General features: G+C 42.0%; 1 protein-coding gene across 2 annotated transcripts; it reads right to left on the bottom strand.

Moving 5' to 3' along the window:
• Nucleotides 1-23905: 23905 nt before the first annotated feature.
• LOC147901799 (uncharacterized) lies at nt 23906-115561 on the bottom strand. 2 transcript variants are annotated; one of them, XM_087374509.1, is made up of 23 exons: nt 114410-115561; nt 102499-102753; nt 97727-97851; nt 81718-81762; nt 81211-81292; nt 80923-80991; nt 80649-80819; nt 78004-78069; nt 77439-77507; nt 77187-77264; nt 76859-76935; nt 76491-76532; nt 76096-76380; nt 73945-74099; nt 73746-73840; nt 73599-73640; nt 73424-73483; nt 47614-47733; nt 47346-47397; nt 26791-26861; nt 24907-24968; nt 24666-24717; nt 23906-24564 (listed from the first exon to the last, which is right to left on the bottom strand). In XM_087374509.1, exons 1-23 carry the CDS (start codon nt 114611-114613, stop codon nt 24481-24483), a joined length of 2361 nt encoding a protein of 786 aa, XP_087230635.1. In that variant the 5' UTR covers nt 114614-115561; the 3' UTR covers nt 23906-24480. The 2 variants fall into 2 exon arrangements, with proteins under 2 accessions (XP_087230635.1, XP_087230634.1); XM_087374508.1 differs by having other exon boundaries at nt 77085-77264.
• Nucleotides 115562-144179: the final 28618 nt, after the last annotated feature.

Raw genomic sequence — 144179 nt, forward strand, 5'->3', positions numbered from 1 at the left:
AAAGGACCTAAAGAGTCTTTCAATTTTAGCCCAATCAGATTTCTTTAAGTTCCAAATGGTTGCAATGTAAGTAATCATGGTAGACAGGATATGTTGGATAATAAGTAGACGAGCATTTTGCTCGAGAAGAAAAATAATCCAGTGCCTTAACTTCTATTTCATTTTTTCTTTAACATTTTTCTTAATGAAGTTACAATACCTAGGGGGGCTCCCAACTATCTCTTTATCTCACATCTACTAATCCAATGCATCTAAACACCAGTAATCTAGTCTATTTGTATTGACCCGAGATCTAAATTCAAAGAAAAAATTTTTTACCCAATTACATTTCAAGCCAGAAGCCAAGGACGATTTTTTCATGTTAGTTTCGTTAAGAAGTGAAACTTTTATATTGGCATCAAAAGTTTATATGCCCCAATAAAAATAAAATTTTGAAACATTCACCAAGATTTGAAACTTTTATGCAAAATTTTTTAAAAGTTCGCCAAGATTTACATATTTTACTTAGAAATTCAAAAGAAAAAATATAAAACGATACCATGTTTTGTCAATATCGTGAAACTAGAAAAATTATCTTGATAAACTTTTGCCAAGATTTTATATTATATAAAATTATAGCTTTGATAAAAACATCCATGCCAAAAGCACCACAAAAATCTCAACAAGTTTAGCACACTATCTTCATCTTCCTAAACTCCACAAGGTTGTCATTTGCAAAAATCTATAAGCCAAATTGCTCCCTAGATGGAAGGTTGACACCTTTACCCTAACCTTTAGACATGGCCAATTTAATCTTTGTGATTAAATGAAAAAATGCAAATAGAAAATAGTAGAGGAGCAAGTGGACACCCATCTTATTCATCTTCTCAAGGCATAATTCCCAACAAATTCCCCATGGAGGCATAAAATAGCATAGGAATTTTCAAAAAATGTTAAAAATTGTATATTGAACCCAAAAAATCCAATACACATAGAATGAAGTCCCATAAAATTCATTCATATGATTTGTCAAGACCAATGCTAAGGAATAGGAACCTTTGTCTAGTAGCCTTCATGTAATCCAAGGCCGTAGAAACGTTGAGGATGTTTTTGAAAATTTCCCTAGCCAGATTTGATAAAGCATGTTTGTTCCCTAGCCACTCCAAAGGAACATACTTCCCTTATTCTTTGGCAAGATCAATGCCAAGGAATAGACAACTTTGTCTAGTAGCCATCATGTAATCCAAGGCTGTAGAAACATTGAGGATGTTTTCAAGAATGTCACTAGATTTAATAAAACCTATTTTCTCCTTATCCACTACAAATGAACATACTTACCTTATTGTGATGGTAAGAGCTTTAGACACTATCTTATAGGATGAGTTACACATAGTATAGGGTGCCAATATCCAACCCCCAACCTCGCTTGTCTCTTGGGAAACAAGTTTGACTAGACCTGCAATCTTTAGAAGGAGCCCCTCTACTCATTGCATCTCAACTAGATCTAATTTGAGAATATCACAAAAGAAAATAAAGAAATCTATGTGTTGTATCCACCTAGCCTAGGATTTCTCTTTACCCATGCAAGAAACTCCATCCCATCATTCATCCATAGATATGGGCCTGGCCTTATGCTCATATGCTTATGCTTATGCATGAGCATAAGCATATGCTCATGCATAAGCATAAGCATATGCTTTCTCTCTTTTCTTCTTTTCCCCTGATCTCTTTTTTCCTTCTCTTTTCCCCTCTTTATTTCTCTTCTTTTCCCCTCTCTTATTTCCTCTCTTTCATCCTCTTTTCTCTTCTTTTCATAAGCATATTCATTTGTCTATGTATCTCTCTCATAAGCTTATGCTTATGCATGAGCGCTCATGCATAAGCATAAGCATACGCTTTCTCTCTTTTTCTCTTTTTTCCCCTCTTTTCTTCTCTTTTCTTATTTTCCCCTCTTCTTTTTCCTTCTCTTATGCTTATGCTCTTTTCCCCTCTCTTTTTTCATTCTTTTTTCCCCTCTTCCTTCCTCTTCTTTTCCCCTGTCTTATTTCCTCTCTTTCATCCTCTTTTCTCTTCTTTTCATAAACATATGCATTTGCCTATGCTTATGCTTATGCATGAGCATATGCTCATATGCTTTTCCCCTCTCTTTTTTTCTTCTCTTTTCCCCTCTTCCTTTCTCTTCTTTTCCCCTCTCGTATTTCCTCTCTTTCATCTTCTTTTCTCTTCTTTTCATAAGCATATGCATTTGCCTATGCTTATGCTCAAATGCTTATGCTTATGCATGAGCATATGCTCATATGCTCATGCATAAGCATAAGCATATGCTTTCTCTCTTTTTCTCTTTTTCCCCCTCTTTTCTTCTTTTCTCCTCTCTTTTCTTCTTTTCCCCTCTTCTTTTTCCTTCTCTTATTCCAATTAATATGGTTTCACTCTTAGAGTGCAAGCTCGAACGTCCCATCAGCGGAGGTGAGTGGTGATGACGAGGGATTTGGCTTACACGGCTTCGACAAGGGCCAGGGATCAGGCATAGCTCACGAGGGCCAGGGAATAGGCCAGCACGACCACAACGAGGATGAGGACGAGGACGATGATTTGGATAAGAAGTAGCAGCAGTAGTATTAGTAGTAGTTTGTATATATTTTTGCATGTATATGGTTCTATATGTCGGCTCGTTTGAGTGATTTTTGTATCACCCTAAAAACTCTCTTTAAAGGTCGGTATGGGAAAAAACACTCTTTGTAAAATGTCGATATAGGAAAGTGTCTCAGAGTTGTTATATAATGACCTTTTACAAGTCTAGTAAAGGTTGCGATATACCCACCATTTACAAGTCTAGTAAATGTCCCTATATACCTAACTTTTACAAAGGTCTCTATATACCCACATTTTACAAAGGTCACTATATACCCACCAGAGGTCGCTATATGCCCACCTTTTTAAACTCGCCTTACGTACTAACGATTAGTGCACCGTGTGCACTAAATGTTGGTGCTTAACCGTTGGAATAAGGATTGTGTGTAGTAGTGAGGCATTCAAGTTTCATGTTGCTAGTATATATGCTCCTAATTCTATGGCCGAGGGGAGTAGGTGTTGGTATTCTTTGAAAAATCCTTTAGAGGGTCAAAATTGAATTCTTGGTAGAGATTAAAATATGATTGAAAGGTATCTAGGAAGGTCTCATGGTGGTCAGCTGATTTTGGGGAGGGGGAGAGATGCTTGGAAGGATTTAGCTTATCTTGGGGTCTAGATTATTGTGTTGATCTTGAAGAGTCTACTCTGATCAGGATTTCCTAGAAAAATAAGAGAGCGGGGAGTGATTTCAGGGTGTTTATGATTGATAGGTTCTATTTATCTAATGAGGGGTGGTGGTTGAGGTCCCCCTTTGAAGATTCATCTGTCTCTTTATTGTGATTATCATCATTTGGAATGGTTATTTTCCATCCCTTCCTCCATTGGCAAGTCTTCTGATATTTTGTTCAAGTTCAATAATCGATTTTGCTGAAGAATAAGCTCTACTGTAGGGTGATGATGAAGACTTGGAAAGAAATAGTGACCAACTAGATGGATCCTTGTGCTCATTGGAATAGGGCTATTTGGGATTCCATTTGAGGACTAAAATAAGACTAAAATGTGGTGTGCCTTGGATAAGGCCAAGAGGAAGAATTATAAAGATGGTTTGTCTTATGTTCATGCGACCCTTAAATCGGTAGTCGATGCTTGTCTCAAAGATCATATGGTAAGTACCCTCTTAATTGAAGTTGAAGGTGCTATTCAATCTACTAAGATGAAGAAGGATGAGGAAGCCCGGATCAAGAGTATGTCATTTAACTCTTTGTTGGGGACTGCCCCTCTAAATCTTTCTTCTAGGAGATTAAGGGAAGTATGTAAAGAAACTTGGATAGATTGCAAGATAGAGAAGCCAATATATAGTTACTGAATTATTGCATGTTGTTGAAATCTTTCACTAGGAGATGAGTAGCATTGTTGGAACTGAGGGTTATAAGGATTTAGCATGGCAGGAGAAAGTGTAGCCTATGCTGTTTGGGTGTGTTAATTTGCATAAGCATAGGCAAATGCATATGCTTATGAAAAGAGGAGAAAAGATGATGAAAGAGAGGAAATAAGAGAGGGGAAAAGAAGAGAAGGAAGAGGAAGGAAGAGGGGAAAAGAGAAGGAAAAAAGAGAGGAGAAAAGCATATGAGCATATGCTCATGCATAAGCATAAGCATAGGCAAATGCATTTGCTTATGAAAAGAAGAGAAAAGAGGATGAAAGAGAGGAAATAAGAGAGGGGAAAAGAAGAGAAGGAATAGGAAGGAAGAGGGGAAAAGAGAATGAAAAAAGATAGGGGAAAAGAAGAAAAGAGAGGAATAAGAGGAAATAAGAGAGGGAGGGAAAGAGGGAGGAAAAGAGGGAAAGAAGAGGGAATAAGAGAAGAGAGGGGAAGAAAGGGTTCCTACGCCCATCACTGCAGCTAGCGCTTAAAGCGCTAGCTACAAGCCAATGCAAATAACAGAAATAAAAAAAGAAAAAAAAGAAAGTACGTTCTTACCTTGAAAATTCCCGTTCGGTGCAACTTTCCAAAGGGATTGGATTGAGGGGACAAGCATAAGCCTACAAACAAGGAGAAAGCACGAAAGGAAGGGAAAGAGGAGGAAGAGAAATACCAAAAAGAGAAAAGGTGAGTCTTCTTTTTTTCACCAAATCTCATTTTTTGTCCTTAATCTCTAAAAATCAAGCTTGAAAATTAGGACATAGGCTTAGCAATGCAAGGAGAAACATGCTTCAATACTCACAAAATGAAATCTCACAAAAAATGAACCTACATTGCTTAAAGAGGCACACCTTCTTGAAAAACTTCCTTTCACACAAGCAGAGAGGGAGAAAGGTGAAGAGGGAGCACAAGTGTTGGGAGAGGGGTTTGTAGGGGTGAGGAGTGTAGGGAATAGAGAAGAAAGTGAGGTCACCAAATATAACGTGGGAGGAGAGATTTTTGCTTTTCTTGCAATAGAGTTGTGAAAGACGACGTCGTGCGGGGTTTCGGGTTTTAGCCCCCCAGCATCGCTATATAGCGACACTAGTCAGTCGCTATATAGTGACACTTATACCCTAAAAGTATCGCTATATACTTATATCCTAAAAGCACCACTATATAGCAACGAAACAAGGCAAAGCGTTGCTATATAGCGACGGTTTAGGGCACTTGATCTAAGAAGAGAGGGAAGGAGCTCATGGGTGGCTATTTTTGGATCTTTATAGATTTCCTTCCATTTTGTGTTGTGATTTTGGAGGTGTCCAGATGAAAGGGACGAGTGAAAGCTTGTCAGATGATGCGCCAATGCTCAGGAGCACAGAGTGGCTTACAGAGAGGATGTATTATCATTGCAATCATTGCAAGCAAGAAATACGACATCAATGCCGTATTGTCATGCGCCACTTGAGGATGTATGGGAAGGAGCCCAAACTAGTATTCACCGTTGGTGGTGCACGTGGTGATGGATCATCAAAAAGTCAATGCTATTTGAGTTTGTGATTAATATTGCATGCGCACACGACACGAAATGTTGAGACAATATCTTATATTTACACGAAACCTTGAGACAAGATAAGGAGGGTGGCGAGGGTGTGCGTATACCTTCACACTTTGAGAAGGAGTATAGTCTCCTGGATGTGCCAGATGATGATGAGGGTATGGTGGACATGATGGATTCTATTTTTAGGGCCAATGCACACATGATGTCCGAGTTTGAGGCCGTGTACATGGCACCTTTGATAGAGGAGTTACAGATCTTATGGACATGAGTGCAGGTCTTTGATATTTCTAGAGCTCCTAGACATACCAATGACATTTTTGTGTGGATCAACACATCGATCGAAAGAGAGTCACGTATGATTGTGGAGTCATGGCTAACTTCACACAAGATAGCCAAGCAAGTGCTTCGGATACCAATCTTCTCTCCTCGCAGTTGGATTATTGTGGGACCATACACAAAATCTATGAAATTGATTTCAGATGATTTAGTATTTTCATTCTTAATGTAAAATAGTTTAGAACTATTTATGACGATCTTTGTTCTTCCCGAGCATTGTGAGCAGGTGCATACTAATGATTTAATTAATTGAATCTTTCATTTTTAAATATCAATTTGTACATGTACTTAAGCATAATTTCATATAATTAATGGCATTTGGCACCCATCTTTAATATAGGTGGTTTTTTATCCGGATCACTTTGATCCAAGATCGCGGTACGTGATCCAAGTTGCACCACGAAGTAAGCAAACTTTTGAAGATAGAGATGTGGATATGGAGATGCCACTACCAATGCCAGATCCAATTGATCTAGATGGATCTAGCAAAGAAGATGAAGATCACATTATGAGCCAAGAGGAAGATGTGCATAATGACATTGTAGGGGAAGAAAATGGAGATCACAATATTGAGGAAGAAGATGACGATCATCAAGAATCACCCAACTTTATTAAAGAAGATGATCAAGTCTTAGATAAACATACGATGCCAGAGTATGATGATGATACAGGAGATCAACTCGGTATAGAGTTGGAGATAGACTTGTTTGGCACACTAGACTTGGCTCAAGATGAAGCCATTGATGTAAATGCTCTTCATTGATTTTTTTTCATCTCAAACTTGGACATGAATATATAAGCTTCAAACTTGATGTACATGCTCTTGTACTTTTATTATTTCAAAGGATCAAACATGTATGAAAAGATTTTTTTTTTTGTCATTGGGTAAAACTATCTTTAAAGGTGGGTATAGGAAAAAACACTCTCTATAAAACATCGTTGTATAACGATTTTATACAAGTCTGGCAAGTGTCGCTATATAGCAATACTTTTTAAACCCACTTCGCATACCGACGATTAGCACCCTGCGCACGCTAAATGTTGGTGCTTAACCATCAGAATAAGGCCCATGTGTAGTAGTGTATCGCAAAGAAACCACTACTGTCTTTCCTCACTATCGCATGGGGACCATTGTAAATAGTTCTAAGCCATTTTACATCAAGAATGAAAATACTAAATCGTTTGAAATCAATTTTATAGATTTCACATATGGTCCCACAATAGTCTAACTACGAGGAGAGAAGATAGATATCCGAAGCACTTGCTCCGCTATCTTGTGTGTTAGTAGCATGATTTGTGGAATATTTACAATCGAATTAATTGAATTGCACTAAAGGCTTTCGTGTCCAACATATGAGCTAAGGTCGATTTTGTTTGCATGCTACTCACTGTTGTATATCCTTTTAGGATTAGCTTCCATGTTTATAATGTGTTGTATGTTCAATGTATATATGATAGGTACTTCCATTATAAAACATTGCACATGCATGTAATTATTTCCATGTGATCATTACAATGAGTCCTAGCTTTTTGAAGTTCTAAGCAACTTTGTTAACGTAGTTGACTACAAAGTTGCTATATATTAATTTGTTTAATCAAGATAACTAATAATAATTTCTGCTAATTAAGTTAATTATTATTAATTAACATAATTAATAATATTTTTTAATTAAATGCAATTTTTACTCAAAATTTGACTTAATATTTAAAAAAACTAAGTTTGAATGAATGAATATAAATAAGCAGAAGATAAACATTGATTCTAGTTAAAGTTCATAAAACAAGATTGAGTTTGAATGAACTAGTACAAAAATGAGTGTAAATTTAAAATTAGCTTCATAAAAGTAGAAAAAAGTAGATTGCAAAGGCTAAGCATAATTAACAGTCATGAAAGAAGATCATCCAATCTTTACAATTTGTCTTTGCATACATTAGTCTTTGCTCATGGGAAGTAGCAAGCTAAGGGTGTCCACTTTTTGTTCACTCCCCAATCCTTAGGAGGTGGGAAAACAAGCTTTTTAACACACAAAAATGCAAATCTCACCTACTTCCCTGTGGATCTAGTCTTTGAAGTCTTCTGACACAACATCACACTTCCTATTGTGCACACAATCGTATAGTCTGATCGAAAATTCGATGCACACACAAAAAATTTCTTCGTGTCACACGGCATGGTTCCAGGGTGGTCACACATTTGTCACGAACAGAGAGTGTCATATTAAATTCTAAATTTCTCACTCATTTTAGATTAAATGTTATTGAAACTTTGTAAGTGGTCTCTTTGCATTATGTAGAGCTTAACTTGATTTATTGATAATTTTTGGAATGATTTATCTAATTATAAATAATTATTTATAATAAATAAAGTCATAAAATACATGCATTTTGGTAGCACACCACATTTTTTTAGTATTTTGAATAATTAAGCAAATCCAATTCAGTGGAAGGCTAGTAGGCGCATAAGGGTGTGTGGTTGAATCATCAAATCCCAAATCCAACAGTTAGATTTAGAAAGATTAAAGTTTAATTTTTACTTTTACTCCTTAGAGGATCAACAAAGAATATTAAAAATAAATCTAGTAATTCTCAAACATGACCAAACATTTCAAAAATGTCAATATTTTTAGTCCTCTACATGATGAATAAGAGGAAAAAATTTTGTTTAAATTTGAGTAAGGGAAACGTAAGATATGGCCTCCAAGAGTGAAATCTCCCTTTTGTGGGGGAAAAAGGGCCACCCAAGCCTAATACCAAGAAAAGGTAGGCTTGGTATTAGGCTTGGTGAGGTAGGCTAAGAGCATCACCGACCCTAGTGGCAAGCCTTTGGAGTGTGCATGCTGCCCATGCGAAAGGCTGAGTCATCTATTTTTGCCTTGCAACCATGCCACGTTGTTAGACCACGGGGTGCCATGTCATCAAGGAGATGTGACATCACTCCTTGCCATGTCACCTTACATTGCCACACGTGTTGCCACATGTGCCACCTCATCATTCCACATCATGAGCCATGTCATCACACCTTGCCACCTTGGCACACCTCGTCAACCTTGCCACATCACCAATCCCTCCACCTCAATTTGCCATGTCAATCTACCACCTCATGAATGCCACATCACCTTTCCACGTCATGGAAGAGACTATATTGCCACATCGATCGAGGTATATGACTTGTGTGAGGCATAGAATACCTCGATCGAGGTATATGACCGAGGGGTATGTGCTATGACCGAGGGGTACCTCGATCGAGGTTTATACCTGCATGAGGCATTGAATACCTCGATCGAGGTTTAAGAGATGGTATTGAGGAGAATCTCTATATTTTATTCCCCAAGATAATACACATGGTTGGGGCAAGTATTATTATACTTGATTACCAAAATAAGGAGAATTGTATTTTTTTAAATGCCTTTCTCGCTCTTTGGAAACTTTTCCACATGTGGTGTAAGGACCACATTGTCCACTTATGGCCCCTATACTAAGGACAGATAATGGAGAGGTTTGGTTAATAAAACCTTCTTTGAATGCTTTACTGCCTTGGGTTTGCACTAGATATGGAGGAGATAGAAGGATATCTAATACATTACTTTGAACGATACACAAGCAAGGTGCATCTAGTATTTCTCAGACTACACATTAAAAAAGAGAGTGGGAAGAGCTTTACTGCCTTGGATTTGCACTAGATATGGAGGAGATAGAAGGATATCTAATACATTACTTTGAACGATACACAAGCAAGGCGCATCTAGTATTTCTCGGACTACACATCTAGTATTTGCTCTTTTATCCCAAGGATGATGAGGACATGATTAGCTATGTTGGGATACATTTTTAGGATAATGCCCATGTGGTGTGGTGTTTTAGGGATAATGCCCATGTGTTTTATACAGCCTATTTACTCTACCTAAATTATGAAACAACTCTTAACCAACTATATAATCTATAATATTCCACATAAAGATTGATAAACGCACACCGCTACCTTAAACTCTTATTTTCTTTTTTTTTAAAGATGATTTTGAAGACTAAAATTTAAACGTTTTTTTATTTAAATAAAAATAGCACCAATTTAAAAAATAACATAAAACCTACTTTAATCTCTCTTTTTTTAAATAGATGAATTTAGAAAACAAAATATATACATTTTCACATTTTAAATAAAAAATTACGTAATTAAAAAAATTATTTAAAAAAACTTTAAAATGCATTTGAAATTTTGAAATATTTTATAATTAGATTACATATTCCTATAAACTAAAATAATATAAAAGCTACTTTAAACTCTTATTTTCTTTTTTTTAATAAATGATTTCTAAAAACAAAATTTAAACGTTATATTTAATTCAAAACTTCAGTAATTTATAAACTTCAGTTATAAATTTTTTTTAATAGATGATTTTAAAGAACAAATTATATACTTTTTGACATTTAAATAAAAACTTCACTAACTTAAATAACTTACATAACATAAAAGCTACCTTAAACTCTTATTTTCTTTTTTTTTTTTAGATTATTTTTTAAAATAAAATTTAAACGTTTTTTTATTTAAATAAAAATAACACTAATTTAAAAAATATCTTTAATCTCTTTTTTTTTAAAGATGATTTTAAAAAACAAAATATATACATTTTCACATTTTAAATAAAAAATTACGTAATTCCAAATATAATTTTAAAAAACTTTAAAATGCATTTCAAATTTAGAAATATTTTATAATTATTCCTATAAACTAAAATTTAAACGTTATATTTAATTCAAAACTTCACTAATTTAAAAAATAATATGCAAACTACTTTAATCTCCTTTTTTTTTTATAGATGATTTTAAAAAACAAAATATATACTTTTTGACATTTAAATAAAAACTTCACTAACTTAAATAACATAAAAGCTACCTTAAACTCTTATTTTCTTTTTTTTTTTAAGATGATTTTTAAAACTAAAATTGAAACGTTTTTTTATTTAAATAAAAATAGCACCAATTTGAAAAATAACATAAAACCTACTTTAATCTCTCTTTTTTTAAATAGATGAATTTAAAAAACAAAATATATACATTTTCACATTTTAAAGAAAAAATTACGTAATATTTAAAAAAATTTTAAATTGCATTTGAAATTTTGAAATATTTTATAATTAAATTACATTTTCCTATAAACTAAAATAATATAAAAGCTACTTTAAACTCTTATTTTCTTTTTTTTAATAGATGATTTTTAAAAACAAAATTTAAACGTTTCTTTATTTAAATAAAAATAGCACTAATTTAAAAAACAACTTTAATCTCTTTTTTTTTAAGATGATTTTAAAAAATAAAATATTCATATTTTCACATTTTAAATAAAAAATGTCGTAATTCCACAAAAAAACTTTAAAATGCATTTGAAATTTAGAAATATTTTATAATTATTCCTATAAACTAAAATTTAAATAAATTTTAGCAAAAAAAAATGCTACATAAAAAAAACCTTACCTGGACTCTCCCGCTCCGTCCATCTCCGTCGTTGTCCGTCGGTCGCTCTCCATCACTGTCGCAATTCCGTCGACCTCCCGCAAATCCGAAATCGGTCGATGACGAGGAGCTCGATCGAGGTATGAAGAATGAGTGGGGTCACTCTCTTTATATAAGAAAATTTAGGGTTTCCCTACCTCGATCGAGGTATTTCACATGCAACATACATATCACTCCATCATACCTCGATCGAGGTATAGACATGCCACGATACCTCGATTGAGCCATTAATTGGCCAATGATCGAACCATACTCTGGTTTAGAATGGAATATCCAAGGCACAATGGTCCGCGCACTTCAGCAGCATGAGCAAATAATGCACGGCAACATTGATCGCTTCCTTTGCCTAAGTGCTATATTTTGTAAATCATTGGAATTCATTCTGGAGGTCCCATGATACCTCGATTCCCATTTGCCTCCACTCAGTTTCAATCCCAATGAACGGGTCGATGCTTAGATTACAAGCCAACTCTATCAAAGAGTGATCTTCTTAGAAGCACGCCACATATCTCTGTTCGAGCAAATGGTGGATACAAGCTACCTGGAAACTGTGCTAAAATTGTATGGTGCTAAGGCTTTACAGTAGGATCGACTGGCACGACACAAGTTTCACAGCCACTGGACTAAATGCATGGCAGCCCAAGTACGTGCTCGCAATCAGCCATACCCCTAGGACGGGTAATAAAATGGATCCAGGAGTATGTTGACTCTGTGACAACATGTATTTAGGTAGAACAGAATGTGTGTGTAGAGTAGCAGCAAAGCTCCGCTTGTACTTGCATAAGGCTAGAAATAATCCCTCTTAGAAATCCAACTTGCTTGTTCTACATGCAACTCCTACATGCGAGTTCTACATGCAAGTTCTACATATGACTTCTACATACAACTCCTACATGCAACTCCTACATGCGAGTTGTACATGCGAGTTCTACATGCAAGTTCTACATGCAACTCCTACGTGCGAGTTCTACATGCGAGTTCTACATGCAAGTTCTACATACGACTTCTACATACAACTCCTACATGCAACTCCTACATGCCAGTTGTACATGTGAGTTGTACATGCAAGTTCTACATACGACTTCTACATGCAACTTCTATATATAAGTTTGAGAAGTACAATGGCATCAACTTTTCAGCATGGCAACTGAGTCTTCAACTCTATCTGATGGAGAAAGCCTTATGATCCATGGTAGCTGAGACCATGAACAAGCTGAGCAAAAATCAAGGCAGTGAGAAGATTCAACTATGGCCCATCCAAGAATGAGAAGGCTCTCAACACCCTTGGATGAGCTCTTGGAATCAAATACAATTACCACCTCAAATTGACATGTTTACTATTATAGAGAAATAGGTGATAATCGAAACTCTTCTTGGTGCACGGCTAAATAATTTGAAGGTAATGCTTAAGCAACATCCTTTTGGTTTGAAAATAACAAGGGAAATCAAGCTTGGGGAGTGCCTAATCAAATGTATTATTACCAAGAAACTACCTCATCTCGAATTTTGTGTTAATGAAGACAATTCAAAAGATATGTGTCTATCTATTCTTTCATCCACTTATGGCCATGTTGTTAAGATCCTTCATGTTAAAAGTGATGTGAGCCTAAATGAAATGATCTCTACCTTGATAGATAAAAAAAGAAGATGGAGTATCCTTTCAAAAATCAAGACCATGCCTATGTGAGCAAGAGCAAGAGTCATGAATTTAAGTGCAGCTATTGTGGCAAAAGCCAGGACATAAGGAAGAGTTCTACAAGAGGAAAAAGGATACTGAAAAGGAGATGAGTTTTTTTTTTTACAAAAGTTGCAAATGCTATTGTTGCATAGGAATTTGCAAGATTGTGTGTTGCAAATGCTGCAATCAATGAGGAGTGGTCTTCTTTATCAAGCACCATTGATTTGTTAGATTTTATATTTCCTTTGTCAAGAACTATGGTAGTTTGCGAAAGTCACAACCTTTGGATGGTCAATTCATCATTTTGGGTCGAAGCTCCTTTTGTATTGGTATCTTCTCCTTTTTTCAATAACAAATACATCATTTTTGGAGGTGTAACTCAGGTTCACAAATTATTTTTTGCTTTGTTAGTGAGATTATTTTGCATTTAATACTCATAGTTTTCTCAAGGATGAACTCGATTGGATGAATTGACTTTCTTTTGCATAACCCATATTTTGTTTGAAGGGGGTTTATTTGGATTTACAACCAAAATCTTGGACAATTTGTATAATTCATGTAGTTGCCAAGTGGATGAGGATAGACACACCTTGTAGGATGTGATTGGAGCTTCTCGGTGGTTGATTTACTAGAATGATGTTCGAGGAGCAATAAAGGTGGTATTCTTGATAACAGAAATGTTTCGTTATGTGCCTACACTCTTCTTCTACAAAGATATCATTCAAGGATGAAGAGCCTAAATTGAATGCATGAATGGTGAACTATCAAAGAATCCCTTCATGATAGATGATACTCTAGAAGTCCAAATGAGCTTTGTTGCTAAAAAATTGCTAGAAAAGGGTATTAATGTATATATCATTGATACTAAATATAAGATGCACTTGTTTGAGATATATTTTGGTTGCAGTATGCACTTTGAAGATGAATATTTCAAAGAAAGTTCAAGTAAAGGTATTAATTCTCACAAGAAGAAAATAAGATACCAAGATGAAAGATAGTGATTTAGACAATGCTAAGGATAATAGCTCTACATCTAATGAAGAGCAATGAAAAGAAAGGCACAGAAAGATGGAGGGGATTAAGTATCAAAAAGATCAGAGATTATCATATGGGAAGGCCGAAGGCAATGAAGGACAATGGAAATCTGTAGAAGTTGAAACAAGAGAGAAATTCAAACCCATGAAGCCAACCCAAGGTCTATTTGGAAGGATAGGGAAGCAAGGAAGTTGGGGCAAGCAAGGAGGCCCTACCTATAGGAGGCAATGATGAGCCAACATCTAAGCTTAAAGACTAATCAAAAGGAGCCTAGCAAGGAAAAGTTACCAGGAGACAATGATAAGCTTGCACCTCAAAACTTGCAGACTAGTCTAGAGAAGCTCATTAATAGCTCCAACCAAAACAATTGGTAGTTTCCCAACCCAAATTACTGTTATCAAACTAAATTTATGTGCACTATCACACATCAAATTGGGCCCTTCTTTTATTTCCCTAATCCTTACCATAAAATACAAGTAGGAGTTGAGAGTGGGAATGGGCTCAAAAATGGGGGCTCTTTGAAGCCCATTTTATGTACACTAGCATACATCAAAATGGTGCACTAAAGAGAACCTAATTTTCTCCCCTTGGGCTTTGAAGAATTCCTAATTTTGTCCCATTTCCACCTTGAACTCCCATTTCTCTTTTACAATAAGGGAAAAACAGATAAAATAGGGCCTCTTTGGAGCCCCATTTTGATGTGAGCCAATGCACATGAGAAATAGTCTTGGGAGAGCCCTTATTTTTCAAGTCTGATCCTAGTCTCACTCAAGAAGGGAAAATGGCACTGAAATAAAGGGCTCTTTAGAGCCCATGGGATACAATAAGGGCCTCTTTAAAGCCCCATTTTGATGTGCACTAGCACCTATACAAAATGGGCCTCAAAGAGCCCCTAATTTGATCCCCCTTTACCCTTCTTATGAGAGAAAAATGGGAGTTTAGTGTCAAAATGCGGTAACAAATAGGGGCTCTCCAAGGCTTGTTTTTGGTTTGCACTAGAGCACATCAAAAGGGGACTTTGGAGAGCACTCCAAAGATCCCCTAATTTTCTCTCCCATCGCCCTTTACCAGGGATCCTTTGTTTCTTTGTAGTAGTTCTTAAAACTTTAAGTAGTGGGAACTTTATAAAACCAAATGCACCTACTATAGTAGAATAATTCCCACTTGGTGAGTGAGACAAATGGGGGTTCATATTTAGAAACATAGGGCTCTTTGAATCATATTTTTTTATGTGCACTAACACACATCAAAATGGGGATCCAAAGAGAACCTAATCTCATACCCTTTCACCCTTCCTTTGAGAAATAGGAGTTTAGGGTCATACTGATGTGAAACATAAGGCTCTCTGAAGCCAATTGTTTATTTGTGCTAGTGCACATCAAAATGGGGCTCCAAAAGAGGCCCTAAATTTATCCCCCTTTTTCCTTACTATGAGAGACTAACAAAAGTTTAGATTGGGGAAAATAGGAGCTCTTTGAAGAACATTTTTAATGTGTACTAGACATACACCACAATGGGGGTCTAAAGAGCCACAAATTTTATTCCTCTAGGATCTAAAGAGGCCCTAATTTTATCCCCTTCACCCTTCTTGAAGGATCCAAATGGAAATTAGGGGTCAGAATGGGGTAAAAAAATAGGGGCTCTTTGAAGATTGTTTTAAGTTTACACTAAAAAATATCAAAATGGGGCTGGGGCTCTGAAGCAGCCCTACATTTAACCCTTTTTTCCATTTCTATAAGACATGGTGGAAATGTGATGAAATCTAGGGGCTTTTTTAATCCTTTTTTTAATGTATGCTAGTGATGTCAAAATGGGGCTATAATGTATCCCTTGTTGTAAGACAAACGGGATTTTTGGATGGGAATGAGTTTAAAAATAGAGGCTCTCCAAAGCCCATTTTTTATGTGTGCTAGCACACATCAAAATTGGGATATTATGAGCCCCTATATTTAAACCTCGGGTCTCCAAAGTGTCCCCATGCCCTTCCTAGGTGAGACTAATGGGGCTTAGGTGTTAAATTGGTTGGATAATAGGGTCTCTCTAAAGCCTGTTTTTTATGTGCACTAGTGCTCAATAAAAATGGATATCTAAAGAGCCCCTTATTTTTTCCCCACAAGGCTTCAAAGATCCCCCTAATATTATCCCCTTTTCCCCTTACTAAGTGAGACACTTGGGTTTTAGGGTTGGAATGGTGTAAATTATGGGGCTCTTTAAGGCTTATTTTATATGTGCGCTAGTGCACATAAAAATGGGGTTCCAAAGAGGCCTTATTTTTATTAACTTTTTGCCTTCTTGTCAGAGGAAAATGGGATTTTAGGCTAGGAATGGGATAAGAAATAGGGGCTCTCCAAATCCTTCTTTTGGTTGCAATAGCGCACATCAAAATGAGAGACAAAATGAGAGTTTAGGGTGGGAATGCAATGACAAAATGGGGCTCTAAAGAGACCCTAATTTCATCCCCATTTGCCCTTATTGTGAGAGACATGGGAGTTTCAAGTGCCAAAAAGGTGAAAAATAAGGGCTCTCTGAAGGATGTCCACTAGCACACATCAAAATGGGGCTTTTTCAATGAGCCTCTAATTTAACTCCCCTTTTCCCTTTTTGTGAGAGACAAATGGAAGTTTAGGATGTAAATGGGGTGAAAAATAGGGTCTCTTTAAAGCTTGTTTTTTATGTGTGCTAGCACACATGTTTTTTATGTGCACTAGCACACATCAAAATGATGCTCTAAAGAGGACCTTATTTTATCCCCCTTCACACTTCCTAGGAGAGGTGAAAAAAAATTTAGGGGGAGAATATTATGGGCTCTCTAAAGCCCATCTTTTATGTGCATTTATGAGCATCAAGATGGGGCTCCCAAGATACCCTACTTTTGTCCCCCTACACTCCAAAGAGGCCATAATTTGTTCCCCCTTTGCCATTCTTGAGGGAGACAAATGGCGGTTCAAAGTTGGAATGTAATGACAAATAGGGGTTGTACAAACCCTACTTTTTATGTATGGAAACACACAACCAAAATGGGGATATAAACAAATGCCAAATTTATCACCCTTTGCACTTCCATAGGGAGACAAATGGGTTTCATAGTTGGAGTTGGGTGAAAAATAGGACTCTTCAAATTTTATTTTTGATTTGCACTAGCACACATCAAAATGGGGCTCTAAAGAGGCCCTCACTTATCCCCCTTTTACCTTCTTATGACACATACGACATACATGTGAAAGAGGTTGTACATGTTCAATAAGTACTAGTAACCCAATCATGTAAAATAGGGATTAGGAGGGGAACTAGAAATGGGAATAGAGCCAAAATAGTAGTCTCTGTGGGGTGTGACCATGAAGTAAATAGCCTACAAATTTGTTAACATTGGGGAGCCCTAGACTTGCACATAAGAATGTTGGAGGGTGGGGATCCCTAGAACCACACATATATAATAGGCATTTGAAAATCTTGTAAATATGTAAAATAGGGATTTGGTAGTGAACTGGTAATCGAGAATTATACCACCAATATATGGTCGTATATCAATGCTATATGTTTTCCAAATAACCAAAGGTAAAACTTAGTATACCAGAGGTATCTAGGCTTATACCAATAGTGGACCAGCTTTCATATAGGAAACATGATCCCACTAGTGGTATTTGACTTATGAGAGCTTACTTGGTGAGTTCCTCCCACTGGTCTATGGCTTCCATGATAGCATAGATACTTTGTTCAATTCTTGGTCAACTAATTACCACATTTTGTAAAAAAAGTAGATATTTTTAATTATTTAAAACATTTAAGTAGATTTAAATTGATTTAAAGCATACCTTTTAAATTAAAACGTTAAAACTTTTTTTCTTAATCTATGAGAATAAAATACTATTGAGGAAATCAATTCCTACCCTACAATTTTGTTATAAATTACATGTCTAATGAGATGCTTATTAAATTCAAGTCCTAACCGTTCTATCATCCATGGGACAAATTATCCTCTAAGTTGGCTAATTTTTTAGGTATACTGCATGATAGCCAAATAATTTTAAAAAAAATTAGGCAAAAATTTTTTTTGGTATGACTTCCAAAAAATATATACAATTCTTAACCAGTAATTTAGAAGCAAAATTCCCTTCTAAAAGGTATAATAATTGACAGGGATAACAAAAGAGACCCCCCTTGGGAGGATGTACACTCACTCAAAGTTTATGCAATGGATAATTGGTTACTTTCTATCAAGGTATCACGGTATTCATGATTATAAAAACTATTCAAATCTTATCATAACATGAATCAAGGCTTGGTTGCAACAAAATATTCATGATATGACTTCTCTAACTTAGGATTTTGGCGCAATATAACTTTAAGTATATGCATTGTCACCAAATTCAAGGTTCACCTATCATAAAGCATTCATGCATGTACAATCTTTCACGGTTTTTCATGATTCAAATATCTATGGTTTTTCATGAATCACATTTCTAGTGCTACGATTTGATTTATGGCAGATCTTACTTAATGATTTGCTTAATGAATGATGTGATACTATGCAATTTTAAATGTTTCCACTTCTAAAATATACCTAGTAAATGATAAGCCTTGAAAAATGTGAACACAAAAATGATATAGCAATAATCATTCATCATGAATGCAAGTTGAATGGAAGAAAATTGCAATCAATCCTCAAGTGAAAGTCACAATTGCATGCATGAAAAGTTTTAAAATAAATAGGTCATATCAAATATATGCATGTCCAGATCGAAGTAAATTAGAATAAAATGAATCAATGCCAAAATTCATGCTACACGTAACTCTTTCCCTTGTTTTGTAACCTCTCCTTGTTGTAGATGATACCTAAAGGGCTAAAACATGTTACACACTCTCACCTCTAACCTCCTTCTAACCTTATGCATTAAGGGATGATTGCAATCAATTTTCAACTCATGGAAGGAGCGACGTTGCTTTTAGTGTCCCTTCATTCACTCTAAAAGACCAAGATACTACAATACATTTCTCTCCTCTTTGCTTCCAAGACTAGGGAGAGAAGCAATGTTGCAACATACTTCTATCATTTGAAACTCACATCCAAATAGTAACAGAATTGAAATGATGGTGCTTTTTTTACCACACCCAATCCAAAGACCAGACAGAGCAATGGCATCACAATTACACCACTAAACAACTAAAAGACATACACATCATCATTTAAGAGGATGTTTTCCATCACAACCAATATAAGGATTTGACAGAGCAGCCATGCCTGGAATCCCATACCAGCATACACACCAACATTTACACTTAATATCTCACTTTTTTACACGGTTAGTATTTATTACATCGTGGTAAGAAAACCATATTTTGATATGCATTGACCAATCCACCAACCACCAAGAGGAAAAATTTCCTTGATTGAGCTTTTTTTTTAATAAATCAATTAAGATAATTTAAATCACCATTTCAAATCAAACAACTAGCAAGCTTCCAAGGGCCCGTACTATCCCTATTGATTGGCTCATATAGGCTCATCATCCCCCATATCACATTGTCTCCTAGGATATGCATCTTCTAGAGTCTCCTAATCATGTGGGCTCATGGGACTATGTCAAAGGCCCTTTGAAAGTCTACAAAGTAGGAATAGATTTTCTACGATCTAGATCTTGTCTCCTTAATGATAGCTTGTAGGGTGAAGGTGTAGTCAAGAGTGGAATGCTACCTCTGGAAACCAACCTGTCCCAAAGCTTTTTGCCCATGTGCCTTTGTATAAGATATGATCTCTCTCTTTAGGACCAATCCATAAATCTTGACCAATGTGTGACCAATCATGAGGTTGCAGTAGTTCCCCATTTCCATGGGGACCCCTGCATTATGTATCGATACGACGATGGCAGTGCTCCAAGCAAGGGGGAATCCACATATGACATGGTCAAACATATACACCAATATTGGAGTCATAAACTTCTTCTCCATGTACAAAGTACACAGTCTACAACCCTCATGGTCCTAGGCTTTCTGATTGTGGAGTTGGTGTAGTGCAACTCACACATTCTATGCAATGAATAAGAGGGATGTCGAGGGTCTAAGCAGAGAAGATATATCTACTAGTGCCTGGATCAAGACATTGCAAAGTGAGGTCACATATACATATTGCAAATTTGTGATGGGGATGGGTGGCTTACCCTCAGAGAGAAGCCCTATTGCAGTAGTTGAATCCCCTTCTTGAAAATAACTGATCATCTCATCAATCCTACATGAGAGGAATCACTATCTCTTATGGCGTGTCAAGAGTCATGATATCCATTGTTCATCATGCATCATAACTTGTCCCGAATCCCTTTCACATGTGAGTGATCTCATCTCTAAACACTCATCATCTAACCATGGGTTCTCAAGCATCGAACCAACTCGAGGACATGCTATATATTGAGTCATGGGGAAAGACCTAGCAGTAGCAACTTGAACCATTGATACCCTGCTTGTGTTTATTTTTTAAACAATCTGTTTGTGTAAGTTCATTGCATGCGTCAAATATTTTGATGCATTAAGCCATCATACCCATCTAGCCTTTCTTCCTCTTACATTAGGCTAGTTACAAAAATACTTAAGGGCTTCATGATCAACTATAACCACAAAAGTCAAGCCATATAAATAATGTCTTCATACCTTTACGATGTATATTGTTATGTTCTAGTTAGAACATAGCTAGCCTCAGATGGATCGGTGTAACAAAAAGTCCTTAGAGATAGACCAATGGTAATGTTGATAAATGATGTTATGTTATAAGGAATTGGTCAAGCATGTAGCTATCAAGGTATTTGGTGACTCTAGGATTCTAGAAGGGGATGAGTCCTCTATGCACATTGATGTGGGTTAATTCATTAACCATGCACCTAGGGGTAAATGCATAGGGCAAGAATAAGGTTTGTGAAATAGTTAAAGACTTAAAGAGACAAAAAAGAATAAATTCATGTGGAGGGGATCATAACTAATAAGCAGGTACAAATAGCATGGGGCCTTCTAGGAAAATGAGGTCACTTTGGTACAAGCTTCGTGGAAAATGAACAATGAATTGTGTGTATGATTTGTGGCTCAAGCTAGGTTGGCCTATAGAAAGTGCCTTGGCTAGGTGGAGATGGACTCTTGAATGCCTATGATTTGTTTTAAATGATTGAGGAGTAGCTCTTTACATGTTTCATTGCATATAGTTCAATGCCTATTTCATTGCATATAGTTATTTTCCTTGCATGTGCTTTAGATGAGCATCATTGAACTCAAAAGCAATTGGTCTCCCATCTTGGAGCAGAGTAGCACATCTTGTAAAATTATTAGCATTCATCTCAATCACACAAACGGCTTGTTAGACTCTATGATGGCTAGCATAGGTGTAGTAGCAACCCAATGTTTCAAAGTCTCGAAACTATCATTGAAGTCTTTACTCCAAAATACAAAAATCTACCTCCTTATAAGAGGTTTTGTAAGTGGGAGTCTTTTGAGCATAATCTTGAATAAGATTTTAAAGAATACCATTGAGACCAAACGGTAATACTATGAAATAGGGATGATTTTTTCATGTTAGTTTCTTTAAGAAGCGAAACTTTTATATTGATGTCAAAATTTGTATGCCCTAATACAAATAAATGTTTGAAACATTCGCCAGGATTTGAAACTTTTATGTGAAAATTTTTTAAGTTTCACTATATATTTTACTTATAAATTCAAAAGAAAATATACAAAAATGTGCTATATGCTATCAATATTGTGAAACTAAAAATATATCTTGATGAACTTTTGCCATGATTTTATATTAATATATATGTATACCTTCGATAAAAACATCCATGCTATGAAATCATAATGCTCATGCCTCGATCGAAACCCAATCCCTTTAACGTCATCTTCATCAATTTGTATCTAATGATACTCCATATGTTGATAGCTTTTAGAAAAATATTTAGAACCCAGCAATGCACAAGATTATCTATTCTTATTTTTTATTTTAAAATTTTCCCGTTTCTTATAGTTAACATACATATGTATCATGCCATCACCCATCGTCAAATATTCTTTGATTTACCTTACTATCTTGTCTTCTTCCTTCTGAGTTAAATCGATAAGGATTTATTAAGCTGTGAAGCTTTCATCTTTTATGTGATAAGTTGGGTATTGAATGTAGGTTTTCAATTCTATAAGGGATAATTACTCTTTGTTTCAAGGCATTGTAATATTTAAGGTGGTGAGAGCAAAAGGGGGAGTAAGGAGTTGGATACCAACTTAGTCACTCATTATGTACCTGTGTATTAAGTTGATTTTACTTTTATCTCTTTCAAAGTAAATCACATTATTGCCATTACTTTGGATACTTATATGCAATGGGGTTAGTAATGATGCTTCAAAACCGTTCAAGATTTTCCCATGTGTTCTCACCATGAATTACATAGTCAAATTTAACGGGCCTTTTATGCTTGCCTTTTTGTTTATCAAAACTTGTAGGCAAACCAAGAAACACTTGCAATAAATTTATCAAATATATGTTCAAACTTCAAACAAATATCTTAAGTACCCTCTTTTCAAATATTTCAACAATTAAGCCAAAAACAATCAGAATCGAATCTACATATCTAGAGAGTCCTTTCAAGTAATATTTGCATGTGTAGTTCCTGTTATCATCAAAGTTGTCTTCCATATAAGGAGGATGTACACTTTCTATTCATCATCAAATCCTCATGCATGAAAAGCTCAAGCCTCCGATAAAACCATTCATGCCATACGCATGCTCGTAATCAAACTTTCTGTAATGTAATATCTTATGATCATTTCAAGGCAGCTATGAGTTCAATTATTTTAGAGTGGATATATTAGGATATATACGTTTCTCTCAAAGCATCCATTATGCATGTTACATGGAATGATTATTGAGATATGCACAGTCTACACATTTAAAACTTTGTAAGGCAATTCATTGCAACTATGAAATTTGGGGAAACAAAAGGAAGACCAGACAACCACAGCAATTCCCACCTGAATTCATCCTAGTAATCCAAAAAATGAAAATCCTTGCTCATTTGTTTGGGGATAGGATAACATGCGTGAAAACAGAAGGCGGGCCACATTAACATAAGGTGTTGAAGGAGAAGCATTAATGGAGACAGAGCCCTTGGTATTTGTCTTAAGGTGCCATTGGAGGGGGCTTTACACCGTCTACACATCTGCTTCAGATACCAATGATTGCTTACCTTGGTGATTGAATCTATCATATGTGATTGAGATGGTCTGGAATCCAAAACAGCTCACACATACACTTGTTGGAGCCTTTTGCCCCAAACCAAAAGCAAGAGGTCAAAAGCCGGTAAACTGGCCTCACAGGTGAGCAACCATCAGCTTGACCATGCAAACTAAAGGCAAGTGCATCTACACAATTATATAGGTGAATTGAGGGTACAAGTGATATAACTAATTGAATGCAGATTACATGAGTGACACAAGCAAGATAGGTTGATTGAATTTGAAGTATCTCGGTGCTTAAAAGGTCAAGGGTGTACTAACACACAAAATAAGTAAAAGGAAAGGAAAGTCAAAATCATAGAAATTCCCCTTTCATAGAAGAAAATATAGACCATAGTATTAGCAATGGCCTGAAATACTATTTGCATGCTTCCAAGAGGAACAAAGCAAAATGAATCCTTGCTAAGTCGTTTGGGCATAGGATAACATTTGAATGTGGATTACATGAGTGACACAAGCAAGATTGGTTAATTGAATTTGAAGTATCTCAGTTCTTAAAAAGGTCAAAGACAGGAGTAGGTGTATTAAGACACAAATTAAGTTAAGGAAAGAAATCAAAATCATAGAAATTCCCGTTTCATTAAAGAAAATATAGGCCATAGTATTAGAATGGCCTGAAATAGTATTTGCATGCTTCCAAGAGGAACAAAGCAAGAGAAAGCTCATCTATACTGATGAATTTGATGATAAATGGCCTTGTAACACACCTTGGAATACTGACAGGAATGAGACAGATGGCAGTAACTGTCAACTTAATATGTTTGATCAATATGTTTGATCAACAATGCACCTTGCAATGTACCAAATCAATAACGTTTGCAATGAACAGCCAAATAGCCACATGATCATGTGAAGAATGGATTGAGTGCCCAACCTAGCTGGTTTTATAGAGAAGGCTTCTGATGCAGATACCGTAGGGTGCATGAACAAGTGAAAATACATTTGCAAGATCAATCAAGTAGCCCATCTCCAACACTCCTTCATGAGAACATGTCGAGAACATCCTTGTTCAGGAAGAACTGTACCCTGGTTTTTCTCTCACTATGTTGTGGACCGGACCAGCTTTTTATTGAACAAATGTTTGAAGGGCTGACAAAATGCCCATAACAGCTCTGTTGATGAAAAGGATCATCAGTAGCCAAACAACTCTACTCAGCCATCATCTCTTGCTGCCTCCTCTCTTCGTATCCGCTCCTCTTCCTCCTTATTGAATATAGCATTCAATTGCCGTTCAAGCTGACAAAAAAAGGTCCCGCGTAAAGTTGATGAAAAGACATGAAAACAAAAGCCATATACATACACGAGACCATCAACAATGCTTGATCTGACTGTCATACCTGGATATTCCTCAACTTGGAAGCTTGCAACTCATCGCCTATAGTTGTAATTCTGCAGAGCCAGAACACAGTCATTAATGTTAGAGGTGTTATTGCTTGAAGTATAGCATAGCCTCCTCAGCAGATAATTTCCTATGGCAGTCTTTGATTTTTCATGAATGCTTTCCAAGGAATTATAATGGAGGGTAAACTTTCTAATCTCTCTATCCCATCAGAATCCTCAGTATCTAAAACTCATTACCTGCATTTTAATTCAGCAACTAGTGCCAGGAGCTCCCTCTCTCTGTCTGTTGCGAACTCTCCCTGGCATTCAGTCAACAGAAGAAAGTCATGTTAAAGATAAGGCATGATTATGGACATAAAGAAGCCATGGCTTGGAGATCAAACGTCAAAACAGCATAGAAGAAATGGATGAAATAATAAGAACTGATAGACAATGTCACGTAATAACTCAGAATCTTAGAAATCCTCCTTAAACCAATGAGACATAGACAGCTCCAAACTTGTTGCATCAGGGACCCAATAAGGGAGAACTGCACCACTGAAGCTCACAGCTAGTTGCAGAGGAATCTTTCATTCAAATGCACCAATTTAATGCTTAAATGAGGCTTCAAAATAATCTTTTGGATTAAGAAAAGGCCGGTCACAGAACTTTAACGTGCAAACTGATAACTGAGTGCTTGATTTCTAGCTTGACTCCTGAATCTGGTTTTGAAAATCTACTTTTTTGTTTGCTGCTTTTCTTGAAGCAGTCACGGAGATTTTCTGTTCACTTGCTATGAATTTAAACAAAATCTGAGTGAATTTCATCATAATGGATATATCTACTAATGATATCGCCAATGAATGAGTAATGTGGCTTGCTATTTTAAACAAATAGAAAAAGAAAATTTCAATGCAAAGAGACTCCATATTTCAGTTGGGTGCTTGTGAGTTGATTTCATCCAGTAGATGTAGAGAAGAATAAGAAATAAAAACTTTTTATACATGATACATAGTGCTTTGGTTTTTCAAAAAAACTAAAAATAACACCCCCAAAATTAAAACTACAAATGACACCCCCAAAATTTAGGTGAACTTAGTACTCCTTCCCTCCACATCACATCTAAGCAATTGCTAATGGGTCTCCTAAACCCTAAAAAATAACAGATCCTAAGTCCTTGCTCTAGCATCCCTCTGTGCTTCCTCAGGGGACGTGTCGGCCAATTGAGAAGACTAGTACAGGATTTCTCTAGGCAAAATTGATGGGAATGGGATGCCTGAGCTAGGGGGACTCATCCTTTCCTGCACAGAGGTGGGTCTAGGGATTATTGATCCAGAGATACAGAGCAGGGCCTAATTAGGCAAGCTCATTGGTCATGGCTTGCCTCTAGGTAGAAAGACCTGGAAGCAACTATAACAGCAAGGCCTTAAGTCTTAAGTCGTTGAATAAAGACTTGTTTATTTATGCTTACATTAGTCCCAAGAACATGCTACCTTTGCACTATCTCACGTTATCTGCCAACTTGAACTTTTTAAGCCAGCACAAGGGGGAAAGCTAATCATAGTTATTGCTCTGGAATTCAGCTCTCAAGTACACATTGGACCTTTAGAAAGAAATCACAGCACCTCCCCCTTTCATTCACAAAATGACACGGTTTTATAGGACAAGAAGGTCAAATCCAGATAAGCAGGTACTTATTCTCACAAGAACAATGCAGCAGTATGAGCTTCACAGTACGACGCACTTGACATAAACGGTGAACTGGTTATTGCATTCATTTGTATGAAAATTCAGAAAACAGAGAAGAGACATTGGCTGTGAAAATTGTGATTTTGTTAGTTCATCCATTCAAATATCACAAGACATCCCAGAACACTAATTATTTCAAGCAATGCGTTTCCTCCATATAGCCATGTGGTACTTCTTAACCAGTTTTTCCAAAACCACTAATTATTTCAAACAATGCATTTCCTCCATATAGCCATCTGGTAGTTTTTAACCAAAACCAGGGGAAGGCATGGGTAATTACCTATGGATAAAGGTTACGGAAGAAAGACCAGAGAAGATTAAAATTTGATACATCTTCCAGACAGGACAAGACAATGTGCACTAGTCAACAAATACTGAAGGCTGAACTCTTACCGTAGAATCCACTGAGCTGATAGCTGTACTTGTGGACATATTTTTTATCCCAAGTCCAACAGGTTGATAGCCTGCAGAAAAAAAAAATCACTTCAAGGTAAGAATAATCAAGTCAATTTGATATAGAGAAAAATGCTGAAATTTGATTTGTGAGATTACATTAGACATATAGCATACAAGTGTCATGATAGTGACATCCTGGAAGCTATTTCAAAACAGTGAAATGGGCTGTGATGAAAAGATTGTTTGAGACATGAGTTATCTGCCAAGAATGCAAGCAAGCAATGCATTAGCAAACTGACGTACAAAATCCAAACAAAGCAAGACGGCAGTCATTTGAGCCCCCAAGGAAACTGTTGCATATAATCTTGAGGCCATTTGCAAAATCAAACGATGTCCATTCATTGAAATGGTTACGGAGCATAACGTACCCAAAATTTGTGAAATGCTCTCGGTAAGGAGCATTGTGACTCTTTTGAGAGCTGTCTTGACAGGGATACAGAACAGCTACCATGGAAAAATGAAATTGCTCTACACAGGAAGGGGCAGGAATCCCTTCCTAGCCTAAATTTTTTAAAAATAGCGGGAATGGTTACAAGCCTCTCCTTGGTCTATAAAACAGAGACTTTTGAGCAAAGATCCAAGAGGAATTTATCTTTATATAACTTGCTGATAGAGCTGAAACAAAAAGGCTCATTCTGTGCCTAAAACAAATATAACATCTAATCATAGTGAGAGCTGCAGCAGAACAGCTAGAGGCAAGAACAATGCCTTACCTTGCTGTTTTGTGCATTTTAAGAAAGCTTAGATACTGCAGCACAAGTAAAGCTCTAGCAAAGGATGACAAAGCTGAATCTCTTGCTATCACTAAAATAGGAATGCCCTCCAGATATATGAAGAAGCCTTAGCAGAATTGGCAAGGATGGATCGGATGGGGTAATTTTTTCAAGTGGATGAGGCAACACAGCACAAGGGGGCCCAATTTGTTACTTTATGCACGTGTTGATGTCCTCTTGCAAAGGGCAGATGTGGCTTGCAAAAAGAATTTTTAGATGCCTTCAGTCAATTTTATCAATCTTCAAGTGACTATTGCTAAAACCAAGAGCATACACCAACACACTCTACGATGTCCCCAACCAGCCCATACAAGTTTTGATTCAGAAGAGATTGTATGCTACCAAGAGAAGACTATTTGCAGATTATGAAGAGGAGATGCAAATGCAGAAGTAAAAGAGAAAAGCATACGCAAGAGAAAGAGACAAGAGAGGATCCAGAAGAGGACTTCTGTCCATTCAAGCAGGAGGGAGTGTCATGACAAGAGAAATCACTAATCCGTGATTAGTAGACATTAAAATATTATTATATATTATACACCAATGGTGTAACATGTATATGTATTTATGATGGACACCGTCCGATTTGTTATGGTGGTGGATAATCTGAGTAGATAGGACTAGTCGAGCTAGAGCCGCTGCTTCAAACGGCATCAAATTTGGACATGTTATACTTATTCTCTTAATAAAAATGTGCACACACGTGTCTAGGTCCTAGGGGCAATAGGAAGGGAAGGGTGCATTAAGGTACATTGAATGGTAGATGCATGGGTCATAGGCTAAGGGTAGGTGTAAATGGGAAGATGGAGCTTGAGTGATCTCAAGGGACATTAATGAAAGTGTATCTCCCTTTCATTGTGAATCTCACGTAGCATTATCTATTCACCTTGCATTCATCCACCATCTCTCCCACCTTGCATGTAGGTCAAAATAGAAACAAGTACTCTCACGAGGGCGCTCTTTCCCATTGGAGGGCCAATTGGCATTCAAATTCTGCATATTTGCATTCTCAAAAAGTTTGGTTCTTCACAACTTTGGAGGACATCTCCTCCCCACTAGTTCCACACTTTTCACCATGGCCCACCTCAAAGAAGCCACCAATGAATTGCAAAACTGAAAATCTAAGGATCGTGAAAGCCTTTAAGTAAAAATTATTACATTTGACCACAGTTAAGTAAAAGCCTTTAATTCTTGTGTGGTGTGGAGCTTTCGTAGAGTTGCAAGGTCACTTGTCTTGATCGACAAGCTGTTATAGAATGCAATGCTGCATGATTTTTTGAGAGGTGTGGTGAAAGAGGCTTCTCAATGAAGTTTTGAAGCTCTAGTGGCAGGGACATCGGCTTACCAATCAACATATCCAAAGCTTCGAATGAAGAGGGAGTAGACAAGCTATGGCTTTCTATGAGAGGGACACAAGCAAAGTGCGCACCTTGCATGGAATCACTCTGTGAGTTAAACAAAGGTGCCCCCTATTCCCCATCCTCTTTTGACTTACATTGATTAGCTGGGCTCTTTTGTGGACACTTATGGCACATAGGGAGGGACAATAGCACAGATTCTCATCCACATTTTGTTTTATGTTGGTGGTGTCATATCAGATATAGCTAAGGGGTTATAGATGCACTTGATAGTCTTGTAGGTCTTTTATTACAGCCAAAGATAAGAAAGTCAACCTAGGTTAAAATCCTCAAACTACCTTCTCCCCTTTGTCGACCTCTTCCTCATTGGCTGCCTCTCCCACCAGTGGAAAAGAAAGCACCAGGGGGCTGCTAATAACAGGGAAGGGGTGGGAGGTAGGATAGGAGGAGTGGATGTTGAAGCCTGAGAAAAAAGCAGCGATACATGGAGGAGCGGGTGTAGGAAACCAATAGGAGTGGAAGTGATTGGAGGAGGGCCAGTAGAAGTATCACAGTTGACTAGGGACGCTTATGCAAGGAGGTCATTCACTATACAGTGTGTCACAAAATTCACCATAAGATATGGGAGACTTGTCAATTTTTTCTCTAAGCTTGCAAGACTTTTCAATTAAAACAAGAGTGCATGTGATGATATGGTATGGACTCATGAAGTGGCAGATAAAGGCAACACAGCTTGCGACGTGCAAGCAGCTATGTGGAGGATACATAAAAACATAGATTAAAAAAAGACTTCCACAACACCAATTAAAAGACTTCATGTACTTTAGCATATCACTGCATTGAGACTTCCACATGACCAATCAAAAAACTTTCTTTACTTTGGTATATCATTGCACTGTTGATTACAAGGTTGCCACGCTTGTAGCATAGCCATCTTTTCTCCTTTGCCACACTCAGTCTCCTTTCATCACTCCCTCGTTGCTTCAGCTGTAGTGTCACGACACAATGCTACCAAATACTCTCCCCTCCCTCCTCTTTCCATGGAGTATATCTCCTGGACTCTCCTAGGCAGGTTCCTTTCCCATTGATCATCCAGATCACTTTATCCTCTCTATTGGCTGCTGACCACTTCCTTCCCATCTCTTCTCAGATGCTCATGACCACATACGATTTGAGCCGAAATCCATTGACAGGCTTGTCAAAAACATTGCCATGAAGATCAGCTAGGCTAAATGTGCCTTGATCAAAAACTTCCATGACCCTGAAAGGTCTATCATATCTCAGCTTGAACTTTCCTGGTCTCTAGCTTTGTGTTGAACATTAAAACTAGATCACCTTTTCAGAATAATTTGAATTTGGTATTTCTGTTGATCTAAGCCGTTCTTCTCTTTTGAATGATGTCAGCAATGTAGGAGCTCTGAATCTAATTGCAATAATTGTTGTTATCTGAAATTAACTAATTCTTCTGGTGAAATCCTGTGCTCTACAACTACTCTTAGGCTTCCTGCAACAAAATCCATTGAAACTATAGCCTCACAACCATAGACCAGTCTGAGTGGTGTCAGATCTGTGGCCACTTTGTAGGCTGTTCTTAATGCCCATAAAACTGAATCCAGTTTCTGATCCCAATCGGTGGGATTTTCTGCCACTGTCCTCATGAATATCTTCTTCATGATTTTGTTGGTACTTTCAGCTTGACCATTGCCCTGAGGATAGTAAGCTGCTGACTTTTTATCTAGCATCATGTGGAGTTTTGTCATTTTTCTGATTGTTTTGTTGATGAAGTGTGTCCCTCTATCTGATACTATCTCAATAGGAACACCAAATCTTGTAATGATATTATGATATAAGAAGTATGCAACAGTTCTCGCTTTATTATCTTAGAGGGCTATTGCTTCCACCCATTTTGTGCAATAATCACTTGCACCAAGTATGTATTGATTGCCTGTACATTTTGCTGCTGGTTTGATAGGGCCGACAAAGTCTAGTCCCCCACTTTTGAAAAGGTTCTAAGGCTAGGATAGAATGATGTGACATCTTGTCATCATCCAGTGGCATATCATCTCTTTGGCAGGGTAAACAGGATTTTGCATAGTTACGAGCATCTTTTAGGACTGTGGGCCACCACAAGCCTGCTTGCAATATTTTTTTACCTATGATTTGTGGGGGTTAAAGGTCACTGTGCCTTTACCCCGGTTATGTACAATACTCAAACACATATATAAATGAATGAAAAAGAAGATTAGGATGGTTCTGCACCCACCAAAACTTGTGGCTCTCTGTCTCTCTCTCTCTCTCTCTCTCCTTCTTCCATTCTTGCTTCCGTTAAGAGCACTCTCAACTGGTATTAGAGCCCGGGTGATCTAGTTGAGCGTGTGTGAATGCTTGAAAGCTCAGCAACTCTATGGGAGGAAGGAGAAGCTCTGTGGGAAGCTTTGTGCGCAACTTTACTTGCATCCGAGTATGGAGAGACCTTGGAGGAACCTTTGGAAAAGTCACTTTGGTTTTGCGAAGTGGTTTTGAGAGCCTATTAAGTGTTTTCAAAGAAAAAGTCGTTTTTTGAGCTTTTCCCTGTTCCGTTCGATGACAGAGACTCCGTATTGACTTGTAGAGGCAACTATTGCTTGCTTTTGGTGTCCACTTCACTTCAGGAGCTTGGAAACACCTTCATTCTTGAATCTGGGATCATTTCATTGGATTTCTGACTCACTGTGTCAGTTTCCACGTTTTTTGCCCGAGTGTTGGAACTCAAGTTTGGAGCAACCATTTGCAAATCTGTCAGTTCCGGTGGACTCAGGAGGTCCTAAAACTTCTATGTTGCTCATCATTCGCACTCCGGTGGAGTTTACAAACAGCAATGTTTCCAAAAACGTTTTTCAGTCCCTGTGTTGAACCCAGTGATTGAGACCACGGTTTCCAAAACCGTCTGTCCCATTGCATTCCAGACGCCCAAAAACCCCTACCTGTCAGTTCTTGCACGATTCGGTGGAGGATTTTCAGAGTTATAGATCTCTGTGTATTTGATTTCGTCTCTCTGTTATGCATTTTTCATTCTAAGGTTTTGAAACCTTAGATTTATGCCACATGGCAGTGGATAAGTGTTGACTCCCATTTCTCACTCATCGGTTGGGATTTTGGAGTTCTGGCAAAAGAGAGAGATTTGCAAATTTTCTTGCTGAGTCCGATTATGCAATGGCACCCATGTTTTGAGGCATCTCAGGTTCTATTTTCAGTAGCGGTCATTACCGTGGGACTATGATTTCTTGAACATATCTTATGCAAATCACTCTGGTTGCAGTTTGAGCAGTGTGCGCTCATTCGTGGTATGCATTGGGTTGTAGTGGATGATTTATAGGCCATTTGGATGCATTGTGGTCCTTATTGGATGCACTGATAGGCCCAAATTGCCTTGTGGGATGCTATTTTTATGGACGCTTTGCACATGGATGCTATTTTATGCTGAGGGACAGCTTTGACACATTGCAGGTGATGCACTGATAGTGCTATGCTCTCTTGGATGAGATATTATTAATGCATATGCCAGTGGATGGTGTTTATGCTTGAGTCATTTGGCACTTATTGGCATTTTGGATTGCCATTGCAGTTGGCATTTTCTTTTGGGCCAGATTTGCTCATATGGATGCATAGTATATGCACATGAGTCAAATGCATCTTTTGATGCTTTGAGCTTTGAGTTTTGGTGATATTTCACTCTATTGTGGCATACACATTTGGGTGCACCTGGTATTTGGTGTGATTCTCTCTTGCAGGCACTAGCATTTGGGATTTTGTTTCATTTGCATCATGGCATCCTCTTCCATGTCTGAAAAGGAGTTTTTCAGCATTAAAAAGTTTGATGGGACAAACTTTTCTTTGTGGAAAGAACAAATAAGGGATGTGCTTATTCAAAAGAAGCAGATTAAACCCTTGGCACGGATTGAAGCTAAGCCTGCAAATATGTCTGAGGATGATTGGAATGAGTTGGATGCATTAGCAAAGTCTACTATTAGACTTCATCTTGCAGAGTCAGTTTATTTCACAGTAGTAAATGAGCAGACTACAGAAGATTTGTGGAAGAAACTGTGTGCCACTTATGAGAAGGAAACTGCCTCTAATAAAGTTTACCTCATGAAGAGGTTGTTTGAGCTGCAGATGAAGGAAGGGGTCTCCATTGCTTCTCACTTGAATGAATTCAATATTATTTTCAGCCAGCTTCAGGCTCAGAAGATGAATTTTGATGTGGAGACTAAGGCAATATTTCTCTTATGTTCATTGCCATCCTCATTGGATACCTTCCGTACAGCTGTCAGTAACTCTGCACCTGGTGGAGTACTGAAATTTGATGATGTTGTGGGTAGCTTGTTGGCCGAGGAGATTAGAAGGAAGTCTATGGATGGCAACAAGCAGGATGCAGCCTTAAATGTTCAAAGGGACAGATCACAGTTCAGGGGGAAGTCCCAAGAAAGAGGAAAGTCTCGTAGCAAATCCAGGGCACGGAACATTGAGTGTTACCACTGTGGCAAGAAGGGCCATATGAAAAAGGATTGCTACAAGCTAAAAAGAGAGCAAAAGGATAAGAAAAAGAATGCAAATTGGGATGCAAATAAAAAGGAAGAGAGTCCAAGGGAGGACAAAGGAAAAGTGAAGATCGAGAAGATCAATGCAGTCACACATGATAGTGACAATGACGTTCTCTTCATGTCTAGTTTATCTGCAGAGTTGCTTACCACTTCAGATGATGCATATTCCCATGATTGGATTTTGGATTCTGGTGCTTCATTCCATGTTACTCCCCATAGGGAATGGTTCTCCACTTATGACAGTGGAAAGACAGGTTGTGTGCATCTTGGAAATGACTATGCATGTGACATAGTGGGAGCAGGTGACATAAAGTTTTCTTTTGCAAATGGGTCAGCATTTATTTTGAAACATATGAGACATGTGCCTAAGTTGACCAAGAGTCTTATTTCAGTGGGTCAGCTAGATGATGCTGGTTTTCACACCACTTTTGGCTTTCAGAGTTGGAAAATTCAGAAGGGCTCTATGCTTTTGGCCAGGGGTGCCAAGTGTGGGACTTTGTATCCCTTACATGTATCAGGGGTATTTGATCATGTTGTTGCAATAATCGAGCAGCCAAGCACTTCTTTGTGGCATTGCACGTTGGGGCACATGAGCCAGAATGGAATGAAACTCTTATGCCGTTTGGGTTATGTACCGCATTTGAGTTTCTCTGATTTTGAATTTTGTGAGCATTGTCTCTATAGGAAGCAGACTAAATCAGCCCATAAAAGAAGGGGAAAGAAAGAGTTTGAAATGCTTGATTTGGTGCATTCAGACGTATGTGGTCCCATGCCTACACGGTCATTAGGCGGGGCTGAATACTATGTGACATTCATTGATGATGCAACTAGGAAAGTGTGAGCTTATGCTATAGCTCGGAAGAGTGATGTGTTCTAGGTATTTCAGAAATGGCTGGCCTTGGTTGAGAATCAATCAGGTAGAACGCTTAAATGCCTACGGACTGACAATGGTGGAGAGTATCTCTCTCATGACTTTCAACATTTCTGTGATACATATGGGATTAAGAGGGAGCTCACATCCCCTCGTACTCCAGAGCAAAATCCAGTTGCAGAAAAGATGAACCGTACCATTCAAGAAAGGTTGCAATGCATGCTTTCCAATGCAAGTCTTTCTGGTGGTTTTTGGGCTGAGGCAATGAAGACTTCAGTGCATGTGATCAATAGATCACCTAGTAAGAGTTTGGATGGTGGTATTCCTGAAGAGGCATGGAGTGGCAAGAAGCCCTCTTACTCTCATTTGCGTATATTTGGGTGTGAGGCATATGCACATGTGCCAAAAGAGCTTCGAAAGAAGCTAGATCCTAAGTCTAGGAAATGCATCTTTCTGGGTTATGGTGAAAATGGAGAGATGGGCTATCGTCTCTGAGATCCAGAAGCAAAGAAGATCATACGCAGCCATGATGTGGTCTTCAATGAGAAGAAGATGCATAAGGCACCCATGAGGGATGTGGAAATAAGGAGAATCACTTTCTAGGATGTGAATCCACCTGCATATGTTGATAGACAGCAAGCTATCCATGCACCAAATGTGCAAGAAATGGTACCACCAAGTACTCCCATAGGTATACAATCAAGGGTAGATGATGGATCATCTATTGGTGGAAATGATGAGCCAAATGTGGCTGATATGCAGGTGGGACAGCAAGCTGAAATGCCCTTGAGAAGATCTTCTAGAGTGTCTAGACCACCTGATAAGTTTGTTCCAGGGGTAGACTATGTAATGCTTATTGATTGCGGGGAGCCTTCTTACTACAGAAGGCTATGATGCATGAGGATCAACGCAAGTGAGAGTATGCTATGCAATCAGAGATGAGTTCACTTATGAAGAATAAGACTTGGGACTTGGTTTCTTTGCCACATGAAAAGAAAGCATTGCCATGTAAATGGGTCTACAAAATGAAGGTCACAGGTGATGATGTGCCTAGGTACAAGGCCCGTTTGGTCGCTAAAGGGTTCAAGCAAGAGAAGGGTGTGGACTTTGATGAGATATTCTCTCCGGTTGTGAAGATGACCACACTTAGATGCATGCTTGGACTAGTGGCATCAGAGGATATGGAGCTTATGCAGATGGATGTCAAGACAGTTTTCTTGCATGGGGATTTGCATGAGGAAATTTACATGGTGCAGCCGGAAGGCTTTGAAGAAAAGGGCAAAGAGCATTTAGTTTGCAAGCTGAAGAAGAGTCTCTATGGTCTTAAGCAAGCGCCTAGAGAATGGTAACAGAAGTTTGATGCTTTCATTCGGTCCCAGGGTTTTAGAAGGAGTGAAATTGATCACTGCCTCTACACTAAAAGGGCTAAGGATAATAGCCTGATAATCCTGGCACTATATGTGGATGATATGCTATTGGCTAGCAAGAATACTTATGAGCTAGATGCATTAAAGGCCAAGTTGCATGAGGCCTTTGATATGAAGGATTTGGGACTTGCAGGTCATATTCTTGGTATGCGCATCACGCGTAATCGGAGTAGGAAACTCCTTTGGCTTTCACAAAAAGAGTATGTTACAAAAGTATTGCAGCGTTTCAATATGGAGGGGGGGAAGGCAGTGAGTACTCCATTGCCTCATATGTGAAACTGAGTCATACAGATAGTCCCAAATCAAATGAGGAAAGGGCCATGATGGCCAAGGTTCCTTATGCATCAGCAGTTGGGAGTCTTATGTATGCTATGATAGCTACTAGACCAGACATTGCATTTGCAGTGGGAGTTGTTAGCCGGTATATGGCTAATCCAGGAAAGAGGCATTGGGAGGCAGTTAAGTGCATCATGAGGTACATGAAGGGTACCAAGGAGATGTGCATCTGCTTTGGTAGAGGAAACATGAGTGTACTTGGGTACACAGATTCAGACTATGCAGGGCATGTGGATAGTAGGAGATCCACTTCTGATTATGTGTTCACCTTTGCAGGTGGTGCAGTGTCGTGGATGTCTCGCGCACAGAAGTGCGTTGCTTTGTCTACCACAGAGGCTGAGTATGTTGCAGCCACAGAGGGTTGCAAGGAGGCTATATGGCTTGATCGGCTAGTGGGAGATTTGGGGATTCATACAGGTGTACCGACATTGCATAGTGATTCCATGAGTGCTATTCAACTAGCACGAAATCCGGTCTTTCATGCAAAGACCAAACACATTGAGGTCAAGTACCATTTCATCAGGGAGGTACTTGAGGACAAGCGCATAGAGCTTGTCAAGGTTCATACAGATGATAACCCTGCAGATATGTTGACGAAGAGTCTACCTAGTCAGCGGTTTGAGTATTGTCGTGTATTGATGGGCATTGGATAGTATGCTAACTAGTTGTTCTCCCTTAAAGGCACATTGTCCTTTAAGTGGGAGGTTGTGGGGGTTAAAGGTCACTGTGCCTTTACCCCGGTTATGTACAATACTCAAACACATATATAAATGAATGAAAAAGAAGATTAGGGTGGTGGTTCTGCACCCACCAAAACTTGTGGCTCTCTGTCTCTCTCTCTCTCTCTCTCTCTCTCTCCTTCTTCCATTCTTGCTTCCGTTGAGAGCACTCTCATGATTTCCCCTGATAAGTGTCCTCTTGCTAATCCTCCATATGCCTCTTCCAGAACAACTTTTTGCTCATGAGTGTCTACCTAATAACATGGAGTACGAAGTATCTTTTTCTTCGACTTCTAAGTACAACAAATGTAACAATGAAATCCCCAAATGCTAATTTCTTGACCTCTGAGGATGCCAAGTGGCTGGATTCTTCTTTGATCAACCATTCTCACTTGGAATGGTACTGGAGCTAACTCATTGTAGCAGAATTTCTTGAATAACTCCTCAGATAATATGTTAATACCTGATCCTCCATCAATCAGGACATCTGGTATTCGTTGCCTTTTGTATTCAACATTAATTGTGGGAACTCTGTAATCCACCTCTTCTAGTGTTAATGAATAGATTTCTGGAGACTCCTCTTCATCTTCTTCTATCGTAGTCGCACTGGTGCCTTGGGTTGGTTGTCTTCTTGCAAACCTTGAAACAATTGTTCCTTGAATGCTAGTATAAGATTTAATAGTTGGTCCAATGTGATTTGCACCTTTGAGTGTAATAGCTCTTCGAAGAAATTATCTTGCTCTGGGCCTTTTGCCTTTTGGATGGTCTTCTTCCTCTATATAAGAGTGTCGCTATGCACATTAGAGATATCTTCTTCCTCATCATGATGTAGTTGCTCTTTGCTACTGCATTATGGTTGTTGGATGGTATCCGATTGGATTCTAACTAAAATTTTACTATCTGCCTTAGGAGGATATGTCTTGGTGATCAGGCTCTAGCCTTCTTTCTGTGCATCAAATGTGTCTTGTGCTGTCTCCTTACGATTTGTCATCTTTACGTATCTATCATCATTGCCATCCTTTTTTGTTTCTGTAATTCTTTGCCACACATCTTTGTGCTTGCAGTCGGAATGCTTTCCTGGTGTAGTCGGAACTGATTTGGCTTTGCCTTTTCTGTGTAACTGTGCCCCTTTTGCTGCATTGATTTCTAGGATTTGTTCTAGAGCTTTGTTTCTTACTTTTTCTTGCTCAACCCAATAAATAGGCTTGATTGTATTTTTTTGGATTTCTCCCAATCATACTAGGGGTTTTTCTCCCTTTGACCTTGTTATTACCATTGTCTCTATAGCTTCCTTAGGTTATTTTATCCCGGCTATGTTTCTGCCCAATGTGCAATTACTTTGTGCTCCAGGAAATAATATGTTTTGCTTAGTAATATGTACTATTTTTTTCGTCTGAACATCTTTTTGGTGTAAACTCTTCTTGGGCTCTTCACTAATTGGTTGTAGACTGGCCATGTTTACACCAGCTGGTGATTGTGGAGGATTCGGTTTCCCCTTGCATTGTATTGGATAATTTGCATCCCTCTTTTTTCTCTATGTTTGCACCATAGCTCACATTGTGGACCTTGTCTATGGCCATCTTTCCCACAGTAATTGCATGCTTGATTTATGTTTGGCTCTTGTTGACCTCCCCAGTTCTAGTTATTCTGCCTCCTTGGGGCAACATTGTTGAATCTTTGTTGTCTCTGTCCTTGCACTGCAATCTGATTAGCTGCTGTTAGTGGAGCTGTATTGTGGGCTACTTGAATGCGAGCTGGCACTCTTCTTTGAAAATCAGGCTATACCAACATTTGTCTTTATCATGGTTATCTTTTCCATAGAATTTACATGCAATCTTTGCCTGATTTGGTAATAACCTCAAATTCTGAAACTATTCTTTTATCATTTGTTCTAGCTTGGATTCTGCTTTTGAGCTCTTTTCTTCTTTCTTTTTTATTTTTGCCTTATCCTTGGCTTTTTCCTTCTTGTCCTTTCTCTTTCTCTTTGCTTTGCCGGTTTCTTCCTCTTCAGATTTGTCGGAGTTGAGCTGCTTCAACCATGTTATTAAAGTCATTTTCTCCTCCCAATTCATCTCTCCCTGCTACTACAATTCTCAATTGCTTGGTTAGTCCTTTGCGAAAGTAGTCACCAAGACGTTCATCTGTAGGCCTTTGTTGGGCAACTAGCCTCTGATTTAGATTCTTGAATTTCTATGCATAGTCCTCCACCAATAGGTCTTTTTGTTTGATATTCCGAAGCTTCTTTAGAACTGCTTCTGGTGTTTTTTCTTTTCTAAATCTACTTAGGAATGAGACTTTCAAGGCATCATAATCTGCAAAATTTGCAAGACCATATTGCATAAACCAAGTCATCATGTTACCTTCAAAAGTAGCTGCAAATTGCTATTTCTTTACTACATCAAGTAGAGCTCCAAATCCGATAGCTGTCCAACGGGTCTCGAACTGTCCGATATGACTATCTGGATCTTGTCCTTTCTTCCCTTCAAACTTTGCTACTTTGACTGAGGGGTTCTGCATCTTGACAACTTGGATCGTCCTCCTGGCCAAAGCAGACCTAGAAGAACCCTGCATCTTAGCCCAAATAGCCATCAGAGTGTGTACAATATCTATCCAACTCAGAGGTAGGCCTAGATGGCATCAATAGCCTCCATGCATCTAGATCTCCAAATGTGCCAGGCAATGAAGCTGACTAAAAACTCGCACCTAGTGAATTCTCAGATGAAATTTTATGGCAAGAAGTGGTCAGTCAATCATTTCGCATTCTAGGACAATTATTCAATGAAAATGGCACATGGAACAACTTACATGTAAGAAAATTGCTGCAGAAGCTGTCAATAGGGCTTAAAGATGCGCATTGCACATTAGATGGTAGTAATATGAACACTACATAAAATTGCAATTTGCAATCTAAACAGTCTTTAAGACTGTTTTCAGGAAACTGGTGGATCTAGAGATGCAACTGATGTTATGGTGCATGTCAAATAAAGTTCCAATCAATCTAATTCACCCAAAACTAAGGCCTTTCATATGGGTCTCTTTGCTAAGCAGTTCTCCATAGAGCATTCACTCCATCTTCCAACCACTATGAGCTCAGTCGTCCTGCAAGCACTACTTTCACAAAGGCAACTGTTACGCTCTAGCCAAGGTAGCATGACCTCGGAAGAATCAGTCGACATTTCCCTTAAGGGTCTATGTTTGTAATTTATTTGTTTGCGCTTCATGTAAATGATCGGGAGGGAATTAATGTCAAGGTCCTAAGTGAGGACTGATAGCACCAGACTATGTGGATCTAAGGCTAAGGGCCTAATGCAAGCAATGTGCATAGGGGCAAAGGAAATTAAAGTATCCCAAGAGAGGGGTGAAAAGATGCATTAGGAAAGGCCCTATGATGATGACATATGGCATCTACATCCATCTAGGGAGATGGGGCTTGCTGGAGTTAGTGAGAGAGGGAGAATGAACGTTCACGTGATTTTTGGGATTTTTCAATTTCTCGGAGAGCTCTCACGCTCTAGCAAGGATTTGGCTGGGAGGATATTCTCTGGTGCTACTCCCGTGATCTGCTGTAGTAAGTAGAAAAAATCGTCTCATTTGGTATCAGAGCTGTCAGGCTAAACGAAGGGGTTACGTATGAAGGCGATTTTGAACAGGGCTGGAATTGTTGACGTATGCAAGTATCCATGGGCTGATGGGCAGTTAGCGTGGGCTCTCGGACAAATCTCTCAGCCTATCTGTTGCAGTGCAACCGATTCGATGATTCAGAGCAAGGGCAGAGATTATAGGTGGCTCTGTTGTGCGGACTTCCGTTGACGGAGGCAAGAGAGGGGTAAATTATCATTTGGGACTACGTCTGAATGACCTAGGAAATTAGAGAAGGCGTGGCGCTCGACGACGATACGTGATCGACGAAATACGTGGTGGCTGGACGGGCGAAATTTTGGATCTCAGCATCGAAGCAGCTCACTCCTACGCAAACCAGTGGAAGAACAGATTGCCAAAGGGCGGCTACTCTATCCAACTGGAACCTCCTGATCGCTATGAGGCTACATGGTTCACCAAGGGCACCATAGAGCGGGTTTGCTGAGAAGTGACGAACAGTAGGGCCAGGGAGCGATGTTGGATGCAAAAGATCGTCGCGTTGATGTTGGCAAATGGTGGGAAGCTGTATATTTTCGTCCGTGAATAGCCAAGAAGAAGGCACAGATTACCATCACGTAGGCGCACGTTCCGACATTTGATGAAGGCACAGATTACCTTCACGTAGGAGCCCGAACTCAAAATACGTGGAGATTCCAAGGAGCAGTTCTTTTCCTCTTCACCACAAATTTTCAATTTGCAGTTTATTATTCCTATACAGCAGAAGGGAATCTGAAGTGGAAACTTTTTTTAAAAAAATTTAAAAAAAATTTTAGACAGTCTTTGAGACTATGCTTGTGCATATGCCTGTGTGCTTCAGTCAGAGTTGATTTGCAAGAATTTCTCTAGTATAGGGAAAAGCAGTATTTGGGTTATGCCTGTGTCAAATGCCTAGTCAGTGTGCATATGGGATTGCAAGTATTCCCTAGAATAGGGAATTGTGTCAGAGTGCCAATACACTGAATTTTGTCAGTTTGTAAATATTGTAAATACAATGTTCTAGCGGTGATTTTTTTTTTTTTTTAACACACAATAAAATAAAACACCCATTGACCTGAATGGAAGCAGAAGAAGGAGCTTCCAGAATGGACCCTGTAGAGTCAGGAGTCCGGCCGACCCAGCACGTGTCGCACCCAGTAGTTCACACCTTATCTGGCAGGATTGCATTACTTGAGGATGCCTTGCAGCAGTTATTAGCGCAACAGTTACAGGCAAATGCAGGGCAGTCTGAACTTAGAAGAGTGATACACAGTATGTCTGCCAGACCTTCTCGAGATGAGAAAGAAAAGGCTCCAATGGAACCGGAGTCTAGTGTCCATACGGTCGAGCCTAGGAAGGCCAAAGTATCTAATATTGCCAATTATAGGCCGGAAAAGTATTCTGGTCGGATGAATGACCGTAGTTCTGATGTCATTGAGACCTGGTTACACAAATGGGACAAGGCATTCGCCATTTGTGAAATCAGAAATGCTATCAAGAAAATCTGCGAGGCCACTCACATGTTTAGTGAGGCAGTGGATCGGTGGTGGATTAAACTTCCCTGCCTGCAACATTTTGCAAATCATCATCATCTCGAAAGATGACGTTATTGCGCATCGGAAGATTTAAACAACAGAAAGATGGTATTACATCCACTACCTAGGAGGGGTTTAAAAGGGAATTGAGGAAACACTTCTTACCTCCTGACGAAGCATCCCGAGCTTGGGATCAGTATAGAAACCTTCGTCAGAGAAATTTGTCAGTGGCAGAATACACTGATAAGTTTCGAGAGAGCGTAATGAAGGTTGATGAACCCCTGCCTCAATCAATCCAAGTGAAAGATTTCATATTTGAATTGAATGATTGGATTAAAATGGAAGTTCGGGCTAAGTATGCGAACACGTTGGATGACGCAATAGCCATAGCCCTGAACTATGAAGATGCCAAGGGCAGCAGGCCAAGTGGGTTTGCGCAGGTCAGAACCCAGTATGGGTACCAGAAGAAATCTGGGTTTAAGAAGAAGTGGATTAGTAAAGGGAGTGGTTCTCAGCCGAGTGGTCAAGCCAAGCAGGCGAAACCAGTTGAAACTCCTAAATTAAGTACCACCATTGGAGTGAAGAGGAAAGTAACACCAATGGCAGCCCGGGCTTGGTCAAAGTCTCCCTTAAACCCAGAGCAAAGAGAAAAAGCGAGGAGAAAAGGCTTGTGTTTTGGTTGCCTTCAGCCTCATCAATGAAGGATTGTCCACGAAATAAGGATTGTCGGATGGCTGAGATAGTAGTCTCAGAATGCGACATGGAAACGGAGGGAAGTCCCAGAGCGGAACAGATGCAGATTCAGCTAGCGGGATCTTCTCAAAGGTCAGTACCTTGTTTGTTATGTGCGTCTATTGCTAAGCTAGTAACGAGTGCACTTGATAACATCCCATCTAAGCCCGCAGCAACGGGGTATACAGCCTTTAATGATACGGAGTTAATTAAGATGAAAGGGCAAGTGGCCAATCATGATGTCATTGTGTTGTTTGACTCGACGTCAACGCACAATGTGATTAACTCCAAGCTCGTGAAGAGGCTGAAGTTAAAGACTAGCCCATCTGACTATGCATATACAGTCAGGATGGCAGATGAAAGTTCAACTGAAGTATGGGACCAAAGGGTTACCCAGTTGGAGCTTCGAATTCAGGACTATGCTGAGAAGCGTGATTTTGAAATGACTAAGCTTGCTCATGCAGATATAGCCCTGGGTATGGCATGGCATTCTAGGAAGAATCCAGCCATTGATTGGAAAAAGCACCTATATCAATTCAAGATGAATGATGTGCTTTATGTATTACGAGGTGAAAAAGATGTACCTCAGGGACCGTTGGTTTTCGTGATGGAAATCCGAAAGGCTCAAGAAGAGTTTTTATTCCTTTGTACAGCATCGGTAGAGCCGGTTGATGATTCTTCAGCTAGCACTGATGTTGCACAAAGTGGTGAGATCACCAAGCTGGCTAATCTTATAGCAGAGGAGTTCTCTGACTGTTTTAGGGATGAGCTACCTTATGGGTTACCTCCAGAGCGGAATATTCAGCATAAGATCGAACTAATCCCGGGGGCAGAACCTATAAATAGACCTCCCTATCGAATGAGTTTTTCCGAAGAAGCGGAGGTGCGTAGACAACTGGAAGAATACCTCAAGTTGGGGCAGATTCAACCAAGTTTCTCACCCTTTGCTTCGCCAGTGATATTAAAGAAGAAAAAGGATGATACTTTTTACCTCTATATAGATTACAGAGCATTGAATAATATCACTGTTAAGCACAGGTATCCAATGGCTCGGATTGATGATTTGCTAGATGCATTATATGGAGCCATGATTTTCAGCAAGATAGATCTTAAGTGTGGCTACCATCAGATCCGGATTAGAGCCGAGGATGTGCATAAAACCGCTTTCAGAAGCAGGTTTGGTCATTATGAGTTTTTGGTAATGCCCTTCGGACTTACCAATGCTCCAGCTACATTCGTCATGCTTATGAACGAGTTACTACGTCCGTATATCGGAAAGTTTGTAGTACATTTTATTGACGATAAAAAGTAATACTGAGCATTGTGAACACTTAAGAATAGTGTTCAGTACTTTGAGGAAAGCCAGTCTTTATGTAAATAAGAAGAAAACTATACTGTGTATGGTTAGACTTGAATATTTAGGATTCATAATTACTCCAAAGGGGGTAGAAATGGATTCAAAGAAAGTGGCTGCGAAACTGACTTGGCCAATTCCTCAGAGTCTGACCGCTTTTTGTGATCATTCTTGGGATTTGTCCAATTTTATAGAAGACATATCAAAGGATATTCTTAAATAGTATCGCCATAGACTGATCTGACCTCAGATAAAGTACCTTTTATATGGGAACGGAGTCAACAAGAAAGTTTTAACACCATAAAACAAGCTGTGGTCACAGGACCGGTGTTAAAAATAGTTGATCCTCAGAAACCGTTGTTCCTGGAAACCGATGCAAGTGGCATTGCGGTAGGAGCAGTTCTCCTTCAAGAGGGAAGGCCAGTAGCCTTTGAAAGCAAGAAGCTTTCTCCCTCTCAGCGAAATTGGCCAACTCATGAATTGGAGTTGTATGCTGTTATCCATGCTTTGAAAACCTAGAGGCATTATTTGTATGGTTCAGAGTTTTATGTGGATGTGGATCATGATACTCTGAAATATTTTTTATAAACAGCCTGACTTGAGGGGCCGCCAACCTAGGTGGGCAGAGCTCATGCAGGAGTTTAATTTGACGATTCGGTACCGAAGAGGAAGAGATAATAAGATTGCTGATGCGTTGTCTCACATTATGCACAATATGAGTTTTACGATATTAGAGAGTGCTCTAATGACCGAGATTAGAGAAACTCAAAAGATGGACGAGTTTGTCCAAAGCTTATGGCCTAAAGCTCATGTATTTAGACCCGGGGAAGAAAAGGATGACCTGGCATCCAGAAAAGGCCAAACATATGCAAGATATACCATAAGGGATGGTATGCTGAAAAGAAATGGCAAGGTTGAAGTACCTAGTCAGAATGATCTCAGGCAGAGAGTCATTTGACAGTGCCATGATAGCCCATGTGCAGGACACCCAGGAGTCGAGAAGACATATGATCTCGTGAAGCGAGATTTCTTTTGGCCGAGGATATATTCATGAATATGTGACACGGTGTTTTTCGTGTCAGGTAAGCAAGGCCGAGCGGGTGAAGCCACCCGGACTTTTACAGCCCTTGGAGATACCACTAAGTGGGAGAGCATTTCCATGGACTTTATTGTAGGGCTGCCTACAACACAAGGTGGATATGATTCTATCCTTGTGGTGGTTGATCGTCTAACCAAGATGGCTCACTTCATTCCGACTAGAGAGTCTGTTAGTGCCCCGCAAGTGGCGGATTTGTTTATTAGACATATATTTCGTCTGCATGGATTGCCTAGATCCATAGTGTCAAATAGAGATGTCAGATTTACCGGTCATTTTTAGACAGCGGTATTTGAGACACTAAGGACTGAGTTGGGAATGAGTAGTGGGAATCATCCTAAAACGGATGGTCAGATGGAGAGAGTCAACCAGATTTTAGAGGACATGCTGAGGGCATATGTGTCATTGAGGCAACATACGTGGGACAAGTGGTTGTCATTGTTAGAGTTTGCCTACAATGATAGAAAACATTCCTCTACAGAGTTTAGTCCATTTGAATTGAATTATGGCTATAGACTAGCAAATCCAACTACAGTTGGAATACCTCAGAGAGTGCCTAGTGCCGCGAACTTTGTGGTTCAGATACGGGAGATGCTAGCACTTGCGAGAGCTAATATCCGCCAGGCTATGGATAGAGCCAAGGCGTATGCGGATGAAAACCGGTCTATAAGAGAATTTAAGGAAGGAGGAAAAGTTTTTCTCAGAGTTCCTTCGCACTTGAAGTCGTTAACTTCAGGAGAGTGTGCTAAGTTATCACCTCGATACTGTGGGCCGTGGTTAATTCTAAAGAGAATAGGCAAGGTGGCCTATAAATTAGAATTGCCACAGGGTTGCAAGGTGCACCCGGTTTTTCATGTTTCGCACTTAAAGAAATTTTTACATACAGGTGACTCACTAATCGAAGGTGTGGTTTTGTTTCAGGAGATAGAGGATAATGCAAGGCGCAAACCAACAAGAATCCTGGACCGAGGAACAATGCAAGTGCGTAATCGGAAGATACCCACGGTGTTGGTTGCATGGCATGGTCAGCCTCTATCAGAAGCTACCTGGGAATCCGTATACCAGTTGCGGAGAGTGTTCCCAGACTTTATCATCGAGGACGCTGATGTCTGAACAGGGAAGGAATGTTACGCTCTAGCCGAGATAGCATGACCTCGGAAGAATCAGTCAACATTTCCCTTAAGGGTCTACGTTTGTAATTTATTTGTTTGCGCTTCATGTAAATGATCGGGAGGGAATTAATGTCAAGGTCCTAGGTGAGGGCTGATAGCACCAAACTAGGTGGATCTAAGGCTAAGGGCCTAATGCAAGCAAGTGCCTAGGGGCAAAGGAAATTAAAGTATCCCAAGAGAGGGGTGAAAAGATGCATTAGGAAAGGCCCTATGATATTGACATATGGCATCTAGATCCATCTAGGGAGATGGGGCTTGCTGGAGTTAGTGAGAGAGGGAGAATGAATGTTCACGTGATTTTTGGGATTTTTCGATTTCTCTGAGAGCTCTCACGCTCTAGCAAGCATTTGGCTGGGAGGATATTCTGTGGTGCTACTCCCGTGATCTGCTGTAGTAAGTAGAAAAAATCGTCTCAGCAACCGTCTAGAAAAACACTTGACATCGGTCCTTCATGACCACATGCAATGGGGGAAGACAGAACGCAACCACTACAACAGCAATGAATGGTATGCCATCAAACAACGAACGTACAAAAAGAAATGAAACAGATAAAATAAGTTGAGAAGCAATCACTGCAACAGCAATGAAAGGTATCCCCATAAAACAACAAACAGAACAAAAAGAAATGCAAAAGATAAAAATAAGATTAGAAGCAAGCCACCTCCCAAACCAAATATTTCTGTATGTCCTTGGATTGCACCTACCAACTGTATCATTGAAAGAACCAGCAAGATGCCACATAAACTTCCACTGAAAAATATATGATACACTAGTTCAGTTGCACAATGAACATCAACAACAGACCCAGATGCATCATGGAGAACCTGAGTACGTGGAAACTACAGATGCCCCATATTAAAGTAGCTACTGTAGGTTAACTGATGAGGGAGGGGGAAATAATGTGTAGGTGCTTGATACTAGGCTTACCAGCTGCTTGTTCAGAGGGGTTGATGCAGTTCATCAAGTTGACAATCGATTCCTGACAAGAAATACCCAAAGATAAGATATGCCACCATGCATCTGGCTGGATCAAAAGCTCTCAAGTCCAAACAATTGCCAGAATTCCACCCAGAGTTAATACTTGTAAGAAACTTGATCATTGTCCACATTTCAATAGCTCACAATGAGATTCATGTCTCAGCTTACCCTCCTTTTTTTTCAATATTTGCATTAAAATGATATGAAGCTCTTGAACCTGCTGGATCATAGTTTGATTGAACAGATTTTGCAGTTGTGGGAAAACTGTTGATGGTGTCAGTCCAACAGATAAAACTGAGGATGTCGAACAAGGTTGGGATGATCTTGTTGGAGGTACCTGTTAAACAAACAAAAAGTTATATATAAAATGTCCCCCATGAAAAACACCAATTTAACTGAAAACCCGTGCCCCCCCTCCCCCTCCTCTCCGCCCCCTCCCCTCCCAAAAGAAGGACCTCACATAAATTTGTTTGCTAAAATTCACATCTTAAAAAAAAGAAGATAACCACTAGAATAGGCAACAATAAAAACATCTGCTGGGGGAAGCTAAATGCCTCTTGACAACAGAAGATGAATCAAGCATCTTTCCAAAAAAGATCCCATCAAATGAAAATGTTCTCGACAAAAATGGTATTAAAATAATATGTGGTTGACATAACTAACCAGCCATTGGAAGCAGTAAGCAAGACTAGACTCTGCACTTTCCAAATCCAAAGCACAGTCAACCACATAGTTGATATCGGCTAGAACTTGCCATGTATTTACTTTCTAGCATGCCTAGGGAACTACTGCGAGGGTCTTAGCCTTAGCACGGATCTCCTCTGCTAGCATCAGCATCAACTAGTATGGAAATACTCTAACAGGTATCTTAGCTCCTGTCGAGTCATCAACCTCATCAAATCCATCTTTGATACTAAAATCTATGGTGTGGACCCACCTGTCCTTGGTATATTTGGAAGCACTAATATATCCTTATGACTTGCATGTATGCTAGCTACTGCTTTATTGCTTAGGCCTTGGCAGTCACCAAGTCACAAAGAAATAGAAATGACTGCCACTAGGAGAGGAATACAACCCAGACATCCTCCTTAAGAATGAGCCAAGGGGCTGCTGAACTAAGCCTGAGCTGCTCCCAAGAAACACGGAGCTGTTTGCTACTGACTTGACCCTCAATGAGAGAGTGAAGTTTGAACCTCCCTTTTATAGGCTAGAGTGCCCCTCTGTTTCTGTCATTGGAAGGAGGTTGACCTTGCCAACTGCAGGTCAATCCCCTAGGCGACTTCATAGTCAGCCGACCAGCCCCTTCTAATACTGTCCCCTGGCCGACCTCTACTGCAGGCCCAACTAGCTTTTTAGGACTAAAAGGGACCTTGTTGGTTCCACTGGTGACTGTTTGCCAAAAGGGACTAAGATATGGATAGTGAAGAACTCACACGAGCTCACTTGAACCAAAAGGCAACTGCTAGGATGGATGGAAAATGGGCAGTATATCATGAGGTTGTGGCCCTCATCAAGGAATTTAAATCTAAAGAAAAAGACCGTCAGTATTAAACTGATGTTAATTTTATTAATTTTTCAACTAATTGTATGGCACTTATAATAATTTGAGTCTCTTTATGCATTCCTTGGGAGCAGCTTTCTGCCCTCCCTGGACGGATGTATTAGCTGGTTTTTTCCTGTCCCATAGACCCGTTAGTCTCTCTGTGCTTCCTCCAAGAAAAAAAACATAAATCCTCCTCCAACCTAAGCATAGCAGTTCTTGATCTGTTCTTGAAGGACCTGATATAGGCTTCATGCCCAAATCACCGGTTTTCCAGCTTTTCTATGCTCTACTACTACGAAAGAATGCCGTATGTAGCTACCACATTGCTTTAAACCAATATACTACTCCAATGAAGAGAAATATAGTTTATTGTCTTCCTTGTCAACTTGTTAAATTGACACCTCGAGAGGACTTAAAACTCTCAAGTTGGAACCAACGGTCACAAGTAGACATTGGGGCAAGGGCCCATCATTGTTTATGTGGTTAGACCCAAATGCATGCTCTACAGGCTCCACAGAAAGAGGTACAATATTACCTTGAATATTCAAAGTATTACGCTCTACCTCATATGTGTTAATCAGTTCCTTATTAGCATACTTTCCATTGTGAATTCGCCGGTGAGGTCTGACAAATGTAGTGAGGTTTGTTTGTTGTAGGATACAATGTCATTCTTCTATCACCATGGTAAGGGGATATGGGAATTGCACATGTTGATTGATAGGTCATCATGGAAGCTTTTTATGGACTAGGGATACTCCAGGCTTCTTGGGTGCCCTTGTTTGCTCAACTCAGGCCAAATGCTAGCTTTGAAAGAAGGCCAACCTCCATTTTGGTTGGAAGGACAAATTCAGAGTTACCCATCTAGAGTGGCTCACAACCCCCAGGATCAAGTCCTCACGAAGTTTGAACCGCTCAACGGTCTATCACACAAGGTTCACTACCCTCTGTAGGTATACAAGCCACAACGTCCATCCGCGAGATGGGAAGCACCAACGCAATCCACAGTGGCACACCTGTCCAAGACGCTACTCTCAGTCCCTCATCCCATTACTAGACCACCGAAAGCACCGACCATGCCCCATCTCGCAAGAGGGACACACAAAATGGTGGCACGCCAATGGCGGTAAACCTATCCAAGACGCTACTCTCAGTCCCTCATCGCCTATGAGAAAACGAAAATGAAAGCAAGAGTGTGTAAAGAGAGAGTGAGCTGAACGTAGTTCACTCCCCAAGTGTACTGAACTGAAGTGACTAAAGTGAAGTACAAAGAAAGAAATGAGGGTTTTGTCTAAGTGACAAAACCCTATCTAATCACTAACTGTAGTTAGAGATTAGACCATGGTTAGGGGGAAAAACCTCTAAGAGGGAAAATTGCCCCTAACTCACTCATTACATTACATTGGCCACTGCCTAGAATATAATAATAATTCTAACCCCCCTGCAGTGCCAATGTGGTGTACAAGGTAGTGATCAATCACCAAAAGAAAATAAGTTTAGGGCACTGCGAAATGACTCAAACTTCTCACGTGGAAGTGCTTTGGTGAAGATGTTTACAACATTGTCATATGTTGACACATAGATCATACTGATCTCCCCTGCATGCAACTTCTCTCTGACATAATGATAATGAACCTCAATGTGCTTCGTGCGAGCATGAAACACAGGATTCTTTGCCACTGCTATAGCAATCTGACTATCAATGAGAATCGGAGAAGGACCCTCCAATATGAGACGAAAATTAGCGAACAAATGTCGCAGCCAAACACACTTAGCTGTCGCTGTGAAAGCTGCCCTGTACTCAGCTTCACATGAGGAAGTAGCCACTGTAGATTGCTTCTTGCTCATCCAAGAAATGCAAGCATTGCCCAAAAAGAAACAATTACCACTAGTGGACTGCCTGGTATCATAGTCTCCATCCCAATCTGAATCACTGTGAGCATGCATCTGCAAGTCAACCCCCCTGGGAAACATCAAGCCAAAAGACTTTGTGCCTCGCAAATATCTGAAAATGCGTTTTACAGCCTACCAATGTGTTGTCTTTGGGCTGTGCATATATCTGCTCACCTGAAATACTGAATACTGAATATCGGTACTAGTATATGAGGCATCCAATAGCCTGGCTGTAAAGTGTGACATCCACTAATTCACCTGCATCATACATAGTAAGCTTCAGCCCCGGCTCCATGGGAGTGGCAATAGGCTTACAATCATGCATGTTGAACCTATCCAAGAGTTTCTGCACATACTTGGATTGAGACATAACGATGCCACGCTTGTCTTGTATAAACTGGATTCCCAAATAAAATTTAACATGCCCAAATCTGTCATGTCAAATTCAGCTTCAGCTTTGAAATCTGTAATTATATCCTCATTTGACCCTGTGAGCAGCATGTCATCTACATAAAGAATAATGACCAAAATATCACCCCCATCCTTCTTGATATAGAGGGTGCTTTCTGTGGGACTATTGTGTAATCCCTTACTTGCCAGGAATGCATCTATCTTGGCATACCATGCACGTGGGGCTTGTTTCAGCCCATATAAAGCTTTGTTAAGCTTGCATACCTGAAGTGCATTGCCAGAGAGTTCAAATCCAGGAGGTTGCTTAATATAAATCTCTTCCTACAAGTCCCCATTAAACAAAGCTGTTTTTATGTCCAACTGATGGACATTCCACACAAAATTTGCAACCATTGCAATAACTACCTGTATAGTGATCATCCGGGATGTAGGAGCAAAAGTCTCCTCATAATCTATGCCCTTCTTCTGTGCATAGCCTTTGGCAACCAGCCTTGCCTTGTACCTATCAATAGACCCATCTGGCTTCCTTTTTACCTTGAAACCCACTTGGTACCAATGGCATGCTTAGCTGGTGGCAAATTCACAACATCCCAAGTCTGATTTTTCTCTATGGACTGCAACTCATTGTGCATGGCATGCATCCAATGCACATTATCCTCTGCTTCTTCAAAAGAGTCAGGCTCCTCTTCATCAAGAAGAGTCCCTGCATAAGCTATCTCAACTGAAAGAGACCCCCCTGCATGCCTTACTACACTACGAGTCCTGCGAGGCAATGGGGCCTCAAGCCTATTCTCCCTGAGAGTCTGTAGCAACCAAATCAGGACTGTTTTGGCTGCGTGTATCTCTTGAATCTCTTGCTTGACAACTTCATTCACACCTTGTGGAGGTACAAAATCAGCCGGTGGCTAAATCGGGGCATGTGGATCAGGAGGAGGTTGCTGTAAATTCTGATTTCCAGCGGGGGAACCAAATGCTATAGGAAGCATCCTCTCAAACACATCATCTGAAGAAGCTGGAATCTAAAATTCAGCATGTGTATATGCTGAATTTTCAGAGAATATTAACATCTCTACTAACAAAAATCTTGCGTGTAGTAGGATTCGTGTAGTAGGATTGTAGAGACGATAGCCTTTGCTTTGTGAACTATATCCCACAAAACTGCATTTAAGTGCCTTATCTGACAACTTGTGTCGAAACTCCACAAGGACGTGGGCATATGCAACACAACCAAAAACTCTGAAATGGTCCACTGAAGGCTTTCTCCCATGTCATGCCTCATAGGGAGTGATTGTCTTCAAAGCCTTTATGGGAGCCCGATTCAAAATATAGTTGGCACACATGAGGCCTTCAAGCAAAAACCTATGGGGCAACTTATTACTTGTAAGCATGCATCTATCCATCTCCATGGCAGTGTGATTCTTACGCTCAGCTTTGCCATTCTGTTGAGGTGTAAGCCTCACTATAAGCTGATGCGTGATACCTTTCTCCTTAAAAAATGCCTCAAATTCATGATACATATACTCTCCCCGTCGATCTGTGCGAAGTGTCTACACCTGGAGTCCTGTCTCATTCTCAACCATAGCCACAAAGTGTTTGAAATGCATAAACACTTCTGAATTTGCCTTGAGACCATAGACCCAAGTGTAGTTGGTGAAGTCATCTATGAATGTAACAAAATAAAGATTATTCCCAAAAGCAGGTGTCCTCATGGGACCGCAAACATCACTGTGAATAAGCTGTAATTTCCGTGTAGCTTTCACTGCACCATCCTTCCTGAAGGATGGTGCATCTTGCCAAGGATACAACCTTCACATGCATGAGGAGGAGGCGACTCTAAAGGAGGCAATGCATCAACCATATCATGCCTCTGAAGTGTCATTAAGCTGCCATAGCTCATGTGCCCATACCTAGCATGCCATAACTCCACATTCTACATCGCAGCAGTGGGAGTGCTTATTGATAATGCAAGATCAGATCTTTTTTTATATAAATCAAGCTGAAAAAAGACCCCGATACAAAGTGCCACACAACATCAAAGCATAGTCATTCTCTTTGTCTCTAACTGCGCACTTATCATCATCAAAAACAACCTGAAATCCTCCTCTATTGAGAGAGGACACTGAAAGCAAATTCTTCTTTATGCCTGGCACATAGAGAACATCTGAAATTCTGAAATCTGTGCCATCAGTGGATGTCTCCCACTCCACACACTAAATAAGAAGAATTATTTGCACAAGTCACCTTCTTTTTTGTAGGTAGAGGATGCAGAGATACAACAAGTCTCTTCTTGGAAGTGATGTGCTTTGAAGCACCATTGTCAAAATACCAAGTATACAGTGTCTCATTGACACTGGGAGAGCATGCATCCTTTGAAGGATCATAACTGCAAGTCAAGAAAGCATAAGGGTCATCATCATTAGTGGCTGTACCAACTGAACTACCTACTGAAAAATCTGAAGTGCAAGACAGAAAGGCATAGTGCTCTTCCACAAAGTTGGCTGCAACATCTCCTCCATCATGAGAATGAGGAGATGAAGCAGCAGCGGCTGCTCCAACTACTTGTGCTCCATTTGCACCTCTACCCCTGCCTCCAACTGTAGGAGTGATAGGTGTAGGCACTGTATCTGGTCTTGCTTCATCTCCATTGACATAATCCCAAAGATGTCTACCAACCAAGATATTGCTTTCTCTATATCTTAGACTTATGGATGGTTTGATGAATAGACACTTGTGGAAGGGTATGCCCTTTCGACGGAACACTTCCTATGAGGCACAACCCTTCATAAGAGACATTCTATTGAAGAGACACTTCCATTGTAATGTACCCTCTCATCAAGGGTCACACCCTTCACAAGGGGTACACACCTCTTCATGCACATACACTTTGGAGTACATACCTTTTCATGTGTGACTTTTCACTCTCTATATAAGAGAGGCCCAACTGTATGGATGACACACTACAGACACTCAAGCAATACAAATATTCCTTGTTCTCTGCTATTTTCAGTCTTCTTTCTGTTCCTTAGCACATTTCTAAATATAGTAAATCTAGGATTTCTTAAAGTGATATCAGAGCAAATTTCGCTCCTGCCTGTAGGAAATGCCCCCCACCTTCTAGCGTCTATCTGATACCTCTCTTTCCGCTAGAAGGATATCCGCGCACATTGTGCATGGAAGAGATGGAGAGAATGAGCGTAAAAATTTTTAGCGCCAACCCCACCTAAAGTCATCAATGGCCTCTCCATCTCCCCCACATCACGAGTTGATGTGAATACACACGACAAAAATCGTGTCTTTTGATGTGCTTGGGCTGTCCCAAAACCAAGGGACGCACCTTTTCCACCATCGGACACACCTTTTGATGAAGAGTTTTGACTCCTCACCCAAGGGACACACCCCATCGTGGAAAAAAAAAGACATCTTTTCGTGTGGGGACACCCCTTTTTAAAACAGGGTCACACCCCTTCATGAAAAGGTACACCTATTCCAAGGGTCACACCCCTTAGAATAGGCACATCCTTTGGCACCAAGCACCCTACAAAAGGATACCTAGAGGGCCTAAAAAGGGGAACCAGCCCTCTACCCAAGACATAACCCTAGACTACCCAAGGGTTCTCCAAACCCACGTTTTAATTTTTTGTAACCACCGCCCAACAATAGGCGCACGAGTCAAAACGTGAATTCCTGAAATACGTTTCGCCTTTTACAGCCGTACATGTTTGCGCCATATCCTTGCAGCAAGCCGTGCCCTTTGTCAGGCCTCCATCTTGCGTAGTTCTCGATGGCCTGCATCAGCCGGCTCTTTTGCATACCTACCTACAAGACCTTGTGATCGAACAGATCCCCTTTGCAGCCTCTATCGTCATCTTGCTGCCCTGATTTCTGCAAACAGCGTAGGTGCCAGAAATTCGCCATCTTCTTCTACCGCAAATCAGCCCTGAAAGCAAGCAACAAGCAGCGCCAGATGCAAGCAGGCTGCGCCCTTTGTCAGGCTCCATCCTACAATCTACTGGATCGTTTTTAGCAGCCGGCCCTCGCTAGAGCATCGCCACCATACCTACCTGTGACAAGCAGCCCTTGCTGCCCCTCTATCGCGATTCAGACCAGCCTGGTTCTTGCTGGCTCATCTCGCCACCTTAGCCTATGAACAGCGGCTTTTTGCTGCCTTTCAATTCCGACCACAGTCCTGCTCCTCGCACCCCACAGGTACTTGCCACTGAATTCAACGCAGGAAAAGCGTGTCTGGTTCCACACAATCTGCCCTTTTCTGCACCACACCTCTATTTGCCTCGAAAGTCTCGCCAGGCACCTTTTTCTTACTCACACTTCAACGTGAACTTGCAAAGATAGTAAATGGACCTCCGGACATAGATTTTCAGGCCATTCTATGCACAGATCTAATCTATGCCAGGTGGATTCTTTCCATTCTATTTCTAAGGATTCTCTTTCATATTGTTATTTGATGCTCCTTATCAAATTACAGCAAATGAAAGCCTCCTCCTTAAAGCATGGAAACTCCTGGTAATTCCCCAGTCCCTTCAAGGACACCTCAAGCATCATCTACCACACAATATCGTGTTCAGATTGCACAACCAGCCCATTTCGGAGCTTTTGCATCGTGGGTCTTTTGTGTCACGTGCCCTTCCAGTGACTTGGGCCACATCCTATACCTTCTGAGTGAGGCACCTCAGTTACATTACTTCCTCAGCATAGTCCAGGTTGTGTTCCACGAGACACGTAGATACCCAGAACCCGATATTCCTCACGAGTTTGCTGTCCATCTTTGGAGAGACTTTTACCCCTCAGCTTCAGCATCTCCAGGGTACTCTCCACCTCCTTCAGCTCCTAGATATCCTCCTGTACAGGTTGTACCTTCCCCAAGACAGTATTTACACTTTGAAGGCGCTCCTTCTCCTGGATATCCTCCACTCCCGACAGCAGCTCCTTATCCCTTCTCAGATCCGTGGACTCTGCAACCTACCCCTGTACTCTCACAAGCAGTAACACCCATTTCGGCATCACCAATGTTACCTCAGACACGACCTCCTTTACCAGATTTCCACGGCTGGTTCCATCCTGCTTCTCCTGCCCCCTCCAACATGAGCAACCTCAAAGAGCAGCCCGAATCTTCTTCCAGGAATGGTACAAACTAGAGTGCAGGTTCGTGCTTTTCTCACAGGGATCTCAGATATGTCACAACGCTCGCGTGTGCAGCCTCTCCGAAGATAAGCGACTCAAGTCCAAAAAAGACCCCTGAAGTCAACTTACAAGGCGAAGCACTACTTCAACTTCAAATTTCCCAGCTTCAAGACAGCATCTCTGACTTGGTCCAGAAAGTCCAACAACTCCAAGATTCTCGCAGTACCACACATATAGAGGATGACGTGATGCCACCAGACGACTATGTGGACTCGTTCCCACCTGAGGTAGAAAACACTGAACTCCGTGCCCTCTACCGGTTACTCCAAGCTTCCAAAACTAAAAGACTTGACATTAAACTTCCGGAAGCCTACACTGGTCAACAAAATCGCCGAACAGTTGACCAATGGCTCGCAAAACTACGCATGTACTTTGATACTGTTGACCTCACTGAAGGCAAAAAGATTGCCTTGGCAGACTCCCTCCTCAAGGACACAGCTTTCCTATGGTGGCAACGACGCTTAAAGGACAGCAAAAGTGTGTTAACTTGGCAACGTTTTGAACACGTGCTCCGTAAGCAGTTCATACTTGCCAATGAGGACATCCAAGCACGTTCAAAACTTAGACAGTTGGAGCAAACAGGCTCCTTGTCTTCCTACATCTCTCAGTTCACCACATTAGTGCTGGAGATTGATGGTTTAACTGATGATGATCGCCTTCATGCTTTTATCTCAGACCTAAATCCCTCGTTACGCATTGATGTCCTCAAAGCAAACTATTTTTCCACAGGAATTGCCAAAGCAGTTACTACCTCGACGACCAGTGGATCACCCAATCGAACTTATTCCCGGCAATAATCCACCGTCGAAACCTCCTTATCCGGTTTCTTACACTCAAAATGAAGAAATCCAAAGACAGGTGTCCGAACTACTCGACAAAGGTCACATTCGGCCCAGTCGCAGCCCTTTCGGATCTCATGTACTACTTGTGGGAAAAAAGAATAAGTCAATGCGCCTCTGCATCGACTACCGAGCCCTCAACAAGCTCACTATCAAAAACAAGTATCCATTGCCTCACATCGATGACCTCTTTGATCAACTTCTACACGCCACACAATTCTCAAAGATTGATCTTCGTTCAGGTTATCATCAAATTCGCATACGAGAAGGCAATGAGTACAAGAAAGCTTTTCGAACAAAGTATGGACACTATGAATGTTTGGTCATGCCTTTTGGATTAAACAATGCCCCGGCCACATTCTTGACACTAATGAACGACATCTTCAAGCCTTTCCTCGATAAGTTCGTCCTCGTTTACCTCGATGACATCCTCGTTTTCAGCATATCCCTACATGAGCACAAACAACATCTCACCAAGTTTTTGAAGTTCTCTGCACAACTTCTCTCTACATCAACATTGAGAAGAGTGAGTTCTTCAACTCTCTGTGGATCCCAAGAAGATCGAGGTAATCTGAAACTGGCCTACTCCTAAGAATGTTCATGATGTCCGCTCTTTTCTCGGATTGGCAAACTTCTACCATACAAAGGTCTATCAATTTTTCGAAATCGCAGCTCCTATGTCCGAATTATTGAAAAGCACAGCAGTTTTTCAGTGGCTTCCCGAAACAGAGTATAGTTTCCAACAACTCAAGCAAGCACTCACTACCACACCAATTATGGCTATTCCTGACCCAAACCTTCCATTTGAGGTCATGACCGACACTTCTGACATCGCTACAGGAGCAGTCTTGATGCAAGAAGGCAGAGTTATTGCTTTTGACAGCCATAAACATTCCGATATCCAAACCCGATACCCGGTTTATGATAAGGAGTCTTTGCCGTTGTACATGCTTATCGCTCTTGGAAACATTATCTCATGGGAGCCAACTCGGTGGTCAAGACAGACCATCACTCTCTAAAGTATATCTTTTCTCAGCCAGTCATGAACGCTCGACAAGCACGCTCGGTTGAGTTTCTGACCAACTTTCACATGACCATTGAGTACATTCTAGGACTACACAATGTAGTTGCAGATGCTCTCAGCAGGTTAACTCTAGCATCAGCTATGGTAATCTCTACATTATCTGTGGATGTTCCGAATTCATTCAAAGGAAAGTATTTCAATGATAAAGACTTCGGCACAGCAGTACAAGTTCTTTCAAAAGATCAACCTTCGACTTCCGAATAGAAGATTTTCTCATCCTATTCTTATACGGACGACCTTCTGTATTATCAAGATCATGTCTGTGTACCACATGACAAGGATGTTCAACGTCTTTTGTTAAAAGAGCATCATGTAGTTCCTTATGCTGCCCATCCAGGCATCAACAAGACTTATAGGTTACTCAGTGCAACATACTACTGGCCTCAGATGAAAAGCGACATCATCAAAATGGTTACATCTTGCTTATCTTGTCAACAAATGAAAGCAAGCTGACGACTTCCAGCAGGACTTCTTCAGCCTCTTCCAGTTCCAACTGAAAGGTTCCAACTGAAAGGTGGGAAAGTATTTCCATGGATTTTATTACAACACTACCACGATTCTCCCAAGGTAACACGCAGATTATGGTAATTGTTGATCGACTGTCCAAAATGGCACACTTTGTTGCTTGCAAAAGCAGTGCACAGGCTCCGGACATCGCCAAACTCTTCATACAACACATCTTCCGACACCATGGATTGCCCAAGAATATCATATCCGACAAAGATCCTAGGTTTACCTGTCACTTTTGGATTTCATTGTTCGAATCTTTGGGTACAACTCTACTGTTTAGTTCAGCCTACCACCCAGAATCAGATGGCCAGACTAAAAGAGTCAACCAAGTTCTGGAAGAAATGCTTCGACATTATATTCAGTCATGCCTAGCAGCTTGGGAAGAGTATCTACCACTCCTTGAGTTTGCTTATAATAACTCTTTCCATAGTGCCATCAGCATGACTCCATTCCAAGCAGCTTATGGACACACTCCGATTGTACCAACGAATTTTGTACTTCAACATCGAGTGGCCCTAGCTAATCAACTGGTTCAAGAAATGCAAGACATTCTACTCCAAGTCAGGGATCATATGCGAAAAGCGCAAGAGCGGTATCAACGGTCTGCCAACAAACATAGACGTCACCTGGAATTTGACACTGGTGACATGGTGCTATTATTTGTAGCCCCACATCGCTATAAGACGGTTAAGTCTGTGTTTCCTAAGTTGCGACCAAGATACTATGGACCTTTCCGGATCGTCAAGAAAAATTCACCTTTAAGTTACAAATTGGAATTACCACCATCATGGGGTAAAATCCATCCGACATTTCATATTTCTTAGCTAAAGACGTACATTCCAGGCGATGAAGCAGTTCTTCCTGCAGGTGATTATGTCCCAGAAATCGAAGACGATTATGTTCTCCTTATTCCTGAGCGTATTCTGGACCATCGACAGCGATAGACTCGACATCGACTTATCATGAAATTCCTTGTTCTTTGGCAAGATCTGGACGACTCTGACGCTACTTGGCAATCTGATGAAGACTTACAGCAGTAGCCTAACATTTTACAGCAGTATTTTCAAAATTTACCGTGAAATTTTTTACATCAGTTCATTATCTCCACCAGGGTCTTATTTTGAGTGGGAGGGGATGTCACCATCTGTGACGTATTCCTTTCTCTATATCTTAGACTTATGGATGGTTTGATGAATAGACACTTGTGGAAGGGTATGCCCTTTCGACGGGACACTTCCTATGAGGCACAACCCTTCACAAGAGACATTCTATTGAAGAGACACTTCCATTGTAATGTACCCTCTCATCAAGGGTCACACCCTTCACAAGGGATACACACCTCTTCATGCACATACACTTTGGAGTACATACCTTTTCATGTGTGACTTTTCACTCTCTATAAAAGAGAGGCCCAACTGTATGGATGACACACTATAGACACTCAAGCGATACAGCTATTTTCAGTCTTCTTTCTGTTCCTTAGCACATTTCTAAATATAGTAAATCTAGGATTTCTTACAGATGCCTACCAACCAAGATATTGCGAACCATGAAACTCCACAAGGAGTAGTTGGTGCCATCCAACTTATCCTCCTGTGTGAGAACTCCAAACACCTCATTGGGGTTGTTCCGAGCCATTTATGCCAGATAAACTCAAAAAACACAGCACACTGACCAAGTAAAATCCCTTTCTGGGATGTCAAATGCACAAGTAAAATCTGCGAAGAAAATCTGCCCACAGTGACAAATACTGTCACAACCTATCAAAGGCTCAAAATGCACCAAAATGCTATGCTTAATGCCCAAAAATCTGCAAATAGAATCTGCAAAAAGTGGCAAAAGTCTGCAAATTGACTCGTACTGAGTCCAGAACTGCTTGCAAACTTTCAAAATCCTCTTTTACCAACAAAATTGCAACCCAAATGCAAAAGCCCCAGTTTCTTGCAGGAAATTGCATACAGAAGAGGGAAAATGCTCTGAAAGCCCCAAATGTTGCACAGATTGCACTCTACCTGCAAAAGCCCCAAATTTCACTACCAAATTGCAGTGCAATTGCAAAAGCCCCAAAATTCTCCAAAACTTGTAGATCTACTGCAATGTCTGCTAAAACTTCAAACGTGCTCCCAAAAGCTAAGCCAAACAATGGCTGAATGCACTACTGAACCTGCAAATGAACCCTGCCAACAAATGACGGACACCGGACACCTTCAGCCTGCAAAAACCTGCAAGTGCGAAACTGTACGGAATCCGTACATTGTACGAATGACTGTACGGACGAAGTGTGCGGAAACTTCTACGGACGAAGTGTATGGAATCCTGTACGGGCATATCCGTACAATGTACGGTCGACTGTACGGACTTGATGGCGTAGCTATACGAAATGCGAGCCCCCCCTCCCCCCCCCCGTACGGTCGTACAAAACTGACATGCAGGTGCGGAAATCCGTACAATTGGACAGACTGTACAGACGAAATTCTACACAGGTGTACGAACGAGAGCAGGTAGCTAGTATGAAATCCGTATAGTTGTACGGACTGTATGGAATGTAGGTCGCGATGAGCTGCACGGACGTGAGGCAAGAAGCTTGGCGATGGAGCTGAGATGCAGGAGCTGAAAGAGGAGAGCAGGGAGCAGGGAGCAGGAAGGAAGTGCTCTGATACCAAATGTGAGAAAACGAAATGGAAGCAAGAGTGTGCAAAGAGAGAGTGAGCTGAACGTAGTTCACTCCCCAAGTGTACTGAATTGAAGTGAAGTACAAAGAAAGAGATGAGGGTTTTGTCTAAGTCACAAAACCCTATCTAATCACTAACCGTAGTTAGAGATTAGACCATGGTTAGGGGAAAAAACCTCTAAGAGGGAAAAGTGCCCCTAACTCACTTATTACATTACATTGGCCACTGCCTAGAATATAATAATAATTCTAACATTGCCTACTAGATCACCAACCACACCAACCGTGCCCCATCTCGCAAGACGGGCACACACGACAACGGTCAAAACGTTCAGTGGTGAGAAGGGTTCACCCACCCATGGAGCCTTCGGTAGTCACAAGAGGGGCGGGGGACCAGACTCCTCACCACACCACGACCCTCGCTCAACGATGGGCCTTTGCCCACTTGCAAGACACACAACTCCCGAAGTGGTCAACAACAACAAGATCAAGGCGTACCACCTGAGGTGCAGTCATGTTATCATGAGTAAATGGCCATCATGTGATAAGGGACGACTTGATGCCAACCAAGCAAACAAAAATTCCTCCCTGGCTACCAATCACGTGCAGGAAGCCCGTAATGATTCTCACATATAAGATAGCAAACTTGTCACCATCTAAACTGGTGGTGGATAGCCACCACTGCAGCAAGATTGTAGTTTTGCTCTTGGATCCTAAACAATAATTATAGAGCAATACTAGCATACCCTTTTCCAGATGGTTTTGTAGGATATGTCTACGATACAACACTTTCCTTCTCTTTATCACTTGCTCTGACTAGACAGCTCAGGTGCACAATTACCAAGTTAAAGAAGTGGATTCAATCTTCGGTGTTTGCTGGTGTACACGGTTGTACTCAGCTACTACTCGAACCTCATTACCAGAAACTCAAGCAGTCCATATGCAGGTATGGGATGTAGTCACCTTGTAAGTTGTCTACAGCCCACCACGCTAAATTCAATTTCTATTATTGTTAATACTGCTCAATGTTTCAATTAATAAAGCCTAATCGTCAAGGAATATAACCATTTCTTGTTCATGTCATTTCTTACACTTCACTAAGCATTGATATTCCTTTGAATCTATTTATTTATTTATATACTGCATTCCTTGCCTAGGTCCCTTGTTTGGTCTTGGAGTGCGAGTGTTACCTAAGCGCTTTGCATTCGTCAGATGAGGTCTTTAATGGCTATAGGAGGAGCCCAAACTTCTGTCAGCTCCCTTGTCAACCTCTGTGATCTGCTCACCACCTGAGCTCCCTCACAATGCTAGGGTCTGCTGCTGCTGCTGCTGCTACTGCTAGTGCCTCTGCTTCACCCTGCAAATAATTTTGTCCACCTTCTCTAGTGTCTGGGAACCAATTTTGAAGGCCAGAGTGGAAAGTATGATTCTCCACCTTGCTGCTGTTGCCTTGTACTGCCTCCTCTAGTGCCTGAAGAACACTTCTGGAGGGCTGGAATACAGTCTGCAGATGGACTGGCTGAATGACAATGCCCACCAACAATGTGGGCTAAATATAAGGGTAGAAATTCCCCCAGATCTGGCCAACTGGCAGCCTGACCAGCTGACTGATCTGTTGGTTGGCCGGCCATGTCTGAGGACTTGCTGAACTTCTGATCTGCCGACCAGATCAGGCCTTAGAAGCCTATAAAACCCTCCATTGTCTGAGCTTTTTGTGCCCAGGTCCAGGGCTGCAAATGTATCATCAAATCTGATGCAGACCTTCGCTAATCCATGTCACAGCCTCCCCTCATGAGCAGCCCCAATGAAGGGCAGCTCCATGACAGTCCCACGTGGACTGTTCAGCCTGTTGTGGAGGGTACAATCAAGCCTAAGAAGGATTATCATCTGCTGTCCATCTGGCTGCCTGTGTGCTGTCCACATGCAGCCGCTTTATCTCACTCATTTCCCCTATTTCGAATCCTGAGTCGTCCAAGGTTGCATCCGTACTTTCTTTGTGCTCTTCTGTTTTCTAACATGAAGTCTTTGACAGAGTCTACTCTGTAACCCTCCAGCATCATGCAGTCGTCGGAACCTTTTGGGAAGGTTTCTTTGACATCTAACCTTCACATCCATGTCCTCCAAGAAGTCCACATCACCACCACTGTTCTCAGTCATTGTGCAAACCACCCCCTTTGGCTGTCCAGCACGTCTCTTCCTATTAAGAACTACAAGCCAACCAAACATTCCACAACATCTTGCTCAATTCATAAAAATAGTGAGAATACGTACCTTGGATGAATATCCACATGTTGCCTACTTTTGCAGCAAACCAAGCACCTCTCCTAAGTGCCATACTCGTGTGAGTCTGGAGCCATGGCAATAGTCATGGTCATGCTATCCTTGAAGTCCGTACTCTGTGTGTACACCTATATCCCCTTAGTGTCAATGGCCTTGTCCTCAATATCTGAGCAACCCAAGGCTGCCCTTCACATCATAGTTTGCATCAGTGCACCAGCAGTCAATATCTGACATCCTCACAGTCGCCTTCTTTTTTGCAAATACTGTCTCCGAAATGCTTGGGATAACCACCAAAACAATTCTCCTATCACCTCAATTGTTTAGGTTTCTCCTCTCTAGACTGGTCCTCCTTTTGATTAGCTTTTTTCAATCTGCAGTCCTTGGCAATGTGTCTAAAGCTTGTTACAATAGAAGCATTTTCTTTGTTCACTTTTCTTGCCTCCATTTTCCAAAGAGTTGCCTCCTTTGAGTCACCATCAGCCTTTGGTTCAATGTGTCCATACCCTTCTTGTCCGCCTTTCCTATGCTTGACACAATAATTCCTCCTCATTCTAGCATAGGTTAAAGAAGACATATGAGACCAAAATTGGAATACATCAAAAGACTACCATCCCCTCAGTGGGAACTGGAGCTGTCAAACAAATTCCTATCGTGTGGCAAAAAACCACTAGAACTTTATGGTGCATACAGACTGAGTATCCTTAGATAAAACAGATTTAACTTTGAAATCTACTAACCCCCTAGATCAGGCCCAAGGAGAAGCCTAACCTAGGTAGTGGGCAGCAGTGTGGATAGGTTAGAAGTAAGAAAGCCAAATGGTGGCAGGGAGGACAGAGAAGAAAGAAAGAAGAAAGATATACTAACGTCTTCAGCAGGCCTATGAGAGAGAGAGAGAGAGAGAGAGAGAGAGAGAGAGAGAGTTAACGACTTCTAGAGCCCTCACAGGCCTATGAGACAATGTACACTCAAAAATAGTATCTCGTATAAACCAAGCCACCATGCGCTGATGCAAGGCTCGCTAGGGCCCTTGCTAAGTGCTATACTAAGAAACTTCTAATTCCTGAGAGAAATTAGGAGAGTAGTCAGCTATGATCTTGGTACCTCAGCATAGTCCTCTAATGGGACATAAGGATATCTTGTATCTGCCTCTGTTGGCTCATCTCTCAATGTGGTGAGGGGCATGGTCACTGTAATCTCTATATCCGCCAGGCTATATCAAGATTGATACCTCAACTCTAACAGTCACCTTTGAGTAGAGCGAGGATAGACTGCACCTGCATTGTGCATGCTCTGGTTTGTCTTTGCACTGTGTGCAGTCTTTGTGGTGGCTCCACTACTCCTCGTCTCCTTTTCCCACTAATCACTCTACCCTCATATCGGCTAGAGAAAGAAAGAAAAAGAAAGAGAGTTTATTAAAGTCTTTGGAAGACCGATGGGTCTATGAGACTGTGAAAATCCTGATATAACGAGCTGTGGTAGTGGAGCTACTAAACGAGCATCCATACCAATGCAAAATGCAAAATGCAAAAAATGCAAAAATGCAGAATGGCAGTACTAAGTCCTAAGTACAACATAGTCATGTCGATGGTCGACTATATATCAATCTCAGCATCATCATCAATATCATCATCATCCCCAGCAACAGCAAGATATCAGGATGGATGAGGCAGTGGAGGCATGAAGTCGGCAATAGAGTGTTGTCGGCCACTCAGAGGTGCGGTCCTCTCGGTCTCCTGATCGTAGCTCTGCGTCAAACCAGGGCTACTGTGACCCCCGTCGGTCAGGCTCCGACTCTAAACAAGGAGGGGATGTCTCCAAGTGTGGACCCTCTGCCTGAGCTGTCGCGTCGCGGGCTCCGGGTCATGGTCATGTCGAGGCCTCGTCTCGTTGGGGTCCATGTGATCTAGCTAAAAGAACTCCGTGATAGAGCTCTGAGAGGGATCATCTGAGGAAGAAGTCTGCTCCTGTCTCCGTGCTCGGAGTATTCTCTCGCGGTGTCTAAGTGCCTCAAGAATGAAACCTGCCAAACATCGCTGGTCTGGGTAGGAGAGGAAACATTCTAAAATCCCATAACTATCCCTGAAGAGGCAGTGGAAACGTCCTCAGATCTCATAGTACACAGGATACCTGAAGATGAAATGCTCCTTTGTCTCAACCTCCTGTATGTCACACAGTGTGCATATGCGCCGCTCCATGGGTAGTCGCTCTGCTCTGCTGCTCTCGATGCGAAGTCTGTGTGAAGAGACCCGGAACTACCCAAGAGAGATCCTCAGCGAGGGGGGTAGGTGAATCTGTGTGTATCCTGGTGGGTCAATGAAACCCTCCGCTGTGATATGTAAGAAGTGATCTATGTTAGAAACGAGAGAGTGAGAGAGCAGGAAGCAAGAGAGCTGAACGTAGTGCTTGCAATAGAAGAAGTGATTAATACAAGAAGTGGGATGGGTTTTGTCTAAGTGACAAAACCTTATCCTTCACTAACCGTAGTTAGTGAACTAACTGTGGTTAGGGGGAAAAACCTCTAAATGAGGAAAAAGTGCCCCTAACCTACTTATTACATTGCATTGGTCACTGCTGAATTATAATAATAATTCTAACACCCCCCTGCAGTGCCAATGTCATGTACAAGGAAATGATCAATCACCAAAAGGAGATAAGTTCAGGGCACTGCGAAATGCCTCAAACTTTTCATGTGGAAGTGCTTTGATGAAGATGTCTGCAACATTGTCATGTGTTGACACATAGATCATACTGATCTCTCCTGCATGCAACTTCTCTCTGACATAGTGATAGTGAACCTCAATGTGCGAGCATGAAACACAGGATTCTTTGCCACTACTATAGCACTCTGACTATCAGTGAGAATTGGAGAAGGACCCTCCAATGAAAGATGAAGATTAGCAAATAAACGACACAGCCAAACACATTCAACTGTCGCTGTGAAAGCTGCCCTGTACTCAGCTTCACATGAGGAGGTAGCCACTGTAGACTATTTCTTGCTTAACCAAGAAATGCAAGCATGTCCTAGAAAGAAACAATTCCCACTGGTGGACTGCCTAGTATCATAGTCTCCAGCCCAATCTGAGTCACTGTAAGCATGCATCTGCAAGTCACCCCTCCTGGGAAACATCAAGCCAAAAGACTTTGTATCTTGCAAGTAACAGAAGATGCGTTTTACAGCCTGCCAATGCATAATCTTTGGGCTGTGCATATACCTGCTCACCTGACCGTTTTCTTTCAGAAATGTCTCAAATTCATGAGACATGTACTCCCCCCCTCAATCTGTGCGAAGTGTCTGCCACTTGAGTCCTATCTCATTTTCAACCATAGCCACAAAGTGTTTGAAATGCATAAACACTTCTGATTTTGCCTTGAGACCATAGACCCAAGTGTAGTTGATAAAGTCATCTATGAATGTAACAAAATAGAGATAACTCCCAAAAGTAGGTGTCCTCATGGGACCGCAGACATCACTGTGAATAAGCTGCAATTTTCTTGTAGCTTTTACTGCACCCTCCTTCTTGAAGGGAAGCCTATGCATTTTGCCAAGAATGCAACCTTCACATGCATGAGGAGGAGGCGACTCCAAAGGAGGTAATGCATCAACCATATCATGCCTCTGAAGTGTCATTAAGCTGCCATAGCTCATGTGCTCATACTTGGCATGCCATAACTCCGCATTGTGCATCGCAACAATGGGAGTGCTAACTGATAATGCAAGATGGGATCTTTTTTCATATAAATCAAGCTGAAAAAGGCCCCGATACAAAGTGCCAGACAACCTCAAAGCATATTCATTTTCTTTGTCTCTGACTGCATACTTGTCATCATCAAAAACAACCTGAAATCCTCCTCTATTGAGTGACGACGCTGAAAGAAAATTCTTCTTTATACCTGGCACATAGAGTACATCTAATATTCTGAAATCTGTGCCATCAGTGGATGTGAGAATAATGTCTCCCACTCCACACACTGAATGAGAAGAATTATTTGCACAAGTTACCTTCTTCTTGGTGGGTGAAGAATGCAAAGTTACAAACAGATTTTTCTTGGAAGTGATGTGCTTTGAAGCACCACTATCAAAATACCAAGTATGTAGTGTCTCATCAACACTGAAAGAGCATTCATCCTTTGAAGGATCGTAACTGCAAGTCAAAAAAGCATATGGGTCATCATCATTAGTGGCTGTAGTATTTGAACTACCCACTAAAAAATCTGAAGTGCAAGTCAAAAAGGCATAGTGCTCTTCAACCAAGTTGGCTGCAACATCTCCTCCATCATGGCAATGTGGACCTGATGCATCTGATACAGCCATACCGGAATCCCTTTTCTTTTATCTAGCTATGCGCTTCTTGCACTCTCCAATATAATGACCTGGCTTCTTGCAGTAATGACAGATGCCCTTCTTTTTCTGCTCGTTTGTATCACCCTATGCCTTATAAGAAGGCTGTCCAGAATCAGCTTTATGCTGATGTGTGGACTGATGGGCATGTGGCTTATGCTGCCCTTTACCCTTGGGCTTGAACTTAGAGAGCATAGCATGCTCGCCAGCCCGGGTTGCCATATTTCTGCGTGTTTGTTCCTCCTGCAACAATAGTCCTACCAACTCGTGAAAGGAGAGAGGATTGCTGCCCCCCCTCAATGACAGATTCAGCGAGGTGTGGAAACCAAGATAGGACTCAGGAAGAGAGTTCCAAGTGGTGGAGATCATCTCTGAATCCAAAATGACTTCATCAATGTTCAGCAATTGTTCCCTAAGATCCTGAAGCTTTGTGAGGTGAGAATTCATGGAATCTCCCTCCTCCATATGTGTATGGGAAAGTTCTCGCTTCCGAAAGGAAACTCTGGCATTGTTTCTTGCTGCAAGCATACTCTCCAGTATTACCCAAGCTGCTAGATGTCTTGCATGACCGAATATGAGGTATAATGAACCTCTTGACAGAAAGAGAAATTACTGAAAGAGCTTGTGCATCTCTAGAGTCCCATCTTTTCTGCACTGTTGTGGGAGCTCCTGGAGTGGCTGCTCCAATTACCTGTGCTGTATTTGTACCTCTACCCCTGCCTCCAGCTGTAGGAGTGACAGGTATAGGCGTTGTATCTGGTCTTTCTTCATCTCCATTGACATAATCCCAAAGATTTCTGCCAACTAAGATATTGCGAACCATGAAACTCCACAAGGAGTAGTTGGTGCCATCCAACTTATCCTCCTATGTGAGAACCCCGAACACCTCATTTGAGTTGTTATGTGCCATTTTTGCCAGATAAACTCAGAAATACATCAAACTGAACAAGTAAAATCCCTTCCTGGGATGTAAGATGCACAAGTAAAATTTGCAAAGAAAAATAGTTAGTTCACTGACTACGGTTAGTGAAGGATAAGGTTTTGTCACTTAGACAAAACCCATCCCACTTCTTGTATCAGTCACTTCTTCTATTGCAAGCACTACGTTTAGCTCTCTTGCTTCCTGCTCTGTCACTCTCTCGTTTCTAACATTTCGTATCAGAGCAGGGCCTTCCTGTCTGACCTCCTGCCTCTAGCCCACAAGCTCCATCTTCAAGTTTCGCTCCTGCCTGTCGGTACATCAGTACGGATTTCGTATCTGCGCGTCAAGTCAGTACGTCCGTACAGCTCCTACGTCACTTCGTCCGTACTGCTCCTGTACCAGCCTACGCTGACATCTACGCTGACATTCCGTACAAGTACATACTGACATTCCGTCCGTACCTCTGTTGCCCGCACCATCATACATTTCGTACATCGAGCGCCTTCTGTATAGTCACCGTACAGTCCATACCTGTGCCGTATTGCACCGTACCGCAGGTCCGTACCAGTTGTCGTACATTTGTACAGCTGCGCCACACGTGCAAACTCTATTCCTGTTGCATCAGCACCGTACAGCCCGTACCGGGTTTAGTACACCATTCTGCACAGTGCCTTTTCGTGCTCAGTCCGTACATCTGCCGTAGAGCTGACGTCAGTTGTCCATACAGTTGTACAGTCTGTATTGTACGGACTGTTGCTGTTCTTGAGGTCAGGGTGCCTTTACAGGGTACTCTAGAAAGGTGGTTGTTTGCAGAGCTTTCATTGCAGGTGAACATTGGAAGGAGTTTTTTTATCAGACATTGGTGCAGAGAGCCATTGTTTGGCCTGCATTTTGGGAGCAAATTTGGGGCTTTTGCATTTGTTGCAGAGAATTGCAGAAATTTGGGGCTTTTAGTTCATTTGCGCCTTTCAGGTGCAATTTCTTGCAGAAATTTGGGGCTTTTGCATTTGGGTTGCAATTTTGCAGGTAAAAGGGCATTTTGGAAGTTTGCAAACAGTTTTGGACTCAGTACGAGTCAAATTGCAGACTTTGGCCACCTTTTGCAGATTCTATTTGCAGATTTTTGGGCATTGAGCAGAGCATTGTGGTGCATTTTGAGCCTTTGATAGGCTGTGATAGTATTTCGCTCAAACCATCTCTCTGTACGTGCATACCAGCACCTCTTATCTCCTCCTGCTGCAAGTGCCATAGAAGAGGATAGAGCTATCCATGGTAGCCTACTACGCCCCGAGGTTTAATCCCCATATTCCCTAACTCGGTACAGATATGTGATGACCTGAAATGCAGCATCTAGCTGTAAAGGGGGTGACCCAAACTCAGCCTGAATGATCTGGTGAGGAATGGATGACTTACCACGAATCATCCGTGATAACATGAGAACCTGTAGCCGCTCCACACGGGCCCACTCTGTATCCGATAAGTCTGGCCCCCAACAAGGGCTGTCGTACATCCCCGCTGGGTGAGTCAAGGAGTCAAAAAGCAACCCCTTGGTGCGTGGGTCCTGAAAGTGTAAGCGGAAGCATTGCCTCTCTAGCCTAGCCAATGAGGCATACCCTCTACTCAAGCATGCCTGCATCGTGGGTCTCATAGTGAAGCTCGGTCCGGAGAAGATAACCCCAAGATAAGTGTATGATGAAACTATCTCAACAAATGACCCCGCAAATGTGAACTGCTCCTGATGTATGATGGCTCGAGATGTATTGAAGATCATGACCTTGGTTTTACCCAGGTTGACCTTCAAATCATGAGACTCACAAAAGGAGTGTAGTGCGTCGAGGTGTCTCTGAAGCCCCTCTGCTAAGGAAGACAAGAGAGCCACGTCATCTGCATAGAGCAAAATCTGGATCAACGTGCCCGCAAGAGAGCAACCTACACCCCCCTGTGTCTGCATCACTGTCTCAAGCTCGTCAATGTAGAGGCCAAACAAGGTAGGCGACAAAGGACACCCTTGTTTGATCCCGATGGTACTCATGATCTCGTCTATCCACCCGGATCCTGCCCGAACTCTGTCAGAAACTCTCTCGTAAAGTGCCATGACAGCCCAAATGATCTCCTGGTCATAACCCAAGTCCTGTAGGCGCCGTATGAGGCGGGCTCTTGGGACCGTGTCAAATGCCTTGCGAAAATCCACTAAACCCTCTGCTTCTGTGACCTCGCCTCCTCGATGATACATCTGAGCGTGAGAATGTGGTCCATGGTTTCATGATCACGCCGGAATCCGGCCTGTCCTACTGCTCTAAGTCCTCAACACTCTGCAAGTCTGCTAACCTCGGAGTCAAGTACTGATGCATAAATCTCGGACATGACATGTCCAATCATAATGGTCCTGTAGTTCTCCGGGCTCATGGGATCCCCTGCCTTGTGGATGGGTGAGATAGTGTTAATGGTCCAAGTGTGTGGAAATCCCAAACAAACCGCTTCATTAAAAAGCTTTGCTAAGATCGGGGCTAGGAGGTTAATCCCATATGCAATGAACTCAGTGCATAGCCCCTCATGATCCTTCGCTCGGCCATTATGAAGTTTCATTACTGTTGAGATATCGAGCTCCACTCGCGATATGCCAGGGTGACCGTTGTGCATTTATGTCACCGACTTGTTAGCTACAGATGCGGTTGGTACACCGCCCACGAATAATAGCTGGATGACAGCTATCTTTATCTACTCTAGTTCGTGGCTCAGTTAGTATGCCGGTTTGAGACCCACATATAGGGTTCTTCTATTTCTTTGTACTTGAGTTCTTTTGGCTTTCACAACTAAGAAGAGGAAAACTGTTTTCAGCCTCCACCTTTATGTGTATTCTCCCATTGTGTATGTGAGAAAGCCGCAAGTGAGACTCCTTCCCTCTCTCCCACTATCTTCACATGGTATCAGAGCCTTGTTCGTGGTAAGGAGCTCAAGAAAGCAAACCAAGTTCATGGTGTCCTGGTAAGAGGACCAGTGTTGCTTTCCTATTTCGAGTTTGGAAGCAAATCTCTGCAGGTAGCACAGCCAGAAGTGCAAGAGTGCACTGTCTCATATTGAGACGCCCTTCGCGGTGTGGCGAGAGCGCAGTATATGCTGCGGGTAAGGGCGAAGCCCTTGGTGACTTTATTTTTATGATTCGAGGCCATTTCGGGGCCCGTTTTGAAGGCGGAAGTTCTTCGCAGGCACTCAGAAAAAGGCCCTGTTTTTGTTGTGCGACCACTACTCGGCTGGTCGGTGAAAAGTTGCCGCAGAAATTGCATCGTATGCCTGTATGCAGAGATATTGGGAGTTGCAGAATCATGCTTGTTGCCTGTTGATGCAAAATCGTCACTAAGAAGTGAGTGTGTGGTCAAATACCACATTCATCAGTTTTGCAGATCTGCCCGTGTGAGGCAAAAGCTGTGTTTTTTGCAGTGACAAAATATTTTGCAGTATGTATGATCAGCCCCTGGGGGGAGAGGTGTCACATCTAGCACTTGGTTAACCAATCCCTCCCGTGTCTTGTCTAGTTTCAATGTGGATTTGTCCCCCGGTCTTGTATAGTTTTAATGTGAATTTGTGTGGAGACTCGAGAGACTCCAAACAATCAAAGTACTCTGCTTAAAGCATGTGACGGGTGGATCCTAAGGTATCCACTTTGTGCACATGTGTCACACGACAAGGGTGAAGGGAGAGAAAGTTCCCTCTGTAGAATGAGGACATCTCTCCTAAATTGGGAGTCCTAGGATTGTACATCAGAGGAATCTTCAACCACTGACCTCATATTCTTATGTATCCCATCAAAGTTAGAAGTCTCCCTCTTGTGCCTGCTCTCCCACAAGCCAAATTATCCGGACATCATCTGCTACTATCTCAATACTTGCAATTTCAAGAGTATCTACCTGTCACTACAGTTTTGCAACGTATCATAAATCACTGTATGCAAAGAATGTACATAAATTTCATATGTCACATTTTTACAGAGAAATATAATTTCACAGCATATGTTCATTTCCTACAAGTGAACATCTTCACAGAAGTCACTAAAACAGTTGAAGGTACTGTACATTTGAAGTTCTCCCATATCACACAATCAGCTGAGTATTGTGACTTGTCCATTACTAGCATTGAAACTTCTCCATCCATCCTTTTAAGTCAACATCTAGACATTGAAAGGTCTAATGTGTACAGGCAGAATATGGACCTCAGAGACTCTACACTACAATGGATATTAAAGATCTTTTCCATGGAGAAAATAAACTTCTGAGTGAAGATAGTGCAGTTTGAATCACAACAGCAACAGAGAGAAACTTGAGGAAAGTGTTGACGTCCATACGGCATTCCTCCGTTCTGTTACCCCATTGTTAAAACTAGCAGACTTCTGAAGTACAGATGCCTGCAAAGAGCCAACACATGGGATGGGCCACAAGATTTTACAAGAACATGAGGTATGATACAATATAATTTATGCTTTTAAGTAATGTACTTTAAGGTCCAGAAATTCAGCACACCTGTACACTTGTATTTTTCCTTGTGTTGGAAGAGTTTGATCCCTGCGCAGAAATACAATTCTTCTCAAGAACTTCATTCTTATTGCCTTCATTGCTAGTATAAAACCACCCATTCTACAATCTCCAAAGTGAAAGGTTAGTTCTTGCCTCTTGTAAATCCATGTCATGGGAAGTGACAGAGAACCGACCCTTCCTCTGTACAAGTGTCCCTTTAGATTTCTCCTCAGAAGAATCCTTTTGGCCTTCATGCATTGAATAGTAAAGATTATGTCAGTTAGGAATCACAAAATTTCTCAAAAATGATCCTACCTTATCATCAGGGTGTGCCTTAGTCCTTCAAACTCACCTCCAGTAGGTCTTAACAACCCTGAAGCTGCATTTGATGATCGATTATCCAGGGCTGCAGCAGAAGATGTCAAAGGTCCACTTAAAGATTTCTCTTTTAATGGCTGGGATAAACAAGCATCGTCTTCTAATGTTGTTCCACTGGCGTGAGATTCTCTGTTCACAAAAAGAAGCAAAACACATTTTCAATTTTGAATGACAGGGTTTTGTAACTTCACAAGTTCCAACGACAAAGCGTTTCTGCTTTCCAAAGACTTTAGACAGCTTTAAAAGTATATGGCTTAAAAGAAACACGATACTCTTGATAAATTTACAAATTCCTTGAGTCGAATTTGCATCAATTTCGTGCTGTGGTTTGCGAAAGACTGACCATACAAAAGGTGTACAACAATCTTTGGTCTAGTTCTGATGGCACAGCTGACATGAGGGTCAGTGTGGCTTAGAGCACCACCATCTTACCTAGGCATGAGGGCAGCCTCAATCTCATCGATCCTGACATTCAATGTTAAGCCTTACTACGTAAGTTGGTAATAAAAGGACTCCTCCTTAGCAATGAGCCATGCAAGAATTTTTTCCCTTATCAGGTCTCTCCAGAGGCGGTGATTACCTACCGATCACGAGATGGAATTTTATGAATGCTCACACCAACCTTTCATCTTCTGGCCTTAGCATCAAAACCTGGAAGAGGCAAATTTCCATATTCTTTTGGCTCTTCCAAACATGGACTCCTAGTCAATAGCTAGACGGACACTTTCCCCAATGCCCGAATGTTTTGCAGCAATGGAGGCCATTCAACATTGCATTTGGGGTTGCAAAGAGGCCCAGAGGATATGGCAAAGCATTGCACACCTGAGTGGCAGGATGAGGAGGGGTACTTGCCACATCACTTGGTGATCCATCGCCTAGGTCACATGGTCAAGACTTTAGCATGCATACCCTCCCTAGCATCCCAATATAGGTATCTATACCTCTTCTCAACTGAACCTTAAAGAGAGCCACTCAAAATTAATTTGATTAAACTCAACCTTTCAATGATCACCGAGTTGGTTGCAATGCAATTCCCTCAGTTGGTAAACTGTCAGTGTCAGTAAGAATAACCTCAAAATCATTATATATGTATACTGATATACATGTATATAGATAAATAGATAGGTATAAAGATAGACATATAGATGGATGAACGGATGGATGTGTAGATGAAGACATAGGTATATATATCCTATATATAGACAGCCAGATAGCTATGCATATATATATTCATATACAATTGTTTATTTGCTTATTTATTTGTTTATTTATTTGTTTATTTACATACATATAAAGAGTTACTTTCCAATCATTGTGCTTATGCACCAAAGCCAGCGTAATTTATGTTATGTGGAGCTTTCCCATCCACAGATGGCACAGAGAACCTTTGGTAGCAAGCTGCACAGTGTGTGATGCTATGGAAGTGACCTCGCCTCGGTGACTGAATCACATAATCCACATTTACATTGTGGGGAGATACCTTTTGCAGTTCCAATCACAAGGAATGCAGCTAACCATCTGTGTGAACGATCAATAGAAATGAAGATTTAATCCGCTTGGACTGTTGGATGGACCTTTCACGGTGTGCCGTTGAGGATGGCTAAGGGGGAACTCATTACCTAATTGCATAGGAATGTGCAACACCACTGAGCTATTGCTTTGAATATGCAGACATGCATACTGAAGATCAATAGATAGATTAAAATCCCGTGTTTCTTACCAAAAGTCGCTTCATAAACACAAGAAAGATCTTGCAGTCTCAACTTCACAAGGCTTCAAATGCTTCAAACCAAGAAATGTATAGCATGGACTGCTTGGAACAACCTTTCGCAGCTTGTTAGTGACATAGGTACAGATCACATGCAGAAGGATTTCTCTACAAGTGTCTATCACTCCTGCAGCTCACCATGATGCCCACACCAAATTGTAAAGGTAATCAAAAACATATTTTAAAATCTCATCCAACCACAACCATTACTCACAAACACAAACCACAACCACGACCATATTTTAAACCTCATCCAACCACAACCATTACTCACAAATATAAACTTGGAAAAAAATAGAAGTCCAGAAATAGCATCCAAAAAATCAATTTTGTTTAGACTTTCTGAAGGCCTCCTACCTTTCTCCCTCCCTCACATCATCACTACATTCAGTTGCTCCACTGAAAGATCGATCAGAATGTTCTTGGTCATGTACCCTATCTTCAGTTCGTTGTTTCAGCTCTGTCCTGTTTCCCTCTTCATCCCCTGTACTGGAATCCTTATGCAGTTTTATTTGGCAATTTTCATTATTTCTTCCACCAGGCTCATTGTAATCTGCCTTGTGCTGCTGCAAGCTTTTAGTGCCCTCACGCGAATCTTTGGTATCTTGATCTGGGTCATCCTCAAAAACGTCAAAGCGACCTCTGTACATTGAGACAAACTTCAGGATCAGGCCTTGACCATCCGTTGAAGGAAGATACTCATAACATTTAGCATTCTAGTAGACAAAGTAGCTTTAGAATTTCCTACTCACATGTGCTTTGGTTCTTTCTTTCCTGCAAACAGATGTCCAGATCTGTATAAGATTTTTCAACAATCCAACCATTCCACAAAAGATTAGTATAGAAACAAAGTCCATCAATAAAAAAGATTACTCTACTTCTTCAGAAAGCAACCCCACTTATCCTCTTGGAAGATTCTTACATAGTTAAACTATAGCCCTATTTCCATTATCTTCTTGTTCTGCCATGAAAATTGGGTCAAAAGTCTTTTGCAAAACAGACAACACAATTATTGCAAAGGACTTTAAAAAGGTTACAACCTCCCAGGTAGATGTAAAGGCCATGCATGCAACCAGAGAAAAACGACTTTAAAAAGTACAAATTGAATGGTGGCCATTACTTGAAACCATTGGAAGATTTAGAAGGAACGGCAGCAAGCAAAGGTCCCGTCTGTGTATACGTCTTACATTCACCTGCCTGTTGAAATGTAAGATAGGAAGGCAGCAAAAAAATTACACCCTCAAATTGTTTATAGAGACGGTATGATATCAAAAGCTACCTCTAAAGTTAAAATGTGAGCATGGTACAATCCCAAAGTACGTGTTGACAAGTCACAAAATGCTTACATCATCTTCACTCGTAGTTTTCAATGGTCGAATAGACACTAACTGTTGAAAAGTGTCGCAATCTTGAATCATGCAAGACGGTGGTGATGAAGGCTGGTGTACCTCGGAATTATCAGAGTCTTTTTTCTCAGTTGCTTTCGACTTGAATTCTTCCTTTCCAGAAACAAAATCGCCATTATCCTGAACATGTCAAGATTGAATAGGGACCATCAGAAATCATATAAGTTTCTAATCTCACATAAGAGGATACTATAATGCACAGCATTAATGCGAGCTCCTCAGAACTTTACAAAAGACACCAAATTTGCCGAAAATAATGAGAAAATTTCATCTCTTGAAGGTGAAATGCTATACCATAGAGGCCTGAGCTTTCAAGTCCTCTAAATCAAAATTCCAGCAGCTAACACCCCGCTTATACTCATTCTGTGCAAAAAAGTAGGATCTCATGAAAAACAGCATAATTTTCCAGGAAATCATACATACATGGTTATTCAGCTTACAGAAAGATATCAATACCTGTTTCATTAAATCAAAAAACCAAGGGTAGGACACATATTGTTAGAGAGTATGATAATTTAGCCAGTTGCATTGAGAAAACCCTCAGCTATTTACTAAAACACATCAAAAATGGATATTACTTGAGTCCCTATTGTACCCAGAACTTGTCAAAGGCCTCAAAGATTCATGTGACAGTTTGCTCTATCTTCAGCCACTGCCTATTCATGAGAAGTTTAGAAAATATGAACTTGACCCCTTATCCATGGCCTTGTACTACAAATATGTGCACGTACATGCAAATATCAGAGCAGGCAGAATTAACTGTAAGTATAAGACTTAAAACAATGCCCATTCTCGTCTCTCTCAGAGAAAGAAGCTGTTACAAACAGTACTGTCACTCAGAACCGCAAGTAGAATATACCTGAGATCTCTCTTCTTGTTCTCCATAAGGAACTTTCTTCTCAGCAAGACGTGCAGCATCTTTTATCTGCAGCAACCATGTCACAATACATGAAGCAGACCAAAGAACATTAAGTTTATGAAACATGCATATCAGTGAACAGCTCAAGTTTATGTTAGATTAAAACAAGTGCAATCTTGATTTCTAAAAAATAATTAAGAAAAGAGTACAAGCTATCACAAACATACAGTTTTATTGTGTTCTACTCTCAAAGAACCACAATACATACTCTCTCTTTTGCGGCCTTAGGTGTTCTATGAGAAACATGACTCTTCTTGGGCTCTTTTGGTTTGACGACATTTGGTTGAGTCATGTTCTTGCCTCAGAGTACAAACCTATGCATGCACCCAGTGGATACTTTATAAGAGATTCCAGCAAGCATATCAGCATGGCACATTTGAAGATCCACCCCGCACACACATTGGCTAGTATCCGTACAGAGGCTTTGGATGGTTCCCAGATCCACCCTGCACACACATTGGCTAGTATCTGGACAGCCACGGCATACACCTTGATATCCATTTGGGGGAGCATGCAGGAGACTCCACGAGCAGCCTCTACACAAGGCATGTTTTCTTGAGGGAGTGGAGTGGCTACTCATTCTTCTCAGAATCCCCCACAGGGTTGAGGTGGCACTATCAGGCTCAACCTTGGATATTTGCTAGCTCTTTTACTGGAGCTTGATTTTGCCCTACTGTTTCGCTTTCTCATGCCTCGCATGATGTACTTCTCCTTGAGCTTCGCTCTCGGAGTTTCATTCATACTTTCTAGAAGACCTTACTTGCGGGGGGGGGGGGGGGGGGGGGGACTCACCCCGAATAATGTGGACTATGTTTCATATAATACTAATAATGTAGACTAACTATGTTTCCCTACTTATGTCATTACTTTCTGAAAGCAAGTCCAGATCCAAGACACATATATTACTCATGCACAGATGAACATGATGCATATTTCCATCTCTCCAGAGAGGAAAGGAAGAAACACCATCATGAATGCTAACCTTAGAGAGCAGACAATAAAAGACTAAAAACACAAGATGATTCCTAACAGTAGCAACTTGGAATGATGATGACTGTAAGACCATCAATCTACATTTCAGTCGTAAAAGAAGCAAACTACCAAAGATACTGACCTTCACCATCCAATATTTCTCAACAAATAACTAGTCTTCAAAAGGCCCAACATTGGAGCATATGTTAAGTAAATGGCATAGAACTCAACAGTTTTTTACGAGATAGTACTCCACTGCATCAATTGAATATGAACACCTTCTATTGATCAAACCCAACTTGACTGCATTTACCTGCCAAACTGTCAACCAGCCAACTGCTAAATTTAGGTCTCCATGTCCCTCTTTGTAATCTTTAACAGGCCCATGAACTTAGATATTTGAGAGGAGGAGGTGGCATGAAGGTTTGGAGGAAAAATTAATTGAACATAGAGCAACAAAGCACACGAAACTGATTTGAAGAGGAAACTGATGTTGCAAAGCCAACTTTTTCAGCCTATACGTTTCACTGGACGAGTAATCTCCCTACCAATAATCTTTGGACATGCCGCACCACACTCGACTTAGCAAGAGATCCACATATCATTAATTTTCCTCCACCTTGCCACTCATAATGTCACCTCCCCCTATATCTCTAAGGTATCCCTTGATTCTAATTCTAAATAGGATATATGTGCTCAAACAACTGTTTGGTTTGAAATTCCTTAGATATTCGGTCAAAGGCTGCTCATGTCACCATGGGTTCTGAATTCTTTATTTTCTGGTATCCTCAGAATCTCAAACATTGAGACACTCTTCTATAGAGGTATTTCCATGTATTGGTGTGGGATGAATGGGAGGCATTCTATTCCATGTGTCATGTATTGAGTTCCTCTCAGATTTGAGAAGGGGATTGTGAGATTGAATCAAACCTAAGGTTGAGGGCCTAATAGGCCATACAGATGAAAACGGGTCAGTTATGTGTTAATTATCCATGTCTAAGGGCTATCATCTTGGTTTACAATGGTTTCCAGCCTGTATGTCATGCTCAGCTACTCGAAGGAGCTATTGGTGGCCTTTCAGGAATGGTATTGTTCTAGGGCTGGAAACGTGGGTAAAGGGAGACGTTTTGGTAGGCCTTCAGAGGCGAGCTATGAGCAAGAGGGTTGGTTGAATTTCTGGCTGTTAGTTAGCTGTGATGATAGTCGTGTTAGTGTCTTGAGTGTGTGGAAGATACTAGTTATGGTCTTGTAATGCACTATAAAACCAGTAGGCTTGCGAGCTTGATAGGATACTCTTCGTTCGATTGTGTTGATCATTCAAGTTTATTATGATGTTTTGTTAAATTGAGAATACAATTAAATGTGTCAATCTAGAAAACTATTTGCCATATAATGTTCCCTTGGGCATAAAATACATATTACTTTAACAGTCTCAAGCTCAACACATGGTATGCCTGCAAAATTTTCAATCGCAAACTTACTCAATCGTTTACAATCCAAACACAGTTTAAGACATTTCAAACTAGCTCTTTTGCACAAGCATCATATCCATTCAAAACAGTAAGATTCCAGGAATAAACCCAGCCTTATGAGTCCATAAAGGCATTACAAACCTTCAGATCATTGACCCGTTCCCAAAGGGGTGGAAGAGGACCCAAAATAGAGCGGGCAACATAATCTGCCGGCCGTGCATGCTTGAAAAATGAATGCTTTAGCAGTTTTTCTGCACTCGGACGCTTTGATGGATCTTTCACCAGGCACATTGCTATCATCTCCTTGAAAGACTGAGATCCAGTGAAAGGATACATCAACATACTAAGTATGAGGATTTCCTCCGAATGCAGAACTTATCACAAGGAGGCTGACAAGATGAACATTCAATCTTACCTTTGAAAACCTTTTGTCTCTCTCATAGTCAAGCCCAGGTGGTGCATTCTGCAATGTCATGAGCAGCACCTATCACAGGTGGAAGGCAAGCAGAGATTTTTTATCAGTGGACATTTTACTGAACAAGCTTCTTTTAGCACGTAGTTTCCAGAAAAGATGGCAGATACAGGCATCTGTCCAACTCAATGTGACATCTGCAGGTTCGATATCCAGACCCTCGCAACATATACAACTTCCTGATATTAAATGAAGAGTCAGAGAAGCAGAATCACAGAAACTGTATAAAACCTTCATAGGAGGGTACTTTGAGAATGGAGCATGCCCATGTGCTAGCTCCAAGGATGTGATCCCAAAAGACCATATATCAGCCCTGCAAAATGAAAGATTCATATTTTTCAACAAGCCCAAAAGTCACAAGTTCCATTACCCAGAGCAGACTGGATAGACAAAAATATCACGTCACATCCACATGTTTAGCTACCAGAAGATAACAGCCCTACATAGGTATATACCAAAACGCCCCTAATACTTACGGCCCTTTGCATAATTGAAGAGGAAAATAATTCTTTTGCAGAAAACTGGGGGTGAACTACATCTGCAGGGGCAGAATATGACTTTTAAAAAGTAACAACTAGTGAGTAACAACTATTGAGAGTTCCAAGGCTTGAAGTGGAGAAATTATGATAAATGGCAATAAAGGCCCAAGGGAGCAGGGCCAAACTCCTAGAAGCCTTGCATTTAGAACAAAACCACAGATCCATCACCATTGTAGAGAACTCATTTAAAAGCACTTACTTAAAATCATACCCATGTAGTTGCTCCATGACTTCAGGTGCCATCCTGAAAAATACAAGTGTTAAAAAGGTTAATATTTCTAGCATGAGAACTTTTAGTAAAAGGTAGAGTACTGTAACGCAAAGGTAGCAGGCTCCATCAATATAAAGAAGTATACTGAATTTTAGATACGCACATGACTGCATCTTAAGAACCCTTGATAAAGGACCCTAATCAGGTCATGAAGGCCTTACTTTGTAGTCTAAGATATGCATGCAATCCCACCTTCTTGAGAAATGAAACATTCCATCATGCTCATAATCTAAGATGGGGAGCTTCCCATCTTAGTACTTCAACCACACCACAAAGCCCTCTTTGAACAAGCTGATAGCGTGAGGTCTTCCTATAGAAAGATGTGTCAAAGTAAGGGGTGAGAGATGTGGGAGTGAACGTGAAGAGGATGGAGTACAGCATTACTAGCACTACACACAAAAAATTTACATGATCCAATCAGTGTCTCTCGAGCTCACTAGCGTGAGGTCTTTCTATAGAAAGATGTGTCAAAGTAAGGGGTGAGAGATGTAGGGGTGAACGTGAAGAGGATGGAGTATAGCATTACTAGCACTACACAAAAAAAAATTTACATGATCCAATCAGTGTCTCTCAAGATGAGCTCAAGGTGAGACAGGACAGCGAACAATGAAAATTCGGCGAGGATGTCCTTAACCAATGGTGGTGGCAGGAGTGACTACTAGTGGATGTGATCACAAGAGGACGAAAACAAAGCAGGAGCGAGAGACAAGAGCATTCCTATAGAAGAGCATCAGAGGCAATGGCTATGAGTTTGCCTGAGCGAACACTATGAACGGTTTTACCTCTGTACCACTTTGCAAGGAAGGTTTGCAACAAGTTTCAAACATGAGAGCCCAAGCTCTGCTCAATTTTTTGGGTGTTATGTCTAACAAGACCAACGAAGTCCTAGACATGATTAGATAATCTAAGACTTGGATTGGATCTAGGGTTTATGAATAGTCAAACCTAAACCTAGCCATGGCCAAAATTCAGACTAGACTAGCCAAGAATCCGTAATGGCCACCAGGTTGTGGTACACTCTAACTCTAGATCTGGATGGACCTAAGGTTGGGACTGAAGTTGGGAGTGGCTGAGATTTAGATCTAGTGGATAGAACTGTAATAAAGCAACCTATTGGATCTTAAGGAAAGTAGAGGACTTTCCTTAAGAGAGGACACTGTGATATGTGAGAGCTTCAAAGGACGGCCTGAAGAGGAAGAAGAATGTAAAGTCCAATCCTCAAGCCTATTCTGAAGTTCCAAACGAGGTACTGGTGATAAGGAAAAAAGGAAAGACAACCAGGAATTATGTACTTCACCACGTCAGATAGTTGAGACTTCATAGGGATCAGCTGCAATGTGGGCTCGTAGATGATGAGCTTATCAACCTGGTTCCAGAGCAGGTGTCTTTGTATAAGGCACCGAGACAAACCCCCCACAAAAACTGACTGAACATGGATCACACAGACTCAAAGAGAGCCAAAAGACTACACAGCCCGAAACAGATAAACTTAGAACTGAACTTCCCCCCAAAACTCAGAGAACAGTCAGCCTCAGAATACTATGAACCCACAGCCCACACTCCTAAGCTTCCATCAAGGACAACAGCACGTAACTCTCCCCAAAGCTGCAGTGCCACCTCCTCTCCTTCTCTATCAATACCCAGGAATCTCCCACGATCAAATCAGCTTCCAATTCCTTTAGGACAGCTTCTCTTCCCTCACAAAGCAGAAGATCAGTGATTGACGAACATCTACAACAAGCATCAATCTCACATTCTTCCACGAAGAGTGCCCAGCTCCTTTAGGACAACCATCATCGATGAAGGTCGCGTTTCATTGCCCTTAGCCTGCAATTTCTTCGTCCCTCTATCTCTTGCATACGGAATTCATGGAGTCTCTGTCACTGAGGATACTCCATGCTGCATAGTAGCGCTACCACCCCCTCTTCTCTGTCTTCACAAGAACCACAGCCTCTCTTTCTTTGTTGCTCACAGCGCATGCTCTCTGTCACTCGAGATATTCTGCCCAAGCCTCCATGGTAGTAGCAACGCTTCCCCACAGAACTGAGAACCCACCATGCTTTATGTTTATCCGTCACCCAAAGTCCTTTCCCCAGCCCGCATCATCTACTACAGCCAAGTCTTTACAAGACTTCAGTAAGCGCTGACTGTACCACAGAGCTCGTCATCACGGAGCACCTGGAATCCATCTATGCCAAGCATGCAGTCGAAATTCCTCATCCCGTCACGTAAGTAGACCTTCACACAGCCTTTCACTTATGCACACCCTCTCTTTCATCTACCAGACTCCCCAAATCTGGTCGTCCAACCTTCTCTTCAAGGAGCCCCACTTGCATCGTAGATCCTTCCAGCATAAAACCGAATCAGCTCCCAGCCGCCATCTTCACATAGCTCCAACTCACAGTCCAGAAGCTCCGCTTCATCTTTTCACGTAGCCACCTTGCATGTGCAGGATGCCTTCCCAATCAGTCCAGCCACCTCAGCCTAATTTGCCACCTCATCAGTGACATTTTACCACTCTCCCATTTAAAAAATGCAAATATCCCCCCAAGGCACATTAAATGCACATTTTGGACCTTTAGTCACACAATTCCCACACACATTAGCATGCACATTAAAGCTTGCATGCACCCCTGTACACACACATGAAAAGCCCCTTGACGTGGGCACCAAAACATGTCAAATTCCCGTAGCATGCAAGTGCACATTGACTCAGAAAAATAAAATAAAATAACCCTTCATGACTTGATTTACATGACCCCAAAAACATTTCACTTGACCACACACTAGACACCCTTGCTCTGGAAGTCTGGTACAACCACATTGCATTTCATCATTTCCCATGAAGTCCCTGCAAAACATACTTTATTGTCTCAAAAAACTATAGATTAGTCCATCATGCTTGTGAAAGAAAATCCACAAATGCCAAAAGCCCACACCTACCCTAGATGTGTACAACTATGTGCCTACCCACAGCTATATACAGTGCTCAAAAACTTGATACAGATTTTGTCCTATCATTTTGCCCATCCCCAAGTCTGCAGACATTCATGTCTTGCAGATAGAAGTATATAAGATTTGCATTTCTTCAGAGATATCCTCATCCATGAGGTCTTCCGGCTTGTCTGATTTCATCATAGTAGGTCCACAGCTGCCCACACTCATGATCCTATGAAAGTATTTCTTTAGTTTGAAGCCCTCTATTCTTATGCTGTTGACCATCGAAATCCTCAAGTTGATATGAGCCATTTTTGAATTTCTTCGTCACACGAAAAGGTCCATTCCATTTGGTCACAAATTTCTTCTTGAAGGTAGAATCCGGACTACTGTTGTATCTCAAAACTAGATCACCCTTCTCGATTTTCTTATCCCTGAATTTCCTGTTTGCTCTCTTCTAATTCTCCTCTTGAATTAAAGCATAATGTTCCACCGCCTTTCGTCTATCTAGTTGTGCTTCTTGCAAATCCAATAACCGGTTCTGGAAAGTAAAATTTGAATCCTCGTTTATCTTCATTCTGTAATGCAGGAATTTCTACTTCCAAGGGTAATAGAGCTTCTTTCTCGTAAACAAGATGAAATGGTGAAAACTGGGTGCCTTCTTTTACTGCAACTCTGTAAGCCCATAAAGCCCAGTGCAAAGCAAGGTCCCACTCCTTCTCATGTGTTCTCATGATCTTTCCCATGATATTAGTACACACACCATTAAATTTTTCATTCATCCCATTACATTGGGGATAATAGGGACTTGCATATCTGTGTTTAATCTTCAGCTTTCCACATAATAAATCCATCAGTTCACTCCTGAAACCTAGACCTCTATCAGAAAGCAACTCTAGTGGCACACCAAATCTACAGCAAATATCCTCATACACAAATTTACATACAGATTTCGTATTGACAGCCCGTACTGCTCGTGCTTCAGCCCATCTCGTCAAATAATCCACAGCTGTCAGCACATAACAATTTCCCCTGGCTGTCATGGGTAGAGGACCGATGGCATCTATTTCCCATTTCTCAAAAATATTATAAGCAAGCATGATATTTCTGAGTTCTGGATGTAAGATCCTCTTACTCATCTGCTGACACTGTAGGCATGACCTGCACCAATGTCTTATGTCTCTCTGGAGGGATGGCCACACATACCCTTCTGTAAGTATTTTCCTCAGCATGATTTTGAAATGTCCTCCACATACTCCCTCATGATTAGCTTGTAGAATATGAAAAACTTCCTCATGCCAGGGAATTCTTCTAAGCACCAGATCAGCCCCTTTCATGTAAAGAACATCATCTATCAGACAATAATAAGTACAGCTTTTAATAAATCTGTATTTTCTTTGTTTTGGAACTTCTTCAGGCACTTTACCAGTTAGCAGGAAGCTTTTCTCACAAGCTAATGTCTCCCTTCCTTTGTATAAGGGCTCCTGCACTCCTATTGCATCAACATAAGCTGCTGTAATTTCCTGCGCAGCATCATGTGCATTTACATTCTTACCTCTTTCAATATGCTGGAGTGTCCAGGCATCCAATTGATTTAACAGTTTCTTCACCGCGCTTATCCATCTCTTCAAATGAACATGCTTAACCTTCCAGATACCTAAAATTTGCTTCACAACCTACAAAGCATCTCCCTTAATCATGAGTCTCTTTATACCCAGACTAATGCATACTTTCAAACCTTCAAAGAGGGCTGCATATTCAGCTTCATTATTACTGTTGGCTTCGAGCTGAATTCCCATTTTCCGAATCTCCTTTCCTCTAGGATCATAAATGACAATTCCTCCTGTACTTTTATTTAAACTTTTTTTGTAAGATCCATCAAAGTGTAAAACAAATGCATCCTCTAGTACTTTTTCTTCATTCATGTCAGTGTTCTTCTCCACATCTTCAACTAAAATAGGTCCTTCCTTATAGGTGAGGAGATCAGCCAAGGAAGCTCTGGTAGAGTTCTCAACCAAGAAGGTAAAAGAGTACTCCTGTAACTCTACTATCCATTTAATCCTGCTCCTAGAGATGTTTGTACTATTCAACATATGAGGCAATAGTGAACATGAGGTGAGAACCACAAAAGGTTTGGACAATAGATAAGACCGAAATCTCCTACAAGCATACAAGAGGCTAGCCATGACCAATTCAGCCACTAAATACTTCCTCTCTACTTCACTCTTCACCTTACTGGCATAATAGACTCACCTCATATATCTGGAACCCTCTCCCTACTTGCAAAAGAATAGCACCAATAGCATCTGGTCCTACGGATGGATTCACATAAAAAGTCCTGGAATAATCTGGTGGCTTTACACTTGAAATATGAGTCAAGGTTAACTGCCTCAAACACCTCTTCACTCTCTGTCGTCCATTTCAGAGGCTTAGATTTTACCACCTGCTGAATACTTCCTCTCTACTTCACTCTTCACCTTACTGGCATAATAGACTCACCTCATATATCTGGAACCCTCTCCCTACTTGCAAAAGAATAGCACCAATAGCATCTGGTCCTACGGATGGATTCACATAAAAAGTCCTGGAATAATCTGGTGGCTTTACACTTGAAATATGAGTCAAGGTTAACTGCCTCAAACACCTCTTCACTCTCTGTCGTCCATTTCAGAGGCTTAGATTTTACCACCTGCTGAAGAGGATACAAAATCTAAGATAACATATGAATAAATCTCAACAGATACTTCACCTTCTGGAGAAAGGTATGCAACTGCTTGGTATTCTCAGGAGAGGACAGCATAAATAAAGCTTTTACTTTACCTGGATTTGGCTCAATCCCATTCTCAAATACAATATGCACCAATATTTTAATGCTGGTTTGAGCTAACTGAGTCTTCTTAAGATTTAATTGACCACCATTAGTATCAATCTCATAGAATACCTGATCCAGCTTGCCACAGTGCTCCCTTATTCCACTGTAGACATAGATGTCATCAATAAACACTTTACGAAATTTATCCAAGAAAGGTAATAAAATTCTCTGATAGTGCGAGGGGCCGTTGGTAACTCCAAAAGGCATTTTCCTGTAACAAAAACAGCCCCAGGAGGTAATGAAGGTAGTCTTGATTTGATCTTCCTGGGCTATGGCTATCTGGAAGTACCCTGAATATCCGTCACACAAGCTCTACATTTCATGACCCGCCACTTTATCAAGAATATCATCCAGAAAAGGCAGAGGATAGCGGTTTCTCTTTGTCACTGCATTCAAAGGCTTGTAATCGACACAGACTCTCCATTTGTCCACACCTTTTGGCACTATGACCACAGCACATCTCTCTGTTCTGGGCTTAATCTTCTTATTTTCTGAAAAACAGGTTTGGCACCTTCCTTCAGCTCAATCCTCGAGGCTTCCCTTTAAATCCACTGATCTCCTCATAAGAGGTGATAAACAAATTGGGGTATTTCTGCAACATCTTCAAATATTCTTCTTTCTCCTCAACATTGAGATCAGGATTCAATGATTGCTCAATCAACACCTGGGTTGATTCTTGAGAACATTTGGGCTGCATCAAATCCTCGATAACCTCAAACCTATCCACCTCTTCCTCACCAAACCCTACTGCCCCCACAAAATCCACCTGTGAATCCTCATCTACCAAATCCACCAATGCTATTGTTCCTTCATCACTTTCTGAAGTCATTGAGCTCTCATTCTCACTGTTGATTTCACTTCTCTCTTCCTCTTCACTTGCTGAATCTGAAACTGCAGCCCTGTTTACCATATCAAAATTCAATTTCTTCCCATTCGTATGTACAGAAAACATTCCTCTCTGCCAATTCTGAATTGCACCTACCTTCCTCAACCACGGCCTTCCAAGAATCAAAGGATAGGCTCCCAACCCCGCAGGCAATACATGACAATCCACTCGACATGAGACACTGAATGCCTCAACCTCCAGGCCAGGTACTATCCCTAAAGTCTTCACCTTGGAGTGGTTTGCGATAACTAGAGGAGCAGGATATCTTCAGTCCTAATCTCTCTACACAAGCCTGGGTAATCACACAAATCTGTGCACCCCCATCTATATAGGCCTCTCCATTAGGGATCAGCTGCAATGTGGGCTCGTAGATGATGAGCTTATGAACCAAGTTCCAGAGCAGGTGTCTTTGTATTAGGCACCGAGACAAACCCCCCACAAAAACTGACTGAACATGGATCACACAGACTCAAAGAGAGCCAAAAGACTACACAGCCCGAAACAAATAAAATTAGACCTGAACTTCCCTCCCAAACTCAGAGAACAGTTAGCCTCAGAATACTATGAACCCACAGCCCACACTCCTAAGCTTCCATCAAGGACAACAGCACGTAACTCTCCCCAAAGCTGCAGTGCCACCACCTCTCCTTCTCTATCAATACCCAGGAATCTCCCACGATCAAATCAGCATAAGATCACAACCATGTCAAAGAGGCTTCCAATTCCTTTAGGATAGCTTCTCTTCCCTCACAAAGCAGAAGACCAGTGATTGACGAACATCTACAGCAAGCATCAATCTCACGTTCTTCCATGAAGAGTGCCCAAGTCCTTTAGGACAACCATCATCGATGAAGGTCGCGTTTCATTGCCCTTAGCATGCAATTTCTTCGTCCCTGTATCTCTTGCATACGGAATTTATGGAGTCTCTGTCACTGAGGATACTCCATGCTGCATAGTAGCGCTACCACCCCCTCTTCTCTGTCTTCACAAGAACCACAGCCTCTCTTTCTTTGTTGCTCACAGCGCATGCTCTCTGTCACTCGAGATATTCTGCCCAAGCCTCCATGGTAGTAGCGACGCTTCCCCACAGAACTGAGAACCCACCGTGCTTTAAGTTTATCCGTTGCCCAAAGTCCTTTCCCCAGCCCGCATCATCTACTACAGCCAAGTCTTTACAAGACTTCAGTAAGCGTTGACTGTACCACAGAGCTCCTCATCACGGAGCACCTGGAATCCATCTATGCCAAGCATGCAGTCGAAATTCCTCATCCTATCACGTACGTAGACCTTCACACAGCCTTTCGCTTATGCACACCCTCTCTTTCATCTACCAGACTCCCCAAATCTGGTCGTCCAACCTTCTCTTCAAGGAGCCCCCCTTGCATCGTAGATCCTTCCAGCGTAAAACCGAATCAGGCTCCCAGCCGCCATCTTCACGTAGCTCCAGCTCACAGTCCAGAAGCTCCGCTGCATCCTTTCACGTAGCCACCTTGCATGTGCAAGATGCCTTCCCAATCAGTCCAGCCACCTCAACCTAATTTGCCACCTCATCAATGATATTTTACCACTCTCCCATTTAAAAAATGCAAATATCCCCCAAAGGCACATTAAATGCACATTTTGGACCTTTAGTCACACAATTCCCACACACATTAGCATGCACATTAAAGCTTGCATGCACCCCTGTACACACACATGAAAAGCCCCTTGACGTCGGCACCCAAACATGTCGAATTCCCGTAGCATGCAAGTGCACATTGACTCGGAAAAATAAAATAAAGAAACCCTTCATGACTTGATTTACATGACCCCAAAAACATTTCACTTAACCACACACTAGACACCCTTGCTCTGGAAGTCTAGTACAACCATATTGCATTTCATCATTTCCCATGAAGTCCCTGCAAAACATACTTTATTGTCTCAGAAAACTATAGATTAGTCCATCATGCTTGTGAAAGAAAAATCCACGAATGCGAAAAGCCCACACCTACCCTAGATGTGTACAACTATGTGCCTACCCATAGCTATATACAATGCTCAAAAACTTGATACAGATTTTATCCTATCACCAGCAAGAACGATCGAAGCATTTCTGAAATTTGATGCCATAAAGGACGGTAATGAACTCCCAAACCATATTTGTTAGCGGCCATAGAAAAAGATAAAAGAGTGCCATCATCCTGAAGTACATCCGCCACAAAAGAAATGCCTTTGAAAGATAGAAAATAAGAACGCCTGGTTCTTGTATAGCCAAAGGAGGGTGGAATACTTTGGACCAATAAATATTCTCAGCCCTCAAGGAATTGCCCGACAAAGAATCTCTGCCATTGCATTCCAAGTGGGATAAAATATGCTTCCAATCAAGAAGCAAACGAGAGACAAAAGGGCAGCCTCTGATCTTGCCTTGAATAGAGCCCAATAGGAAATCACACTGTGTAGGCTGCCAATGCCCAAAAGCAGAAGTATCAATATGCAACAAAAGAGAGCGGATCATGAAAGCCCAAGGCTGATCCCCATGCATAAACTGCAACATCATTTTTCCCCTGTGAGCAAGTATATGCATTTGAATATTGAGTATGTTCAAACCCCCGTGCATCTTTGGAAAGCAGAGACGATGCATAGAGAGTAATCTAAGACTTTTCTTGCCATTTTTTGAACACCAAAAAATCTCCATGATAGCAGACATAAAGGAAACCAGATCTGCCTTATTGAACATGATGAGAGGCAGATAGAATTGTATGTATGCTATCAAAATGGATTACATTCGCAAACGAACATGTAATGGCCAAGTTGCAAGCTTCCAATATTCAAGTTTCGCCCTCAACTTTGTGAGCACCCAATCAGATTGTTGAGAACGAGTGAGCCCCCAACCTAGAGGATAGCCAAGATGTCGAATCAATTGAGAAGTTGGAACAATTTCCCCAGGCCACAAAAGACTATGCCAATCTTTAGCATGCAATGGCAATAATTTTGATTTCTAAAAATTGACACAAAGACTAGCAGCCAAACCATATGTAGAAAGAGCCTGCATAATCATGAAGAGGTCGCTCTAAGTATTTTTCGGGGTAAAGAAAGAATCATCAGCATATGCTTGAGCGATCATGCTTGGCTGCCAGGAATTTCCAATCCGTGCAACATGCCACTGTCCAAGAGGTGGTCCATATATTGAAGCATAGGATGAGTGGCTATGGCAGAAAGTAAAGCACTGAGGGGACATCCTCGTCGAACAGAACAACCAAGAGTCTAGGTTGTAGAAATATCCCCTAAAAGTATGCAAGCAGCTTTACTATCTTGATATAGCCAATTGATAACTTGCTGCATTTTTGTGCCAAATCCCAAGGCCTGCATAGTGGATGAAATAAAGTCCCACTTAACAGTATCAAAAGCTTTGGCAATATCAACTTGCAAAAGCAAAACATCCTGCTACATATATTTGGCATATTCAATTCCAACATAAGCATTAGCAATGTTATCTGTGATATGCCTACGAGGAACAAAACCATATTGCGCAGGATACAACCCATCATGTAAATAACCTTTTAGCCAATCAACAATCATTTTGGTAGTAACTTTGTAAATGACTGGCATAAGCGTGATAGGTCTCCAATCAGCCAAAGATTCATAAATTTGCTTTTTTGGAAGAAGTTTAACAAGACCACTCTTCCATGTGTCTGGCATTTTTTGATTTTGCCAAGCAGAGTTCACCATATGCAGCAATGTATGCTTCAAAAGAGGCCAATATTCTAGAAAAAACTCAACTGTAAGACCAGCCCATCCTAGAGATTTCCATCTACCACAGGATTTGATTGCATCTGACAATTCCCTCTTAGTAAAGGGTTCCTCCAATTCCAAAGCTTGAGTAGTGGAAACAATAAGAGAAACATGTTGTAAAAGTAAGTTTCATGCAGACAAAACCTGCTGTGAGGGAGGATCTGCAGAACCAAACTGCTGAGAGAAATGATGTACACAAACAGAAGCAAGTTGTGACCTTGATGTAGTCCATGAACCATCAGGCAGAAGCACCTGCAAATGTTTGTTTTTAATCTCTTCTGATGCAAGCTTTTAAAAATTTGTTTGGAAGAGCATCCTTTATCTGTAAAAGCTCTTTGTCTTGCTCTAGTCTCCCATTTAGCCAGTTTCCTGTGATCATTGATTTGAAGACAATGTCTAACCTGGCATAGTGTTGTTTGCTCATGCAAGGACAATGGACGAAGATGACTGAGTTCAGTGAGGTCTTGACAAGTCAATTTGGCCTGAGAAACACTTTCCCTCAGTGTCTTCATGTAAGACTTGCCATAACCTCTAATTACAACTTGCATTTTTTGGAAACAAAAGAAAGAAACATCCGCCTAAGGAGTGGACAGCAAAGCAGCAACCTCTTCTTTAGGGAAGAGGGTTCTGCTAGCTGCCACTGCAACCCATGTGATCCCAATTTCTGAATTGACCTCTAGAGAGTTTCCACTAGAAGATGCACCATTCCAAGTGCGAGGGGGTGGAGGTTGTCGAACAGAAATAACTTTTCTTAGACTTTGCCATCCATCAGTTGGAGGTTTCGGTCCTTTTGCTGAGGGTTGAATAGCAGGAAGCAAAGGGGAAGAAGCAGTCCCATTTGAAACCACTGGAGCTTTGCCTTTATCCTGATTCACAAAAAACTGTCTATTACCTCTATTTTTATTCCCAAGGCTGTCTAAGGAACTCTCACTATGGATGGCAAGTACTCTCACTGGAGCCACTGTCACTCGAGATAATCTCTTCCATCCTCAGCCGGCTGACAGATGTGGTCCCTTAGAAAACATATAAAAGGTTCAACACCTTGATGTCTATGGGGATCCCCCATGTCTCTCATATAGACCGTTATGCTAGGTAGGTGTGCCCTCCTGCAGAGACACTGCGGTATACTTCTCTTGATATACACCCCTTGCCATAGCGAGAGACAACCCGACAGATAGAGATACAAGAAGCTCATAGGAGAGCCACCATGGCACCTGGCCATGTATTTGATTTTGAGTTCGAGGATTAGTTTTGAGTTTTGAGTTTAGCAAGCACTTAGTAAGGGCCGTAGCAACCCCTTTGCGTCAGCCCACAGTGGCTTGTATGAGTTACCCTTGGATGGTACTTTGCCTATAGGCCCATGAGGCCTTCCGAAGATGGTACTATATCTTTCTTTCTTTCTTTCTACTCGTTGTTCTCATCTCAAACATCAGCCTTGGGAGTGGATTCCCGGCTTAGTGGCTACCCCTTAGCTCTTATTATATTTAGTTTCTTCAGTCGCAAACTCTTTAGGATTTTGAAGACTTTAATAAACTGTGTTTTGAGTTTAGCAAGCACTTAGTAAGGGCTGTAGCACCCCCTTTGCGTCAGCCCACAATGGCTTGTATGAGTTACCCTTGGATGGTACTTTGTCTCATAGGTCCATGAGGCCTTCCGAAGACGGTACTATATCTTTATTTCTTTCTTTTTACTCACTCTTCTCGTCTCAAACATCAGCCTTGGGAGTGGATTCCTAGCTTAGTGGCTACCCCTTAGCTCTTATTATATTTAGTTTCTTCAGTCGCAAACTCTTTAGGTAAAGACTTTAATAAACTGTGTGTGTCTCTCTCTCCCCCACCCCTACCCCCCCCTTCTAGGACTCTTCAATGACTAGGTTATCCCTACCTTACGATGCTGATGAGAGTCTAAGTGTAAGGGAATTTGGTGCAAACTACTTCATTAAATAGCTTTACTAAGATCGGAGCTAGAGTACTGACCATATGCAACGTACTTAGTGCATAGTTCTCGTGATCTTTGGCTCGAGCATTTCATAACTTGAAGACTGGGTCTTGTATACCACCAGTGGTAAAAAGGGAACAAGATGTAGGGAAAGGTAGCTATGAGTAGGGAAGGGTAGCTATGAGTAGGGAAGGGCAGCTATGAGAAGTCTAGCGTCGGACGATAATGGATCTCAGAAAGTGTGTGTATGTCTATGTGTGTATACGAGTGCCAGATGAATGGGTCAGTAGGGGAGGATAGGGACCTCCGCTTGAGAAACTTCTATCAAAGTCATTAAAGTTACTACTAAATTGAATGTTTAGTAATTCCTCCTCATTGTGATGGATGAAATCCCTCTTCCTCCAATGGACTATACAGTAATATTCTCGTTTGGTCTTCACCTATGCTTGGTCTCAAATCTGAGTTGACGACGCAATGCCTTGCACTAATCATCTTACCAACTGTTGCATGGGACCAATCCAATGGGTGGCAAGGGGGAGAGAGGTGTGCAGCATAGATAGAAGCTATCTTGTGTTCAATTTGGATCTCTTGATAGGTGATGTATGTGTGAGGGGATGTGCTCGGTATATGGTGTGGGATGCAAAAGTTAAAGAACAAGCAGATGTGGTCGGCTTCGGGGGGTGGCTGCTATATTGAGAAAAAAAGAAAGAAAGAAGGCCACTATATTGAGAAAAAAAGAAAGAAAGAAAGTCTATTAACGTCCACTGGAGACCAAAAGGTCTATGGGACAGCAAGAAACCCTCTAGTACATCTGCTCTAGGGAGGGCACATGGCAGCTCCCAAGGAGTGCAAAAGTAACCCACATTATTTTAGAGTACCTACATAATAGTCTGAAAGAGTAAACAGCCATACATCGGTTTAAGACTGAGAGTATTTTGGTTTTGATTTAAACTGTCTAATTACGGCTACGCCTTCATGGTAAACTGCCCATTTTTCATCCTTTCTAACAGCCTTGACTTTAGCTAATTCAGTTGCCTTATTCTTGATTTGAGCCTGTGTAAGCTCCTCTGCTACCCTTCTTTGGTACCCTTCAACTTGTAAGATTGTCAAAGAAGCTTGATCCGCATATCTTTTGACTTTAGTGTAAGTATTGCATGACCTTTATAGTGCATAATAGAAGTTGGCCCGGAGTCCTAATCATCCTGCTCATCACCATCTGGGCAAGCAAGCTTTGATCTTTGTCAATATGTCACTATATATGTGTCCTCTTTGTACCAATCTTCTGGGAGTCTCCCTATTCTAATCTTCAGCGCATTATCACTTCTAGCTTCGTGTTCTTTAATCGCTGCTTGAATATCATACTTACTTGCTTTGGTGTCCACTTCCCTTATCACTTCCTTCTTAGCAGTTTGTACTTCAATGTGAACAAGATCTTTGACTGTAGAGACTAGCTGCGGGGTAGGGGGGGAATCCTTACAAGATTTAACAGCCTCATCAATTACTGCCTGCTTACCAAGCCCTTCCAGAATGTGAAGTAAAGCTTTTACTTTCGCCAGTTCCAATTGTAGCTCTCTCACCACCTGCTGCAGATAAAAAATCTGATCATGTTGCCCAAGGATGGGTCGTTTTGAGCCTTCTTGTTGGTAATTCCGTGCATAAGGAGAGGGTGCCATGGCTGCAACTGTAGAGTACCGAGTCCTAATGGAGGTTGAAGGAGTTGAGGGATTATTGGAGAAGAGGGTAGGCCAGTCCATAATTGGTTGTCTGTAGCTAAACCTAACCCTCGGGGTTGGGTTGGGGGTTTAGCCCAACTCGGGGTCAAGGTTAGTGTGTTTGCTACTGGCTAAGGTAACTGTTGGCTGGCAATAGAAACGCCCTCTAATCTCATAGTAAATAGGGCACCTGAAGATGAAGTGCTCCTCCGTCTCAACCTCCTGCATGTCACATAAGGAGCATATGCGCCTCTCCCTAGGTATGCCCTCTGCTCTACCGCTCTCAATACGAAGTCTATGTGAAGAGACCCCGATCTGCCCAATAGAGATCCTCAATGAGTGGGGTAGCTGGATCTGCATATATCCTGGTGGGTCGATGAAACCCTCCTATGTAATGTGCAAGCAGTGATCTCTGTAGAAGCTGAGCTTCACTGGAAGCTTGCTCGGTCCCAACCAGGTCCGGAATGTATGTAGCTGCGAGGGAGGGGCTGAGAGGATAGAGTCTGAGAAGGGGAGAGGTAGGGGCTGAAGGGAGAAGCTGAGAGGGGCTGAAGGGAGAGGCTGAGAGGGGAGAGGGCTGAGATAGAGAGAGAGAGAGAGAGAGAGAGCTTATGCAGCAAGACAAAAGAGAGTTCAAGGGAACCTGTGGCTGGAAGGTTAGTTATCCGGAAAAAACCCACATAGTGAGTATATGTTTTGTTTTGTTTTGAGAGCTGGCTTTGCTATGTTTACACCCACCAAGCATCTCATGGAAAACTCTTTCCCCCCACCTTATTTATTCGGTGCCACATCAATTATACAGTTTAGTTACAAAGCTTGAAGCAATAGCAAAAACTAGCTGTACAAATGTTCTCTCCCATTGAATTGTGTGGTAGAATTTGGATTCTAAGCAGGTTACTTGAATCAGCTTGACAGTACAAAGTATGGCACCAAGAAGAACCTTAAATGGCATTTGTATACATTGCATTGTTTCCAGCTAGTTGCAGCCCTGAAAGGCTAAACTGCAGGCCATAAAATTTTCATATGAAATTGAGCTGATACCTCACACTGCCATGCCTACTTGAACTACTATCCTCTTCCTCTGTAAAGATAACTGTGTGGTACCCACAATCACCTCTCAAGATGTCCTGATGCAATGCACCACAAGAATATTACTGGAGGCGTCTAAATCTTGGTTGGACATTACAAACAACCTCTATGGCACATAGGACAGAAAAGGTAGATCTTCAGTCATCAAGGGTAGAGCATGTAGATATCTCAAGGTGTGGAATAGGGATTCTCCAAAGTAGCATTACAAAATACCCTGTCAGTTGTATGTGGATATTCGGCAAGCAAAGCATAAATTAAAGTCTGATTGATACCCAGCAATCTCTCTCTTTCCTTCCAAATTCTCTCGTACTGCAAGGTCAACAATTCAGTCAATTCCATTTCTAAGCAAAATTGTCCCGCTTTTAGAATTTCATCTTTTTCTTTTTGTTCCCCCATCTACAGTACCAATGTAAGAGAACATGCCTTGCAGAATTAACACAGTCTGCTGTGTGAGAAAGACATGATAATTTTACAAAATGAGGAGACGCAAAATTTTCCCCTCCTTTTAGAATTTCAGCTTTTCCTTTTGGTTCCCCCATCTACAGCTACCAATGCAAGAGGAGAAGAATCAACAACAGTCTTCTGAATAAGAAAGACAATATAATTCTACAAAATATTGTAACTCCTTGTACAGCATTATGCCACCAATTGATGTCAAAATTAACAAAACTTATGCAATCTACATCAGACAATACAACAGAGAAAAGTGGAAGAGGAGCACAAAAGCACCAGCATGGGGTTCCAACAAAAGTATTCCTTGATCGTTGCCTGTCACCAGTATCAAACATGCATGCAGAGACACCAAAATCTCCCAACTTTACCGCACCATTGCCATCGACAAGAATATTTCCTGCCTGAACCAGAAAAACACAGACACACAATCGCTAAGAGAGTTCAACAGTTTGAGATTGTACCACCATACTTCTTTCATCAACCCTTGTTTGTCTATGTGGAGATCAAGTAGTTCTGACCAATGCATCAAATAAAAGAGCTAAAAGAAGATTTCCATACATTGAACCACCCTAAAGATACAGTTTTGATCTAAACATACGTGTCAAGTTTCCGCATTCCATTTCTGCCATATTAAATTATTATTTTTGGAGACAGCTGAGTGATAAATCAGTGTTTTGGAGATTTGGAGGTCGCAGCCCTAGACAAGCTCAAAAACTTGAGCATTTGGAGCAACAAAGAATAAGACTTAATTAAGAGCACATTACACTAAGGTACAAAATCGCATTGAAAAATCTGCTTAAAGTCAAAGAAATTTAAGATGTGTCACATCCAAACAAAGCATGCTTTTCGATGAATGGTTGTGGAATTTGTTGTAACCAATATGCTTGATCGCTCACCTTGGTTTGATATTAAGTCTTATATAGGAAACTAATGTGAGAATATATGTACACAAAAACATAATCAAAAATAGAAAACAAAAACACCTTTGTAAGGTAAGCAAAGCTTATGCATTCATCAATAAAAATTCTGTTAGGGTTTTCGGAAACTTTCTAGCAAACCCATCACTTTGTAAAAGCCAAAGGGAGGAAGAGATAGAAAGAAAGAAAACAAGATATATTTATGTCTTCACGATGCCTCACAAGCCTATGAGCCAGAGTTAACCAAAAGAGTAACACATACAAGCCATTGTGGGGTGAGGCAAAGGGCTCGCTAGGGCCATTGCTGAATGCAACCCTAAGAATATAAAAAGCTCAAAACTCAAAGCTAGTACCAAAACTAGGTGCAATGGCAGCCCTCCACTGGGATGCGAAGATATGTGCTTGTTGTCGAGTCATCTCTCGATGTGGCGGGGGGCGTGGTCTCAATGATCTCTAGATCCGGTGAGCCATGTCGAGAGTGACACCTCGACTCTAATGGTCCCCTCTAAGGAGAGTTGAGAGGCTGGACCTCCATCATGCATGCTCTGGTCAGCCTCTGCATCGTATCTGGTCACCGTGTCACTAGTTTTGCAGCTCTACATCGACTCTTCCCACTGATCAACTCTGCCCTCATGTCAGCTAGCTCCTCCTCCTCCGGTCCACTATGTCCTAGGGCTCACTCAAACGCATAGAAATCTGTGACATGTCGCTGTGCTCGATCTATCCTTGTCTCCTGTGGCACTGTCATCTCCCGTTGACTAACCTGTCTAGGTAGGGTCTCTCTGTGTCACCGCATCTCAATCTGGTACAGCTCACGCAGAGTTGTCATGGAACAAGAGAGAGGCGTGGTGTTGTCCACAAATCCCATAATAGACTAGGCAAGTGCATAGGACATGCTCCTCTATCTCCACCTCCTCTAGTGGGAATAACATCCAAATCCATTGCTCCCTAGGTATGCATGCGGCTGTCCTTGCATCGATCCTCAACTGATGTGACGAGATCAGCATCTGTCCAATGGCAATCCTCAGTGCATGTGAGACTCGTCTATCCTCCAAGTACTGGGATCTGATAATCACCTCATCATCTAATACTCTCAAGAAGTGGTCGCAATTCGAATTGAATCTTAGTAAAACTCCTGGTCCCCCCCCCCTCCATGACGTGTAGAGCTCGAGTAGATCCAAGCGTTATGATACGGTTGACCTTATCTGGTGGGAGCAGGGGGAATGGGGCATCCAAGCTGTACTGGAAGGAGCAAGCCGGTTAATCTGAATACGTTGACTAGAAAACCTTCTAGATATATGTGTATACTTGGCCATGCGAACCCCTCTCTTGGTTGGTCATGTGGATGACTCTAGAGCTAGCCTCGGTAGTCTCCAACTAGGCAAAGCCCAAACCCTTTGAAGATATGTTACCGTCTGAGAGAGAAGAAGAAGAAGAAGAAGAATATATTATCGTCCTCTGAAGACCAAAACCGGCCTATGGGACCTGAGCAATACAATATCACAAGTACATGAAAGCTCCTCCCGAAGATGGGAGGGTGGAAAGAGAAACCACCTTCTAGGATTCAGGTGGATTCCTATGCTTGAAGAGCTTATACACAAATGTTCCTAAAGCTGAAGGTGACCCTTTATGCAGCAAATCAGCCAGTTTGTTATGTCCCTCAAGGAGGTGATTGAACTCTTCCCTAATGTGTGCATAGTGAGGGCATATCATTACCATGTGTTCTTCTGTTTCAACCATACCTTGATCACATAGTTGGCATATTCTACTCTCCCTTGGCATCTTTTTCCATCCCCCTGTTTCTATTTGCAGCTGGTGTGATCGGGTGCGAAGTGAGGCTAAAGCCCTCCGTTTATGTACTGCTATAGGTGTACATATGTACTTCTGCGTTGTTGTCTCCCTTCCTGTATAAATTGACCAATATTCGGGGTCTATTATAAGTCTTTGAAAAACTGAAGGGTCTATGAGACTGAAAAATCCTAATAGAATGAGCTGAATGGGTAGAGCCTCTAAGCAATCATCAACACCAAAGACAAATCAAATGCATCATAGAAACACTCATACATCAAAATGTCTGAGCCCATGGAGAGGACGGAAGTTGTGGTGTGGCCTCATTATAATGATCCTCTGGAGGCTAGCGGAGGGGTCAAGCCCAAGAGGGAGCCTGGTGATATACAAGGCTGGAACGGCGGCATAAAATCTATGACAGAGAATTGGCAGTGTAGGTTTGCGGTATCTTTGATGTGTAGACAAGCCGGTCATCCCCGTCACTTCTGCCTTTGGTCTAATGAACATGGAGAGAAGCTCCCCAAGCCTACTTTGTGCATCAATCCGCACTGGTGAGTTTGTCATCTCTCACTATGGACCTCATCTCCCTACGACCTAATGGTCCATGCTATCCGGCTAGAAAGACACAGTGATAGCCATTTGGTTATTCTTCCTGTTGTACACGGACGGTTCACAAGATAAAGCAATGCTTAATGGTCGGTGTAGAAGACAAAGTCATTTGCCAATAGATAGTGTCGAAATTTCTTAGCACTATATATCATTGCTAGGACTTCTCTTTCTGTGGTGGTATAATTGATCTTTGCATCATTGAGTTGTCGACTGGCAAAGTAGAATGGGTAGTCTTTCTTATGTCCACCAGGTTGGCAAAGCACACTCCCAATTGCATACTTGGAGCCATCAGTATATGAACATGAAAATCAATATCCCAATTGGGAGATATAAGGATGGGTGCTAGGATTAGGCGCCACTTTAAAAGCTCAAAGGCTTGGTCGCACTCTTCTGTCCATAAGAATTCCACTAATAATTTGTAAAGTGGTCTGGCTATCACGGCATACCCCAAGATAAATCTTCTATAATAGCCAGCATGTCCCATAAAGACATGTACGCCTTGGGAATTTGTAGGAGGAGGCCATTCCATAATGATTTTGATTTTGTCCATGTCAGTTGCAATTCCATGTTGAGAAACGATGTGTCCCAAAACAACTTCGTGAGTGACCATGAAGCATGGTTGTATACCCTGATCTCGCCTATGTGTCATTAGAAAATGCTCTCTGTGTCGGATGCCCTCATGAATGAAAGTCACTAGGCATCTCTGATCTGGGTAAGACAAGAAACTAGAGAGGGTTCTAAAACCATCCCTGACGAGACAATGGTGACGACTCATAGTACACATGGCATCTAAAAGCGAAAGGCTTCTACAATTGGATCTCCTACCAATCAAAGAGAGTACAAATGCAACCCTCTCTAGGTATGCCCTTAACCCCCCCACCCGCTCTCAATGCATAATCGATGCGATAAGACACTAAACTGCCCAATCAATATCCTCAAGGAATGGGGGAGGTGGATCCATGTATTGCCAGGTGGGTCAATGAAGCCTTTCTCTAAAATCTGCAAGCAGTGTAGAAGCTGAGCTTCACAAGAAGCTTATTGGGTGCCAATCACGTCCCGAGGACCGAATATGTATAGCTGTAAGAGATCCTCCCAGATTACGTGGTTGACCTTGTGATACATGAGCAGAATAGAAGGGGCCGCAATGCTATATTGAAAGGGGGTTAATCTATCCACGTGGAGCCTAGACTCTCAAACCATCTACATGTAGGTGCATAATACCAACATCTCTAATTGCCCTTCACTGCTAAATTGATGACCAGAGTTTCATCTTTTCTTTATTTGGGTTCACTATTGGGCACTCTGGACTTTATGGACAAACAGGAACTGTAAAGTCTTTGGTGGGATCTCTTTTTGGAGTTCTTAAGATCACTTGTGTAAATTGTTTTTATATTCTACCTATGACTAAAGAAACTAGAAAAGAGACTATGTAGTTGCGGCGCCAAAGAGGAAGAAAATACAACAATTGACATGCCACACTGCCAACTAACTTCCAAAGAATGAATAGACTCCTTGTCTACAAATTTTTTTACAAAAAAAAGTCGTGTGTGTCATTTCTAAGACAAACAATACACTAGAGGAGGGGCAAAGGAAAGGCAATGTAGATCAAACAATAACCACAACCTTCTTGTCCTTTCTACAAAAACAAAGAGAAATCAAGAGGAATTGCAACCTGGGTTCTCAAGAATAATTTTGATAACCTAGCAATATTAACATGAAGAAATGATTGCAAACCTTTACGTCTCGATGGATATGGCCATGATGATGAAGATATTCCAAGGCCTTCAAAGTCTCCTTTAAAAAAGAGGCAATGATGGGTTCTTCAAAACCATCAGGATATGCAGCTTTCATAATGTGCAAGCATGAACCCCCAGCCATGTAGGGCATCACTACCCACAAGGTATGATCCACTACAAAAGAGCAACAAGCTTTAACCACATTTGGATGGTCGATCAAACTCATAGTCTGTGCTTCCCTACGTATGTCATCCTGGAAAGAAATCAGACACATCAGGGTTGTTGATTTGTATTTCATTCTAAAAAACCAATGCAAAAAAATAAATTAAATTATAGGAAAAACATGCACACGGATATAAGCATCTAGACATGCTCACATTACATGTATGTCTTATGCTTGTGAGCATATACATCTATCAAAACACTTATATTAATGTATGTGGACAAAATGCTCAGTCCGCACATTATGTAATTACACCCACCTGAATACAATGGTGCTAATGGCACTGAATTCACTCTGAACACATCACTTGTCTCTTTATAGATCACATCAAGAATGTAGCTGGCATTGAGGCTATGCACAATTGATTTCAAGTCAATTTTGGCTACTTAAAATATAAAGCTTAAAAGCCTCACATATATTTGTAATCCAGAAAATATGGTACCCTCGTTAATATGGCCACACTCGGCCTTGTAGCCTAGCTTCAGCCACAGGAAGATCAACATTTTCATTTTCCTTCAATTCCATCAATATATATCTCGTGTGCACTGTGAAGGTTACTCCAGTTTACCTTGGCCATCATACACCCAAACAAAAAAGGCTTTTTTCAAACCTCCATACACATAGCAATCAGCATGCCCAATGACAATCGAACTATGCCCCCAACTGATTCTTTATTCTTGAACCCCTTGGTATCAACTACATGAGTAAGCACGCCATTGAATCAGCCCAACTAGAAGACAAGCACCACATAGAACAAACAAGCATGAACTGAGGTTTCAGTTTCTATATACTGCACATTCTGGCCATAGCACGGGACACGTTAAGTAAAGATTCCTTCTCACATTGAAAGGGTCCCCAAAACTTGTCCCAAAAGCATTTGTAATGCATGTGTGGAGCAATGTCATACTGATGTAGAAGAAGTCAAGTAGGCCTCTCTTGAGCACTTTCAACAACATGCTGACTAGAGTAGCCACATGAGATTTTGAGCTCCTTTAGGCTTTTCAGCATTACCGGATCATCCTCCCACTCCAATTATTTATATGCCTTTGTAAGACTACAATATATCCAATCATACAAACTTAAAAAATGTGTTGTTCTAAAGTCCAATATTCTACAAGAAAATAAAAGAGAAGAAAATAGAGGTAATAATTTATTTTGAAAAACACAAGGGAGACATGCGTAGCAAGCAAAGCAACACTTATGTCATCACCAGTGCCCAAGCATAAGCAGCTATACTAGGTTTCTGAAGACCCAGGGAGTCTCTTGGGCAAACCTAGTGCTTACTAAAATATGCCAAATAAACAAAAGAGAAAGAAAACAAGAAATAAAGAAGAAAGGAAGCATGTGAGCAAGAATGAGACCATTGTGCCTGCGTTGGCCAAACGAACAAATAAGGCTTCTTAGAAGCCTACAGAGTTCCGCCTCTCTCTAAGGGTCTCTACTGCAAACCGTAAAGATAAACTGCTCCCCAATGCTCCTCTTTGCCACCGGCAACTCTGCAAAGGACGTGTCTCCCTACTTGTCTTCCGCGTGCTCCAGGTTGTTGAAGTCCCCTTCAACCGATCCAAGAGTCTACATCTTGAAGACACTTCATTAAATGTCTCCAGAAAGCTGGGTGCTGCTGCCTACATGCCGGAGCATAGACATTCAGTATGCCTATCTTGGAATTCCCAGCGGTGATCCTCATCCACACTACCCTACTAGTGATCACCTCTCCCTAGCCAAAAACAATAGCTATCGCTACCTATGAAGACGAGATGCAAACTCCCCCAGTTCTGCCTACTGCGGGAGACCACACCTCTTGGTCTCTCCCTGGCAAAAGATGGTGGCACCTTCTGATGTCTGATGTTGAAAGCATATGCTCGGATCATAAGCAAATCCACCGATCTCCCAACCACTGCTCTCTGAAGCTCCTAAAGGATCAAGTACTATGGTTGCTGAAGTGTAGGGTCATGGAGTTCGTGCACGTTCCAACTTACTAGTGTCTAGCTCATAGAGAAGAGGCTTAAGGGAACAAAGCTCTGCTGTCCGAAGGAGCATGCATGGCTGTATCTGATTTCTAAGATTTCGAAGGGGGTTTAGATGGGGAGTAGTCCGCATCCGTCCGCCACCGAATCAAGGGCATAACAAGTTCCACGCCAATCTTGAGGGCCCACTGCACCATGAAGGACACCTCAATCCCCAATTTGGCTACACATTGGTGTAGCGATCAATGTGTGACATGTGAGTAATGTATCTGCCATCCAGGGCGTATGACGCCTCTAGCATAACCTATGCCAAGTCTCTCAAGGGGGAAACCTAGGTAGAAAGTTTTTGAGTTGCCACGGTTGAGCCCAATATCCACCCCCTGCAGGCCCATCCACTCCTCCATCATGCTGCAAATCTGATCTTGCATCCTCCAATCGAACAAAGCAAGGGTCCACCTTTCTTTTCCAGTTGCACTGAAATTGAACCCTCAAAAACCTCATCGCCAAGCAACGCACACCCGCCAGGCCAACAAGTCCAGACAAGATGTCCACTATAAAGAGGGTCAAGGGGTGTATTTAAGAATCATCAAGCAAAGATTGAAGGAGGCTGGGCAAGCGATGCCCTAAGCTGTCTTTTAGGCAATTTGGACCATTCCCCATTTTCAAAAAGATCAATGGATAGTTGGACAATGCATAATGTTTTCCATATAGCTTGGTTGAAGCCGTATTTTGGACCTCCTCTTACCGAGATTTTCGACGAGCAGCAACCTGAAATCCTTGATGACACCCAAGTTTTGCAACTAGAGCAGATCCTTCTTCACAAATGAAAGCATGGGTCAAGACGCTGAATCCGGGAGTTTTATACCAAGTTCCATGATCCAGGTATGCATAAAGCAGTGTGGTTAGACGAAGATTTTTTCCAAGAGTTCCCACAAATTTTGGCGGAGTACTTGGAAGCAATGAACCTACCACCAGGAGGAGGGAAATGTCACATGCACCCCTGCACTTGGGTGCACTGTGACACACTGGCTACATAGACAAGTGCATTATAGTTCCCTGAGATTTTGTCATGTGTTGTAAGCCCTTTGTGAACCCTTGTCCAGGAACAGTCAGGCACAAGCTATGTAGGTCAGTCTCTCAACCTTAGGTCAAGTCATACAGTTAGTCCTTGTTCACTAGTACCCACTGGAGACCAGTAGGTTAGTGTTTCCCTCTTAGAATTCTAGATAGGTCTAGGTCTCAGCCTAGGATAGGAGCCCATAAGGGCCCCCTCAGAGCTAGGACGATGAGGAAGAATGGGGCTGGAGAAGGGCTGCCTTTATAGGCTGCCCTGTGCCCTTCCTAGGCTGCCTTTTATGGGGCAAAGGGCCCAACCAGCCAGCCCAAACCGGACTACTGGGGCTGGTTGGCTCAGCCCACAGCCCCCTATATAAAGGGGGGCTGCAGCCCTCATTTCTCATCTAGTTTCCCTCCAGCCTTCAGTACTCCTCCAGGTTTCCTTCAGCCCTCTCTCGGAGAAGTACATGCAGCCCTTCAGCAGGGTATTGGAGCAGCAAACGGAGTGAGGTTTGGGTACTGTTTGATTAGCTCTTTGAAGTTCTCTTTTGCAGTTTGCATAGCTCACTTCTTAGCTCTATCTCTTAGTCATTTCTCAGCTCTTTCTCAGCTTCTACTACTCTCAACATTCACTCTCTCACGCACGCAATAACCCTGTATTCTGGTGGATAGCACACCTTGCCTTGCACAAGTGCCCCAAATCGTAAGTGTGGACAGCATCAAGGTCTCAGTGTTGGTTGGAGTTGCCTCTCAGGTCATTGGGTCTACAATATGTGTGCACAGTGTACTCTTCAGAACCGTGTTTCCGTGCTCTCTCAAAGAGTGTTATTTGTATCTTTCAGTTCTCCAAGTATTAAATAAAATTCTTCCCTGATTGGGGGAAGGGGCCCTCAGTGGGGACAAGGATTCAATCGGTGGTCATCTCTATTCTCTCTCTACCCTCATCTCCTTTCTCTCTCTATGGTGCATAATGCTAATTCCTCACCATAGTTGCAATGAAACGCGTTTTTTATTTTTTGAAATGTTTCCAAACATTGCCAAATGTTTGGAAATTAAAAACGCGTTTTTGTGGTTTTTAGGGCAAAAGGCCCTAAGGTCATATTTCGGCCCTATTTGCATCAAAACAGTCGAAGCAAGTGTTGCCATCACGCGTTGCTGGAAATCCCCGTCCGTACGTCCATACATTGCTTGCAACCCTCAATCCCCATCGTCCGTACATCCGTACTCCTCGTATGTCTGTATGTCCGTACGGCCGTACGTCCTACGCATGCACGTCGCCTTGACCTCTCATTCTCATGAGTCAAGACTTGTCCTGTACTTTTATTCATGCTTTGCACGTTGCTTTTAGTAGCAGCTAATTTATTTCGAGGCTCATTGATTGCAGCCAAATACAGCCGTACGTTCACCGTAGGGGCAATTGTACGACCATTTTTCGAGGACTTGTCTGTGCTAGCTGAGAGCTCTTGGTCTCTCTCTCTCTCTCTCTCTCTCTCTCTCTCTCTCTCTCTCTCTCGGAGTCTCTTCCCCTTGTGCAATGGGCAGACAACGTGATGCAACTTGGAGCCACGTGACTGTTGTGGGCTCCTATGGCACTTCAGGGATAAAGCGCATGGTTTGCAACTATTGCGGGCTGGAATTTGGTGGAGGTGTGCAGCATATCAAGGCACATTTGGGAGGTACAAAAGCAAAGGGAGTTGAAGTTTGCAAGCAAGTGCCACCAGAAGTGGCACATAGCTTTGAACCATAAGTCGTGAGCAGTGGAATCAAAATCAAAATGATGAATAACGTCATCACCCAACCCCAAACCAATGAGAGAAAGAGCTTTGTCATTCAAATTCTCCCATTATGCAATTTTCTTTTCATCTGATTGTGGCTTTTTCTCCTTGCCACGCAGAACATTCCACACTCCATCTTTCATAAGTACAAGACGCATCTTTGTTTGCCATGCAGGGAAATTCTTACCATTAAACTTCTCGAACGAAATGGTAGTTGATTTGAAAGACTCCATGGCTGAAAAAGAGTAGAAATGCAAGTGTAACTATGGAAAGATCACCTTGATAAGTTCTTCTTGAGCTGAAGCAAGTTTGGAACTTCATGGCAAACAGCAGCTCCAAGAGAATGACGGGCAAAATACGGGCACCAACTTGCGGGCAGCAGCTCCAAGAGAATGATGGGCAAAATACGGGCACCAACTTGCAGGCAACAGCTCCAAGAGAATGTCGGGTAGAAGGAGCGAATGGCGGGAGCAGAGGTCAACAATTAAGAGGATAAACAGCTCCAAGTTGAGCTAGCTGCATCATGCTTGGGCTGTCAAATCATTGAGCTCCAGAACAAAATTCGCGCACAGAAACAAATTTCGTCACTTCTTGCAAGGGCTGTAACTTTTCACAGAAAACTCGGATTGCAATGATGTAAAAACGAAATTTGTAGTACTCAAGGTCCTCTACAACTTTGCTGAAGACACAAAGCCGTGATTCTGCTTTTAGATCCGGATAGAAGCGTCACATCGTCTGCAAGTCATAGAAAGATGTAGCTGAAGGAAGGAGAAGAGAGGTGGCAGATCATGGCGTGGAGGAGAGAGCTCAAGGAAGGAGAGAAGAGGGCAGCCTTCCAAGGAGGAGGAGGTAAAGTAGCTTCATTGGCCTCCCTCACCTCAACCTCTTGGAAGGAAAAGGAAAAGAGAGAGCAAGGCTAGGAACATGGCTCTGATACCACATGAAAGATCATAGTGGTAGGGAGAGAAGCATGCTAACACCAGGAATGGAAAGGAAAGATAACAAGCACAATGGAATGAAATGAAATGAAAATGAAAGCAATGGACAAGTACTCACACGATACCAAAGAGCTTGATGTTGACTGATGTAATAGACAATATACAAGTACAACACTATATAGTGTGACACTAGACTCTAGAAAGCCATAGTGTATATGGATAACTCCCAATATGACACGTGGCATGTCTAGGACTCACTAGACTATAAAACACACCTAGAACACTCATTTTAGACTCACTTTGGCTTCATATTCCAACACTTCCGCCTAGTGCTCAGGAGATGATGGAGAATCTTCTGGAACACAATCGGATCCTCCTACAACAAGTTGAAGAACATGCAGAACAGCTTGAAGAAAGCGGAAGACAACTAGACCAGACAAGGCAACGTCTTGAAGAAAGAGAGGCAGAAAAACCTCTTGAAAAAAAAGGAACCACAGATTTTGAAAAATTGCTCTTGTTGATGCGTGAGAAACGCAGAAACGAGGAGGCACTACGACGCGCAGAGCTTGCCCAAGCAGAGAGGCAACAAAAACTAGACCAAGAGGCGATGCTTCTACAGCACAAACAGATGTAAGCCACTATGCAGGCCAGTTTCAACGCGGCAGCACACAACTTCGTCTCGATAAAGGTAACCCCCCTCACCCGGTCCACACCAAATTCTGTTAAGTATGATGGTATGTGTGACCACTCAACTATCCTTCAGTTTATCCATCAATTCACAGCTCATTTTCTATTAGTGCAAATTCAAGATAAGCAAGACAGTCTACCTAGCAGCCCCTCATCTCTCTGGTGAGGCAGTTACCTGGTGGCAACATTGGGCTAGTAAGCATACTGACCCAACAACTTATAAGACAAATTTCGTTTGGTCGACATTTGTTACTGATCTCAAAGCTCATTTTCTACGGCCGCAGAATATCCTTAACTTGGAGGATGAGTTTTCTCGTCTCTTCCAAAATGGGTTGCTTGTGTTGTCACACTAGCGCCCGTCCGGAACTTCGACCCGCTCGATCAGGCGCTCACTCGCCTAGAATCAAGAATGATGCTGAACAAGGGAAACCCCAAGCAGGCCCAGAAGGATGATGCGCCTAGTGCTCAGGAGATGATGGAGAATCTTCTGGAACACAATCGGATCCTCCTACAGCAAGTTGAAGAACATGCAGAACAGCTGGAAGAAAGCAGAAGACAGCTAGACCAGACAAGGCAACGTCTTGAAGAAAGAGAGGCAGAAAAACCTCTTGAAAAAAGAGGAACCACAGATTTTGAAAAACTGCTCTTGTTGATGCATGAGAAACGCAAAAACGAGGAGGCACTGCGATGCGCACAGCTTGCCCAAGCAGAGAGGCAACAAAAACTAGACCAAGAGGCGATGCTTCTACAACACAAACAGATGTAAGCCACTATGCAGGCCAGTTTGAGCGCGGCAGCACACAACTTCATCTCGACAAAGGTAACCCCACTCACCCGGTCCACACCAAATTCTATTAAGTATGATGGTATGTGTGACCACTCAACTATCCTTCAGTTTATTCATTAGTTCACAGCTCATTTTCTATTAGTGCAAATTCAAGATAAGCAAGAAAAAGTCTACCTAGCAGCCCCTCATCTCTCTGGTGAGGCGGTTACCTGGTGGCAACATTGGGCTAGTAAGCATACTGACCCAACAACTTATAAGACAAATTTCGTTTGGTCAACATTTGTTACCGATCTCAAAGCTCGTTTTCTACGGCCGTAGAATATCCTTAACCTGGAGGATGAGTTTTCTCGTCCCTCCCAAAATGGGTTGCTTGTGTTATCTTACAGTAACGAGGTCATCACACTAGCGCAACAATTGGGCATGTCTGAGAGTGATAAATTAAAGCAATTCATTAGGAGATTGGACACGAAGATTCCTTTTTCCGTCCGAAACTTCAACCCGCTCGATCACGAGCAGACGTTGACTCTCGCCTAGAATCAAGAATGATGCTGAACAAGGGAAACCCCAAGCATGCCCAGAAGGATTCCAAAGCCCCATAGTAGTCAACCAACCCAACAGGAAAGGATCATCAGAAGGACAACCAGTACCAAAAGAAAGACGGCCAATCTTCTTGTCAGAAGGAGTCCAAGCCCAAGATGACTCCAATGAGAAGGCTAACACGGGCATTACAGGAGGCTACTTACAGCCCGACAAACAAAAGCAGTACCACCAAGAACATCGTTGCTTTCGTTGCCACCACATTGCTGGGCACATTGCTGGGCATGGCAAGAAGGAATGCCTTAAGTGGTTTGCCGAAAAGGCTGCGAAAGCGTCCACTTCTACCTTCGCCACTACATTAGCTCTTCTAGCCCCACCATCAACCTCAGCCACTAATGCAGTCTTGCTTGCTTTGAACGTCGTTCCCTTGGTGGTCTTTCAAGATTAAAAGGAGGGCGACCTCTCAGACTAAAAGAAGGCTTTTACTCAAACGTATGGCACAAATAAAGGGCATCAATTCATTGTCCTGTGCGATATCGGGGATTCAGAAGATGCCATCTCTCCTTAGCTTGCCAAGACAATCGGGAGTGGGGTGCACTTTGGTGCCTCACGAGCTTGCAATGGAGGTTCACACCCGGCTTGCACACACACATCATGCATAAGGCCATACAGTTGACTTTTTCAATTTAGAAGGCCGTTTTTACGCGGGACTTTATACTGACACCTTTGATGGGGTGCGACATGTGTCGACTCCTGATTGGCGGAAGGATACCTTCACGATTGTGGAATGTCTACCTGAGCCCACCGTGATACGCGGTGATCGGAGCATACTATGGATGATGTTAACATCTCATATCCAAGCAGGTCATGCCGTCTGCAAGGGTGCACGGTGTGCACTTGTTTATGTCCATTGCCAGATCACTTCACTTCAAGCCACTCCTCCGATGGAGCAAGCAATGGTTGATCTACTCCAGGAGTTCCAACATTATGCTCTAGGATGATTTGCCACCTCAGCTACCTCCATCTAGACCGAAAGACCATCGCATCGATTTGACTCCGAACTCCACACCTCCTAGTAGGTTTATGTCTCGACTTTCCAAGTCTATGGAGGGGGAGTTAGAGCAAGAGTTGTCTCAGTAACTGCGCGCAAGGTTTATACGACCGTCATCTTCGCCATTCATTGCACATATTCTTTTTGTAGAGGAGGAGGATAAGTCAGCACAATTATGTGTTGACTACAAAACTCAAACTTACAATAAGTAACAAGTTCCCCTATGCCCCACATCGAGTATATCTTGGAAAGACTCAATGGTGCAAAGTACTTCTCAAAAATAGATCTCATGAGTGGCTACCATCAAGTTTGGGTTTTGAAGCTAATATTCCAAAGACAGCTTTTCGGACAGAACGAGCTCATTACAAGTTCGTAGTTATGCCATTTGATCTAAGGAATGCACCACCCGCTTTCAACAAGATGATGTCTCAGGTATTTGCAGATTATATTCGTGAGTGCCTGCTCCTTTTCCTAGATGATATCCTTATCTTTTCCGCCTACGCCATTGAGAAGGCCACTGTGCTCAAAATTCAGGGAAAAGATCTCGATAGTATGAAGGCACAGTACGCGGATCTAGCGGAGTTTGGCACACAGTTCCAGTTAGCCACGACTCTTGCTCCATGCCATTACTCATTTAGAGGGCGGTTGGCTTTTCTATAAGAAAAGGTTATGTGTGCTCAAAGACAAACGGCAGTTACTTCTTCATGATGCCCACAACACCCTTACAAGTGGTCATAGAGGTATCAATGGCACTTTGGAGAAGTTGGAGCGCTATTTCTATTGGCCAAAGATGCAGAAGGACGTGTATGGCTATGTTCAAAACTGTCAGATATGCCAAAAGGTATAGGCTTCCCACAAAAAGGAAGCTGACTTATTGCCAATACCAGACAGTCCTTTCCAGGACATAAGCATGGACTTCGTGGAACCACTTCTAGCATCCATAGGTACACGTAACCCTCAATGTCTTACTATTATTTATCGCTTTAGTAAATTTTGTATTATTCCCTGCAAGCATACGGCCAGCGCTGAAGACGTAGCTCATTTGTTCATAAAGTATTGAGGATCCGGGAGTTTTATACCAAGTTTCGTGATCGAGGTATTTATGAAGCAGTGTGGTTGGACAAAGATTTTTTCTAGGAGTTCCCACAAATTTTGGCGGACTACTTGGAAGCAAAGAACCTACCCCCAAGTTAAGGAGGGAATGTCACATGCACCCCTGACACACACTGGCTACATCGACAAGTGCATTATAGTTCCCTAATAGGAGATTTTGTCGTAGGTTGTAACCCCTTTGTGAACCCTTGTCCAGGGAGAGTCAGGCACAAGCTACAGTCTTTCAGCTTTAGGTCAAGTCATACAGTTAGTCCTTGTTCACTATAGTACCCACTGCATAACAATAAGTTAGTGTTTCCGTCTTAGGATTCTAGATAGGTCTAGGTCTCAGTCAAGGATAGGAACCCAGAAGGGCCCCTCAGGGCTAGGACAAGAATGGGCTCGGGAAGTGCTGCCTTTAAGGCTGCCCTGTGCCGCCCTTCCTAGGCTTCCTTTTATGGGGCAAACGGCTTAACCAGCCAGCCCAAGCCGATTGGGGCTGGTTGGCTCAGCCCACAGCCCCCTATATAAAGGGGGCCTGCAGCTCTCATTTCTCATCCAGTTTCCCTCCAGCCTTCAGCAGTCCACCAGTTTTCCTTCAGCCCTCAGAGCAGCCTCTGTGCCTTCCCTATTTTGGCCCTAATCAGCCTCAGTTCCTTGGCCAACAGTTCAGCCATCTCTGGGAGAAGTGCATGCAGCCCTTCAGCAGGGTGTTGGAGCAGCAAACAGAGTAAGGTTTGGGTACTGTTTGATCAGCTCTTTGAAGTTCTCTTGTGCAGTTTGCACAGCTCACTTCTCAGCTCTATCTCTCAGTCAGATCTCAGCTCTCTCTTAGCTTCTACTACTCTCAGCATTCACTCTCTCACCCACGCAATAACCTTGTATTCCGGTGGACAGCACAAGCCTCTTCCTTGCCTTGCACAAGTGCCTGCTCCTGTAGTGCACACCACTCCTTTGAATGGCCTCCGCCATCCACTCCACACAACCATGCTAGGGTAACATGTCATCAAGGTCCAGATCTGTGTGACGGACTCCCAAACCTACTCCATCACTATGGACCACTTACATTCATTCATTCAAACTGATTCGAGATGATGAAGAAGGGATCAGTGCTTCGATGATCCCACTCTACAAGATTCTTCACCTGACACACATGCATCGGTACATGCTCTATCCTCAATCTAAATTATTTGACTAACTACTTCTTAATGGCATTGTAGTATTAACTTACAAGCTGTTCGTTTTGAATAATATGTTTTTATGGTTTTGATGCCTTTCCCACTCTTAAGGCTTCATGTGGCGACCTCTAGTAATGTGGTCGTTTACAGATGACCAAAGCAGGTTTCTTTGAAATTAAACAGCAGCAGCACCGTTTGGAGCAATGAAATATGTTGAGCATATTGCCACAGGTCGGCCACTCCAAGAATATTGAGCATATTGCCACAGGTCGGCCACTCCAAGAATAAATGCCCAGAACTATCGCAGGTCGTCTACACGACCCATGAGCTGAGGGCTGATAGCGGGAAGCGAAGACGCTGCTGTGGCGCACGGAAAGCAATTTATAGTACTTAACAGATTTCCTTTCTTTTCGGATTGTTTGTCGAGAGTGACGTTGCCTAACGGCTGGAAATCATGATTAGACATATTCTCATAGTACCGTCCCTCTACACCAGTACGCAGAAAATCTTTTTATGCCCAAACCAAAATCCATCTATGAAAGGGCAGCCATTTACGTAAATAAAAGAATCCGCAAAATTGTGCACAGGACAAGAAAAGTGATAGAGTTGGGAGCGCACCATGCTGCTATTGCACCTTTCCAGATCCAATGTTTTGATTGCGACGTAATCGCCAAACGGAATGCATTTCGCTCGATACACTACAGAGCTAACTCCTCGCCCAATTTCTTCCAAAAGCTTGTAATCCGAGGCGGTGACAGGGTACCCTTTCTTCTCACTCTTCACGTCCGTAGGTAAGGCCTTTCTGTCAGATTTCGCTTCCATGGCTGTTCAACCAAAAAGTCGTCTAGCTTCCGGAGTAAATTTCTCATGCAGCGCAGAGAAGTTGAAGTTTTGACGTGATAAACTAATCACTGGCAACTGCTTTCTGCAGAAGCGAATCCCCAGCAATCGGGAAACACGGGGAAAAATGCAATCGACAGTAATGCGGGCAATTAGCTGAGGTCAAAGGAGGGAGGTTCTTGTGAAGGGGGACAATAAAAGAAGCAGCTCATATTTTATAAAATTGCGCACTGTGCGCGGTCACCTAGTCGGCCTGTTGCATGTGAAAACAACAAGAACTTGCGCGCTTGTGTCTCAAAGTTTGAAACCGAAGATTCAAAGGCCGACGCCTAGGTGTCGGGATCACAAGGTCTCTTTTTTTTTTACCGTTGAATTCCGCGCTAGTGCAGCACCATTCGAAGCGAAACTCTCAGCTGGTGGAAACGCAGAAAGAAAGGCGGGGCTACAGCATCAATGGGAGCGAAATCACAATTGGTGGAAAGAAACTCGGGGCTACATTTTGAGAAGCCCGAATTTTCCGAGCGAGGGGGGGAGAGGTCGGAGGCAGTCGGACTGCGACTCAGAGCGAGGGATGAAACATCGCTTGGAAGGAGCAAAAAAGGCAGGGGAAAGTGACGCGAGAAAGGATAGGAAGAGCAGGCAAAGAGCGGGAGAGGGGGAAAGAGGGAGCCCGGGATGGAGGTTGGATTAGGCAGAGCTTCAGATCGCCATAGCCAAGTCGGGATGGCGATTGGATTAGGCAGAGCTTCAGATCGCCATAGCCAGAAGTGTGGAAGTGGCGATAGCCAAGAGAAAAGAAAGGAGCGTGGAAGTCGTCGTAGCCAAGAGCTTCAGATGGCGGTAGGAAGGAGCTTGGATGTCGCCATAGCCAAGAGCTTCAGGTGGACATAGAAAGGAGCTTGGAGATCGCCATAGCCAAGAGCTTGAGATGGAGATCGCCATAGCCAGGACCTTGACGTCGCCATTGTTTTGTTAACCAAAAAAAAAAAGACTCTGGAGATTAAAAAGCCTTATTTCTCTCTCCAAGCCTTTCACCCTCCATGATTTTGTCATTCCTTCACCCTACATGCCTCACACGTATACTCCAACCATTTTCCCTTCCCACCTACCACCCCGCACGCAGCCATGACAACTGTGTCAGGCTCGGCACGCAGAATCTCGTTCCAAGCCACTCTGCTCCCTGCCTAACAACACAGGAGGGAGAGAAACTAGACCAGGGGAGGCACGATCTAGCCGTGTGGGTTTGGGGTTGCCTTTTACAGTCTGCCACGTGGCTCAACAGAAACGTCCACTATGCTGCCTGCCTAATCATCCTCCAGTAATAATAAGTGCTCATCTTGTGCACCTCCTCACTCACCTCCCTCAACAACTCTCCATTCTAGCACCACCTCAGCCTCTCATTTCTCTACAACATGGTTGTACCTCGTGGCACCTCGATCTTGGTGTGACGAATTTACAAAAGTCTTACCTCATCGTTTGCGCGACACAGGAGAGTACCTCTATTGGCTTTTCAACCTAGTGGTGGTCGAATTCTGGTGGGCAACTTGCAACCACATGGTGGGCACAAGTGGCCACCTTCTCTACTCTAGTCCATGTGCACAGTTCTATGCTGTTATTCAATGAGTAATAGCAACATAAATGCCAGCAAAGGGAAGCAGCACATCAAGGTCTCAAGAGTGGCATTTACAATTGAATAATGACATGGAGAGCCTCGTTTCGCTCCTACTTTGAATGCCATACTAGGAGGAATTCGTCTCCCTTACTAGGCCCCTTTACCTCAAGGAGGTTCCTTCAATTCTTTCACATGCACCACTCATTTGATGGTGTCCCTTTCAATTAAACACATGGATGAGTGTACCTCAATCACAACACAAAAAAGAAGGTGGCCCAAATGCTAAATGTTATGCTTCTTATAGTGTCTTGAATCACCTACATAATAGCATTCCCCTTGCTACAACATAGCAAGCGTGTTATCATGAAGCATCCCCTCACTATTTTGAGTTGCAGAAGCCATTACTAGCAATGCTTGATCTTTTTATGTCGACTCTGATTTACATATGATCTCAAGGTTAAGGAAGATGCCTACCATGTAATGACTGCAAAAGGAGGAATCCTATTCCCAAAGCTAGACCTACTGCAACAAATGTTACTCACACATTCCAAGTGATATTCAAGGAGACATGTGAAAGTGCATTATGACCCGATGCACTATAGTCTTTTGTATCCAACTTTGACAAGCGCACTGCACTTTTTATATAACATCAAAATCTTTACATTGTATTCAAAATAATAGTTCACAAGATTATGGTCCCCGTATTCCCAAAGCTAGACCTACTGCAACATGTTACTCACACATTCCAAGTGATATTCAAGGAGACATGTGAAAGTGCATTATGACCTGATGCACTATAGTCTTTTGTATCCAACTTTGACAAGTGCGCTGCACTTTTTATATAACATCAAAATTTTTATGTTGTATTCAAAATAATAGTTCACAAGATTATGGTCCCCAAGAGTAGTCACTACAACGTAACAAGGGCAATAAAGCAGCCAAAGTGTACTTCAGATGTGCCTTAGTACACTTTTATATTGGTTTTGCTACATACCACTTTTCAAATACTCTCCATCAATTCTAACATCCCCCTTACGCAAAGAGTGACAATATGATTCTATGCATACGGGATCCATACTTACATGCATGCACATGTATGTGTGTATGCATGATGCATGCATGCAAGCGCATGTATTTACGTATGCATGCAGAGTCATGTTCTACTTCTGCAGAGATAGTTCCACATCTTCTTATGATTTTGTCCTCACTCTAGAGCACTCTTGGAGAGCATTTCCCACTGTCTTCGCTTGAGATTCCTAGGTCATTGATTTGGGAAGTTTTTCTGCAGATTGACTCCAGCATAGGCTCAATATTCTCTTTTTTTTCATTGGGTCAAATTTTGGGCATTTTGGACTATCTGGAAGTAGAGGAATGTAACAAACAACATTCTTTTGTAATTACTTTAAAAAAAACATTAGTGGGGCAAAATAGGGCTTGTTGTGGCCCTGTTTAGCCCCACTAACGTTTTTTTAAAGCTTCTGTTAAGTGTCACTATATAGCGACATTTACCAATGTCGCTATATAGCGACGTTTACCAATGTGTCACTATATAGCGATGTTTATTAGTGTCGCTATATAGCGATGCGACCGTTCTTTTTCAATGCTTATAGCGACGTAAATGCCCCGTCAAAAAAAACTTTTTAGTGTAAAAAAGTTCGGTATTTTTGTCGGAAAAAGGCCTATGCCTTGTAGTGGTCCTTGATTTCCAAGGGTCTTCTTAGGCAATCCATTGCTTCAACTGTATGAGATTTTTAGAGCATCATTACGGCAATGTCTATATGATGCTTGTCATGACAATGACTTAGATGTATCTTCTTTAGAGGTGTTTTCCCACTACTTCTGATATTTCAGAATAGTATGTTTTCCAGGCTATTCTCATTGTAAAAAGTTTTCCTTATTATAAATTCGGTGGTTTCACCCCAAAAAATGTGTGTGTATGTGTGTGTGTGTGTGTGTGTGTGTGTGTGTGCGCGTGCGCGTGCGCGTGCTTGTGCACGGGCATGCACGTGTGCATGTGGTGTGCATGTGCGTGTGCGTGAGAGAGAGAGAGAGAGAGAGAGAGCACTCGAGGAGCATTTAATGAAAGACAGCATGTTATGTCTCTGGCATATCAAAAAGGTAGACAACCAATGCAAAAAGACAAGAGAATAGCAAGCAAATAACCAGCCTATTTGAAAGGCTATGTATGCATAGAACTATAAAAAAATACATAGCCATAATGGTATTAAGGGAGAGTTTGTGAAGCGTATGTCTCAATGCTACGTATAGAGCTTTGTTGTGTCCTTTCATCTTCATATCCTCCCATATTTAGGACATATTCAAGTTTATAAACATGGATGCGCTTCTCACCCCCCCTTGAATTGACACTTGGGGTGGTAGGTTGAACGTTTACCTCACCGCCATTGGGCATATTAACATTATATTAATTTGGTATGTAGTGTTTCAAAGATCATAGGTGTCAAAATCTATACTTCTTATAATGTCATGTCAATTGGTTGTATTGAATCTCTTGAGAGGCATGTTGCCACTTTTCATTATACGAACTTTTTGTGGTTAGTGTTTTGCAAAGGTAGGTTTCTTTCTTTCGGATGACATGGGATACATTTCATTTTCCGAAAGATAACCTTTACTTTATAATCCATCGAGAACAATAATGTTGATGCCTAGAATGAGATTTTAAACAACAATTGCATGAACGATGAGCCTGTGCATTTGTCAGTATGATAAGGACTTCATGCTATAAAGTTTTTGTGTTTTTACATTTATGTCATTTGCGAAGAAAAAGAGCATAAGTAATGGCAAAAAACTTACATGTGAACCTATGTATAAATGCTTATGTGGGATAGAGGGGAGAGTAGAGAAAAATATGGAAGTGTGGACAGGGGAAGGAGACACATGCAATCACATTTGACTTTCAAAACTTTTGATGGACGTGTTACAAGTCTCTTCTTCAATCTTATAGAAAGAAAGGGATCTGTTGTTCAACTAAAATTGTACAATGATCATATCATATTAACCTAAACCATGAACTACTTCTATATTGAGTGTACAAAAGCACATACATAGTTCTTCCTTTAAAAAATAACTAAGTCCACCTTTACAAGATTGATTGAACTCATAATCTCTAGGTATTTAGTGTTCAGCAATGCATTGTCCAACAATCTTTCTTACGGAGGAAATCAAATGTACTTACTCTTAAGCACTTTCCAAAGGACATTTTGTGAAGTGCATCTCTACAAGTTGCAAAAAGGATAATTGGGGAATTACTATTATGCATAATTGTAATTCTCTTGTGCATAAGATTACAAAAGCTTATTAGAATACATAATCTTCCTCCTTTACAAAAATTCACATAGATCCCACAACTGGATACAAATATGATAATTACACATATGCATATACATGTGCATATACATATACATATACATATACATATGCATGTGCATATGAATATGCATATACATATACTTATACATATGCATATACATACATGCATACATACATACATATACTATAAAAGCATGTTGTCTTAGATGTTTGTTTCGTTCATTATTGTTGTGGATGTTTTTTCTTTGAGATAGAGTTCTAGAATTAGGTATGTAATTCAAATAAAATTAAAGATCTCTCATGAGGCTCTCACAAGGTGCCAAAATTTATGATGGGAAAGAGGTGCAATTCACAATACTTTGTCGATCATATGGTGGAGGGGCCTTTAGATTTATAAATGATAAAATTGTGAGAAAGGTGTGCTCCATGGTTCTATTTGGTGAAGCTTTCTTTGGAAAGAAGGACAAGCTTCGAGACATAGATGTTATGGTGGACCATGTAGTCAATATTGAAGTAGCTAGATCATCATTGCTGTTTATGCATCATTTTGATAAAGTGTTATAACATATGGCGTGCATGAGAGAAAAGCATGTGCCTTGTTAATAGTGAACAAGACTTTAGCAAAGGAGTGGTTAAAGTCATGGGCAATTGATGCAACACCAACCAAGGATGTAAGAGCAAACTTGCCAAAAGCAACGGAGATTATGTACGTAGAGATAAAGGATAATTTCATTGAAAGTGACATGCAGTGTAAATTAGTAAAGGTTTCACATTTTCTTTTAATATTTCTTTATCATATGAAGCAACAAAGTCCATCATAATGGCATTGACCATTTCATGGCAATGAGCAATAATTGATTTCAAGATGCCATGTGTACTATCCTTTGATTAATTACATAACGTCATCATGTCAGGAATAATAGAGCTTGTGCAATATGTCATATAAGGTCCTTATCACAACAAAAATTATCACTATTTGTTTATATTCAAGACAAAAAGCTAGAGGGATGCTTTATTTTCAAGTCTACCAAATGCATGCAGGGGCCTACTTTGAAAGGTTTTTCAAGGTCTAGTGCTATGCAACGAAGCTACATAAAGAACTTACTTTTCAAGAATTCATTGCCATTGAGGTCTTGCAAGCTATGTTGAGCACATTTTTTTGTAGGCTCGGAAAGTAGGCCTTTGATAAATTTTCCAAGGAAAACTTGAGGGATTTGATTTCTAGACCAAAAGTAACTATTAAATTCAATTATAGACTTAGGATAGTATGAATAGACTATCAAAGTGCAAAGTATCATAGCTTGATAGAAGATATGGTAAAGCCTACCAAATGGGTGAATGGGCAATGGCACCATCTCAAATTAGATGTATCGCAAAGGCCTTATTACAAAAGGGTACCCATGTTAATATTGTTAATACTCAACATTAGGTTGGATTTTATGAACATACTTAAATTGCCATAAATCATTCAATGTAAACCAGGCTGAGGGTGCAGAGGATACTCCCATTACCAAAATGGTGGAGAGGTTAGTAAGTCAAAAGAGCAAGGTACTAGGGATGGAAGAGGGTGAAACTGACAAAGATGGTTTAAAATCTTAAGACGAAGATCATGATCTAATACATTACTCAATTATTTGGTTTCATTGGTGTATTTTATGGTGATAATAGCTAATCAAATGATTGATTTAAAGAATTTATTAAAAATTTTAACATTTGTAGCAAATAATTAGGCAATTATCTGGCTTAATTCTTTAATCATGTTATCCGTGTAGCTCCTCCATAATGCTACCTCTTTGTGCATTTATTGCCTAATATTTGTATTTTAATACCAACAAGGTGTATATATGCACCACCTACCATAGATAATCTTCATCTTGTGCCATACATTATGGTTATATTTAGCAAAGTAGAATGCTTCATCTTCACAGAGAATCTTCGTCTTACACTATACGTAGTCAAGTAGAATGCTTCAACTATTATCATCTAGTATCCCATGTTGTTTTAAATTGATTGTTGCTTTTTAAGAGACCTTAGAAATAGTATAGCATGAGAATCAATTAATACATACTTCTCTCTATTGCAAATTGAAAATTGGGTTTTATGAAAGTCCAAAACCTTTGACTAGTATATCATCTTTGAATTATTAACCTCTAATAAAGTAAGCGACATCTAGCCAAGCATATAAATTAATGCAAATTGCCTCTCACAAGATAGTACTTGAGTGATATTGAAAAAGAGGGGAAATGAAACCAAAACCTTGCACAAAATTCTTCTATGTAGCACAAGGACAAGTCATAGACGAAAAAATTCTATGCCTTTCTAGGTATGTGTAGTTGACCTAAGCTATTTATCATGGTGCATTTTCTTGAACGTTTTAGTTATAAGGGTATTTAGGACTAGTATATTTATAAGACTTGGAAGATAAGTATTGATATTTATGTTCCTTTGAATCTACTAGTTTGAATGTGTTTGAGGATTAGCCACACGAGGTGCTTGATTCCTACGAAAGGGTGCACAAAAGGAGTCACAATCCAAAAGAATTTATTCGTATTATGAGATTATTGCCCCACACATGAGCCCCACTGCCCCACATATGAGCAGGATAAGGTTGCAAGTGATGGGATAGTTTAGATTCGGGAGTCACAGGAAGCCTAATACTAGATGTTAACCCAAACATGGATCCAAATGAAGACTCAAACTTGGCTCCCCACCCACTTTCGATGTAACCTAGACAAGCATCCAGATAGGAACCCAAATTGGTTTCTGGGTATAAAACTTGGACTGGGTTCTAACAAGTAATCTTAGATTGGGCTTCAAAAGGTAGGAGTCCTAGGTTGGAAGCAGATGATATGTAACCCTACAATTCTCCCAAAATGGATTCTAGGAATAGGTTTCCCAACCCGGAGATAGGCGATTTGAATGACAACCTTATAATGAGTTATAGCATAGATTCAATGGCAAACCTAATAGGCTGGAGATCTTCTATAATCATCGGGTAAGATTCTAGGAGGAAATCACATACTCATCCTAGGATTCAATCATGATAACACAAAGAAGGATGACTTTGATAAATGGACCACTATGATTGGTAGCAAGTGCGATATCGTCTCTATTATTGGCATGGGAGCGTAGTTTCACCATAGTCTCCTTCCATCTTTGCAAAGCGGCTGGCTACTAACTAGGCCTTATTTTTTTCCACCATTCCATCAGAGTGATATTTGACCTTACAGATCCAAAGGTGTCCTTCCCTTATTGTGTTTGTTATACTGCAATTAAGGAATTATGCCACCAAAGGATGCAATTATGCCACCAAAGGCATCCTTCCCTTATTGTATTTGTTACAAGTCAGTTAAATATATGCACCATAGCATTGCCTACCTCTCCCTAGAAAGAATGGTGAAGATCCTTCCCCCTCAATATGCTCAGCCCCATCTTGTTAATGATTTGGTTCTTGTACTTTTCCAACCCATTCTATTGGGATGTCTTGGTGATCATCAATTGATGTTTGATCTTGATTCATCTCTAGCTTCCTCTTCACTTCCAATTAATTAATTAACAGTCAAACTCATATTAATGATTAACCTAAGTTAATTACCATAATTTAATCATAACTAACATTACTTGATCACCATAATTTAATTCAATTAATAACAAAACTCCACACTCCACATTAATCCAATTCTCAGCCTCAAACTTACAAAATTCACTATTATTCATTCCGAAACGTTTACCTTAGCAAATCTTTGGCACCGGAGCATCCATTCACAAAACTTGGGTTAGTCATATCAAGCAATATGTATGTCATTTCTTGACTTCGTTATCAATGGGAGAAATTCGGGAATACGTGTGTGAGTGCTATTGCCAGAGGATTGCAGCTCTTCAGGGCTACGAACAGAGGCTCTTTGCTAGGGTGATGTTCTTCCGGGCAACCCACACTTTCACTAGCATTTGCAGTCAATGAACTTTCACTTGCAAGGAGGAATCTGTCATCCGGCACATCGATAGGACTAGTAGCATTCTCATTGCGTGCAAATGGGGTAACTTGAATCTCAAAATACCTTGGGGCCTCAAAAATTCCATTGACATGCTGGTCTGATTGTGGATACGTCGTTGGTGACTCATAATAGAAGAAAATGGCGTTGATATCATTGGCAGTCAGAGCACATATGGTGTGATCATGGCCTTCCACAGGCACTAGGCTCTTTGTGCATCCATTCCTCTACCTTGGCAAGGAATCAAGGCTACAGAAGGGTAATATTTGTCCCGACTGTAGCATCTTGAGCAAGCATTTACTGAAAGGCATTCCCAATCTACATCGAAGCTTGAACTTCCAATACATAAATGAGCGATCAAATATATTCATGCTGTTAAGACATACCTGGTTCTTAATCTCATTCGCCCCATACCTAACCTAGAGTTCTATTCCCACTTGCAAATCGTCCGAACTTATGCTTTTACTGACGCTTCTGAAATGTGGCTAACTATAATACTTTAGGCAGTAACCATGGTATGTATGCAAATTCCGCTGCTTGAGAGCCCAGCACATAATCAAGCCACCTTGCGATCGCTTCTCATCCCAGCCCAGATACTTTTGAGACAATTTATTCACAGACTGTATACTTTTAACAGAGAAATGTATCACCATCTGCAAATGCAGATCAGACAATGCACCACCTCTCTCGACCATGTAAAAACCATACAAGCAAGCCTCCTCCAAAAACTTCTCCACATTCGGAAGTACAGATAAATTGATATCACTACCTCCGATGCCTATGGTTACACTGAGCTCAAAAACTTTCAGATCCCCCATCTTGGTTGGCTTGCCATTTCGTTTTCTCGAAGTTCCACTACTCTTCTTCTTCTTCCTGCAAGACCAAAACACTCGTGAGTGCCTTTGACAAACTACCCATCATAGGAGGACCAACAATACTTACCCGTGCATAGCTTCATCTTCACCTGCTACAATTGTTGCCTCCATCACCTGTGCCGTAGGCTAATTGCCTTCACCCTCATTCTTGCTATCAGCTTGAACCTCCATCTGCGTGCAGAGCTCTATATGCCCTTCCAAATTGTGGTGCAACTCAAAAATGATGGCATGCAAATCATTCTCCAGAGACTTCCGTTTAACTAGCCTGCCAACTCGTAGAACACTCTAAAGTCCTCCACACAAAACTAAGCATGTGGCACCTCGCCATGTGGCATGCCATGTAGCCACCCCTACCCCCCCTCCCCACACTCTCCACCTACCCGCATGTTAACATCTAGAGAGTACAGCTACCAAATGCAGGGTAACCAGTGAGTAAAGGTGACCAGGCCGAATGATCTACTTCAACGGACAAGCTCAAGGGAGTTTGATACCCAAATACACCAAGATTAGTGATTACAAGCAATGTGCACACGGAAGGAGTATAGCTCAAACTTAGGGAGTTTGATCCCCAAGTACCCAAAGTCTGCTCCAAAGTCCAAGGATTCAAGGATCCTAGGCACAGGCTATATGTTCCAGCTACCACTGCCCGGAACAAGGAGATGCATACCAGGAACAAGGAGATGCACACTTCTAGGTCGCCACAAGGAGTGCATGCGCCTTGCACTTTTCAACTCCACATCCATAGGAAATAGCTACGCCAATGAAAATAGCCATGAAAGGAGTACAGCTCAAACTCAGGGAGTTTGTCCCCCAAATATTCCGAAGAAAAGGCTTCCAGGCAACATGCAGGGTTGTCGTGGGGTGTCTTGCGGAAGCTGGGCCTCGTGTAGGATCCCGTAGGATAGAATAGATGCATCTTGCAAGAGGTGTGAGAGCACAATGAAGAAAGATGGTAGATCTCTATTATCATTGTGAGAGAGAAGACTCTCTTTTATAGAAAGGGAGAGAAGGTAATACCTTCCCTACATAGTGGCAATCAGTCCCTACATCAGTGGGAACCAATCCCTACATCAGTGGAATTCCCTTTGTCTTACATCATCACTTAGGTCACACACTAGACATCATAGCACTTGATGTGCCTTTACAACACACACAAACACACATGTGACTCCCCTAGATGCACATATGCACCATAGAGCAAGCCCTAGATTGCCTCTTGCAGTGTCAAGGATTCATCTAGGCTCATAGTTTCTCATGCCATCTCATGGTGGTCAAGGATTAATCTATGGCTAGGATCTCATGCTAGCAAGGGTTCCCAAGGGTGTGAGTTTCACAGAAATGGGATAGTCAAAACACATATCACATGGTCTACATCATATGGTGACCAGAGGTGATTTACATATTCTTTTTAGAGTACTACTCCAGGCAGAGAACCTCAAAATTTGACCAAGTGATGATAAACAAAGAAGACAAAGTGCCTAAAAAGCATAGTCTTCATCATGTGGAGACTCATCAAATGAAAATAGATTGGCAGTTTTTGACTTTGTAGCTTCTTCCTTTTTGGTCTACAATACTTTTCATGGTGATTGTTTTTGCCACAATGTTTGCATGGATTGATCTTGAAGCAATCTTTTGAGAGGTGATTAGTCTTCCCACAATGTTTGCAAGGTGAAAACTTGCCCCTTTGAATTTTTATGGCATACGTTGTGTCATTGCCTCTCTAGTAGGCTATGTCATTGCCTCTCCGGAGTTCCATGTAAATCAGAAATGTGATGAATATAGTCAACTCCTAAGCCAAGCGCAATGATGCCATAGGCTTTCTCCTCTCTAGCAAGATCTCTTGCCGGATGTGTCGGAGCTGAGGATTCTCTAGCATTAGAGGTTGTTGAAGAAGTAGTTGAAGCAGGTTTGACAATTTCCCCCAAGATCAACACAAAACCACCTTCACAACCGAATGGGGTGTATATGCATCCAGGGTGATGATATTCGGACTAACCAATGCCCCTACTACCTTCCAACGTATGATGATTACGGTATTCAAGGAATACCTGAGGGACTTTGTGGAAGTCTTCTTGGACGATATCTGCATGAACTCGAAATGGGATGACCACCTGAAGTATCTCAGGCTTGTCCTTGAGAAGTGCCGCTTATACCGCATATCCCTCAACCCCCTTAAGTGCCAGTTTTGGGTCAAACATGGTGTCATCTTGGGCCACATAGTGTCCCAGAATGTAATCATCTTGGAGTTACCGCCCCCCACCAATGCTAAGGGAGTCTAACGGTTTACTGGCCATATGGGCTATTACCGGAGATTCATCTTGTTCTATGCGAACATAGCCCACCCATTATACAAATTGCTAGTATCATTTGAGTGGACCAAAGAATGCCAAACATCCTTTGAAACCCTCAAGCTAGCTCTAGCCACCGCACTAGTGTTGAGGTCTCCCAATTGGAATTTAATATTCCACGTCCACATTGATGCCTCTAACTTTGCCATTGGATGTGTGTTAGCCCAGCCCGGGGAGCATAATTTGGATTACCCAGTATACTTTGCAAGCCGTCAACTAAATGAGGTTGAGGTTAACTACACCACCACCGAGAGAGAGGGCCTCGCCATGGTCTATGTAGTAAGGAAGTTCAGGCACTACTTGTTAGCTACTAACAAGTTTCTCTTCTTCGTGGACCATCAAGCATTGCTATACTTGGTCAATAAACCCTACATGACGGGATGCATCACTAGATGGATGTTGATCTTGCTAGAATTCAGCTTCACAGTCATTGTACGTAAGGGAAAAACCCACATTCTAGCTAACCACCTATCGAGGATCCCAAACGATGAGGCCTAACGGGAGTAGATGATGCTTTCCCCGATGCTTTCCTCTTCTTCCTTGACGTCATTCTAGAATGGGCCGTCAAAATCAGCCACTACTTGGCCAACGGATTATTCCTAGGCTAGCACCTCAAGAAAGATAGAGCCCGTAAACTCATTAAGGATGCCGCACCCTATCAGAAGCTAAATTGCAAGCCAACTATACCACATGGGCAAGGATGGTATACTACGAAGATGTGTGTGCGAACATGAATACATTGAGGTGCTTGAAGAAGCCCACCACTCAGGAATCATAGGAGGCCATTTTGCTGCCGCTAATGTTACAGCACGTAAAGTGTTGCAAGCTGGTCTCTGGTGGCCAACACTATTCAGAGATGCGGTCGAATTCATCAAACGATGTGACCCCTGCCAACGTATCCAAATCCCGCACAGGGCAGACATGATGCCCCTACCGGAATCCTGGCTGACCAACCCTTTGAAAAATGGGGCAAAGATTTCATTGGTCCCATAAGCCCCGTAGCTAAGGGGACTGAGGCACAATACACCATCCTGGCCACTGACTACTTCACTAAGTGGGTAGAAGGAAGAGCCACAATAAAGGCTGATGCAAGATCCATTGCCAAATTCTTATATGAACAAGTCATCACGTGGTTTGGATGGAGTTAGTCAATGACTGAGGAAGTCACTTCCTCAACGAAATCATAGCAATCCTGACAAGCGAGGTTATGGTCATTCATAGAAATTTAATGCCATACTACCTTAGAGCGAATGGCTTGGCCAAGAGCTCCAACAAGACATGCTATAAGATCATCACATGTACGGTAGAAGCCAGTCGTACTGACTGGGCGCATAAGCTCATAGCAGTGTTATGGGCCTACAGAACTTCCTACAAAGTGGCAACACATTGTACCCCCTTTAAGTTAGCCTTTGGGGTAGAGGTAGTAATGCCAATGGAGTATGTAGTGCCTAGCCTCCATCTTGCCATAAAAGAGAGACTCATAGAAAACGCGCTAGCTGAACGGCTAGTTGACCTCAAAAAGTTAGAAGAGACAAGGTTGTGTGTAGCCTACTCTCTCCGAGTAGAAAAGGCTCGACATAAAAAGTAGTTCGACCGCAACCTCAAGAACAAGGACCTGGCAGAAGAAGACTTGGCACTCCTATATAGTGTTTGCAATACCAAACATAAGCTTAAGTACCGAGGTATGGGTCCTTACTACAGAGTTGATATCACTTCTCAAGGGTCGTGCCGAATAGCCACCCTTGATGGAACAGAACTGGATGGCTATCTAAACGGAAGCAAATTATAAAGATACTACGGACCACTCACTCTCCTCGCCCTTCAAACCATGCATAGAGAAAAGGAACTCAAGGCAGAGGTGGCCAGGATGAAGCGCCAAGCCATCGAGGAAGCTAGAATCCGTAATGCTAAGATCTGACAGTGTAGAAAAATCACCCTACTTAAGGCAACGATTGAATAGATGCAACTAACGGATGAGCTAACAATAGAGCAAGCCAAGTTGCTTGTTCATCTATAGGTCCCACGCATGTGCATCAAAGCACTCGTGGACCCAAGAGCAACAAGCCACAACTTCATCTCCCAAGAGATATGGGAAAAGCTACATGTACCCCTAACCCTCATTGTTGCCTCAATAAGAGCTATAAACGACAAACTTCTACAAACTTTGGGTTATGTAAATCTAAGCCTAATGGTGGTTCACCAAGCTGTGGATATACGCTTTTATGTTCTCCCTATAGAGGCCACCGAAGAGCAGATTATTCTAGGAAGAACCTGGTGCTATGCCATCAACTATCAAATCAATTGGCGCACTCGAATTGCTTCACTTACCAATGGTGGCCAAACGGCAGTCGTCCCGCTATGCAGACCAAGCCCCCCCTCTTCGGCCTTGACCTTGCCGATCCACGACAATGAAGCAACGTAGCAAGGCCAACCAAAAGCTCCAACCTCCACCAGCACGCCCAGCTCGAAATGAGAAGAAAACTTGCCACAATGGTAAACCAATGCCATTGCATGCTCAATCGATGCCACCATCCTCCGCCCAACAGATCCGAGAGCTACAGGTACAAGATGCTATCCTTTGTGCCCAATGTCACTTTGATCGCGACCAACACCTAGAGAATAGTGAGACCGCGACGGCAGCTCCAGTCGCCCCAAGAAAGTTTCCTTCAAACTCATATACTTCTTGGAGAAAGCCGCATTTTGCCTTATCCGCTACCATGCATCACCAACCATTCGAGCAACACTGCCCGCTTGGGCGGCCAAGGCAAGGAAGTTGCTTGGATCCAAAAAAAGATGGTGCAAACCCTGAAGGCATCGAAGGCAGCACCACAAGAACCTGTGTCTTCCCGAGATACAACACCACAAGAACCTGTCAATGCACTAGACACAGTAGGCCAACCTCAAGGTACCGAATATGCACTGGTGCCACTACGAGGAGTCCAACTTAACACAAGTATCGCCACCACCAGTCGAGGAACTCCGTAAGAACCAAATTCCACCCCATGAAGAGTTACACAAGAACCTCTCCCTAGGGATGGACACTCGAAGGTAATGGCACCGCCCTACTCACACAAGAAGGAGCCGGCCCCACAGGTAGACTCACAAAAGCTCGCATCTCGAAGGAAGTCGAACCTCACAACAACAACGGAGTCCGACACAAAGGTGCCCGTAGCATCCAAGGTAAAGAACAAGTTGGACACATACTCTACATGGCTCCTTGCTGCAGTATGGCGCCTGCCTCCACTGAATTCATCATAATCATCGCATCCAGTCTAGGTGAGTTAGTACTATAGGCATCTCACCTGATGCACCTGAGTCCACTAGTCCCTACTGAACACCCCGCACATGCACACACGGTCAGCACCAAGTGATTAGAGTCCATTCTTGCATTTTTTCAAGCGTTCATGCTCTTCCACGCTGACCTCACCCTCACATTGCACCGCACTAGTGCATTCTAGACTTGTATTGCTGATATCAGCCAATGTCCATGCTGATGCGAGGTGACTATGACAACTCCACACCAATTCTTTTCGATGTTGAAATCCTCCTTAGCTAGTAGCAATAAAAACTGAGATCCCAAGCAGTAGTGGATATTAGATATAAGACATACATAGCATGTAGCCAGGCCCGTATAGATGAAGCTAGGCTTATCACCAAGTCCTCCACACCAGTTAATCCTTTGTTGCTTGGGATGGTACCCCTCCCCTTCCAAACTAGCCCATAGTGTAGAGAGAAGTTTTAAAGCCAGCCTTTGATTTGGCATCTAGCGGTTTGTGATCAAGAGGGGCACATGCTTGATCATTGCACTATACATCAATTGGGGCTCTCGATGTCGCCCAATGCAAGATCTCTAAAGTACTTTTGACCCCCTACCTAGGGCACTTTATAGAGGGCAGTAAGCCCTCCAAATGAGGCCAATTGGCCCCCTAACATACTAGTCAAGCAGATTCTCAGCACTCTCCATCACCCTTTTCCCCCCACCTGACTCCTCCCTTCCTTTTCTATCTTTTACACTGTCACTACCTTGTCGACCGTCGCCAAACCAGTATGCCTCCGACTGTCGCCAAACCAGTATGCCTCCGACCGTTGCTAAACAAGTTCAGTACCAATCGCCGCCATCAAAGCACAACGCTGACCATCGCTGAAAACTATGACTCTGACCATCGTGATCTCGATATCTCGTCGGTCGACACCAAAGCCAAACACCACCGCTCAACGCCCTCCCAAATTGCACTGCCCTGTCACCATTCGAGTACGATGTCGATCATGGACTTGGACAGTTTAGCGCCAACCATCACCATCAAAGTTCAGCATCGATCACTGCCATACCAGTATCCTGCCGGTTAGGAGGGTAGGAATTCTATAAAAGTAGGCCTACCCCCAGGGTCATCGCCATAGCTTTTACCCCAGAACTCTGTTAAAATTCACCCAGAAATCTAACAGTTCTTGCCCCCTTCCACTACATCCCAACCAACAAATTTATGTCCTCTTGTTCTTCCTCATCCACCGATTCCCTCGTCACTCAACTTCCACTCTTATTTGTGATGGAGTCCGAACATGACTTCTTCGAGTTCAAAGCTTACCAGGGGCTCCACCCTCGCCCTAACCTAGAGGCCACTAGCTCATCCGATTCTCAAAGCACCCCTTCTGCCACAATTCGCATGCTGACTAAAATACCCATGGAAGACTTATAGGAGAAAGACACTTTCACCAAACATGCCACCCAAGAAGAGCCAGCTATAGTAGGCACACCTCCCACAAGAACACGAAAGCACACCCCGACGCCCATCGTAGGCAAGTACAAGATCATGTGTTCACAAGCACACTCGCCATTGGGAGAAGCATGGCTCCAAGAACTAGATGCTTGCGTGGTACATGCGCTTCACTTATGAGGGTCATGACTACACCCTCCACTACCACACAGTAGCAACATATGCCGCTCTCCAAGGCCCGGCAGTCGTGGAAGCCCTCAACTTTGCAGGCTTGGGAAGAGTAGCAGCCTATCTCCCATGCCACCTGGACATGACTTTGCTAACGGAATTTCTCAAGACATAAGACAACAACACCAACATTGGTGTCTTGCGTGATGCAGCAGGCAATCCCCACCACTCAATCAAAACGTGGTGCGGGCAACGTTTAACCTACGAGTGGTTGGGGAGAAATACTCTAAGCAAAAAAAGAAGCTCAACGCCCTCAAGACGATCTGTCACTATAACCACCACAAGTGCAGGGGCCGGATCCAATTCACTGCCAGAGAATGGTGAACTTCCAAGAGATGAATTGGGCTAACTATTACTGCAGCCAGATCAAAGATGATTTTAGCACTCATGGGGCCATCATCGACAATCCCATGTTGTACATGCCGATCCTCTATTACTTGAAAAGTTAGCATCCGCCAATCAGCTTTGGCCTCACCAAAAAATTGCCATCAGTTCTGTATAGACCGAGCAAGAAGAGATAGAAACAAGGCCTAAGAGAGCAAGGACAATGCCAAGTGCCACTTCGGTAACTCAGGTGCAACTGGAAACAAGTCAGTCACTCGCCGATAAATATGAGGACCGTCAGTTGCATGAATTCATGCAACGACAACTATGCCTCCAGCAGGCAGGTCCTCAAGATAAGGGAAAACAGGTGCAAGGAGGGCCTATTCTCATTGAAGACCTCCCGAGCGATGACACAATCAACATCAGCAGAGCCGAAACTATGCCGACAACCCCCGCTGCACCCTTTGTTTCAGTCTCCACCAGCCCCCAGGAGAGATGTACTTCACCACCGACACCTCTTCCACGCCATGGGTAGGCCTAGTAGAGGCCATACAATTTTGCAATGCACCCCAGTACAAGGCAATAGGAGGCTATAGCCACATGACGACATAGCAATTATCATGCATAGACGTGATGGAGATGAATCTCTTTGAAGCCATGGCACAACTCCCCCAAGTTACCTGCACGATCTTACAGAGGAGGTAGGAGCAAGTACAACTCTCCTCTAATCTCATCCAAGCCCAACTCGCTGTGCATGAAAGCCAATCGACAATGGTCATAGCTCAGGCAACGGGCCATGCCACACTACATCGAACGGAAGAATATTGGGCCAAGGTGGAAGAGCTCAATCGCTCTCACGAAAGTTAAGGACGACCTCGCCACCACGCTCATGGACCAGGTGGACAAGGTGGAATTAGTCATGCGCACGACGCTAGAGTAGCAAGCACAAGTAGAGTAGCGGTATGCCTACTCACAAGAGTCCCACAACCAACAAATCTGCTCCTTATAGGATCTCTTGGAGCAAGAGAGGAACCTCACAGTTTCCCTCTAAGAAGAAATTGAAAGCCAGCGCATCACTGGCCAATTTGAGGAGACAGGGTTGGAAGACCACGAGCAGCAGAAGTTCAGGATGTACATGGAGGTGTCTGCACAATTAACACTTGCACCACACACCATCGCCCAAACCTTGCAAATACACTTTGATGCACTCTGTGCACAAAACCTCATCTTCCTTCTAGACCTCACTACTCCACTTCTGCGTAACGCCCTCCAAACTATTCTCTGCCATAATCCCGACCACTGCCAATCCATCTTAGCCATGCCATATTTCTCTCTTGACCTTCAGCCCACTTCCCTATCTCTTCTCTGTCCCTCCGATCTCCAAACTTTATCTGCCCATCCCATTCTTCTTAATTTTCAAGCCTAGTGCCACGTCATTCATTGAGTCCCTTAATTATCCTGCGAACTATGAAGTGATGCAACTTGCAAAGCCCGAGGAACTCACGCCATGGGTCTGCACTCCCGAAAGTCTGCATGCAGAGATAAATTGGATGCAGACCTACGGCCGAGCCTCAACAGTCCAAGCTTGACGCATTGTGGCCTACTAGTCCACCACCTACCAACCCCTCGGAATAATAATCCTCTTTAATAGGGTCCTACAAGCTCTCCAAGACTCACTTGAGTCCTTGGTGTGCAATTTTGAAACAATTCGTGCAGCATACCTTGAGGAAATAACTGAGGATGAGGGAAAAAATGTAGTCACCCTCTTTAATACCACTACCCCCCTGAAGATATTCCATTACCACCTCCCCTAGATCCTGCCCAACCCACCCGACAAGCTGCCCAACCTCCTCTCCCTCAGACAACATTACCCGAGTACTCATCTAATGCCTCCAACACCACCACTGCACAGCACGGAGTCTCCCAATCCATCTCCTCCAACACTCCGATCGACCTCCCTGACTAAGCCTTCAACACGCAGCTCAAAGCACCACATTTTGTACAAAGCACCGATGCCATGACCCTTGTAGGCCTCATAGAGTAGATGACAAAGCTCAGCTATCCCCGCCAATTTCTCCCCCTGAAGATGTTCATTGGCGCCTGAACTTGCAGTCCTTTCAAGAGCTACCAGATAGTGCACTAATGCACCATTGGAAGCGCCACCTCGAGGGCTCCCACCTCCACCTCTATGAAATTCTTGAGGTGCACCCCCTCACATAGTTCATAGCACAATCATTCGCTGACTGGTAATGTCCGCATCCCAAGCACACGAGAGGAGGATACAATCCCACCTCCGAGCCCCCATCCCCACAATCGATGCAAATGCCAGTCTACATCCAAATTGGCGGCTCCCATTTTTGAAGCTGGAGAAATTTTGGCCCTACTACCGCAGCGTGCCCATCAATCGTTGAGTCCACCCACTCTACATGCCCATGGAATGACGTTGGACTTGGGCCACCTTTCGAGCTCTCCGGCAATAGAACCCCAATGTGTTGTACAATTTTCCTAAGTACAACTTTCCAAAAGAAATGATGCAAGAGGGTTTTGCTTCTGCCTCCAGTCATTCAACGACACGTATGGCTTAGTGCTAGATCTAGCCATCATCACCGCCATCCATTTCAACTGCCTCATCCTCTTACTCCTCTACGATCTTCCCATCCACAGCCGCCCCATCGATGACCGCATCCACAATCTGACCAACAAAATTGTCTTCAACCCCAATGTCGGTCCAACTCAATTCTAGGACCTCTGCCTCTACCTCCACATCCACAATCTCCATGGGCATCACCTCCACATTGATGAGGATATGCATGCCACACATTTTTGGAAGTACCGCTCGCTCACCTCATGTCAAGGCAGCTGGATCGCTACGTCATCCTGCAATCCTCTCACCACCAACATGCTCCAGCGTGGCTGACCTGAGGATGGCGGATCAACTAATAGGAAAGGGGGCATGTTAAAATCCACAGAGTATAGCCGCCAAAAATGCATGGTAATCAGTGAGTAAAGGTGACCAGGCCGAATGATCTACTTCAACAGACAAGCTCAAGGGAGTTTGACACCCAAATACACCAAGATCAGTGTGATTACAAGCAATGTGCACATGGAAGAAGTATAGCTCAAACTCAGGGAGTTTGATCCCCAAATACCAAAAGTCCACTCCAAAGTCCAAGGATTCAAGGATCCTAGGCACAGGCTGTATGTTCCAGCTACCACCCCCTGGAACAAGAAGATGCATACCAGGAACAAGGAGATGCACACTTTTATGCCACGAGGAGTGCATGTGCCTTGCTCTTTTCAGCTCCACATCCACAGGAAATAGCTACACCAATGAAAATAGCCATGAAAGGAGTACAACTCAAACTCAGGGAGTTTGTCCCCCAAATATTCTGAAGCAAAGGCTTCCAGGCAACATACAGGGTTATCATGGGGTGTCTTGTGGAAGCTGAGCCTCGCCACTCTAGGTTTGAGTCTCATGCATCATGCATGACCACAAACATGTCAAGGTCTGAGGGCGCTAGGGAGTTTGAGCCCCAAATCATCTGGTTAGGACCACCTCCTAATTCCATGCTTTTTCCAAGCGCTATTTCCCCTAGTAGGGAGAGACGGTAAGAATAGCAATATGCCTTGGCACCCTACGGGCCCAAGAGCCCTTGGTTGTAATGTGACGGAGAGTGCTAAAAAGGAAAAGGGATGGCCCTCCCTTCAAAAGGTGACATGTATAAAAGACCAAATGTTTGACTTTGGTCTTCATTGTTGTTTGCATCAAGTTGAATACAAGCTCCCTCTTCTCTTCCAAGAGAGTGTTTTGGGTGTTCTCTTGTTTCCTCATAGTGCCCTTGTGGTTGTCGCTCTATCTCTCTTTACTCCCTTTTCCTTCTTCCCTCCCTCCTCCCTCCTTCTCCTCTCCTTCTCCCTCTCGCCTCCCCTCTTCCTTTTCCCTCTTCCTCATGTGAAACCACATTGCAACAAATTCGAAGGCCACTTGAGTGACACTTGCGGATGGCTTGTGCTATGCATTGCTCCCACAAGGAGTAGCTAGGAGTGGAGACTCCGTCAGCATATCTTCAACTACCCTAGGAAACGGGAGTCATCGTCGAGACCCACTACACCGCAAACTAATTAATTAATTGAGGCTCATTTTCAAATTGGGGGGTCCTGTTATGCATCAGACTTTGATTATACAAAACTCTCTACCCTCTAGTCAAGATAGCATGTAGACCCACATCGTTATGTTGTCCAACAAACCTTGAAATGAACTAGTTGTAGTCCATGGCCATTGTTGAGAATAGATCCCAGTGTTGCTTGCCCTCCATGCGGGCCCCTAGCTACCCAAAAACTAGTTGCCAGAAAATTAGTGTGAGCCCTCCACCATTCCAATTCTATGCATTGAATCCAGAATCAGGTATTTGGTGTAGTTGAATGTTTCATGCCATATTCTTGAAGCATCTTTCCCATTCTATAACTTGCATGGCACTAATCATCTAGAGGCCTTCTTTCTTTACCCCTTGGGGTATATTCTCCCATTTGTCCTTGGACATATACTTATAAAGGATGTTAGTGACGTCAAAGACCACAAGCTGTTTAACTAACAATAGGTTCTTGCACAAGTCTTCAATGTACAATATTTCTTGAAGCACTTTTTACTCCTTAGAGATGGCCTTGAAAGGCACATACCCAACAATGGGGTAGCTCCAATTATCATCCATAGTGACACTCATCCAAAGCTAACTCCAGCAAGTTTTGGAACCACTCTTAGGTCTTCATGACATGCTTAGGAGTACCATTTTATGTGTATTGATCCTTGCCTCTTGGAGGTCATTGCTAGTGTAGAACAACTCTCCATCACCCTAGTGAGAACTATGTCCTCCTTGATGAAGTTGGTTGCCTTTGCTCTTGGTAGATCCAATCTAGCCTTTTGGGGCCTTTCCATCTCGAATGATTGTTCTTGATTCTGCAATCCCTCACTAGCACAGACTATCAAATTCCTTGAGCAATAAGGATTTTGTACAATGTTGGAATTCAAGACCTGGACCAACCCTTGGATGCATAATGAGAACTCAACATCGAGAGCCTTGTTCTTCAGAGGATGACTCTCCAATCAAACGTTCAAGAAAATGGATGTTGAGGAGGCACCAGATATTTCTAAAAAGAATGCATATTCAAGGGACGCTATTGAACAATATGACTAGACTCTCAAAATAGGGGAACAAACAAATGCAAGATCCAAACTATATTATAGAAAATGAAAGATCCAAACATTACTACACAAAATAAGTGACAACTTTGACCCAGCCAGAATGTACTGCAATCCTAAGGTTACAAGAAAAGAAGAGAAGAGGTTAGTAACTCAAGGAGGAGGTCTATGTGGAGTAGTTACTTAGATTTTAGATACAATGTGATAAGGAGTATAGGCTCTAAAAAGTGCTTTATGGACTAAAGCGAGCATACCACATGCATGGTACCAACAAATCAGATTCAAGGTGACAAGGAGTGTAGGCTCTAAAAAATGCTTTATGGACTGAAGCGAGCATACCGGTACCAACAAATCGACATATACTTTGGTCAGATTGGCATGACTTGGAGTGCCTCATATGCAAACCTATAGATAGCTCATAAGGGTGGTGCAAATTCGGATGAGGATGACCTAATCGTCATGAGGGATTAGCCAAAAGAAAATTCAAGAGGTGAAGATGTACCCAAAGATGGAGTTCAAAATGAGTAATCTTGGCCTTCCTAATTATTTTATTGGCATTGAGATATGGTTGGATTAAGGATGGATGTTCATCTCATAGGAAAAGTACTACCGAGAGGTCTTGAAGAGGTTTCAAATGGAGAATTGCAAGTCTGTCATTACTCTAATGGAGAGCAAAGCCAAGCTAAGCATGGACAACATCACACAACTCATAGACTTGACCTACCTTTGACAAACAACTAGTGGGGAGTTTTGTGTTTTTGGCTAACAGCTAGCCAGTCATATCCTTCTTAATCATCATGCTCTGCCCATTTGCATTTGCACCAAGGGAGATTCTTTGGAAATCCAAATTACGTGTGCTCTTACACCTAAAGGGTACCTCTAGATATGGAACCACATACTGGAGTGGAATGGACTTTCACACGGATAGGCATGGATGCATGGTGGTGCACATCTAGATATCTCTTTATGCTTCATTTTGGGGCTTTCTCATGGATCAACAAGAAGTAACTCACTAGCTCTATCCTCAGTGGAGGCGAAGTACCAAGGTTAGCATGCATGTCATCTTGCAAATTGTTGTGGCTCAACCTGGATTGTAGAAGGCATGAAGGTTTTCCAATAGAGTCACATGGTGGAGGTCTCTGCAACAATGAGAGCTACATTGTAGTCACCAAGAACCCCAATGTTCCATGCAAGGGCAAGAACATTGAGCTCCACTACCACTTCAAATGGGAGTAGATTGAGAAAGGGAAATTATCTAGAAGAGGAAAATGCTACGAATATCTTCACTAAGGTTGTATTAATGAAATAGATGGAGCATCTCATGCTATTGTTGGGCATAGGTCCACATTAATACAATGAGAGGGGGTGTTGGAGATCACTTGCACATGTGTTCCTCCCATATATGTAGCCCGATGTGACACGGGATGGTGGGACATTATGGATCTAGGCTTCACGGTGACTTGGTATATCAAATGCTACCCTAGACAAAAGATCAGGGAAGGCCTAAGTTTTGTCTATTGAATAAAGTGTAAATTTCACTATTCTAGAGAGTATTGCAAGGATGGGTCCTTAATCCTAACCCTAAGATGTAATGATGCATATATTCATCATCATGTTCAATACAAGATAGTGTACAATAAGTTACCTCTTGTGCACTCCATTCTCTCTTCTTTTGATCCTCAAACATAGTATTAGAGCCCTCATACTCCATCCTTTGTGAGAGAGTGCAAGCCCTTGCTTCAATCAAGGAACAAGCCCTCCTTCTTGAGGCATCTTCATTTTTGAAGAGCTCATGTTGTAGATCTTCTTCCCCTCTTTGATTTGGTTTTAAAAAAATTCCATTCTACTTTATCAAGCTATTGGCACTAAATTCATTTGACCTCAGTAGTGTTGGATGACTTCAATGCCAACACTCAAGCAAACACTATAAATCAATGGACAACTCCTATGGCAACAAAGCCTATAGTAGCCTATAGCAACAAGCTAGATGCTCAAACAAGCAAAGACCTGCAGGCCTCTTAGCTTCTTCTTCCTCTTCTTTTTTGGAAAAAAGAAAGAGTTTTTTAATTAACCTTGAGGAAACTTTGTACATCATCGGAGTTTATCCATGAAAGATCAGCTGGCCCTAGAGAGGCCTAAAACCTTACAAAAAGCTAAGAGCTGGAGACAGACAAGATATGTATCAGCTTCACTTCTTCCACAAGAGGGGACATGAAAGGAAAAACTAGTAGCCTCTTCATTGAATCATGCATTCGGAGTAGGAGTAGCAGTAGCAGCAGTAGTAGTAGAAGGGACACCATCTACAGGATCAAGAGACATCTCCTAGAAGTTTGAGACCCATGCTGAGTTGGAGGGCCAGCAGCTCCTTTGCTTTGGGCAGATGGGTGATGTGTGGAAGGGCCAGAAACCACAATGCTAGGGCTAGTTGAGTGAGACCTCCTGTGGAGAAAATGGGGCAGCTTGTCATGTTCTTCAGAGGTCACCTGCTCTTGTGCTCTGATATAGCTACATTCAGCCTTGTGTGTTCCAAGTTGTAAGCCTCTATTTGAAATTCAAGTCTTTTTTTTTCATGTCCCACAATGCAGTAAACAAGGCATTAGTACACATTTCTTCATCATTAAACTGAAAATTATTCCTAGAGATCTAGAAAAACCATAAAGCATGTGCCCTTGTTTGGAACCAAAATCATGCCTGGTTTTGCATGCATTCCCTAGCAGGATAGTTTTCCAGTTAACTGGCTCTCCACACTCAATCTGAATGAACTTCCATACTCTTTTGGCATGAGGATGAGCCACAAAAAAATAAAAAATATCCTCAAAAGTACCAAGGCATCTTTTACACTTCCCATCTCCCTTTCCTATTCTGGACCCTCTAACATTAGTCCACACTGCATTATGAAGAATGAACCAGAAAAGCCAATACATTTTCTCAGGGACCTACTTAACCCATAGTTTGTCAAACCTTTCATACCATTTATCCCTACTGTCCTGTAGATTCCATCTAGAATTAAGAGTTCTAAAGAGATCATCCATATCAGCAATGGGGGTGGGAATAGGAAGGATTGAAGAGCTTCCTAATCAACTAAACTCTTTGTGAAAAATTAATACAAAACCCCCCTTCCATCTGACATCTCCCTACCATAGTTCCAACTTGCTTGAATAAGACCCTGGCTTTGGTTAGATAAAGGAAATTCCCTCCTAATCTCATGCTATGTCTTCCATATGAACTGATCTCTGTTCCATAGCTGGTTGGCCCCCAGGTTTGCAAACCTTTCTTAAACAAGGTATTTGCCAAAAAAAACTATTTATCAGTTAGTTGAGAGTTCCTAAAGATTGCTGAAACCAAAATGGAGTCATTAGCCATAAAAGCTCCTTTGCCAGAGGACTATAAATACACTTTTATCTCCTCAAGAGCTCTCCAAATGGATTGCCACAGTGAGCTACCTTTAGCCTTGCAGGATTTGAGATTACAAACTTAGATACTAGGGGATAATTCTTCTAATTGGGATCCCTAATTGGCCTAATGTGTTTCATATTTCTCAACAAAAGTTGAGCCCAATCACACTCTAGATTTAGAATAGCTTTAATGACCCAAGTAGCAAAAAGCTTTCTGGCTACAATAGAGATATCTTTCACCCCAATCCCTCCTTTTCTAGGTTTAGTATAGTATGCCCATCTTACCTTAGATATCTTGGATCCACATCCCCATAGAAAAGATATGGAAATTCTTATAAAACTGTCTAGCCCTACTTTTGAAGGGGCCCAACACGAGAGGTAGAAAATAGAGATGGGATAAATGCAATGGTTAAGAATTTACCTCCTCCTTGCCAAATCGGCCTAATATCCTCTCCACTTGTCAATCCTTTTCTAAAATATGTCCGTAAACCACTCCCGCCTTTGCTTCATGGTTATTTCAAAGCCCATTGGAATCCCCAAAAGTCTGAACACTGTGAAGTTTTTAACTATGAGACATCTTAGATTTCGCATAAACAGTTGCTCCTTGCCACTTAGAGTATCATAGCCTATTTTTGAGTGATTAATTCTAGAGCCTGCTGATGCTTTATAGAGTCCATAACACATCTAACATCCTGATCATTATTCCTAGGGGGGTAAGGGTGGAGTCATCAGCAAATTGCTAGCACACTAAATGCTTGCCAGACATGAGTTCAATCTCCTTAAGATTACCTTCCTAGATTTGACTTTTGAGAAGCCACCCAAGAGCATCAATTGCTATAGCAAAGAGAAGAGGAGCTCAAGGGTAGCCTTGTCTCTAATTGACCTTTTTATTAGAAAAGGGGCACTCATAACTCCATTGAAACTTACCTTGGCTGAAGCAAAAGAAAGGCCAAGGCCCATATCCTACGAAGATTGTAGTAGGAAATCCATTCCAGCCTATCATAGGCTTTATCAAAGTCAATCTTCAGGAAGCATATATCTTGCTTAGTCTCCTTGACATATTCACATCCTTCCAAAATGTTTATAATGGACTCAAGAAGGTGAAGACCCTTTATAAAACCCAGGAACTATACAATCCTTCATCTTACTTTGGATTCTGAGGGCTAAAGGTTTGCAAAAATCTTATAGCTGCAATTGAGCATTGTTAAAGGTCTCCAATTCCTAAGCTCATATTTGGGGCCTTCCTTGGGGATGAGTTTAATTATTCCAACATTGCCATGAGGGGGGAGAGCACCCTTCACAGTACTTGCTTACTACAGCAATAGCAGGTAAGGTCCTACCAAGTCCCAGAAAACCTTGTAGAATTCAATGGGAAGACCATCCTCTCCTGGTGTTTTGCAATCTGCCATCACTGTGACTACCTCCTTCAGCTCTTCAATGGAAAAGGGCCTCTCTCTAAATAAGCCAGATCATAATTTTTTTAAGCTTTATCTCTTACAAATTTGACACAACTGCCATGCTCTCTAAGTCTCTTCATCTAGTATGACTGAAAAGAATAAGAGTGTCTGGAAGTGCTTTTGTATCAGTTGGATGTTCTCCTCTATGGTTGAAACACAAGTGCCATTAGCCTTTTTTAAAAGGGGGATATCTTCATTGACTCTTTTTCTTCCGATAAGTTTAAAGGTCTCTTTGGTAAGTATGTCTACTTTTCCTGCCCACCAATCTCTGAAGTAGATCTTAGAGCCATTCAACATGATTTGTTCTTGTTTTTTTAGCTCTTTTTTGGCAATAAGTAGCTCCCCTTGTGCACCTGTATCCTACCTGCTCCAAGTTCTTAATTCTACTATGAATTAGACCCATTCTTTGAGCCCTTACCTTAGCTCTATTTTTTCTAGCTGTCTTAAGATTTTTTTGGTATCCTCAATAGCTAAAGCCCAAGCATCTGCATCGAAAATGCCTTTATCAGAAAACATTTTCCATGGCTTTCTTTATCAATGATTGGACACTCTTCAAAGCAAACAGTTTTGGGCGTACTTTGAACCATGAAGTACCTCTATGGCCAGATCCAAAATCACAGACATGTTTGTGGTCGGAAAGGGTTAGGGAGGAGAAAGACTTAGTCTTTAAAGTGAGAAGATTATTCAACAGACCCTGTGAGACATAAAACCTGCCAATCTAGCTTCTCTCCTATGCTCTCCCAATTCACTATTGCACCAAGTAAACTCACCATCTATACCTGCATCTACCATCTGCCAGTGCTCTTTGAGTTCCTTCCAAGCAACCAAGTCACATTCTCTGATGACGGTCCCTTTTTCCAACCATCCGTCCCTCTTCTTCTCTACCATATTGAAATCCCCCATAGCAAAACAATTGCCATCTACACACAATAGAGATTCCCATAAAAGCTTTATGTCTGCTACTGAATTGGGAGCACACAAATAAATTACTACAAAGTTTATCCCTTACCCTCCACATCTGTGATAACTTGGGTGACTCCTCCATTATAATGGGGAAGGACTCCATTATAACGGTAGTCCCACCCTTACCCTCCACATGGGAGGTAACTCACCAGACTCTTCTTTTGTCAATAGTCTTCAATCCAGCCTCTAACATGGCTCCACAAGCCTTGACCTCTTGTAATGCTAGGAGAATAGGGGAAAGAGAATTAGCTCTCAACTAGGGAGCTATTTCTTCACCTCTTCCAAGGTCCATCAACCCTCTAACATTAAGGGTCAAATGGTCAATTAAGAGACTGATTTATATGACATTCCTTTTTTTGCTCGGAGTTGGGGCTATTTACCTGCACAGTAGCAGCTTTAGATTGTCTTCTTTTATGTTGGACCACAGTGAAGGCTTTACCTTGACTGAGGTCCCCTTGGTTTTCTGGGGTACCCTTGGTTTGTTCTTTTTTTTATTCCTCTTCACTGATCGCCTCCCCATCCATGGCATCCGCTCTGTTAACATTTTCCTCAAACTCTCTTGACCATCCAACTTCAATAATCATGTGATCATCTTGCCTTACTCTATTGCTACCTTCAGTGACCTCCTCCTTGTCTCTGAGATGCTCAAAGGGATTCTCAATTATTGTAAGGGTCTCTAAAATTTCCTTACCTTTTTCACTGTTTCTACTAGAGGTTTATCCCTCATGCTAAGTACTAAGAGGTACTGAAGGGGGCTTGGGAATCCGTTTCTTTGAAGGAACGGCTTGTTTACGAGTAGAAGGTTCAGGCTCCTTGGGCTTGCCCCTCTTTAAAGGATAATTTTTAATCACATGTGGAGAGTCCACACAAAAAGCCAGAGTTGGGCATATTATTGTAAATCAAGGGTTGCTCCCTAAAAGTGCTACCATTTCTGTTTAGAATTATGAGGGTCTTGGGCATTTCCTCTGCAATGTCCATCTTAATACATACTTGGGGATTACCTCTAGGGTTGATGAAGTTTTCCTACTCCACACCAAGGACCTCACCTAGCCCACAACATAGGAAGGGTAACTAATTACATAGATAGAGACGTAGGTCAAATAGCTCAACCCAGACAA

The sequence above is a fragment of the Dipteris shenzhenensis genome, chromosome 5 (assembly GCF_047967505.1).
Source record: "Dipteris shenzhenensis isolate YYH24624 ecotype China chromosome 5, Dip_SZ_1.0, whole genome shotgun sequence".
Classification (NCBI taxonomy): Eukaryota; Viridiplantae; Streptophyta; class Polypodiopsida; order Gleicheniales; family Dipteridaceae; genus Dipteris; species Dipteris shenzhenensis.

Excerpts from the sequence above, each read along its gene's own strand:
- LOC147901799 (XM_087374508.1), bottom strand. The coding sequence starts at position 114,613 with ATGGAAGCGAAATCTGACAGAAAGGCCTTACCTACGGACGTGAAGAGT. Across the intron at positions 102,754-114,409 it reads AAAGGTGCAATAGCAGCATG|GATGACATACGTAGGGAAGC; the intron begins GTGCGCTCCCAA and ends ATTTCTTTCCAG. Across the intron at positions 74,100-76,095 it reads GATGTGAGGGAGGGAGAAAG|AGAATCTCACGCCAGTGGAA; the intron begins GTAGGAGGCCTT and ends TTTTGTGAACAG.